This window comes from Buteo buteo, chromosome 17, assembly GCF_964188355.1.
Source record: "Buteo buteo chromosome 17, bButBut1.hap1.1, whole genome shotgun sequence".
Lineage (NCBI taxonomy): Eukaryota > Metazoa > Chordata > Aves > Accipitriformes > Accipitridae > Buteo > Buteo buteo.
In genome coordinates, this window is record NC_134187.1 from 22946472 (window position 1) to 23070630 (window position 124159).

Consider the following 124159-nt stretch of genomic DNA (forward strand, 5'->3'; position numbering starts at 1 on the left):
GGGCATACTTTTTTACTGGCTGAAGCATGCATGTACTTAAGTAGGCAAAGATCACTGCTGAGTGATGCATGGATCTTTGAACAGCATTTAGCTTCAAGTTTTCATGCTTAGAACTGGTCCAAAGACTTGAAAAAATACTTAGCAATATTAAATACTTGTAACTGATGTCAAGTACTTACAATGTATTTAAGGACTTATAATGCACTTCAGGGCATTTATTCTCATCGAAGTGGGACAGATGTGTACGTGGATGTATTGAAAAGTGCACGTTTTCAAAATAATTGCATCTTGTAAAGGTTTGGGGTTTTTTTTCCACTTTATGGAAGGGGCACGTTCAGTCCCAAATCGTATTCGTGTGCACGTACAGGTGGTTGGCTTCACCTGCAGGGTAAGCGTTACGTGCTGGCGTGACCCAGCCTTCGAGTGACGGTGGGCCCACCTGGTCGGTACCGGTCCGCAGCGATGCTGCCTGCGAGGAAAGCGCAGAGAGCTAAAGGTTAGGTACGAGGTGCCAGCACCTTTACAAAACCTCTAATTTTGAAAAGCGTTTAAGAGTTCCAAGCGAGAAACGGGATCCAATCCCAACACAGCTCCCGTGGCCTAGCGCGCACCCTCGCGTGCTGTTCCTGAGAACGGGGCCGAGGGGACAAAAAGTTCTTCACCCGTGTGCCGCGGTCCCGGTCCCGGCTGGCCTCCCGCTGGCCCGCAGCCGGCCAGCTCCGCTCCTCGCCCGTTACACCGGCGACCCCCCGCATTCCCGCCCTCCCCCTGAGGCGCCCCTGGGGCCGGGCTCCCGCCCCGGCGGCGTCACGTGCGGCGGCAGGAATGCGGCAGGGGTCTGGGGCGGGGGGCGAGGACGGCCGCCCGCCCCGCCCCGCCCCGCCCCGCCGCGACCGGCGGGCCGCTGAGCCAACCGGGAGGCGGCGGGGCTTCGCGCTGCGCCAATGGCGGCGGGCGCCGCCCGAAAGGCCCGGCCCCGGGCGGGGCGCGGCCGCCCCGAGGAGGCGGTGAGGGCGGCGGCGGTCGGAGCCAGGCGGCTCCTCGCCGGGACTCAGGAGCTCCGCTCGGCGGCGAGCGAGTGCGCGATCGGCGGCGGCAGCCCCCGGGACGAGGTGTGGGGGCGGGGTGAGTGACACGTCCGGGGAGCGGGGCAGCCGGCGGAGCCCCGGCGGAGCGGAGGCCTCGGAGCTGCGTGGCGGAGGAGGTGGGTGTTCCCTCCGCGGCTGGCGGGGCCGCGGGCGGCTGCGGCCGGCGGGGAGCGCCGGGGTCTCGCCGCCGTGTTAATCACGGAAAGTTCGTCCTTCGAGGCTGGGCTCGGGGTTCCGTGTGGAGACACCCCTCCTCCTCTTCTTCATCCCCCTCCTCCTCCGCCCGCCGTCCCGCCGCCGTCTCCGCGGCGCCTCGCTGGGGTGCGGGGAGCCCGCGGGTGGCAGCTGGGGAGTGAATCTCTGCCCGCCTCGGTGGAGGAGAGGAAAAACCCGATTTTTGCGTTTTCTGAAAGAGGTTTTGCCGGTGCAGCGCGGCTTGGCGAGTTACCGAAGCGGGGCTGCCGGGGATCGTTAATAAACGCATTCGCTCCTTTCCCAAACTTCTGGTCCTTGTTCCTTGGTGAAGTTTCTCCCCCAAGGCTTCCCCTGGGGTTTTTGCCCGCGTGTGCGCCTCTTGGCGTTCTTCGGCATCGGGGGCTGCCTGGCTCCAGCTCCCCTCGCCTCTTCATCAGGTGCGGACAAGGCACTTGAACGATCCGGGGTCCCGGGGGGACTTGAGTTTCTTTCCTTCCCCCTTCTTAAAAACTGCGTTCAGCACCAGCTTTGTAGTTGGCATCTGCAATTAAATTGGCTTTCGTGAAACAGGGGAAAAGTACTTCAGCACAGTAACAACTGTCCGGTTCTGTATTTATTTTTTTTTTCAGAGGGGGTTTTAAAATTGTCTTTGGTTTCTTTGTAATTAACACTTCAGCTATTGCCGGAGTTCGAGTTGCTCGTGGTGATCCCAGACCCTGTAGTGACTTTTGAAAGATGCCCTGTTCTTACAGGGTGAGGCAAGAACAGCTTTAAAAGATTGGCCAGTCATTCACATAGGCAAGTGAGCGAGCTTAGTCGGTAGGCAATACTAGGTGCTTGCAAAGACAGCTATTAGTAATTTGCCCATAGCAAAGGCTTATTTTAAAGGCCTTTAGGTGGTGCTTGTATTTTTGACCAAAAAGATTTTATCCATCTTAAATTTTGCCCTCTTTCAGTTAAGTATTTGTTCAATCCTTTTTTTCCCCAAAGCTACTAAGATCATGGCCTTTATCTTGTGCTAGCAGGTTTGAAGTCGTTTAGTTGCAATGTAAAAAATCTTTTTTTTTCAGTTGTGCAATTTAACTATTACCAGAAAAAGATATAGTTTGGGGTTTTTGGTTGGTTTTTTGGGTTTTGTTTCTTTTTCATGAGTCAGGAAATAAGAAAGATTGACTGTTTAGAGACTGCCTCGTACTAAATAAGTAGTGAGGATATACCACTGTATGTTAGTTTGCGACTGTTATTATTGTAAAGAAAATAAATGTTTTCCCAAAGCCTTTCCTCTGCTTAGTAAACCCCAGTGAGCAATCTATTCTGCAGTAGAAATGAAGTATTATGTTTTTATAAATTTTCTCTTGCCCCTCAGGAGACACAGATTTATTGCCTGAACATGGGACATGTTGGGCACCTACAACTGCAACCCCATTACTCAGGCAGGGGTTCTGGCTGTTCAACTGTTTTCTTCAATGGGCCCTTCATTCTTTTCACTTGGGTGATCTGTTTGATCTTGATAATCTTTCTGACTTGCTTTGTTTAATCCATCTTGTCTTTTTCTTTTTTTTTGTTCCACCCTCAGGCTTAGTAGCCCAGGAACTAGTTGCATGTGTTTATCTGGTTATGAACAGTAGTTCTTTAGACACTACCTTGAAATCTAATATTTTTGAAGGCTTTACAGTGAGATTTCCTGACTTCTATAATACAGTCTATGGATCTCTTAGCTTACCTGTGGCGTTGTACGTGAGACATGATGTACTATGTGAGGGATGATGGGTGTCCTGTGATGGGACAGGCACTGGGTGTCCAGTGCGTGGGGCTTTCGTGGCTGATACCTGCAGGTGGATGTGGTGGGAGAAAGGACCGTGGAAGCAGATAGATGCCTCGGGAACGTGCAGTCCGTCAGCTCCTGCTAAGTGCCAGGACCCGGCAGGATCCTATAGATTTGGGCTTCAGGAGTTCATACACCACAGGGTACGGAGAGGAGCCACAGTGCTGCGTGATGGGTGTGTGCCGGCTGGCATCGCAGCTCTGAGACTTTGAGACCAAATGTGCAAGTCTCGTGCTATTTGATTTGACAGGTCAGTGGTGAGCACACCAAAGTACCGAAGAGGCGGTTGCCACCATCTGTGCTCATGTGCAGGAGCCCTACCTCTGCCCAGGAGCTATGGTTGCTCTCAGATAGGATACGGTTTCGCTCATCAGTGGCGACAATCCTTTCCTGGAGTAGAATACTGTGAAACAAGCTTTAACATTTATTGAGATTAACTTTAAAAATCCACAGTGTTACTTAAGTAGTATTTAGAGTCTCATTTTTATTGTGATTGAAATCGAGGGTTTGGGTACCTCTGCATTTTTTTTTTTTTTTTTCCTCTAGCCCATTAACTTCAGTGGAAGCGTGCTGACTTACACCAGATTGAAATACTAAGTCTAAACACTTACTTTAGTTGTATGTCAAAAATAAAAGGTTCTGATTATCCTAAACCTGGTAGCTGTATAGCATGTCTTAAGTAAGGTACGGCCTTAGTTTTGAGTAGGCTGGGTTTTTAATGTTAGGCATCACAGCTTTTTTTAAATGCTCTTGGAGTTTTTTAGTGTCTTTCAGTCTATTTAAGTTACTGTCTTTAACAGAGCTTTTTCTTTGTTTGTCTGTTTGTTTTCTTTATATATACCATTTAGTATGTATAAAATCTTGTACTGATTTTTTTTTTTTTTTCTTTTTGCCAGGACACTGCTACTTACTGCTGGGGGGGAGAGGGGGCAGGATTATTGTTTGTTTTCCATTTCTTTTACAATTGAGGTTATTTAGTTTCAGCATTAATAAACTTGATAGGAAGAAATCTCAACACCAGAGGAGTTCTTCAGTTGATTCTGAGCTGTTTAGGAGTCCTTGCATAGTTTATAAACATTTGAAGGAAGACAACAAGCTTGTCTAAAACCTGAAGGGCTATTGTCAAACTTCATAATTGTTAACAGAATTTAATGCTACTGGGAATAGTGCATTACTCATTTGTAAAACAGGAAGTCTATTAACTGCTTCTATATAAAGTAGAAATTATTTTTAGAATCTGTTGTAGAAAATTTATAAACTTAAGTCTATTTCTGAAGAAACCAGGAAACACGTTCTGCAATCTAGGAGGAGGAGGAGTAGTTTTGATTCAGACTTTCAGATTAAAATTTATGTATTTTGCAGAGCTGAAGTGAATTTATTCATGCGTCTATAATACTATACTGCGCTCAGTTTTGTATGTGATGAAGAAATGATTAGTGTGTAGTACTTATTTTCTTAATATTTATATATGTGGGATAGTAATTTTCTTTCTGCTTCTGTACAGTGACTTCTGTTTCACTTTTTGCTTTTTCTTTAATTACGTCTTTCCATTTTACAGTTTTAGTTTAGAACTGTAGAAGGGAACTCGTGGAAAATTGTCTTATGGCCTCTAAATTTAAAGGTATTTTTGAAACTGTCTTTCCGTAAGTTCAGCTTCCTAATGGCTTTTTGAGCTGTAAGTGCATTTCCGTACCATCCTTGGATGCTTCTTGTGGAATATCTGTCGCAGCAGTTGTCCCATAGAGAAACTTCCTTTGGAGTTACAGCGTTAAGTTAAATGCTGTGAATGCAATTGTTGAGTGCATCTTAGTTTTTGAACATTTTGTATGTTATAATAGGGCAGTAAATGAGGCTTCATTGATAGTGATATGAATTAGTCTTTCATTTTGTATATATTCTACAATACGTGAAAGAGGCACTTTTTATATCCAAGACCTTCTTTTGTTAAAATTAGCATTCATTCAAGATATTTTTTTCCATTCCTGTTCCTATTCTTATGAATTCTTTCTTATTATTACATCTGTTAGTGGAAAATTAATATTTGTAAATCCTTTTCTGAATCTAGAAGTAGTTTAAAGAGTGGGAAAGCTGCAAGCCTGGATGCTTGGAAATTACCAGGGATTCATAAACTGAAGCCTGAGAATTACTGAGGGAGACTGCAGGAATGTTATGAGGGGGAGGTGCTCTTTATAATAAGGTGGGGAGGTACATGAGCGGGATAAACCAAAATTCTCATTATGGACCTATACAACTATGTCTTAGTACTCTCTCTGTTTTCATATCTTTCTCAGTGATGTCATTGTGTGCATGTGTGGTTTGTAGAGAGCAGAATCTCTGGATTCGAGGTCTGTCACATATCTGTGGAAGGAAACTGCTGCTTTATTAGCATATTTGATTTAAATCACTTGGACGTTTTCTTACACTAAAGAACCTGAATTTTACTCACACCAAAATACTTCAGATTATTTTGAAACCAGGGACATGTAAAAGTACAACTTGTTTTTAAGGGAGTGATGACAAAGTATTCCAACTTGCGTTTTTAGATCAAAAACTCGATTCATATTTTATTCTGAATTGCCTGAATCAGCAAGACTGTGGGAAGTGAGGCATAACTGCACAACATTGATTCATGTCCTACATGTTTGCTGCTCAGTCAGGAAGCCTGAAGCTTAATGTCAAATGCGTGGGTGAAGCAGTTAACCAGAGCAAAATAAATTGTTCTACTTACGCAGTGCTGAATAGGGGCATTATCTTGGGAAAATCTGTTTCAGTGACTTACTGTACTGTACAATACTTGTTACTTGGGACTGAACTATGAATACGAACTATTAGGATCCAGGCTCAAGGTCAAACATTCACTCTCATTTCTGTTCTGTAATCTGTATTCTTGAAATACTTTCAAAAAGATTGCAGAAATCATAGGAATATTTTTTTTTCCTTAGAGATACAGAATAAACATCTCAGAAATTTCAAGAAAGGGGATAAACTTTATGTCCTCATCTGTAAAATGGGTTTGTAAGTTACTAGGGAGTAGATGGCAATATTTAGATTTCCTGCTAGGACTGCACTGAGTCTTGAGCTTATGGCTCTTGACTTTATATTTTTCACCACTTTAAAGCATTCAGAGTCTCATCCTCAGTTTTCTTTTAGATTTTTGTACATAATATTTAATGTTGTTGCAAACCATGGACTGACTAATTCGAGTCTTAAAAACTTCACTTTCAAACTGTAGAAGGTGGAGAAGAAAGAGGTCTACTTGATCATTTCCAAATCAAGGAAAGAGCGAAGACTGCTGATGTTAGGACTAGATGCAGAACTTACACTTCCACGGAAAACTGCCTTCCATTATACATTTTTTTTAAGATGAGGGCTGTTTTATGCAGATGCTATTACTGTTCTTCTTTCTTACTTTAATTGATGATTTAATGGCTGCATTACCTGATTTCTGATTTATTTGAATACTATTTTGGTGTTAGAAAATCAATGAAAATTGTTATTTTTCTAGAGCATGAATTATGAGTCAAATCTGTGATTAGAAATGCATTTCCATATTTTACTCCAAATAGTTATTTTAAAAACACAGGTGTAAGAGTCTATATTTATATTCTTAATAACTTTATTCATCAGGTGAAATAAATTTGTTCAACTGGACACTTTTGTAATGATCAGATGGAATGGGTTGGTTTTGATGAGAAACAGTGTGGTTACTTTTGCAAGGACCGTAGTACCCAAAGAACTGAAAATGTTCAGGAAAAGTGCCTCTGTCAGGACTAGGTTTGCAGAAAGTGGTAGAAACTGAATCTTCAGTTCACTGTATCATTTCACCTGTATCATTGGAAAGAGCTTCTGATGGAAGGTTTCATCAGTTGTCATCAGTATCTTGAAAGACAACCTATGCCTTTTAAAACTAGGACTCATGGATTTAATGCAAGTTTGACCAGGACTTTCTGTTTTTGCGGTGGGTGTGCAGACGAAGTACAATTGAAGGGGGAAAAAACGCTTTATTGAGTGTATCCATAAAAAAACCATTCCTTGCCCTCACCTACTCTTTTTTTTTTTTTTTTTGGAAGCTAAGAACTTGGTTTGCTGGGGAATCAAAATAGGTTTCAGGAGGGGGCATTTTCCCAGTGACAAAAATACTGTATTTTACGTGCAAGGCTGATCAGAATTACTAGAGTAAATTACTATTTTGGTGCATTTTTTAATAAATTATAAAGTCTGTGCGTAATACTTCTAATTACATGTGTATTATAATAATATGTATGCAACTGAACCCTATGTAGGATTACATCACAATTGAAGTGTTGTGCAGCATGCAAGGATCTTCTCTGACTTGAAAATAGAAATCTTGCTGAGGGTGTTTCCGGTTAAGGTAATACTTAATCTCCAATATTGAGAGAGACTAATTTGGATTAAGTTTAAAAGAGGAAGTTTCAGAAATAAGATTACTTTTCCAGATGAAGTTACTTGATTGCAATCAACTTTAGAGCAAATTAAGAAAAATTAGTATTCACGTATTATTGTTTTGCTTGTGCATGCGACATGGAAGATCAAGGTCTTGAACCAGTGACACAGTCATCTAGTTTGTGTAGCACAGAACCAAAAAAAAAAAAAAATCGGTCCTCACTAAAATTATGCGATGCCAACATTCACTTTTAATTCTTTGGATGCTTGCGATTTGTTATGGTACACTCAACCTCCAGGATAGCCTCCAAAACCTGGGGTGATGCCCCTCTTCTTCCTTTGGGTATTCAAACAGTTGCCAGCACACAAGGCGGGAGCAAAGGCTTATTCAATAAAAGTCAGGTGCCCTATGTGCATGTTCAGGAACCTGTTCCCTTCCCTGGTTTCAGTGACTTTTTACCCATATTCCCTCTCATTCCTTAAGTATTTGTAGGTCTCATCTTTCCCATCTGTAAGCTAAGCATAGTGCTACAGAGCTAATGAAATCGTACATTCATGTTGGGTTCAGCAAGCTCTTTCGCAGAATGTCATTATGGTCTGGGTGGGTGTACTACTAGATAGGTGCAAGACTGGTGGTCTGGTTGGGTTTAGAGGTGGCCAGTTGGTTATAACCTACCTGGAGGCTGGTCACCAGTGGAGTGCCCTAGCTGTCTGTCATAGCATGTCTCCTGTTTCACGTTATGCATGACTTGGAAGTCAACCAGCCCTTGCTCCTGACGTTTGCAAGTGACACCAAACTGGGGGAAGGGGTGAGCAGTGGATGTGCTTGAGATCAGGGCTGTTATTTGGAAGGACATGGGCAGGCTGGAGGAGCTGGCTGGCAGGAACTTTGTGAAGTTCATCAACAACGAGTGCAAGGTTGCACATGTGGGAAGGAAGGGTTCCTCCAGGGAAGGGTTCCCCTTCACTCAGCCCTCGTCAGACCACACCAGGAGTATCGCATCCAGCTCTGCGTCCGCACCTCGCCCCGCCCCAGTATAAGAAAGGTGTGGATAAACTGGAGCGAGTTCAGCACAAGGCCAGCACGATGTCAGGGAGTGGTAGACCTGCCCTGGAGGAGAGGCTGAGGGACCTGGGCTTGTTCAGCCTGGAGAAGAGATGCTTCAAGGGCCCTAACGTCAGCCTGCCCCTGCCTGCCTGTCCTCTGGCAGGACAACAGGCAATGGTCATAAACTGAAGTAAGGGTGGTTCTAGCTACATATAAGGGCAATGTTTTTCTCTAGGAGGACAACCAAGCAGGAGAAGAGGTTGCCTGGCCAGGTTGTGCAGTCTCCGTCTTTGGAGATTTTCAGGATCTCAGTAGATAGAGCAGCCTGGTCTCACCTGATAGCTGACCTGGCTTTGAACAGCAGGTTGGACTACATGACCTTCTAAGGTACTGCCAACCGGAATGAGTCTGTGAGTCAGTGATTCTGTATTTTGCCTTGCGATAATAATCTGTGGAGGGGAAGAGCATAAATATTAAAAAAAATGCATAGTGCTTTCTGCTTGTGTTGTGGGTAAGGAGCCCTCAGACAAATCTGCAAATGCAGTCTTTGCTTTCTTCCTCTTTTCCCCTCCTTCGGATAATGTACTGGGCAGGAATCCGCTCTAGTTAAAGAAATGTTGTAAATAATATCCTTTAAAAAGAAGGATCAGAAAACCAATCCTCAGTCATGTTCTTGGGGTGTCCCTGTAGATTGCTTCTTGTTCAGGGCTTGCTGCTGTGTTATTCTCTAGCTTTGAGCAGGATGCTCTTTGGTATGAGAAAGGGAGGCAGAAAAAGAAGTGAAGTAGCTTTTGGGGAAGTGGATTCTGCATGCAGTCTGGAAAGTGTTCATCTCTGTAGATCTGACCTTATTTGTGTTGCAGCTGATAATAGAATTTCCCCTGTCTGTAACTGAGCAAGGAACTGGGCTTCATATTTATTTTCTACTTGAACCTATGCAGTTCCTTATTTTTCCATTGCTTATAAGTTAGGTAATTTTCTTTGATAAATTTAGGAATAAAATTGGTACAGTACAGGACTGTTAGCTATCAATAAAACTAGATATACGTTAAAAGAAATAATGATCTACTCTTGATACAGCCGCCTTCTATGCCTTACAGCATGTGATGGTAAGCTGTCATAATATAAATGCCTGCTTCATTCACACCCACTCTAGTGTAAAAACATCTCTTAAAAAAGAAAAAAATTCTACAGTCTGTGTTTCTTTGGAATAGTCTTGTGTGGAGAACAAATTGTGCTATCAATTTTTATTTTTTCTTTGTAACAGAGCCATCTTGAGGTATAGGGGAAAAAAAAAAAAGGAAATTAACCTACTTTCTTCTGTGTTCTTTTCTCTCCTTGCTTCTCTGCACCCCCAAAAGAGTCTATATATCAAATCTTACAAAGATTTACTTCCCAGCAGGAGTTCTGTGTTACAGGTGGAAGAAGACTGAATTGGGCATTACACAGCAGTAGCCAGTAAGTGACGTGGACCAAGAGGATTTTAGACTTCCATGGGCTTCACAGTTTTTTCTTACCTCTTTTTTTTTTTTTTTTAAATTTAATTTTTAGGCTTTCAGGCTTTCTCAGAGAAGTTACTTTGCAGCTTGCCTGCACTAAGCTTTCTCCATGAGTCACAGCTCCTTGGAAATCAGTCTCCTCGTTTCATCTTTTCTGTTTTCTATTAAAAAATGCTCACTGGCTTATTCTTTCTGCAGTGTTAAGAATGAAGAATCCTGATGTTGCTGCGGTTACAGTGCACACTCCTTAAAGAGAAGGTATGTCGCCTTTACAGTTCTTAAGGCGGTAGAACTGGAAAACTTGGCAGTGTGTGCCCCTTGGGAGCTGAGTGTGTAGGTACTGTGCCACCAGGTCTGAACGCTGCGCTGCCTCATAGTTTTGGTGGAGTTTGCATTGGTCCTGTTTCTGTTACCTACTGACTATTGTACAAGTAATGACTTTCGGAAAATAGTTTTGATGAAGTGGAAATGCAGATGTTGATCAGTATTTGTATTCCTGTGGCTGAGAACTGGTGATCTGTTGTTTGTCCCACAATTACAGGAAACTATCAAATGAAATGTGATGCGCAGCTGTAGCTGAAAAACCTAGTCCTGGAGGCAGAAGGAGTTACCAGAGGTAATGAGAGGGGAAACTGAGTCACAGAGAAGAACTTTGACTTTCTTCTGTAGTCTTTGGACAAGTATAAAGCAGCCTTTGCCGTGGAATCAGAATTTCAGTCTCACGGATGCCAGGTCACCAGCCTCTGTTATTCAGGTGTTAGCACTCTGAGATTGTAAGCTCTGCTGTGGAACTTTGCAGACTCCCATTTCCTTTCGTACCAGCTTTCATTCATGGTCAAAGGTGGGCGCTTTCAGTGGAAAATTTGAAATAAGAGTTGGGACCTGTCCTTGGGGATCATTTCATGCTCAGCAGATTCTGGTTTCTGGTGTGAGTGCCATTTAAGATCTGACTACTTCGACTGTGTGGGACTCCTCTGCATGAGAAACATTGCCCAGGAACATCAGATTTTAATGTGGTATTTTAATTCCTTTTCTTTTTTCTTAAAGACCAGTTTAAAATTTAGAAATCATTACAGACTTGGTGAGGACCTGAATGTATTGCAGTATTCAGAGATCTGACTTTTTTCTTTCAAAATGCATGCATTTAGCATGGTTATTGCTGATTTTTAAAGACAAACTTATGAAGTTACTAGCTAAACAGCTGGAATAAAAGCATGCTGCCCTCCTACAAATATTATTTTTTTTTTAACAGCAGTAGTCTCTTAGGATTGGAATATTTGGGTTTTGTTCAACTAGATCGGTTCAATGACTAACCTGTTATAAGTGGACAGTTAAACTGGGAACTTAGAAAGTTGGAAAGCTGCCTTTCCTCTTCCAGTCTGTAAATATGAGTAAGAGTTACCTGTTCCTTCTAACAGTTTGACAGGAAGGGACCGGGGGAAAACACCGGGAAGCAGATGGGGGAAGCGAGGGCCAGTCTTCTAGCCGGAGCGCGTCACCTGCCTTTCATAGAAGTTCCTGGGAGCTCCTTGGCCTCTCTCTCTGCATCTGCTGTACGTTGGGTACCCAGGGGAAATGTGAGGGAAGAGATGGAAAGGAGGCAATCTGTAGACCACCATTGTGGTCTACACCAGCCGTGGCTCCCTCTACCCGTGTCTGAAGCAAAGAAGGTGATGAGCACTGAGTTAGGTGAATTGGTGGGTCATCTGGAAGCCCATGGGAAATCTTAAACTTTGGGCTAGATAACTTGAAGAGCTTCTTTCTGTCCCTGTGTTTCTGTGATTGCTGTGGAGCCCAGAAGGGAGCAGTTTGAGTCATTAGATAGAGGTGATAGTATGTTTGAGAAATCGGTTTCATATGGGAAAAAAGCTCCGTATTTTTATAACCTGTGTGTCACGTCCAGTACGTCACGGCAGTTGTTCAGTTATTCAGAATCATAATTTTATAATGCAATACACATGAATAGCTCACGTGTTTAATGTTTAATAGTGGGGTTTTTTTGATTTGCAGTTTTTAAATACCTTTGGAACGAAATTTTAATATTTTGTGTCTTAAAAGCACATAGCTGTTCAATTTCTTACATAATTTTATGTTAAACTAGAGAACATCTACTCAGTGGTCGCGATGTTGCATCTGGAATTCAGTGTTCAATGTGGGGCCCCAGTACAAGTGAAGGACTGGCAGACTGGAGTGAGTCCAGCAAAGGTCACTGCCGTGGTTGGGGGTGGGAACAGGTTGGAAGAGGCTGAGGGAACTGGGTTTGTGTCGTTCTGAGGAGAAAGGACTGAGGGGGATTGAATTGCAGTCCTCTACTCCCTAAGGCGGGGTTGGAAAGAAGACGGAGCCAGGCTTTTTTCAGGGGTGCACAGCAGGAGAATGAGAGGCGACGGCCGCAAGCTGCTGCGAGGGTAATTCCAGCTGGGCATAAGGAAAAACTCTTCCTGGAGTGGCTGGTTAAGCACAGGATCAGGCTGCCCCAGGAGGTGGTGAAACCTCCACCTTTGGGGGGGTTCAGAACTTGGGTGGAAAAGGCCCTGAGCAACCTGACCTAACTGTGAAGGCACGTGTCCTGAGTGTATGAGGGAACATTCAGAGGTCCTTTTCAGCTTAATTCGAGCTGTCATTTCCACGATTAGTGTCTGAATGCACCTGTATAGCTGTGTGGTGTGTAACTGTTAGCAGCAGAATCAATGGGGAAACCACCTGAGCTACAAATGCAAACTATGCCATATGCTGCTAGTCGAATTAAATCATCTGGCTTAATCTTGATTTAAACACCTTCAACTTGAGTTAGTTCCCCTGCCTCTCAATAGAAGAGTGAAAAACTTCTCTTTGAAATATGGTGCTGTTAGAGATCGTTCATGAACATGCCGGCTGCTACATAAAATGGCAATTATTTTATTTTTATGGAGGGCATTACTGGAATGTACAATACACAAGCTCTCTTTGCTACTGCAATATTTTTCTCAGCATCTAAAAAGTAGAGAAAAATCTGTGGAACTTCAAGATGAATTAATGCAATGTATAAGTCAACCCCTAAGGCATTCTTAAGTGAGAAAGTGTATCTTTCTTCTTGTGAATAACTGCACTGTTCAGATGGGAGCAAGCAGGTCAGTGGCTAGGACTCTTAACACTGGGTCTGTGTCCTTCCTCAACACAATCCTTGTGTAATTCGAAGCAATGTCACTGTGAGCTAGATCAAAATGGAAAACAAGCTGAAAACTTCCATAGCTCAGCTCTGCGTGTTGTTAGTATTTGCTTGTGAGGAAGAAACTGTTTTTAAAAATCATTGTTGAAGTTAACTTCCATAGGTGTTTGAAAACTTGCATCATATGTTTAAATTAAAAAAAAAAATATTCTGAAGGCCTTTTAGCTACTCTGTTAAAGATGTATTTGGAAGAGGTGCCGAGACTAACTTTCAGAGGTTTGCCGGTTATTGCATGTTTCACACTTGAAAAAATCTATGTTCCAGTGATGGTTCAGCTTTAAAGGAATAAAGAAAAATAGCCTTTTCTTCAAACCATAATTTTCCCTCATTTTGGCTGACAATTTTGGTGTGGCAAGATGCATTCCAGACACTTGTAAGCAAGAACACGCCTTTGAGCTCTGCAGATATAAATTGTAGAGAGGCTTTAGAAGGGACAGTGTATAGTGAAAGCACATAATGGAATATTTTCTGTGTTATATATAGATGTTGTATACGTGGATGAATCCTTTCTGAGCCTTGGCTCTGAAACTACTTGGTTTTGCCTAGGACTTGCTTAAGACGATTTAAAAGGGAATTTTGTATGCTTAGAAAATGGAAGTTGTTATGAATTGTCTCATCATATGAGGATCTAGCGCTACCAGAGTTGTTATTTTTCCTGGCATATCTGTCGTGATGATTTGTCCTTGCATACCTGATGTCAGGGAGGCAACCTTCCTGGTTCCTCCTAAGGTTGGATCCTTTTTTGAGGCACTTCCTTCCATTCACTGCTACCTCTTCTGTAAGTGGCAATTGATTTGAGCTCTCTATCCCGATTCGCTTAGTTTATTATTTCTCCACTGTACCTTGATTTTCACTATCCCCTTCAACTTACGCTTTCCATATTTCGGCTGTGGAGACTTTCCAAGGGCTTGAGCTGTTTTGTGTGCTGTTGCCAGCAGAAGTGGTATCTTCTTGAGATTAACATCTATAGGCTACTCAAGAGTAGGACAGAAAATTCAGCATTGGCTCTTCTGCTGTCTTGTGTGGCTTTTGGAAACTTACTTTTCCTCCTCACCCTTGTTCTGAAATCTATCTTTTTGACATGCTGTCTCTTGAGTTAGAGTGAAAATGGGTTTGGGGCAGAAATGTCTGCATTGCTCAGCACAACAGATCCAGTTTTTCCTTCCAGGTGATACTGGAATATCACTATTAAGTACTGTTATGGGGAAGGAAGGAAAATTTCTCTCATGGGTTCTGGGCTTTTACTCTCTCTCAGCGTGTATTCAGGACCAAAGTAAGAGAATGCTCTGCAGGTTTATTCTTTCCCTTAAACCTTGAGATCGATGGCATTTGAGAAAAGAGGAGGAAAGAAAAGGTGCTCAGGAGACTGCTAGCTGGTACTTCACTCTCCTCCGGAGAGGTGGAAGTAAAGGAACTCAAGCGGAGTTTTCAAGATTGCCAAAAAAAAGAAAAGAAGAGAAGCAGCTGTGTATAAAATGTATAGTTAAAACTTGTGACTTCTGATTGCCAAAGAGAGAAAAGCATCTTCAAAACTGATGAGCTTCCTAGAATTTTTATCCCTCTCCCCTTCATGAAGACTTTGAAAGAGAATATATACTCCAAACAGGCATTGAAATAACATGTTTTAGTAATCTGCTTGTGATTGTCACAGTGGGAGCTGCAGAGTACCAAATAGTTTGAAAACTTCATCTTTCTTCAGCTGGCTTATTGAGATCATTAAAAGAATTGGCTCCAATACTGAGGGCTGTGTACATAAAAATTTGGACTACATGTGCCTGGCGTCTTGCTTCAGAATGCATTTCCTCTCTTCCATAATGGTATTAGCTAATAGGTATGAGCTTGGCCAAATTGAAAAGGAGTGTCTCAATATTTGGAAATTATGTTCATCTACAAAACATGTTCCCTTCGTTTTTGCAGGGTTTTTCAGTCTGCTAAAGACGGAGTGGATACACTAGGATGGACACAGAGGAATTCCCTCCCCCACCACCAGAAGGTAATTGAAATAGTTTGGGGTTTAAAGCCAATTTTGTTGTAACAATTTGATTATATTTCCAAAAGTGTTTTTACCTCCCCAACGCTCCTTTTCCCCGTATCACCTTAAGACTTGGTTCCAGTGGTATTTTGCTGAAACATGAGTTCCTGTCATCTACCCTGTCTTGTTCTTGGACCTTGCTTGCTGGTGTTGCAAGAACATGACAGGAAGAAACCTGGGGAGCGATGGTCCTTACAGTCCAAATCTGGAAATACATGTTTTCTAAGGCACCATGTGTGGACTGTATCATCACACCCTTCGTCGTGTGCTTTGGCAGCCTCAAGCATTCATGCACATGGTGGCCTGTAGAGAAAAAACAGCCAAAGCCTGTGGCATGAGCAGGATATTTGGACCAGTGTCTCAAACGCCTGGACAGATTTGGAGTCTGAATTGAGAGGACAGAGAGGGGTGAATTGTTTTCTGTTAGGGCATGTGCTGCTTCCACCAAGCATACTTAATCTGGGCAATGTCTGCTGAGGGCTATAGCTGAAGGACCTTCTTCTGGTGCTGCAGTTCTCTAGCCAGCATGCATTCCCATGGGAAGTGTGCACAGCTGAACCTCTCTGTGGTCAGAGCACAGGATTATGGAAGAGTATTATGTTTGCTGGACTATAGAGCTGGTTCTGTGAAGTTAGTGCTTGGTGGCCCTTGCCTGCTGTATGCTGGTAGCCACTGGTATAGCCCAGGTTTCAGAGGGCACAAAGGTAGGATCTACAAAGACACCGTGTCATTGCCTTCTGTGTTTATGCTCTCTCTAAAAGGATATTGTGTGTGGCTATTTTTTTTCCTGTTTGATTTCCTGTAAACACACCTTTGTGTAGTGCTTGTTATTATATACTTTAAGTCTTAAAAGGATTTGGCTTTTGGTAGTTGGATGCTGGGAGACGACTTAGGATAAGTATTGTATGCTTGTTCTGATCATCCCAAAGTACAAGTTTATGGAGACATGGGTTATGGAGACCTGTGGCTGAACCCAGCACAGCTGTTCTTACTAGCTGGTAAAGTTGCTAGTATAGTTTGTATAGGTAGTGACTTTCCCATAAATTTTTGATCTGTCCCTTATATAGGTCATTATTACTTATGGACTTGCACTCTATTACATTCATCGATATATGTATATATTTATATATATAAAAATAATTATTGCTTATAGGACATTTTACTTCCTGTTCACACAGAAATTATACCTATAGAAAGCCATTTAAGTATGAAAGAGGATTTATATTAGTTTTGTTCAGCCATAACTCTTTAGGAATTTGGGAATTGCCATCCTCGATCAAAACTGCTTTCTCTGTAGCTTAGACACTGCCACACATGGAGATCTGTTACTAGATACTACCTAGGAAATTTGGAATGTGAAAGAAGCAGAAAGTTGTGAAATCAGCTTTTAATGGGTTAGATTTCTGGCCAGCGTTATTGACAGTTTTATTTATGCTCCAAGATATCACTGAGGTTATTGCTGGCAAAAATGCTTCTCCTGTCCTTGGCCTAATCTGTGTGGTCAGGACCCTGAATTTAGCTCTGTTTTGTTTAGTGACAGTTACTGTGAAACTGTCTCTGTTGGATAATCCATCTCCAAAGAAATGTAGTGCTGTGGGGGAAGAGTCATCCCCAAGGAATCAATATTTCCACTTGAGCAGGGGCTGCTGTTTTTCAAAGACAGCTAATAATGGTCGCAACGGCTCCAACTTTGTGCAGTATGTCAGTGTGTGGGATACTATGACAAAAATTCAGGGTAATGTAGTTCAGTATGATTCTAGAATTTGTGTTCTTTCTCTGCAAAGCTCTTTGTGACATGTAGAACTATGTGTATCACATCCTTATTTTCAGACATGTCACTCCTTAATACACTGGGATTAGATTTATTTAACATAAATTGAGATTCCACTCTACCTGGTCTTGCGTCAGTGGATGCTTTCCCTGTCATCTCAAAAAGCGTTGTCTGAAACTATTGGAACTTGTATATTTTTTTTTTACCTTACCATTGCTAACTCTCTTTAAATAGCATATTAATAAAGGAAATATCAGTGAAGATAAACCTTAATAATTACACTAAAATACACTTTAGTTCACGTTCTAGATAATTCTGATGAGCCATTTAGCAGATGGAAAATAAGTTAGGATTTTAGGACCAAGTACAACTGCAAATACACATAACAATTAAAGGAAGGAAACATATGGGAATTTTTTGTAATGGCTGAATTTTTTTTTTGCATGCATATGCACTGGCCACCCATGGTGTCTGCTCAGAAGGGGTGAGCAGCACCTGCTAGTGCCTTCAGACAGTGGGTGCATGGGTGGGTTACTATGGCTCGTAATGAGGATTAGGCTCCCTCTGTGTGCTGGGTGCAGGACCCTTTGATACATCATAAAAAAGTACTTTCAGCTTTTGCGTACCTGAACTGGGGCCACAGATTAAATCACTTGCCTTTTTTTTTTTTTTTTTTTAAAAAAGTTCTTGTGACATCATGGGAATTTTTTCTTTTACCTATTTGTTGTCCTAACAAATGTAGTTGTAGTGTTGAAAGTCATGTGGGTTCCTTTCCATTTACAGGTGTATACCTTGCACTATAATCAATTTTATTCTTGTCAAGTAGGCTTTCCATGGTTTTAACAAGTAAATTCCACAAATTTATTTGTATCAATCCTAATGTATAAAAAGGGGAAAAATAATGGTAAACCTTCATCTTTGTCATGGTGATGCTGTGAGAATGTATATGAAAGCTATGCGATTAAATTCATGTTAAATAATGTCTTTTCATTAGCAATAACCGCCTGAATCTATACCTTGTTTAAGTTAAGGTACAGTTAAGGTCAATAGTAGAGCTGCTTCTGCCACTTATTGATAGGGAAAAACTACATGCGATAAAAGCATGGAAGATAACATATTTTACCTTTATTTAATTTATTATGCTTATGCAACGTATCTGCTTATAGCTATTTGGATATTCCATTCATGCATTGTTAATTAGGCAGTGGCAAGTCCGTGCTAGTTATTTCCCCTACCCCAGAGCAAATTCAAGTACTGAGTAACTTGAGAAAACTTAATGCCTGTCTGCTTCTTCCTCCAGACTGCTTTAAAAAGAGATTCTTCTAGCCATGGTTAAAAACTCCCTAGTATTTTTCTCTGTATATTTTGAATGAATGTATGTGTTAGCAACCAGGGGGCAGTTGGAGGGGGGTAGATGCAAAGGCTTCTTTGGCTAAGAGCATAACCCAAAAAACTGCTTCCAAAATTGACACTTGAGATGATAGTACTAGCTCGTGTTCCCTTCTTCAGTGTGTCTGTGCATATGAATTTATGCACAAAGTGCTGGTTTTTAAGATTCATACATAAAAAATTTCCATGGCTATTTTGTGAAATAAAATAGAGGATGATTCTTGTTCCCTCTGTCAACAACAAAATAACCCAACCCTTTTTAAAAGCTAAATGAAAATGGCAAATTTTATCATGGCTGTAAGTTATAATTATGTTTTTAATTGGTTGCTGTAATGGAATGTCCTTAACCAAACCTATTTAGACAAGAAAAGGATATGCTGTGGACTGCAGACTTTGTAGCGAGGAATTAAAAAGCTGGTAATTCTGAGGATCGGGAATCACATCCTGTTTCTGCTGTAGAGGAGTCGTCTTCATGCTGATGAGCTAGGACCAGAGGTTGGGTGTTTAATGTTAGGATGGTGTTTACGTGTGATGGCCCGTGCTTGTGCTATTACTACGTTATTAGGAGATGGGGTCTCTGGCTGTTTTTCAATTCTTTACTTGAAAAACATCTTATGATCCTGCAAAGTGGAAGAGCTTTTCTGTAAGTGAGGACTGAAGAGGTGTGTATCGGAGCCTGTTTCAAAAGGAAGACCAGCTTTGTTTGCTCAGCAGGATGGATACCTGACAAACAGCTTCTTACCCAAGGGAAGCTGCGGGTGGGAGCGTACTCTGTGTCAGATAGGCTTCTGGTTTTGCATTTTAATCTCTGAATACGTGTGTGTCTCTGTTTCTGGTACATGGCACTATACCTCATGATTTCTCTGTGAAAACTATTAGAAAACATTGGGTGTATTTCCTCATATTGAGTATACTTGCCAAGAACTCATCCCAGTTGTCCTACACCGAGTTGCCTTTTACAACAGTTGTAAGACCCGAAATAAGCTTTAAGCTCTGTTTTGTAATTAAGTGAGTCTATCAGAGTAGCTTAATATATAGTGATGAGATTTGGAGTATGGCTGCATCGCCATACAGTTCTTGAATTGTGAACAGATGGTATATTTTGTTTCCTATTTATAGGAAATCAACATATTATTTATATTAACATTTTAAAGTGAAATACTGACATTTCAGTGTTTGTACAAGGACATTGTGAGAATGAATTTGATAGCATAGTCTTTGTATTACTGCTAAATACTCTCTTTACCTGAGAGAGAATCACTTGTAACTCTTCATTTGGGAAGCGTGAGGTGCCCTTAAAGACCAGCTGTAGTGGAGAGCTGGATGTTCACTCACCTACACTACTGTCCCCAGTACTGTGGGTAAAGCTAGGTGAGAAACCTTGTTCTGCTGAAGTTTGGGATTTAAGATGTTTGTCAATTGAATGAAATTTGTTTTTTTTTTTTTAAACTGAAAACAGACTGGGGATATCTCCTAGACACCGATCATAAAAGCATTTTGTACACCTTTTTATACAAATGATCAGCTCTCTAGGACTGTGAGTGGGATATTTCTTTGTTCCTGATATGGAGGGACATAGAGCAAAGAGGCCAAGGACTTAAATCTGGATATCCTGTATGTGATCGAGTGCTGTGATTGTGTCTTTCCACAGTTATTTTTTGTTGTTTGCCTGCCAGCGCTGGAACACTAAAATAGTCATAGTTCCTCTGTCCCTGAGAAGGAAGTCTGGCTTGAGTCTGCGGGTAAGAGTGAAATAGGAACAACTGTACTCTCATAAAAGTTCCTATTGGGAAGACTTTACATATTCTAACAAAAAAAAAAACTTAGAAAAGTTTTCGATTAACCCTAATAGGGAGCTGCTGGACGGCTGCTGTGTTTTGCTGTGGAGACAACTGTATTTTTCTGCTAGGGGAACTGCTTTTTATTCTGTGTCCTATATAGACTTCTTTCTGATTATTTAGTTACCTTTTGTGCTGTTTAGTGAATGATTTCATAGTTTATTTAGGTTTTAACTGTTCTAAAAAGCTACTTCTGTGACTGAGACAAGAGGCAGTTAAATTGGGGCTTTTATAATATTGACAAGAAAAGCACTTGTGTGTTTTATGATTTAGTTTATGGAAGTGAAGAACACTGGGGGGACCTAAGCTTGTATTTTGGACTAAAGTAAAATAAAAAGATGTTACTTACTATGACTGGGGGATTGAAAGAAGAACACGGCTTAAATGAAACTGCAGCTATAAAGGGAGTTGGTCTTGCACTAAACGGCATTGTTTTTTAGATATCTATTTTCAGCATACAGACAGTTACAAATGATGGTAAAAGAGGAGCCAAGATTTCAGAAGAATGAGAACAGAATATGAATTGTAGTTATGAATGGTCCCTTGTTTTTGAAGCTGGCAGTAGCTTGCTGGTGTCTGACATCCCATCTGTAACAGAACAATTTATTTATTTCTAAAGATCACATTTCTCTCAGTAAATAAAGGAAAATGCATTGTTTAAGGTAAGGATCAATTATTTTGTGTGACAATTCAGACAAGCTGTGTAACAAAGAGTAACAACAAAATTCCCATTGCAAAAATGGAGCTATGGTGTCACATGTTACTCCTAATTATGTGTTTTTTCTTCTAGCCAAGTGTATTTGAGCATTGGGAAAACAAGAAAAAGAAAGAAAATAAATAGATTAATTAAAAACTTCTGGTTTTAGCATCTACAAAGAAAACACAGTTTACATAGATGTAATATCTTATTTTGGTTTGAAGTAATACAGTAAAATCTTTGCTAAATGTTTATACTGTGTTAAATGATCAGATGTGATTTACTGCCATAGATTTGAGAGGTTGACTTCATTCTTTTGATAGTATTTGGTGTTTTCTTTCTGAATAAGTTATAGTTGTTTATTCACTCAGCTGCTCTGTAAGGTGACTTTACTGTTGTACTTGCTAGCTGTGTGCAGGGCCAAGGCCCAGGCATGTTTGTTGAAAAGAGCAATTGATGATGAGATAAAGGGCTTCCAAGGGGCCGCAGCAAAACTTTATCTTTGGTCTGGGGTAACTAGTATTGTTTGCTTAAAAGACAAGCAAATTGTAAAGGAATTTGTACTGATTTTGGGGTGTTCTTTCAATGAAGAGTTGTGTAAGCTAAGTTCTGAAATTTTAATTTCAAACAGTGAGCTAACGTATAAGGAGAGATGTGAATTATTTTTTTTTCTTTGCTGCTTTTGCCTTTTTAGGACTTGTATCTAGCATTAACTGGCCAGGATAAATTGCTGCCAAATAACTGAGGGATTTTTGGGGGTTGGGTTTTTTTAATTCTATTTCAGTGATCCTGGTAAATATTCGCTAACCATGCCTAAAGCCTCTAATGATTCTACTCTGGAGTTTACAGAGAGATTAACTTTTTTTATACATTGTTATAATTCTTTTATCTTGTGCATGAGCACGGGTAAAAACTTGTTTGCATTATGATAAGTTAAATAAAGTGTCTGAATTATTGAATGAAACATTTATTAGGCACTGCATGCTTTTGCTGCAGAGAGGAACTGAAACTATGCCTAGCAATCTGAGGAAAACATATGTGATAAACCTTTTTTGGGGGGAAGAAGCCTCCAACCCTTTGTATATACTTTCTTTTTTCTTCCTCATTGAAATAATCTTTCCAGGAAATGCGACCTTGTCATAGTTCCATTAAAATGAATACAGAAGATGATTTAGTCTGCCAAAGTAGAGTTGTTGCAGGAATACATCTCATTGTTAAATAGTCTGTTGTTGAGCTCAATAACTTTGGTTAGGTGAAAGCATCATAGTTCCTGAAGAATCTTCTGTTATGCTGGTACAGGTTTCTCCAGGGGCTGGAAGAAGGACGTGTGTGCTCCTGTGCGATGGGGATGCCGCCACGGATGGGTGGCTTCCCAGTCTCTGTATTCCCAGTTGTGTATGTTACTGGGACAGACAAAGGGAAATCCAGGTGCTGGGAGCGGTGAAGTGGTTCAGTGTAACGTGTCCGGAGGATCTTAGCAGTGTTCTGTGTTGCAAAGGAAGGTGGAAGTAAAATTAACTTTGGCTGGGATTGCTCTTTCCTACTTGCGTATCTGTTGGTGACCCACTCATGTTTGCACATGAGGAACGCTTGCCAGCCAGATTCTTAAGATGACTCTTCGTGTTGGAAGAAATTCCTTCCTGACTTCCATGTGGACTGGCTGAAGCTCTGAATCATGAAGTTTGGTTATGGCAGTCATCTTCAGCCAATGTTGGGGCCAAGGCAGAGCTTCCTTTCCCTTCCATGGCTAATGAAAGGAGGCAATGAAAAGGACTCTGAGGCTGATGGACTGAAAGGTCCCAAGGAAACGCTATTGTTGCCCTGCCCAAGCCAGTGTCCACCAAGGCGATACAATTTCTGGTAGAAGCTGTGTTAAAAGGGTATTGTAAAACAGGATTTCGGAGAGTTCAGTTAGTGAGTCTTGATGTAAGAATTACTGTTTTCGTGAGTTTGCTTGAATTCCCCAGGTATACTTTTTTTGAGCTATAACAGGACCTTAGTATGTTAGGACAAAGAAGAGCAAGATGCATTAAAACAATAATTAAAAGAAATGCTAAGAAAGGCGATGCTATAAAACTCCCTCCCCATTAGTTGCTGGGATAATGGATTTGTCAAACTTTGCATATATTAAACTGTGTTTACAAATCAGTCTATCTGTATAGTGCTCTTTAGGCTGGGCAAAGGGGTAACAACAGAAATGAGTAGGTGAGGAGTCAGCTGAAATCCAAAATATTTCCAGTATTGTCCTGGATTTACAGGACATAACTGTTCTGTTCTAGTCTATAAATTTTTCTGTAGTAAAAGATGCTGTAAATTGCTGTAAAGGTTGATTTCTAGATTGTTTCCTTGTTCAGAATACATTGAGGAGAAAACACAAATAGTTAAATCTAAATTATTTTTAAGCGTGTGAACAGGTTGCGCACAGTGCTCTGGGAGTGTTAGACAGAGTTATTGTTGGGAAAAAGGAACCCGTGGCAGCATGTCCAAAAAGGCAAATCAATCCCCAAAGCCACGTGCATCTTCTGAGCCCGGCCTGGGCCGTTGCCGTGGAAGGAGGCTGAGTGTATGAACGCCTTCGATGCTGATAAGGAAGTTGGGTGCTTTTCAGTGTTCAAAGTGTTGCTTTTGGGGAGTGCCAGCAAGTCCTTCAGTTTTCACATTGCTAGATAAAGGGTTTTCAGCCTGGACCAATGACCCAGATTTTAGGCATCCCTTTGCCTAAGCCATCCGAAGGTTTGGTCTAGGAAGTATGTACGGTTGCTGGCAAGATAGAGAAAGAAACATGATCCAAAAATGAAGTCAAATCCCTTGCTACTTCATATGCAAAATATGTCAGCCTGGTAGAAGGACGTTGCTAGACATGATCCAAGGCCTAGGATACTTCAGCTTTTGCTCTGGGTGGGCTTCAGCTCTTTTTAGTATGATACACAGTTTATGGACCCGAACTGTATGTTTTCTTTCTGTAGAAGTGGTATCTCGTGCTCCCTGTTTTAGGCCTCCAGGGTCTCTTTTTGCCATTCTCTGCTTCATGGGACTCCCAATTACTCTTAAAGTCCTTTCAGTCCAAGGTATTATCAGCTGATTGCTAATTAGAATTAAATAGACTATATTAGAGAAATGCATATTCCTCAAACCATTAAACAGTAATTGCTTCAATGTAAAAAGTAATTATTTGGAAAACTAGATGTTAATAGAAGATACCTGCTAGGAAAAAAATGTGAAGAAATAAAGAACAAGCCAGACTGCTCTCACTGGTGGAAATTTCCTTAAAAATGGTTATTTTCTCACAAATATATCAACTATGTGGTAAAAGCTACATTTCCTAGAAAGTTTCCCTTAGTATCCTATGATTAGCCAACGTGCTCCATCCCTGCACTGCCAGAGCTGGATGCTTCATTTTCCCAATGACTTTGTAGCCCTTCTGCTGTTTGATTTCTGTTTTATTAAAGCTCTCTGGATTTCCCATTCCCTGTGTGGCTTGTCCATTTGGCAGCACGTTATAGGCGAGTTCAGCAGTTTGTATGCACGATAGCGGATGCTGAGCTCGGCTACGCAGCCACCATCAGCACCAATCTCTGCCAACAGACAGGTCAGACAACAAGGTAGCTTTTGTGTTTTGACTGCTATACCCCATGTTAGGTGCCTGGTGGCATTTATACTAATTCAGACTGGTAACCTTGGTACTATTAAGTGTATTAGTATTCCTCTAGTACTGATGGAAAGCTGATAGCCTTTAATATGGATAGGTGTTTTTTAGCATAGATAGTGATCTATCATATATAGATCTATAATGGCTGTACATACTTGCCATACAGCATCTTCTTTTAAGGACTTCACTTGCTGCACATCAGCAACGTTTCTTGGTGAAATTTTAGTGGCAGAATCTATGATTAAGGTGCTGAGGTGGAAAAGACCTGCTTGGGACCAGGCTTGGTCTATGTTTCTGGCCGTGGCAGGCAATACCAGTGTCACCAGTGTGCCGAACATAAAGGGAGTTGAAGTAAATGGTCACAAAATGCTGATTTTACATAACAGCTTTTCTGATTATAGCATAGCCGGTGCTGAAAAGCATCTTGTGGGGTTACAAAGGAGTCCAGGTCTGCTGGTGTTGCTGCCGCTACAGCCTAGTTAATGTCTAATGTTTTTATTTTATAGACTTTTGATTTTTTTGTAACAAGCTAACTTGAAGCCTAATTTTTAGCATTGTGAGTAGTTTGTAACGTTCAGCGTTTTTGGTATTTGTAAATCTTTCCTAACGTCCACAGATCTGGGCTTTATTTCAAGAAATTAAATTCTTTAGTATTAGGCATGCTGCTGTTAGCAGTCTCTCTCTGAAACTTGAGCAGCCAGATTCATCATTCTTTTGACTTCAATTTTGAGTTTGTTTTTTATCCAGAGTAATAATATCTGTAGTGCATGCTTGACAACATAATAAGTATGTAATGTGTGTATTTATGAAATACTAAAGAAGCATTTTTACTTATTTCTTTGTTGTTTATTTGCAGGGAGAGCCTGTTAATTCATGTGGTTTTTCTTTTGTTTCCATCACTGGAAACACTTTCTGCATGAATGTGTACTGTTTAATTTTGTTGGGGGTTTTTTTGTAACTGTTTTCCGCAGAGACTTGTAATGCAGACATTGTGGTCATGCTTTGGATGTGTGCACGAGCTGTGTATAATTAGCAGCGTGCCTGTACCGCAGGGACCTGGGTTTCCTGCAGCGCCAGCTTAGCACAACTGCAAGTGAAAGGGGCATGAAAGTCCTTGGCTCTGATCCGCTTCCCATGGGAAGGAGTGCTCACCCCTGTGTTTTTTGCATACACAGGTTTGCTTTAGACTTTTCTTTCCCCCAGCAGAATAGACGCTTTCCACCTGCGTGACCGTAGGAGGAGCTGATTTGCGGATGCCGGCGGTGTGCTGGCACATGTCACGCTGTGACTTGGAAGTGTCGGTGAAGGGCAGCGTTTGCAGGAGCACTTGCCCCTAAAAGCCAGCCTTCCTCTTGGGGGTCCCTCCTGCCCTGGCCAGCCACTCTGGACACCTCGCCCCTCTCCCCGCACAAGTGCCAGGAGAGGTGTCATTTGGGGAAGGGCAGGAGAGAGACGTGTGAGCCGGGTACCACCACGAAAGAAGGTTTAACTTTGATTTTTCTCTCCTGATACCGAAGAAGTAGTGGTCACGAGTGGGAGACGTGAGTGGGTAGAAAATACCATGTTGCTTTCTAGCTGTAGGAATGCAGTCTGAGTGCTAAAAAGCTGGGAGAAGCTAGAGGCTGTCCAGTGGTGACTGAGTCTCTTAAAACCTTTTTGCAAGTTCCTGCTGAATATGAATCAACTGTTATTTTCCAGAGGTTTACAAGTTGGCCAAATCGGGGAACTTTTGCAGGCATGAGTGTTTCCTAGCACAAGGTTCACTTTTCTGACAAACACCAAGCCTCTGCTACGAAATTTCACCTGAAATAAAAAGTGAACAGCTCGAGAGCTCGTTCATCGTGGAGCACAGTCAGCATGGTATGTTTGGGCACAAACGGTTAGTTTTACAAAAGTAATGATAACTTTAACATTCAGGTATTTCCTGGTATGTGCACACTTCCATTTCTTATTTCCATCTAGTGCCTTGTGCACTTACATAAGGAGCTGGGCAGATTTTAACCCTTTAGAAATAAGGGTTGGAAAAGGCAAGTGTATCTCGTCTGAGAAATCTCTGGAAAGTATCACAGTTAAGTAATAAGCACTCACATTGCTATACCTGGCCATTTGCTTTGATTTGTAACCTTTGTAAGTTACCAATTTTTAAAATACCTAAAAATACTCTAAGATAGGAAACTTTTTTTAGTATTTTTTACTGAAAAGTTTTGCTTATGTCAAGATACTCAAGACTTTGTAGGAAGTTGAAAAGTGGGGAATTCAGTTTGAAGGAAGGTGGGTCTATGCAGTCCCAAGTGTCTTGTTGCAATCCAAAATACGTGAGTAAAAAAGGTAGATGTTTTAAAACTGCACGTTAGAATAAGAACAAGCAGCTCCTGCCAGTCTGCTTTAGGTTCATTTATATTAATATTTTTTTCACTAAACAGGAATTAGATATTTTCCATCTGAAGCATTATACACTTATTTTCTTCATTGGTCAGTGTAAGGTGGTGATATGGTAAAAGTGACTAAAAATGTTTATCATTTAGAAAAAAAAGAAAATTTGGCATTCAGTGAATATACAAGAGAGATTACACTGTAGATCCTTCCCCGCCCCCCCCCCCCAAAAAAAAAAAAAAAGGCATTGGAAGAAAGGTGACTGTTAGAGGGAGAAAAAAAATTAGTTTTCCCTTCTAAGAACGTGCACATTTATAGTTTCCTTCAGTCTCTAGAAAATTCTTTGTCATAGATTCTTTCAAATATAATAGATGTATTTCTTCTTTTTGTTCCATAGTTCCCTGCTAACTTTAATTTAAAAAAAAAAAAAAATTAAGACTACAACTGATTGCAAGGGTGACATTCCTAATTATACAGAAGCCTTACTTTGATTTCTAAAGATATTTTTCAAACCTTAAAACATAACATAAAATATTCATATTTCTTGATGGCAGCATGCCTGTTTATGTCCAGGGCTTCCAGGTTTGTTGTTACCATGCTCCAGACTGCTGAACTGTTCCTGCTTGGGATTCTGTTTCTTTCTTCCTTATTCCATGGAAAACCATGTTAAAACTCAGTTGACTTCTTCAACATCATCTCTGATTTACACGATTGCAAGGGAGGACAGAGTTTTGGGGTGCCTTTTTTCCCCTGTGTGTTCGCACTGTGTTCAAAGTGCACTTGATAGTAAGTACAGAGCTATTTTGTCTTCTGTATCTCTAAAATAAACTGTTGAAGAAAACTTTTAATGAAGCTTCACAAGCTTAATCTCAGCTTTAAAATTAATGTCACTCTTTTAACTCTTTAGCTCTATTACAGTGAACTATAAATAAATTAAGGAAAATGAATGGGAAAGCAGCAGATAGTGCCAAGAATGCTTTGCAATTGGCAGTGCAACCAAAAATTGTTAAATTTACTTATGCCCCAGCAGGTCTCTGTAAACACAGCCTAAGTTAGCTTGTTTTTGAAGTCAGCTTAAGAAAAAGTCATTTCACTGAATAACATACCACAGAAAAAAGTCATAAATCCATGTGTTGTGCTAACAGTTATGAGAGTATATATTCCTTTTTCTAATCCTAAATTCGCACTTTCACACTTAATTTAACTTGAAGGCAATTTTTCCGTTATATCAGATTATTTTTTTCCATGCTTTAAAACTCCAAATAGAAATTTTTAGAAATGCAAGAATTTCCCTGAAGCATTTGCAAAGCAAATGCTGCAGAACAGTATTGGCATAAGATGAGAAAGTTTAATCAATTATTGTATTCTCATTGTTCTGGTTGGCATGCGTAAAGTTAAGGATGTGAGTAGTGGTGAAAGGGCAAATTGGTTTTTCAGTAACTAATTTAATTATTCGACGTAATTCCAGGCAGACTCTGTAATCCTAAGCAGTCTATGATTATTACTTTGGCAAAAAAAAAAAGGCATTTTAAAATTATGTAAAAAAAAAAAAAAAGTAGTTGTCCTCTATGTGATTGTTGGAGGTGGGGGGGGGTTGCCTTTGGAAATCCCCTCCTCAGCCCCACAGTTTTTTTTTCTGCAAGCACAGTTGCCTGGAAATGCATTTTTTGGTTTGATCTTTTTGATTTACAGTTAAAGGGTTGGAGGAACTGGGGCTTTCTTCATAAGCATGAAATTTTGCAAGATCTGGGGTGGGTTTTTGTAGCCAAATTCAGCCCAAGTGGAACTATGCTGTGTGTCTTCCTAACTCATTGTAGCACTTCACAAGTGCTTTTGTGTGTGTGTGTTGTTTTGACATAACACAGCTGTAGAAAAAGAACATATTTTCAAAACTGTAGTTATTCATGATGTCTTTTATTGTATGACATAATCTGTATGTATCTGCAGTGTTGAGCAGCTCTTCAGTTGAAGCAAAAAGCACCCCCCCCCTTATTTTTGTTATTAAAATACTTTTTCTGTCAAATGAAATAGTATGCCCTTGAGATTAAAAGCTTAAAGGAGAATATTTTTATTAAGTATGAGGCTGAAGGGATCAGTACATTTTAAGGGTTAAAGTTTATCTTTATACCTGCAGAATTAAGCAAATGCAGAAGTGATGCAAAGCTGAAATACAGTTTCAAGACTTGCTTTCTGAAGTGAGGGTATTTGTCTCCAGTCTGCCCTTTCTAAAGGACGTGTAATCTGAGAAAGGAATTTCTCTCTTTTTTTGTCTGTTTTGTAATCGTAACCCACTGTCCCATCAGTGACGTGATTTAGGGGATCTTTCCAGGCTGTAGTGCCCAATTACAGGGTTCTGTGCCTTCTTTATTTATGATGCAAAGTAAATGTTTCTGAATCAACGAAACAGGGCAGCCAGTAACAGCCATTACAGGAAAAAAATTAGGTGGCACCTTCAACTTTTTTTTTTTTACTGAAGTTGAGCAAGTCAATTCCTATGTTAAGATTTCTTCCCACAATCATAAAATATGAGTTGGTTGCTTTTTCAGGGGGAATGGGGAGGCATGTTGAAGGGGAAGAGTGCATCGGTTGACCAGGTTTTGCTCTTGGGTCCTGAGTCATTCCTTTTGCTTTTAGTGTCTCAAATTACCTTTTTTTGCCAGTGGCAGGTCTTGTCTGCCTCTGACAAATGGCACTGCGCCGGACCTGAGTCCCTGGGGAATTGCATCAGTGCAAAAGTGCTAGAGTAGGGAGTTATCAGGCATCTGATACCTAACTTACCTTTATACGCCCCAAGGAAGTATTTGGATCCAGAAGCTCCCTAATTTATCAGCCACAAAAACTCAGAGGAGCCTGCTGCTCCCGTGACGTTTCCCTGCGTGGCTCGAGCGTTTCATAAGCATACATGCTTTTTCTTTTGCCAATGCCTAGAATTCACTTCCAGTGAGCAGATGGGTTCATGGCTCTCAGCTGAGCCTTGCTCCAGCAGTGCCCCAGTCGCCCGAGTGGCCTAAACCTGCAGAAGGGATCAACTCATTCCAGTAACCTCATCTTCCCCCTCCTCCCACCATACCAAGTGCAGACAGAGCTAGTTTATGTATTTGAATGGTTGCTGCTGTGGTTTACTTCTATAGTACAGGGAGAGGAGTGGCAGGTAGCAGTGCGTGTCCGTGAGAAGTTGTGGGTATGTAGCTGTCACCCTGCTTGTGACTGCCGTCTCCTTATCAGCCTAGCCTGCGTGACTAACCAACGTTTCACACACTGGTAATCACAAAACCCACTCTACATAGTATTTCACAGGTTTGTGTTTTCCAAATTTGAAGTACGCAGACATGGTGAAACCATAAAGAAACCAAAAAAAACCAGAAATAAAACACACACCCCCCCCTTCTTCTTCTTTTCCCCATTACTGTTAAGCAGCAAGTAGTACAGCCTAGTCAGATGGATGCTGAATCGGGAAGAATGCTGTGATTGTCTTGAATCACTTGGAAGAGCTCTACAGGATTTTTTGTATCTTTCAGGGAAAAAAAAAAAATTAATATTGCTAATGGATAAAAGCCAAAATTAAAAGCCTTAGTCCAAAGGCTGACTTCATACAGAAGGCTTTTTAAAAAGCATCAAAATGAAATTAAATGTCCTGCTGCCTCAGCCATAAACCATGACAATAAATGCAGGATAACCCCTTTTTTGTTCCTTACTATTTTTGCAATTAGTTCACTTTTTTCTCCTGCAGAGAGGCTGCATGAAAGATCTTGTTATTTGTGGCTGTGATAAAATATGCTGGCTCAGCCTGCCTGAAGAAACAGAAGCCTTGGCAGGAATGCTGATTACTATGACAATCAAAGCGGTCTAGAGCTGTGGTTTGTGTGGGTTTTATCATAAACATACAAAACGCATCCTGGATGGTAGAAAAGCTGATAATATCATCATGACTCAGGAGATCCAATTGTCCTTGCAAGACTTTCTCATACTGTTACCTGAAGAGGGGACAGGAGAACCCTATCAACTTCACGTATTGTTTCATAACATATTGGTGTATTTACATATTTATCTATTTTAGTATATATTTTTATGCTATAGTTATGAGGGTTTTTTGTAACATTTAAAATACATTGCTGAACACCTGTGTAAAAGTTAGGTATCGGTCATGGGTTTGAGGAAGAGCTTGGGAGGAAGGTCAGCTGGACCAAAAAAATTTCTACAGATGACATTTCTGCCTCAAGGGGACCTCTGGTAAGAGTTTCTCCTCCAGAAGGTGGGAGAGCAGCTAAGGCAGGTCTAGGGAGAGAGGGACGAAGCCCTTTTCTTTGGGGGAGCTGCAGTGATGGCTTCTGGAAGGAGGGAGGAGGCTGGTGGGTTTGGGCATCCCCCCTTGCAGCTGCTCTGGCTATGGTTCCTCTGTGCAGCCTCTGACAGAAGCTTTGGCTGCTGTAGGCAGCTTCTTGTCATGTGAATGCATGGCAAAAACAGCGGTCGGTAAGGCAGTGAGGGGGTTTAAACCTTCGTGGGTTCTCCAGGCTCCTGTGGGTAAGAACAAAGTCCCTGTACAAATAAATCTGTGAATTTATCTTGTTTAAAGAATTGGCTACTTAAGTGTTTTCCTAAAAATATTTTGGTTTTGGTTCATTATGACAAAAGTGAGGGTGTTTGCATTATCACTTCTTAATTGCTTTCCAAGTAATTTCATTGTTTGCACTAAAGGATTTATTGAAAACCGCACGAGGTCATCAACATGTCAAGGAGCTTTTGTTCTATACCAGTAACCTAAAAATCTAAGGGTTCATTGTGTAAGCTTCATTCATAATGTGGAACACTTGCTGGTTCTGTGAAATTATTATTAAGAGCAAACAACCAAAAGCGTGTCTTTCTGCACAGTTTTAGAGCATGAACCAAAAGCCGCAGGTATGAACAATGAAGAGGAGGATGAGGGAGAACAGTTTGACTTTGACAGTGGAGATGAGATACCAGAAGCAGACAGGCAAGCCCTTCTCCCACCTCCTCCTGGTCCTGGAAATAACATAGAGCACCAAGAGGCTAATGCCACAGGTAAGTCAGCCTGTCGGGCTGTGCCTCCACTAGGCTAAATAGTCAAGACTGATTATAGGATCCCTTTTCTTGACAGTGCAGTAAAAATACTTGTAAAAAGAGGTTTCCATGGAGATACCATACAAGTGTTTTGAATATTCCTGCTAGTTACACTCCTGGTAGATTTGACAAGGCAAATGACCATCCCATGTAATTGCTGTGAGGTTTCCCATCCAAGTGTGACATCCAAACCAATGGATTGGTTTCAGTTACAGTGCCATGCTACAGGAAAATTTCATGCCCTTGCAGCTCTAATGGCAGGTGGATGACTTGAGATAAGCTGCTTTCACAGCTAAGCTTGCTGGTTGCTGATCTCAGGATGATGTGCATAAAAATAAATGGCATCTGAATGTATGCATTTTGTTAATAAACAGAAGTCTTATTTTATTAAACATTAAAACATTTGTTACAACACATGCAGATGTTCCCAGTGCTGAGGTGTAGTCTGGAAATAGCTGTATTCTGCTCAAATCGACAACAGCTGATTTTGCTGACTTTGAACCAATTTCCTTTTGTAAGCGGAGTCATTGTGCTCATGGCAATTAAAGATAGATAACTCTTCAAGTGATAATGCAGTTTGACAGCCTGGAACTTAAACACCATCTTTCTGTGAAAGTTTGTTCCTTGCTTACCCTTTTCTGAAGTTGTACTTGGAGCTCAAAAACTTGATTGTTTGGGATGCATTTCTGCAGCTCGCTTTGGAGGGGCCTTTGGTTCTGCTATACATCAGCTTGTCTCAAGAGATACTACAAGCTTTGTGTAACAGAATAATTTCTTTTCAAAGAGGAAAACTTGGAAAGTTTTCTTTCGCCTTTTCTTAACAGAGCATTTTCAGGACTGTTCTTTGAGGAGTGTCCCTCCAGTGAACTTTTTCTCTCCTCATGGCTATTCCTAAAATGTTTCTTGTATTTGTGTTTATAAGATCCAAATTAATCTAGAATCCAGATTTTAACCTTCAAGGTTTAGGCTGTTTTGAGCCATGTGCTTATGATAAGCAAAAGAGGACCCTGGCTACTTGTCAGAAATCCTCCTATTCAGGATTTAGAATCCAGTTATTGTTTTTTCCATAGGCATCCTTGTAACCAAGCTTGTTTTGCTGCTGTTGCATTCCTCATCTGTGAAATAGGGAGGATAGCACTACTGTGTGGGAATTTTATGAGTCATAGATTGTAAGCAACTTGTATAGTAAGGATCAGGTCAGTGTTTTGCATACAAGCAAAAAGCAGTATTAAGCAGCTTGAAGAAGTATGAAAAATAAAACTTTATTTTTTTTGTTTAATTTTTCAACTAAAGAGGCCAATAATTTAGAAAACAGTGAGAAGCTACAAACATCAGAACCTACTGCGGAAGGCACTCCAGCCAAAGTAAATCCCTACTCGGTCATAAATATTTCACCAATCCAAGACAAGGATCCATCCCCGTCACCAGAACCAAGTCCTCAAGACGAATGTCCAAGTCCAAACTTGTCCGGTGGATATTCTGTTCCTGTGCCCTGTGGCTATGCTGTGCCATCTAATTTACCTTTGATACTGCCAGCATACTCCAGTCCTGTCATAATACGCAGTGTTTCTGTAGATGAAGAAGGTACTGTATTTACGCACCTTACTTTATTTGAAGGGAAATCCTTGTTTAATTTCAGGTAGCTGTGCTGTTTTGTAAATGCTTGTGTAGCACTCAGCCTGGACATGTGTGGGAGATTTTGTGTCAAAATAGAAAAACAACTCTATCCTGCGGTATGAACTAAAATTTCTTGTCAATCTCGGAAGAAAAATGTCAGTTTATTTTTAAAAAAAAAAGTTCCTATCAGACTCTGTTTGCCATAGTAGGATTGCGATGCCTAAGTATCTCAAGTATGTACCCAAGTATCAAGTATGTACATATAGTACAAGGGAGGACTCCTGTCTTATCTTGCCATTAATAATGATTAATGCTAATTCCCTTTTAATGTCATGAAATAATTTCCAGAGCCATAGTTCAGTGCAAGCCAAATGGTTTCTTCTCATACCTTATCATGTTTTACCTAGGTCCTGGCAGAGTTCCTGTCCCTTTTACCTTTTCTATATGTACTTCTGTTTGTTTGTTTGTTTATTTCCCAATCCTTGTGGATTTAGAGTTGCCCTGGGATTTTTTTCCTTAAAGATTTGATGAATTCTGTTTGTCCTTTGATACAATTTTAAGACAGAAGAGGAAACTTGAAAGGGAAATAACTATGGATTATTACAGAAACAGGAACAGTCCCCCATTTTGTAACCAGAATTGGCAAAGCTGACAGCTTAATGTCAAGAGAGCAGGAGGAACAGAAAGCTCCGCATGTCCTGCCTTTTTTTTTCTTTCTTGTATTTTGCATATATTATTCTTTAGCTATACAGCAATTCTACTGTAATTCCATGTACTGTGATGCTTTTTTTTTTTTGCAGCCTTTGCTGTCTACCACCATTAGGAATATTGGCAAGTAAAGGCTAATGTTTGTGTGGTTGTTATTACCTGTAGAGGAATATGTGTTTGAGAGATTAGAATTAAATGCATCAGACATTGTAATTTCCTCTTAACAGCTCTTATACCAGATTGCTGTGTCTCTGAATTCTTTCATTTGCAAAAATGGATAGTGTGAAGAAACTACATTTTTTGGGACGTGTTTAAGAATAAAAATATTGTATAGAAGTAGATTATACATTAGCAATGAACTAGTAAAATCAGTTTCTTATGCTAAAATGTATCATTTGAATCATACTGACATTTTTTTCCAAGCATTTTGGTGATTTTTTTTTTTTCCCCCTCTAATTAGCAGGTACGCAGTCAGCAACTGAAGAATGTCATAATTCTGTAAACTCAGAGGAGCCTCAAAATAGGTGATTGTCAGTTTAGCATGTTTTAATGATCTGTAAAATCTTAATTCCTAAGAAATCTTACATTTGATAAATATTTTATTTTTCATGTGTGATGCTTCCATGTTTGTTTATTTTCATTTTCTTAACTCAGTAATTCTGGTTGTGTACCAAAATCAGCACTGGTTGAGGTCTTGTGTGTATAACCATGCATGACATTTTTGAAGGAACTAGGTTTAATTTTTATAGTCATAACAATGTCACCTGCAACAGGCTGCTGGCGATCATGTAGTCTAGCCTGCTGCTTTCAGCAGGACCACTGCCAACATGCCATTGGATCAGGCATGGCCTTGATGGTTGAACTTTGAAAACCTCCAGGGATGGAGATGCTGCAGCTTTCCTGAGCAGTCTTCCCTGCTGTACTACACTTTGAATTTTTTTTTCCCCCTGATGTCCAAACCAAATCTTCCAGTGTGCAGTTTTTTGACCATTCCCCCTTGTGTATCATCTGGCACTGAAAAAAACCAGCCCCCCAAACCCCAAAAGAAACCCAAACAAAAAAACCAAAACCAACTCCATCACCTCTGTATCTCTCTTCCAGATAGTTGTAGTTGCTGTTGGATCACCCCATAACATCCTTTTCACCAGACTAAATAAGCTCCATGTCTGCCACCTCTTTCCTTGTAGGCCATGTGCTTTAGTCTCCGACTTCAGTTTCTCCACATCTCTCTATAGGTAGCTTCAATTTCTCCACAACTCTGTAGAAAGGCAGTGCCAGGAAGCCAAAAGTGGATGTGCTGCTGCAGGTTCAGCCTCAGCAGTACCAACCAGAGGCGGATAACAGCCTTGTCAAGGCTGATGGCTCCTGATATAGCCCGGAACATCTTTAGTCTTATTTACAGTGAAAGAGCAGCTCTCACTTCACTGCTTTCTAAGAGAGAGTTTTCTGTGTTCTGGTATAAGAACTCAAAAGCAAAATATTTCTTGAGATTGGAAGGGAAATGTTTTCAATTTCTTGGCTAAAATTGTCACACTGTTAAATAGAATAGATTACTAATGTCCTAATTACATACTGAGGCAGCGTTTTTGACTAATCAGCAGCCTCGGAGTGGGAACTGGAAGGCAGCAAGTTGTTTATTGTCTTGTCTTCACAATTGTTTAAAAACATGTGGTGTAGCTTTTAATGCTTTTTTTTTGTGGCCTTTTTTTCAAGTGAAGATAACCAGGCCAAGAGAGAGGATGATGCTCTGGCCAAGTGGGTTGCAGATCCTGCAAATACAGCATGGATGGAAAGTAAGTATCAGTGAGCACTGAAGTACAACTATAGAAGGTCAGTTTTAAGTTGTGTTCAACAGTATGTGTGTATCTGTATGCACGTATGTATTTTACAGGAATGTCCATGTTCATTTTTATTGTATTTTTTTAGATATGTTCCAGAACCAAGTTATACCAGTTAAAACATTCAGCAGTGTAATAAAATTGCGTATTTTAGAATAAAGTTAACATTCACTTTTCTATGGAGTGCTTTTTGGAGCCTGTGGAATAATTTGTTAATGCCTTAAGGAAATAGTTTGGCTCCATCAGCATGTGTGCAGTGGAAATTTGCTCCAGTTCAGAGTCTGCTCTGTGGCTGTATACGAAATTGTTCTTCTCATGCAGTAATTGGCAAATAAGTTCTTGGAGAATTTGGAAGGGAAGGGATTACCACTTCTTGTTGGTGTGTGCCTTGGCTGGCAGCTGCATTTTAAACCAGAACAGACCATGTCGTTTGAGGACAGGTTATCCTGCCTGTTCTCAGGTGTTCCCACTGGGCTGGAGGTTCATCTTACATGTCACTTGGAGGGACTGAAGAATTTGCATCCTTGTTCTGCCTCTTAATGTACTACAATGATCATTACATTATTTAGTTTTCATTCTTTTTTTAAAATGTCTATTACAGCTGCTCTACAGCCATTTAATAAGGCAATGAGCAGTGCTTGACAAGCACAGAGCATACCCTAGTGCTGTAAAAAGGAGAGAGAAATGTTGGCTATTGAAGTGGATTTCTGTTTTCAGGCTACCAAAGGTCATCATAAACAATGCAGATAAAACTGTGGAATTTCACAAATACCTTATACTGGTTTTGTGCATTATTACATTATTTGAATGATGATTAGATGTACTAGCAAAATGCTAGTGGAGAATGAGTCATATCTCCATTGTATTTATATGTGCCAATATAACAAAAATTCTTTAGAATAGAATATTTCAGTTGCAAGGGACCTACAATGCTCATCTAGTCCAACTGCCTGACCACTTCAGGGCTGACCAAAAGCTAAACCATGCTAAGGGCGTTGTCCAAAAGTCTCTTAAACACTGTTTGTTGGTCCCATTCAAATATTAGAGGGTTCTCATTTTTTTTTTCTGTTTTGCTTTTAGACCCAGATGAAGTAATTTACGATGATGTTCCAAGAGAAAATTCAGACTCTGAACCAGGTTTGAGGTCTTTGTAATACAGCCCACATTGAAAGCAGTGTGATATAGAATTATGTGCATGTATAGTGAATAGATACATTCACTAAGTACCTAAAATATATGTAAATGGGATTAATACTGTGTCAATAACTGGTAGGTCTTACAAAGTTCAGAATTAAACTAACTTTTGAAAGACTTTATCTCAGCAGGTCTCCTGCACTGCTCTTCTCAAAAGCTGAATTCTGCTTTATTCTATAGAAACTGTCCCAAATGTCTGAATATTCTGTATATTAGAGATTTACAGTGTTGGGTATTGTAGCTATAGTGACCTAAACAAGGCAAGGTAGGTAGGAAAAGAGTGGTTTAAATAGTTAAATAATGTATGATAAATCTTCATTGTCGTGGTTATGCAGAGACTTGCTCTTTTCTTGAAAGTCCCCCTTCAACATAAAAATACTTGACAGATGGAATAGGAGATTCAGAGCAGCAGTTTACCATCCTGACTGTGACTCTACAGAAAAGTTTTATTTCAGCTTTGGAGTGGTCCAGCTCCTGATGGAAGGGGCAGAACGGATCTTAAAAGTAGTTGCTGGAGCCAAGATTTTACCTTTACTGGGAGTGGTGGAGCTAGGGCTCAAGAAGCTTATTTCAGTGAGTTCTCACTCAGATTTGTTTTGCAGTTTTTGGTTATAGTGAAGAATGTGCTTAAAGATTGGTTGCTACTAACGTGATTTTGTGTTTGAGAGGATCGGCTTATTAGGAACTCAGCATCTACTTGTCATGGCTCTCAGAGGGTTTAGGTGTTTGATACTGAAGCTGTTAATGATTCAAGAAAACACTTAAGCTTTCTTATGTGAATACCACATTTACCTTTAAAGCTGTAACGTTATCATTTCTTGTTGTTAGTAGTGTTCAGGCAAGGTGTTTCACAAATTATTACTGAAATGTGTTTCATTTATTATTTGAAAGTATTACGTTACATTCATGACTTGAATGCTTTTATTACTGGAAGGTCCCTCAGTGGACTGTGCTGCTCTGGGCAGGGACATCTTTGCGCTGTCACTGCTCAGTCAGGAAACACAAACACCAAGGCCAGGAGGCTGAGCTGGGGAGGGATATGGGATGCGGAGCAAACTCTGCTGAGCATCTTGGTCAGAATTTTCAGCTTAACCTAGGAGACATTAATTAAAAGTTTGGCTTTCTCTTTGTCCCCAAAGACATGGAAATATTCTGAGAAAATAGATAGTGAGGGAAATTTCATCTTTGTACTTTCACGATCTTAATGTTTATTATTTGTATATTTTGTCAGGGAGACACAACTATTCTAAAAAAGTGACAGTAAGAGCTCAGTCTACATTAGCAAGATATGTCCGCCAAATCACTGGGTAAATCCTGCCTTAATATTTGGCACTGCAAAAGTTTGACTTACATAAGTCTTGACTTATTTCGACTGACTATGATGATTCCCTTAAATTATTCATTGAGCTAGATTACCACTAAAATGTCGTCTTCAGTAAGTATATTTTAAGGACAGTCTTGATATGCATGGAGGTTTAAAAAAAAATTCTTAAAATTTGATTCTTCTAAATTAGAGGAGATTCCTCTGTGTTAATTGTAAAGAATTTAATTTTAATATTAAAATAGTATTATTGGTCAAAATGTAGTTTTTAAATTATGGAATCCAGGGCTTAAACCGATGTGTAAAATGTCAGCTTTTCTTTCGAGTACATATTTTTTCTTGATTTAAATAAAACTTCAATCTTAAAATGAAAGCGCAGCTTTTGTTTACTGAATTTAATATGAGACAGTTTTAAATGCTGCGTTATAACTTCTGACAATAGAGATCCTTGACCGAAGTGTCCACACTTCTCTACTTCTAATGACAAATGATGCTGCATGTAGAGTGCATGCCTATTTCCTGATAAGTAATCGGCACTAAACATTTTCCATTTTGTTTTAAGTCAGTTTGTCATACTTGACATTTGTGCCAATGAAAAGACCTGTGTCTTTAACAGGTGATACTTTGGTCAGCCTTTGCAATATAGCTTTCTGTATCTTGAAAAGGTTAATACTTCAAGCTCTTAGACTAGATTATGGGCAAGGTAACCTGCAGATATGGGAGACTCCTGGTGGAGTTGCAAGAATGACAAGTCATAAAATACCATAGTGTAATATGTTTATTGCTACTTTGGTCTGATCTGTTCTGCTTGAAGTAGTGACATTTTCACTTGATTCTTGCAATGTTTTAGCATTTGTCATTTGAGCTGATGATGAAAATGTTCCTAGCGCCAAATGGCAAGCTTGCAAATGGAAGCATGCTTCTTCTCAGTGCAGACGTGTGTTCATAGCTACAGTTTGAACTTCCTTTGAATTTCTTCTAAAACATCTTGTGGGATTTGGACGTAACCATGTAGTTTGAGTCGGGCATGTTGTTAAAAGGATCATGGTGGGTACCTGTAACACTGTTATCTTTTAGTACTCTGTTTCAACAAAGACAACCCACTTTGGCTGTTTGAATATTGGATTTAATTCACATTTTAAAATGTGCATACAAAAGTCTGTATAGTTCTTTATAGTACATCCTGAACAATTTTTTTTGTTGTTTAAACAAACAGAAATTTCAGTGTAGGTTTTTTTTATTTTGGTTTAATTCTTGCAGAGGAGATGATTTATGATGATGTTGAAAATGGTGATGATGGTGGAAACAGCTCGTTGGAATATGGGTGGAGTTCAAGTGAGTTTGAAAGCTATGAAGAACAGAGTGATTCTGAGTGTAAAAATGGAATTCCCAGCTCCTTTTTGCGAGGCAACCACAAGAGGCATGTATGTATCCTGCAGTGCTGCTCAGTTATTGAGGTTATCCTGATTTTTAACACTTGCCTTTATCACCTGTATTTCCCTTCTCCTCAATCCAGTTTCAAATGCCAACAGCATCTTTTTAAAGGAGACCTGAATCAGTGTGGGAGTGAGACAGTCGTCAACAAAATGTAACAGGGAAAAGAAAAGATGAAAATATTAAACAGAAGCTCCTTAAAAAAAGAAAAAACTCAAATTGGATAAAAGCAAAATTTAAAAAGATTATTTTTGCTTGTGGACAGTTCTTCACCTTTTCTTCTTTTGCAGCCGCCGGATTAGTGTAAGTGGTAAATGAGTGTGGAAAATAATGTGAAGAGCAAATGGGGGTAAGCCTGACAAGACTTGAAGTTTTGGGATCCTTCAGGTGCTCAAAAGGCACAAAACTGTTCACCAGTGTTCCCTGCCTTTCTGTCTTAGATCTGTACCACTTTGGTTGCTTGAAGGTGACTGAGCTTAAAAAAACCCCAAATAAGAGATTTTTGTCATCAAAGAGAAGTCTGTACCATTTATTAAGGAGAGACGAGAGGTGGGGTGATGAAAACGATCCAGCTGTGTCGCGTCTCTGGTCTAGCACCTTTGGCTGCATCCGTGCCGCGGGAGGCAGGAACACACCGACGGCGTGGGTGCCTGCCCTCGCTGCGTCTGTCTGCACGTCGGGAGGAGCCCTGGGCTCCCTCCCGTGCTCTCGCTGCTTCGGCTCCTCTCCTTCTGCCTCCTCTCCTTCTGCCCTTGTGCCCTGTCTGAGAGGGAAGGCTTGCCTGGGACGCAGGCAGCTTCCCGCTGCCGATTCCCTGCTCTGAGCGCTTGGAGGACGGGGATGCGGGGCACAGTGGGGACGGGCAGGGCTGGGTGCAGTGCCTGAAGTCACTGCAGAATCCTCAGGGCCCCCCAGTGTGTGCTGGCTAGGGATAGGCCCCCAAGAGCCACTTCACTACTGCGTGTACCCTTAGCTGCTCCAGCACCCCGCGGCTGGAGGATGTAGAGGTAGTAGCCAGGGTGTTCTTCCATGAGACCCTTATTTTCATTTTGCAAGTTTCTTATCTTGAGAATAAAAGCCTCACTGTCTGTGCTTTCTCCCAGAACACATTATCAGCTCTCCCCTCACCTCCATCCTTGCTGCCCATCCTTTGGAAATCAGGGAGTGAGCAATTAACTGCAAGACTTGAGCCCACCCAAATCGACACTTTGTAAGCTGAATGCTCATCCTCTGGTTTTGTTGTGGCTTTGTCCTGACTAGAACAAGTTTAAGCTATTGCAGCTGTTTCGTTCTGGAGAGTTTTTTAACTAGACTGAAGAAAATGGGGTTTGGTTTTGGGGTTTTTTGTTTGTTTCTTTTTTAAATACCTTTGGAAGAGACTAGGAGATGCCTTTGCATGTCAATGTGTAGATCTTAATATGGCTGCTGGTTTGTTCTTTTTTTTTTTTTTTTTTTTTAAGTCTTTTTTCTGTTGTCTGTTGTCAGCTTTGGCCATAGTCATAGGTGTCTATTTACACATGTGCACAAAGCAAGGTTTAAAAGCTGTTTTTTAAACACTTAACAGGCATACTTTGATCTGTCACAGGAAACTGTTGGCAGTGGGTTGAGAGTGATGGTGCCAGGATCAGGCACAGAGTGAGCAAGAGTGGTGGGAGGAGAAAGGCATGCTTGGGGCTACTGCCCTGCAGCTGGCTTTCCCAGGCCTGTGACGAAAGGTTTTGAGAATTGCTGTGTGAGGATGGGGATTAGGAGTCTAGGGACACATTAGCTGGTGGATGGAGAAGTCAGAGAGGCTGCTGTACCTGGATGGGTTACTGGGAGGTAGAGAAGTCAGGAAACTAGAGAAGGGGTTTGGCAGAGCATGAGGAAGGACAGAAATTTTAGGATTCCTGAAATTAAAACAAACAAACAAAAAACCCCAAAACCCCAACCGACCAACCAAAACAAAAAAACCCCAACCCTCCCTGCACCAGCACTTCAACACAGGCAGAAATCACTCCAATTTATACCTTTTTTTCTGTGTCCATTCCTTACACTAACTCTTACTTCTCCTCAGGTCTTGTGATGGATGTAACAGTATTTTCCCAGCACATCTCCTTCTGTAGCCTTTCAGAGCCTGTGAGGGACTTGCCTTGCTTATTATCTTTAGTGTCCATTGCAAAGTATGGGAAGGTTGGAGGTGGGATTTTTAATTTTAAATGCTAGTATGACTTCCCCCAAAGTCACGTTTTCATTATGACTCTTGATTATTATTTTATTTATTTATTTAAGACGGGAAGGTTTTTGTGCTATTAGATATTCCTAGTCTGTGAACCAGATGCTGTTCTTAATTATACTGCTGTAATGCCAGAATCATCATGCTGGAGGTAATCGCATCCTGACCCAGCCTCGTGGAGCTAAATGCTAGACCTGTCCCTTTGTTTTCAACTCAGTAGGCCTTCTCTTTCCTGATGCTTTCATCTCCTGCTGAATAACTGTGTTGACATCAAGCTGAGGGTTTTTCCATTGGATTTCTATTATAGGGTGCATCAAATATTTTCTTTTTTTTTTCTGGTTACATTTTAACCTCTTTTATCTGGCATTCTCAAAATGTTTCACAAATGTTAATTAGTATTGCAGAGCATTTGTCTGCAATCTTCTCCTTACCTTGGAAATGGATAAATTCATGTACGAGATGGTTATACCCATGGTCATATGATGAGGCTGATAGATGCATGTGGAAATTACAAGACTGTGTGCATCCTCCCCTGTTAGTGTCTCCTTACCTGACTCATTGGCACTGTCGATCTCCATCTTCTCAGGTGCCAGCAGCCTCCGCAGGTTCTTCAGCCTTTGAGAATTGTTCTGATTCACTGTATTGAAGGATAGTCAGAAATATACTCGCTAGGATTTGTGCTCCAACGAATGATGCTGGTGGTTAAAGCTGATGCGTTGTTTCCATACGGTTTATAAGAGATGTGCACAATATAGTTAATACACAGTTAGCTTAGCCTAAGTGACTTTGCCCCTCTCTTTACACAGTTGCCAGCGTAGCAGAAAGGTGCCTGGCTGAGTTTCAGAAAGTTCAGCGATGCACAGGAGTGATGGGCCATTCGTCAGGTTGGAGCTTCCCTAAATGATAATTTTCCCTCAGTTGTCTGTGTATTGGTAGGCAGACGGGGCAACATGCATGATATACGCAAGTACTTTAGCATGAAGTTTGCACTACAGGCTTTTTGAAAAGATTGTGTCTTTTTATACACTGTAGCTTTCTCATGACCTAACGCGTTTAAAGGAGCATTATGAAAAAAAGATGAAAGATTTGATGGCAAACACTGTGGGAGCGGTAGAGATTCAGCAACTAAAGCAAAAACATGAGCTGAAGGTAGTGTAGTTGATTTTTGTAACTAGCTATGTTTAAATTATTGCTTTTCCAACCCAGACAATGTTGTCTTTTTCTTTCAATAATTACTTGAAAAAGCGGACAATAATTTGTACGAAATGAATTCTAAATGTGCTGGATTGTTACTATGCAGTTTGTCTTAAAAGTACTTTGTCGAGGACCTTTTCTCATGCTTATTTTTAATGGTAACAGTTTCAGAAGGTGAGATAGGGCATTGTCCTTCCCTGCTGACTGGTGCCCTTATCCCAGCGTGCGAGCCAGGCGTGCAGCCCCGGCGCCTCTCTGAGACCCGGGTGAGCTCCACAGGGCTGGCCTGGCCCTGGCGCTCCAGCAACGCAGGATCAAATTGCGGGAGTCAGAATCTCCCTGCTCTCCATTCTGAATGGAGCCAGTATGAAAAGGCTGGGGTTTTGCTAAAAGCTTCGTCTCAAACCAAGAAATTGCCTGATTACAGCAAGACAGCTTTGTTTGTGTTCTGGTGTCGCCAATGATGTCAGCACAGCTCTGACAGTAGTAGGGATTTTTTTTGCCGTGGTGGCATTTTGGGAAAGCAAAAGTACAAAGTGGTTTTTTAAATAAGCATTTCCTAGCAAAACAACACTCCATTTTTACTTTTTTTTAATGAAATTTCTTTTTGCCGTAGTATGTGTACTATAAAATTATGAGATTCTTAATTAAATCAACTTATTTCTTCAATTAATGAAATTATTAGTTGTAACATATTCTGCAAAACAGTTTATTTAAGAATATAGTTAATACGGAATTGAGTCTAGGGGATTATCTTTAGGTCAAAAATACTTTGGCAGAGCTAGTGGGACATTGGAAGGTGGACAAGAACCCTGGCCGTTAATGACCTCTTCATAGTGTTTATTATATTATGTGAAAAGCATTTGAGACTATTTTGAGTTCAGACGTTTGATGCAGAAGGGTTCTTAAGCATTTCTGCTATTTTAGGCTTGCATACAATATTGCCATGAAGCAAGTCCCTTTCTCAGGGTTTGATTTTTTTTTTTTTTTTTTTTTTTTAAGAAAAAGTACAGGTGCTCAGATCTGAGCTTTGATGGATCTGTGTACTTACTATATATTCCTTTGACTTTGGGCTATATTTATAGCCTAGACTACTTGACAGTGTTCTTTTTAAAGATATTTTCATCAAAAGTGTTCTGCATGGTATGCTCAAACATGTTCCTGTTACTCACTGAACACGCAGACTGTGTTTTTTTTATCTTACAGATGCAAAAGCTTATGAGAGCTGCTAGAGAAGGTACCAAAGATGGGCTTGAAAAGACAAAAGCAGCTGTGAAAAAGGGTCGTTCTTTCATTAGAACAAAATCTTTTATTTCTCAAGGTATGTGCCAATTATACTGTGTTTGTAACTCTCTCTAGTAATTTCTGAGAAAGGAAGTGAATGGCCTAGCAGGTTTTTGTACTGGGAGCTGAGTACTGGATGCATGAAATCAGCTTTATATCAATAAATTATGGTATAATATACAGTTCAGATGACAGTATGGTCAATGCATCTTGGGTAGTTTTAGGGTTGGGCCAAGAACCTGAGTGACCTGAGGACCACAGAGAAGGGTCCACTTAAAAGCTACAACAACAAAAAATCCCACCAAACAGTGTCATAGATGCTATCCAGGTGCTGGTATGTGGGAGTATGGAAATTACATTGAGGCACTAAGTTTGTCCAGTTCCCTCCATCGAGTAATTCCTGCATGTCAGGAAAGTCTGCTGTTAGGACATGGTTTTCAGTGGAGTGATAGTTGACTATTTAAAACGTTTGTCATGGCCAAGGGGTAACAAACACTTTCCATGCTTAAGAGTAGAAGCAAGGGAAGAGATTGTTCTGCTTTATCACAGTTCGGTGATTTTTGATGAAAGCTAAGTTTGGATTGGGAAAACAGAAAGTGGTCTAAAATCAAAGAGCTATAAGTATTTGTGTTCTTTCTCTAGTTAAGAGCAAATGTCAGCCCTCTGTCATGAGCCCCAGCAGCAGCAGTCCACAGTTAATTTTTGCGAGAGGTAGGGGGTAGTAACCGAATACAAACTCATTTCTTCTTCAGGATAAGTCTGAGAGGTAGTATGTCTTTCTGTTCAAGTTTCTGCCCAACTAATTGAATGGTTATTACTTCAGAGCTTATAAAACTACGGTTTTAGGAAGCTAAAACCACAAGACTGAACAAGACATTTTTAGTGAGGAAGCTAACATAAAGCTGCATCCTTATCTGTAAGGACCAGGACACATCTTATATCCCTGTCACAGCCTCTTAACTGCTTCTGAGCTTACCTAATTCACAGAGAGAAAATAGACAGTTATTTGCACACACTTTAGTGATCAAAAATGTATCCTCAACTTCCTGCTGTTTCACAGGAGAAAGGTGATCTGCTTCAGCAGGGCAGTGTTATAGTGGACCTGGCATTCATCCTTGCGTTTCTAGAGGTTAGGTAGCAGACACAGGATATCTGTGGACAGTTTAATGCCTTAGCCACTTACCAAATCAGGGAGCTAGTGACAAATTTGTCAGATAAACTCATGAATTCCTCCCAGCCCACAGATCTGCTTCCCTTCCCTTTTTATTCTAAGACACAGTTTCTCATAATGTTCTTTCTTTCTCTCCTTTGCTCGTGTCTGCTTGTTTGGCTGGCTTTGTACTGCCACCTATCACTGCACTTTGGTGGTGCTTTTTGCATAAAATTGGTATGTAGGGAGCAATGCAGAATCCCTTGCACTCATTTCTGATGAAAGCCAACATCTTGGTACATTTGGCTGATTATTTTAGTTCAGTTATGGAAGGGTGTATGGGATTTTTTTAAGCTGAATCATATTACGGGTGTGTTTAATTTCTTCCCAGAGGTCTTTTATTTCAAACTGCTGGCCCTGAAGCTGCAGTGTTTTAACCCTAGTTGTCATGTCCTGCACTCCAGACAGCCCTGTTCTTCTGGCTGTGAAGAGGGAGTAGAGGTCAAGCAAAAAATGCATAGGCTGTCTCCTGGTGTGTGGATTTTAGGATTTTGAGGTACCTTTGAAAGATGTTCTGTAATAGAGTGCCTGTTGGTGGTGGTATTTGTGTGATTTCACAGGTGTACATAAGTGCTGGGAAATTTCTTTTGTTTGGTAAGTGAAAATAAGACTGCTGTGTATTTACTGTGCTTGGATGATAGTATCTTTTGCTTTTTTTTTTTTTTTTCTTTCAATCTACATGTTGTAAAAGTTGACGTTTTGGTTATTCAATTATCTGTAGATCATAGATCATCATGTCTGGAAGAAGAAGAGCTAAATTTATTTATTGATGTGGACTGTATGCATACAGAAGCAATTATGACTCCCATGCCTGAAGGATTATCACAGCAGCAGGTAGTAGGCTTTTGGAAATAAGATCTGCCTCTTTTTCCTCCCCTTTTGCTGTACATCAATGCCTCCCAGGTGCCTTGCTCTTCAAATATCTCAGTGTTTAATATAAATTAAGTGGACATAAAATTGAGAACTTATTTAATAGTTTTCTGAAAATTGGTATGTGTGCATATAGTTGCATGAGTCCTGAATTCAGCCAGAGATACAAAATGCTGTTTTGCATTATAAAATTATCTATAATAATTATATGGTTTCACTACCTGAACACTTAAACTAAATGTGGTGGTTTTGAGTGGAACAGAAAAGAGTTTAAACATTTTTACTGAGTCAGAAGACATTGCTCCAGGATTTCTATTTTAAATGTAGAGAATATCCTGTATGCTATCTGAATCTTAAGGTTCCTCCTGATAAAAAAAAGCCTTGTCCCCAGTAAAGTCAAGTCTACAGAAGAGTATATTTTGCTGTTCTCCACCTCAAACTCTATAGTCACTGTGGAAACCACTTCAAAAAACACTGAATTCGGCATCAGTTAGACATTTTGGCTGAAAATAAATCCTGTGGGTTCATGTTGCTGTATTGTTATGATGAATAATCACTATATGAGAGTTTTTAGCTTCTTGTGGTGTCAAGTCAGGAGTTGGTCAGTACCTTCAGAAAATGAGGAAAAAAACAAATTAAGGGGCAGTTGAGGAGAGTGGTATAAGTTGTTGTTTTGGGTTTTTTTTGTTTGCTTGGTGAGGTTTATTTTTCTAAAGCATTTAGCACAGTGAAGCGCTAATCTTGTAACAGTGCAGCTACCGAACTGTGGTACGTTACTGTAAGGTTTCATTATAATGTAAGATCTCAGCATCAGTCTGAATGCTGTCTTTTCCTTCTTTCCAAATAGGGGTTTGAGAGTTTCACTGGGTTTTATTGTAGGTAATTAAAAATAAATGTACCCTGTTTTGGAAAAATAGAGTGCTCTTAGTTTGGAGCTAACTAGAAATTGTTGTGTAGGTCATGATGTATGTTGCTTATCCACCCAGGAGGAACTGCCCAAGTGGGCAGGAGCGGAGTCAGGAAAGCCAAAGCTCAACTGGAGCTAGTGAGGTGTGAAGGGCAACAATGGAAGGTTTCTGGTATGTACATCGGCAGCAAAAGGAAGGCTAAGAAAAATAAGGGTCTGCTGCTTGATGGGGCAGGGACCCAGGGACAAAGGGCCCTGAAAAGATGGAGGTACGCAGTGCCACCTTTCCCTCAGCTTTTACTGGTGAGGTTTGTCCTCAGGCCGCCGAAGCCCCTGAGCCCAGCGGCAGGTCCTGCTGGGGTGAAGCATTACCTGCAGTTTGGGGTACCGAGGCCAGCTGGACATACGGGTGTCTGTGGGACCAGGTGGGGTGGATTTGAGGGTGCTGACGGTAAGGCCTTTCTCTGTCGTCTGAGATCACAGTGATCGTGATCAGAAGACTGGAAGAAGGTAAATGTCACACCCTCATCCTCAAGAAGAGCAAGGAGGAGGATCCAGGCTGGCCTCGCCTCAGTCCCTGCGAAGGTGATGGAGCAAATGCCCCTGGGAGCTGCTTCTGGGTTCGGAAGGACAGGAGGGTGGTGGGGAACAGTCGGCATAGATGGACCAGCATCCATTTGTGTCTGACCAGCTTAAGTCCCTTTGAGATGTCTGGCTTGCGGACAGAGGAGAGCAGAGGCTGTCATCTACCTGTGCTTTAGCAAGGCTTTCGGCAGTCTGCCGAAGGACCCGTGTGGCCGTACAGGTGAGATATAGTTTGTATGGGTGGGCTAGAAGGTGGGTGGAAAACAGGCGAGGAGGACACGGTGCTCAGAAGAAGGTTGTAGCGTGCGGCGCGGTGTCGGGTGGGCGGCCAGCGTTAGCGGTGTCCCCCGGGAGCGGTGCGGGGCCGCGGTGTGTAATGTCTTTATTTACGGTCCGGACACCGGCTGCAGCCCACGGTCGGAGGCGTTGCCAAAATTGGGGGGGTGCAGCAGGCCGTGCCAACTTTGTGGATGTGCTTGTTTTAAACAGCAGGTGGCACGATAGCTTTTGTTTAAAACCTGGTGCCTGTGTAAGTCCTATGTCCTGGGTTGGGTCTCAGTCCTGACAGCTTTTGCTTCGTTTTGATACTGGCACCTGAATTCTTAAGAGAAGTTGTTTGCATGCAACTGTTACCAGCAAAAATGTGAATTTAATTGAATTTAACTTGCATGCAGGCTTCTTGTGAGTTGTGTGTATCTATTGCAGTAACCTGTAGGCACTACTAAGTATCTATTTTGTGTATAATAGAGCCTGAAAATAACATTTTCTACAGATGTTTATTCTTTTCAGGAGAATGAACTGTGACTAAAGGTAGAGTTAGTATCCTTTACCAGAGCAGCTGATGCATACCAAATAAGACACTGCTAAATCCATTCTAAACAAAAATTAGACACAACTAATTTTACCACATGTATCTTTAGGCAAGGCCTCAAATAATTTTGAAGTCTTCCTTTGAAAAGCCAGTCCATGAAAGAAAATCCTTGCATAACCTGCATTTAACTTAATAATGCAAAATACAAGTGTGGAGAATTAAAGGCAGCCATGGCAGAGGAGGCAGGAGGCTGTGGGGATCAGGAGCGGAGAGAAGCAACTCTGAGATGTGAGGCTCATGGTCATTTAGGCTAGCTTAAAATAGCAAAAGAAGCAGTTTTGCCTTCCCCTGTAGTTGTGGGAAGTAGTTTGATCCTGCCTGTGTGCTGTCTTCTCCCTGAGAGTGAGAGTCCCGCTTTTGAAAGCCCTGTGATGAGCTAGATTAGGAAATGGATTTGGGTGAAAACAAGTGCTTAAAACCCACAAGAAATCTAATCCATAACAGTAAGAAGTTTTAACTTTAAACCAGATCGGTTCCCCAGTCCTTCCTGTCATGTCAGCTGCACATGCATACAAAGTGCGTTTTGGCTGAATTACAGAAGCAGGAGGTGGAGAAGGAGGTGTGATAAATAGCCTGTAGTTTGTAAACATGAAATATGGTAGCATTTCCTGAAGCTCTTACAACTCTGTCAGTGTGTATGAATATAGATCAGATGGGTTTTCACTTATGCATGGTAATGCCCAAAAAAGGATGCTGACTTACTTAGATACTTTCTCAGTGTTACAGTTTATATGGCCTTACCTTAAAAAGGCAATTAATGTTTGCTTGTTTGTTCTTCAGGTTACTCCTAATAAATTTATAAAACATATAAAAAAAGAAAATTAGTCTTGAAGACTGATTTTTGAAAACTGGTTGCCTATTTTGTTGCAGCAATTCACCAAAGTAGCCAACATCATCTTATACCTGTTATTATTTATATTAATGCTTAAATTTATACATCTAAAATTAAAAGACAAATTTCAAAAGTAACGCTTGGAATTGCAACAGTCAGCAAAGATTACAGGTATAGATACTGTAACTGTTGTATTCTTTAAAATAAATAAATAATTCCAGAGTAATAGTAAATTTAATTACTTTTGAAAAGGTACAGTATTATTTTATTGCAGTTCCAATATTGAAATTTCTTTGTGTTTCTCGTGTTTTGTTAATGTGAGAATTCTATCATCAGCATTCCCAACTATGATGAATGTTACCTGATTAGAGCTTCAGACAAAACTTTGTTTCTTCAACAGGTTGTGAGAAGGTATATTTTGGGCTCTGTAGTTGACAGTGAGAAGAATTACGTGGATGCTCTCAAAAGAATACTGGAGGTACCTTAATCTAACCTAATTTCTTTTGCATTTTATAATTTGTAAATTTGAAAAATAATCAAATCTTTAAACAATCTGTAGTATGGCTCACATAGATTTTGCTACAGATGCTTCTTGCCAAATATATAGAGAGTTTGTGTGTGTATACTGTTACATAAGTTGGTTTTTTCTGCTTGTAGAAGACTTTTTTTGGTTTGTTTGTTTAAATCTATTTATGTATTTTTTTTTTCCCCCACAGCAATATGAGAAGCCCCTTTCAGATATGGAACCAAAATTGCTGAGTGAAAGAAAACTCAAAATGGTCTTTTATCGAATTAAGGAAATTCTTCAGTGCCATTCAATGTTTCAGATTGCGCTGGCGAGTCGTGTATCTGAGTGGGACTCTGTTGAAATGATTGGTGATGTCTTTGTTGCTTCAGTAAGCAAATGCATCTGAACAGATAATCTGTTTCTATTTTAGCCTTGTTATTTCGTCTCCGTATCTTTCTGTCTAACTTGGCCACTTTATTCCCATATTCTCCAATGCCTGTGGCAACTGTCAGAGTATGTATGTACCATCCTGGTAAGAAAACTGACACCAACACATGTCTTTGGCTTGGTTGGCAAATGTGAAAAGATCGTGGACAAAATTTTCAGGCTTTGATCAAGCTTTCAGACATTTAAATAAACAGTTTCTTTTTCTGAGAATATAGAGATTCACAAACCCACCTAGATTAAGGTGAGATTGAGGCTCAGCATCTCTTAAAAAGTAGGTAGTCATGCATAGTATGTTTGTTGGGGGTAGAAAAAAACCACAGTAGGTGTTGGCCTGAATTCCTGGGTTTTAACTGAGCCTGGGGTACAGGTAAAGATTCTTTGTAAAACGCTATCCCACCCTTAATAGAAGTCCATCCAGTAAAGGACTGTTAAATTAGAGAAAGTAAGTGGCCTTGGTTGATAGAAAGACATTGCTACCACTGCAAGTGTGTGGACAGAAAAGGCTGCCTACCTGCTGGTTTGAGGGCTTTGTTTTGTTGGCACCCAGCTGCTGGAAATTACCACCTTTTCCTGCCTGCTGTATGAGAGCTGGGATCTGTGTCTCCGAGTGTTTTGACCCCATTTCAGTCAAAATGAAATGGTTACTAAAGATTTGCTGTTTAAAACAAACCTGTCTTGTTTTGACTGAAGCAAGTTAGGCGGTGTTAATGAGACCAGCTCTGCAGAAGAGAGGAATAAAGTTACTAAGAAGGAAATGGGCAGGAATCTTACCTTTCACATGGCTGTTTGCAGACCACACAATCTGTCTGCTTTCTTGGTAAACACTTACCAGCTGAAGGTGGGGCACGAAGGCCTTGGCACTTCACTGGTTCACCAGATCTCGAAGATAGGCAGCAGTGAGATGATCAGGGGATTCCAGCAGCTGCTTTGAATCTCAGTGGATGCCCTTTGATTGCCCATAGTCCTCAGACTCTGCCCTAGTATCATGGCCAAGGTGAAGCTATTTCTGTAAATTTACATTTTGTAATTCACAGCTGTTACATCTTCAGGTTTCCAACCTGTCTCCTACAGAAAGATTATTTTGGGCATCACCAGTATTTCTGTAGATCCAGCACTAGGCCAGGCAAAGCCCTTAGCTCTGAGCAAGGCGAGTCCTTAATGGTCAGAGGTCTAGTTATGCTTTCAGGGATCTTTTGTATTTATAGTTCAGGTTTCCCCTTTTATCTTTTCAGTTTTCTAAATCTATGGTATTGGATGCATACAGCGAATATGTAAACAACTTCAGTACAGCAGTAGGGATTCTCAAGAAAACATGTGCCACAAAACCTGCCTTTTTAGACTTCTTAAAGGTGAGTTTGTTCAATCTTAAAACAGCTGGGCATATGATATAAATAAGACAGTATAAACTATAAGTTAAGAGGAAATTTGACTGTTGATACTGTATATTGTGTGACTTTTTATGGACTTTGGTTTTATGGGTTTGGCACAAAAAATCCCCAGACAATTCACTTCTGCTGTATTTTTGGATTTCAGATTAACATGATGTTAGATCTAGGATGTATTTTGAACTGCAGAGTAGTTTTGTTGTTGTTCAGATCAGTTTATTGGTGTTTGCATGACTGTACTTGGCAAAACATTGGGATTCTTTCATATCAGGTGAGCTTCGAGTAATAGTTCACCATCTGAGGCCTCTTCTTATTTGGAATTTATTTTACTTCTAAATTCTTTATTGTATTGTGCAGAGTAGTGTAACTAGGTTTCTATTCCACAACAATTTGCTAGTATTTTGAAAATCATGTTTCCAGTTTGGGGTTGAAATTGAAAGTTTTTGTGCAGAATGCATGCTACCCTGATGAATATCATGCTTCTGATGATGTGCGTGGAGAGCCTGGTACATGCAGTAGAAGTGCTGTGAATCCTTAGGGATGATACCTTACAGAGGGTGCACAAAATCTGTTGCAAGGCTTTTAGGCTGTCTGTGACACTGCTGAGAGCCTGGAAGCTCTGCTTGTCCCGTTCCCTGAGAGTCCTGGATTGAGTTGTGCCTCTGAGCTGTCACCCTGTCAGATCTGTTGCAGAGGTCCACCAAACACTGAAATTGGGTGCCCTAGGCAAACTAGTGAAGCTCTTAGCTTGCCTAGAGGGGCGTGGCAGGGGGGCTGATTCCTAATTTGTCTTCAGATCTTAAAATTAACTAACAACTGTTTGGAGATTGGCCAGCACTACACAGGATTATACTGTGGAAGCCTTAGGCAGCATGAAGATCAGACTCTTTAGTGAGCGTATAGTCACTTCATACCTTTCACGCTGTTAAAAGCCTGTTGATCCAATAGAGGTATAACTTACACCTCTCATCACTGCTTGTCAGTGCCGGCACGGGTGCTGCTCATTGCTGGGGACTCACAGCTGAGCTCTGTGGACAGAAGACATTGATGTACCTTCCTTTTTTTGTTTGCCCACCAGCAGCGAAGACCAGAATCTTCACTACTGCTATTTGGGCAAAAAAAAAAAGTGTTTGTGGAGATAAGTATGAAACAAATTGTTGTGAAGCTGATAATTGTAGCAATAAATAACAATTTAAACACAACACCAGTTTAATGTTGTTTGGGTTTGCCTTGTTTTTAATGTTGAGTATTTCCTCTACTCTCCTTATTTTGGGTCAGCTGTGATTTTGGCCAAAATATTTCCAAATATTGAAATGTCTTATACAAACAGGGCTTTTCTGCACATGCAGATGAAATTTGTCTGGCTTTATCTGCCAATCCCGATAACCAAAATAATGGTTTCTTATGTTGGTTTTTTTTTTAAACATAAATCAATGTTCTTTTCCTCAGTTTCTTTTAAAAAAGAAAATGAAAATCTCTTTTTATTTGCATAGCGCTGAGATTATGATGTTTTCCTTAGATTTCCTCTTAAAAACATGTAGGTAGAGATTTATAGTCTCTTAGCCCCAAGAAACAGAGCAGCAATAGTAAATTACAGACTATAAATCAAGAGATCACTTACATTTTTCAAATTTAAGACCTCGAACAAGTACATTCCCTTTGTTGTGCTTGAAGTTGAGCAGACGTTTCAGTGCACTGCTTATGTAAAAAGCATGAATGTGTTGTATCAATATATACATCAGTGCTGCATTGCTGGTGCAGCTTTATCCCAGCTGTATGTATTTGAGGAGATTTCAGTTCAGTGACATGCCAGTGATTTTTTTAATAAAGATTTAATATTTTAAAATGAAATCTTTATAGTAAATGGAATCTTTACAGTACCACTGTTATAATTAATGTAAATGATGTAGAAGAATTTTCTTCTGTAACTTTCATTCTGTTACTGATGGAAATGTGCTCACAGTAGTAAACTGTGGCTTTCTTGCATTGCAGCAGTGCCAGGAGTCAAGCCCTGATCGAATTACACTGTATGGTTTAATGATGAAACCTATCCAGCGCTTTCCACAGTTCATTCTACTATTGCAGGTAAATAGTCTTTACCAAAGGGATGCTCTCATTGCATTCTTATGTGGTTTGCTTGTGGGATTGTGTGGTAGCTGTCTTCTGCTGGGGGAGCTTGCTGTAGTGGAAATGACCGCTGCATCATGGGGAAATAACAAAGAATGAACTCCAGTGCATTAGAAGGTGTTGATCTCATAGTCTGATCACAGGGACAGGCATTAAATACACTGCAGGAAAATCTTAGTAAACTAGATTTACTCTAGATTACTTGCTAGGTTAGATTTAGCTTGTAAGTCACTTTGCAGTAAAGCTGTAGTTCAAATGTGCTGCTTGTCCATATCAGTTTGTTAGCTAATAACACTTCAAAACACCACTAGGAACTTTGTGGCATTGCTTTCCGTTTAAGAAAAATACAAGAGGATATAATTTATGCCTTGGATTGTTCAGAATATATGTGGGATGTAAAACACAAGCACACTCTCTCCCTGACTATGTGGCTCACGGACCTGCTGGAGTGTGTTGCAGCTTCCTTCAGACCTGCAGCACCTTGTTTTCCTTCCCATGGAAACAGGGGATTTGTTATGGAGTCCTCGGGTCTCATCTGAACAGGCAGTGGAGCTGCAGGAAGAGCACAGTTCCACAGTGTGGACCTGCTCCAGACCAACTTTTGTGTTGTTTGTAACTCCTTCCAGACCGTGGCAGATCTATCCCAGTGAGTGCTATGAGTTAGTGTTTTGCAGGTGCCACAGAGGAGGACAGGCTTTAGGATAGAGGTCCAGGAATTGCTGTGGGAGAAGGAGCAGAGGTACTTGTGGTGGGAGCGTGGGGGTAGGAAGCCATGGCGAGAGTTTTTGAGGTAGCAGAAGAGATGGAGTTTATTGTGGCAGGAAGCTGTAGTGAATATGTAGGGATTTTTTAAGTACTGTGGGAAAGGAGAAAAAATTCAAATTGTTCCTACTATATGCCTACAAAAGGGAAAGCCTTTGAGAAGCTGTCATGACCTCCATGAAGTAAGTGATGTCTCCTACTTTGGGATGAGCATGCTGTCAGTATTTTAGTGAGGAATAATAATAGTAATAAAGATAATACAGAATTATGACAGTAAATATCAGAAAATTTTATTTTTAAATCATTGTTTATGGACACCTACACATTATGCTGTAATATTGATTTTCAAATTGCATTTAATATTATGTGCACCTTTTTTAATTTATATTTACATTTGCAGTTTTTAGATTTATTTTCAAGTTCCTTCTCTGTACTTTCATCCTGTAAATAAGCTGTTGTGACCCCATTCAGTATCTTTTTTAAGAACCATTAAGATATTCAGGAAAGTAAGCAATGTGCTGTCTGAATATTCATTAGGTGTTCATTGGTCTTATTCTTTAGTAGTACTCAGGTAAAGTATGTAGTGGTAAATTTACATCCTGTAATCTTTTTGAACTTGATTTTGAAATTAAATCTGATTTTTGTTTTGTTTTATCATTTCTCCTCAGGATATGTTGAAGAACACTAATAAAGGACATCCTGACAGATTACCTCTACAGATGGCTCTTACAGAGCTTGAAACGCTGGCAGAGAAGTTAAACGAGAGGAAAAGGGATGCAGATCAGCGCTGTGAAATAAAACAGATAGCAAAAGCAATGAATGAACGTTATCTGAACAAGGTTAGGAAAGTAAGAATGTATGATGGAAGAGTTAGCTTCTGGGCCTTGAGCAGTCTCTAAAACAGACACTAAAGAGTCACCGATGTTTTTTTCTGTAGAGCTCAACAACATGGGGTCATTCTCGTGGTAGGTGTGAGATGTGACCTACCTCCCTTAATGAACAGGCTCACTGGTTAAAGCACTGTGTGCTGGAGCAGGCAACATGCTTAAATAGCAGCAGCAGCATTGGTGTTCTGTGGCAGTGTAGGAAATAATGCTGTATAGTAAAGTCTCATGCACATCTTCTGCATGGGAAAATTCAACTTTTAATTTATCCTAGAACTGAGGAATTACTCCTGTATAAAGGAAGGAACCAGTTCCTTATGTTGCAGTGCTTCCAACTGTGGAGCAGTTCAAGATGCGCTATTCAATGTGTCCAACATCTTCCTTGTTTTAAGGAACATCCCAGTCTATTTCATTAATGCGTTTGGATCATACAGTAGAAATGTCTTTAAAGAACTGTAGAATACATTCAGTAGGAATGAAGGAATACTCTTCTTAATTTGAGTTTGTTAGTTGCTGTATGTACTGTGGATATATGTATGCTTGTCTTATTTGCATCGTAAGTGGTTCCTCCTTTCCCGTAAGATGGGGCATAAATACTTCAGTTATTGCTTTTGTGAAGTTACAGATGATTATACTTTGGACTCATTCTGGGATGGAGTGATGGGGACATGCTGAAGGAGTGCAAGGAGTGGGGTTTTTTTGTGATGCATAAAAGCATAGTTTTTAGGGAAATAGTAGTCAACCACAACATACTTGTTTTAAACTATTTATCAGAAATGGGATACTGAATTTATTGTCATACTGGAACAATATTTCCATTCTAAGTGCATTAGAAGATGGATTCAGGCATTTTACTTTCTTTTCTAGTTCTCATACTCCTGCTATTGAAGCAGCTACCAATCATCTACAAATAGCTGAAGGAGTTTCAGACACAGAACATGCTTTTTAAGAGCTGGTCCAGGTTTCCTTTTGTCAGTTGACATCAACTGTAAAATCTTGTATGTTATGCACCGGCAGGATGAATTGATATATATGTGGTTAGTCACTCCAAATCACATAGGGCCCTGCGTGCCTTGTGGGTTAATATTTGCACATACAGTTTTGGGGCAATGCCAGGCAGGGTGAAACAGGCGGCGGAGGTGGGTGGATAGGAAAGGAGTGCGTTACGGACCATTTTGTTCTCTTGGCCACTGCGGAGGTGGGTTTGACCTGTGAGGGGTTGATGCTTGCTTGCACAACAGTGCTGATCCTCGGCCCTTGAAGGCAAACGGCAGGAGCAACTTACACACCATGAATCTCTTGCACGTATTACCATCTTCTCCGCAGTCTGTGGCAACCTACTGGGCACACTCCTCAGCTAGCAGTGTGAGCCCAGGTGGACAGAGCAGGCGGGAGCACTCCTCCTCCTCCCACCCCAATCTCCCCGTGGGACAGCTGGAACCATGCGTGGCGCTTAAGTGGGCTGCGAAAGAAGGGATGAGGGAAGGAAACCTCAGAAATTGCGGAAGCTATCAGGTTTTTTTGCTAGGGGACCTTTATCAGTGTGGAAGACTTTCCGAGCAATTACATTCCATATTTAAGACCAAAAACCCCTGCAGGCCATAATGGTAGCAGAAGAAGTTACTGTTTCTCTAAATGAAAAGCAAATTAGTAAAGAGGCTTCATTCACTTGGCAAATCCAGCTGCAAACACTTGTACTAGGATGGCAAGTGATAACCTGTTGTATTTTCTTTCATTTTTTGCACCGGATGTTAGATGTACCATGTATAATACACAATGTTGATTGTTTTTAAAATCTAGCTACTCAGCAATGGAAACAGATACCTCATACGGACTGATGATATGGTTGAGACGGTTTACAATGACAAAGGAGAAATTATCAAAACCAAAGAACGACGACTTTTCATGTTAAATGATGTGCTGATGTGTGCAACAGTAAATATTCGGTAAGACTTGCTTCATATTTTTTAAATGATCATTCAAGCTCCAGCTGGAAAAAATGACACTGAAACTTTTTTTAATTGTTTTTACTATGGCTTACAATTTCTAGTAGTCGTAATAAATGGATAATTACCTTTGTTACAGTCCTCTAAATTGCCTGCTCATGTTTGGAAGGTCTAGAGTAAATCTGTAAGAAAATTCTATCAGTTGGAGATTACAGATAGAAATGCTCTGTGGTGTCTAGTTATTGCTGTGTATTAGTGTTTAGCGGAGCACAGGCATGCCAAGGTAGGATTTTTTTCTCTCCCTTAAATTCATACTGTCACACGCACAAAAATCTGTAACTTGACACAATTTGCAAATTGTAAAAAAAACCACAAAACACAAAGCTAATTCATGTAGCCTCAACAAACCTGGAACTCACTAACAAAGTTCCAGTTGGGGAAGGGTTTTTATCTCTGAGACCAAACACTGAAGTATTAACGCTGAGATGCTTTGAAGAAAGCATTTTTTCATAGTGCCTTCTATGTTTTATTTGGCTGTAATTATTACTGTTACTATACCTCTGTATATGCCAAGGTCACACTCACATTCAAATGTTGCTTGTGTCATAAATTGCTTTATGCGATGGTACATTCTGACAGAGAAAATGTGGACCATTAAAATCTTCCAAGAACAGCTTTTCTTAAGCATAATATGAGTTGATATCTTAGTTTATTACTAAAGTGTGAATACAGTACATATTTTTGTAATCATGTGAATGCTTGCTCTTATGTTAGTGAGTGAGAAGTGCCATGTAATAACTGCACTTCAGAAAATTAATAAGCTGATGTCAATTATCCTGTGATTCTTTTCCTTTACAAATTCTTCGGTTCTTATTAACACTTGGATACTTTCTCATGGTTGTTTGCAAGAAAATTGCTTTTGACCATTCATACTTTATCTTCTTCTATACCATCATTGTCTTGGATTTTCTGTAGTTGTCCCTGAAATGGCAATGTGCAGTCTGTTTTCGTTTTCCATGTGAAAAGTTCATGATTATGCCAAGTCTCTGGGTTCATTATTTTGTCAACAGTTCTGGTTATCACAGCACTGTTGTTCCCGTGGGCATTAACTGGTTCTGAGCAACCTTCTCTGAGATGGTAGTTGGGCATACATGTGTCCTGGGGGTTTGCTAACTCTGAAAAAGTTTAATTGCGGTTTTCTCTAGCAGTTAAGGTTTACTTTTCAACCGGCTTATTTGTATAAGAGTGGGGTTTTTAGAATAGTTGACTGCACTTTTAGCTTTATTCACTAGCAAAAAAAAGGTTTGTGACTTTTTGGGGTGTGTTCAGTGGTGCGTGCGTCCACCTGCAAGCTCTGTGTGTGTATTTGGGATTCCTCCATGATTTCATGGACCTCTCTTAGATTTTTACTGCAGAAGGAACTACCTTTGTCATGAAAAATATAGTTAGGGACTAAAGGAAATTATCTGCCAGATTTTACATGACACCTGTATCCAGTCCAGAAGTTTTTGTTCAAAATAAGTGTCCTGGTTTCAGCTGGAATAAAGTTAATTTTCTTCCTAGTAGCTGGTATGGTGCTGTGTTTTGGATTTAGGATGAGAATAACGATAACACACTGATGTTTTAGTTGTTGCTAAGCAGAGTTTATACTAAGTCAAGGACTTTTCAGCTTCTCATACTGCCCTACTGGCGGAGGCTGAAGGGACACAAGAAGTTGGGAGGGGACACAGCCAGGAGAGCTGACCCCAACTGGCCAAAGGGATATTCCATACCATCTGACATCACGTCCAGTATATAAACGGGGGTAGTTGGCAGGGGGACACCATGGCTTGAAGAATGGCTGGGCATTAGTCAGCAGGTGGTGAGCAATTGTATTGTGCATCGCTTGTTTTGTATATTCTATTATTGTTACTACTACTATTATTATTTTCCTTTCTTTTTCTGTCCTATTAAACTGTCTTTATCTCAAACCACAAGTTTTCCATTTTATTTTTTGGGGGGTTTTTTTGGCTTTGGTTGTTTTTTGTTTTTTTTTTTATTATTATTCTCTGCCCCATCCCAGTGGGGTGTGGGGGGCAGTAAGCGAGTGGCTGCGTGGTGCTTAGTGGCCGGCTGGGGTTAAACCGTGACAATAAGAGTATGCTATAGAAAGTACCACTTGCTTGTTTGGCTCACACAGGATGAGCTTTATTTCTCTTCATTTTAGCTGTAGAGAAGTGAGGCATTTTACCTAAGCTAGGCTTCTGTTACAGCAGTGGTTTTCAAGATGCACACCTGCAGATTTACCCTGGAGCTGTAGACTTCTTCAGAAGCTTTACAAGTACATATAGCTGCGCGATATGGTTTCTTAACCACCTTTTGTCCAACCTTTACAGAAACAGATGTCCCAGGAGCCTGGGGACCATTGGTTCCAGACCAATTTTCTATAACTGGCAAAAGGCATGTATTTGTACAGAGTACATGACCCTCAGAAGGTCTTTTTTTCACATGTCGTCTAGATGACCGGCTCGAACCAGAGACCTAACTTTTAAGCAGCAGGTGGACAGGGTGAATACTATCCCTAGCGACTAAACAGCTGTGTCCTGCCTAGTGTTGTTTTCTTTCTTCTGAACTAGATCAAGAGTTGATAAATATTTACTTAAGCTGTGGCACTTGTGGGTTTTGTTCATACTTGCCTCTTCATTGAAACAAAAACATGGCTGTGTTGTGAATAGGTAGCTGACTAGCTAACATCAGCCTTCAGATACTGTTCGCAGTAAATGCATTTTGCTGTTTTCTCCCAAGCATTTAACTCCTGATTTCAGTCATGTTTTCTGTGAAATAAACCTTTTTTGTTCACTTTAACATATCTTTTGTCCTTTTTAATAAATGTTTATTATATATGCTTGAATGTGAATAAGGGAATGGAGGAAACAAAGGGAAAGGAGTATTAATGCCATTTCTATTCCAGGTGAGCTTCCTCAGCGTGCTCTTTCCTCTGAAATGCCTGTTGTGATACACACTTCCTTTAGCAGCAGCTCGCGGGAGCGTTCTCAGAAGCCACAGCAGTTGCCAAGGTCTGCTGTAAAGAACGTCCTGGGCTGTGGGGCTCAGCAGAAATGTTAGCTTGTCAGCCCTTGGGAGGTTACGTTGCCCTTCCTGCTGCTGGTAGTCTTTCAAAGGTCCCATCATCCATACTTCCCTAAATGTAGCAGTTACTTCTTTTGAGCACTGTTTTGAAAGAATTAGGAAAACATGGAGCCAAAGTATCATCCTAAGCACATGTATTAGGATGTCAAAATGCACATTGATCTTAAAAGATGGTCATTTATGTTTCGTTATAGAAATGTAGGGACTGTTGTTGGCAGTCCTGTGCTGTTTGTAAACAAGATTATCTGCACCTGCATAGCTGCTCTTTTCACTCCGGGAAAGGTCAGTCACAAAAGTCAGCCTGATGCATGTATTTGTTTCAAGTTGTGCACAGTACTGAGACTGATAAACAGCAGATTTCAGAAGCTAAAATAATAAATACAATGCCTTGAAACATAGTTGCTTGTCACAGCAATAATTTGTGCATCTTCCAGCTCTTCCTATGAAAGCAGTGGCACCATGACAACTGGCCAGAGGTATTTATTGAAGTGGAGCGTACCGCTGGGACAAGTGGAAGTCATAGAGTATGGCAGCAGTGAGGGCCAAGGAGAGAACTGCAGGTTTCCACCCCAGCACTCTGCTGAAAATGTCGTCATTAACTCTAAGCCAAGTAAGTGATGGGAGTTACTGACTTTTACAAACTTTTTTGTTAAAACCCATATTTGATTTCAGTGGGCTTCTGAGAACAAAGGATAGCATTTTGTGCATGAAGACTTCTGTAACATGAACAGTAATACAACATCTTTCTTTGGAAACTGAGAATCCATAAAGTGATAGCCAGTCTCCTGCCTTGCAACATGAATTGCTTCTGTTTGTCCTAATTTAGAGTTTTACGCATGAAGGCATAAAGAGTTTTAAAGCATGAATGTGTGTGGGCATGCAAAAAGGTTGTTTTGGTGTGGTGTGCCATCTGTCCCATGGTAGCTGTTAGTGCATATGTTCTTTATCCCATAGTTAAAGCAAGGAATTTTCTCTCAATAAAAATGACCAGCCACCCTGTTGCTGTGGAGTAAGAGTCTGGACACAAGTGGTTACTGCAGGGTAGAAATTACTTCTCTCCAGTCCGTAGTATCCTACCCTTCAAACATAGTAACAAGTGCTTCAGAAACAAACTTCAATTTTAATTTTAATGAATGTTTTTGAAACAATATGCCAATAGGTAATTTCCTCCTAGCCTGTCTCCAAAAATGACCTCAAGCTCTGAAGCTTGCAAGTTCTTTCTCTGCTTGTTAATCCCTCCTGCAAGCCTGCCAACTACCCTCAAGAGATGTATGAATTTCAAGAGTTTACTCAGTAGCAAGCCTTTCATATACATTGAGTTATTTTTATATTCTATATTTTACCTAAACACTGTATTTTTAAGTGCGTTTAATATGTCTAGATTGTGATCCCTATTAATGGACTATAATTTACACAAATTTCAGTGCTAGCTCCTAGGCATTATTTCATGCTACACTTATTTAATATTGCACCCTTGGCCTCTTGAATTTTCCCACAGTTGTGCTGTAAGGAGGCATAAATGTTACACTTCAGAATGATCTGAGGTACAGCTACAGCATTTAATACCCCCCATATTCTCCAGCATGGTTATTGTCAGGTCTTCTTGCTCCTCTCTTTGTACATAGCCACAGAAAATTTTTATAGGTACTTACATCTCAATTTCAAGGATGACTTCAAACTCCTTTTAAGCATTAATGGGCTACTTAGACAATGAGATTAAAGCTCTTATATTATCATTTACCAGCTGCTGTATGCATGACCCTGAGGGGAGTGTATATAAGGGAGTGTATTACTTAGAACTGGGAGTCCCTCTCGTAGGTTAGTATGGGAGGAACAGCTTGTTGAATATTCCTACTGCGACTTTGTGCAGCAGCTTTACAGCCGATCAGATCAAATCCTAGCCTTGTCAGCAAGATCAGATGGGGAAGTGGAGCATGAGGGGAGAAAGAAAAACTCTCACCCAAACAGTCCTGTAGAACCTACTTGAACCTCTTGGCTTTGAGGTTTCTCAGCTTTGTGATGTTTGGTGACAATATCACAAAAAAATGAAATTACTTTGTACATCATTTGTAGTCTCAACCTTCAGGTTAAGTGGTACTCAATAGGTAAAAGATGAGCTGAACTAATTGTTCTCTTAGTAAGCTCTGATCGTTGTATTAATTCAGTCTTCTCCTAATAAAAGGGATCAAAAGATAAGAATTAAAAAGGATATGAAGGATACTGGTTATACAAATGAATAAATCTTCCCTCAGCTTTAATCAAACATTTCTGCCAAATGATCCAACTAAGTTGAATATAACCAATTATGAAAGAGGAAGAGCGTAGCCTTACTGTTTGCATATACTGCTATGTCTGTGCTAGCTGTTACTCTGAATGCAGACTTGTCCATATTGGCCTGTATAGACAAGTTTGAATACACACTTGTGTTAGTTATTCTGTAGAGTTGCCCCTTAGTTCCAGTTGTCTTGGCTGCTGAAGATTACAGCAGCTTAGAAAGTACGGCCTGCTTGCAGAGGGAAAGGACTTGTAAGGCTTTATGTAATGGTTCGCTGTTGCTTGTTTATTTGCACCTACCAAGATGCTGCACTTTATAGTTGATGATGACCCAATCTTTACCATGGTAGTATCGCATTGTTGGTGAGACCGTTGGGTATTTACCACAAATTGCAGAGCACTACCAGCAAAATGCTGTCGTTCTCTGCCTGAAACTGCATTACTTCACAGTCATCGTAACATAACTTTATGTTTCCCTCTGTTTTCAAAGTATACCAGGGAAGTGCTGTGGTGAAATCCCAGTGCCTTCATAGTATGTGGTTTTAATAACATCTAATGATCAACAATTTGGGATGGTGCAGGCAAAATCCTGCTTCCATGACATAGAACCATGTCTCAGACCTCATTTGCAGCTCTCATTTCCAGTTGGTGGGAACTAGAGAGAGAAAGAATAATGATGATTCTGTGTAAAAGCATTAACTAGTAGGGGGGTCACCTCTTCCATTTCTGGAGGACTAAGAAAAGTTGGTTTGTATCTGTAGCACACCAGGTTAAAGTACTTGACCTCTGTAAGGTTGGTATTTTCACTTTACTGCTGTGACTAGCAAGGTTTCTTGATGGATTCTGGCTGTGTCTTTGTGAGGATTACTGGTTATTAGTTACATTTCTTTTATGATGGCACTTTTTACTCCACCGAAATCCTTTTTATGAGGAGGCAACTCACTATTTATTATTGGCTAAATGCAATTGGTGCTTTCAGCTGCAAGAAAAGATAGCATAGTTTAAAGATGCAAACTTTACTTTGGGTGCTACAGAGAAGTTAATAGCTGAGTTTGAATTCTTCTCGTACAGGCTGTAATATACAACTGCTGAAAGGTTGAAAGGTTTTATGAGTGTGTATAAATCAAGGGCATGCTTTAGTACTGTTCTAAGGTGGAAAGTAAGGGCTGCATGAACTTGGTTTTCACTTGGCAAAATCATCAGTTTGCAGTCTTCTACCCAGTTCTGCTTTGCATACCAGTCTTTTGTCTCTGAATTCCAGAGGAGAACATATTTAGCGGTTGTTAGGTTCATATCTTTTTTTTTTTAAGCCCTTTGGCTTTTGGCAGTGGAAACTGTATTGCCTGAGGGTGTTGGGGGGAAAGCAGGAAAATTTTCCTGCAGTGTATTCTGCTACGCTGCTTCTGTCCTTGATGTGCTTTTGCCTTATTCCTGTTGTTCTCCCCTAGTACCAAAAGTAGACGATGAGTTTTTAGTTACGAATATGGAGAAGGCGGAGTCCTTTATTTGTATGGTTCTAATATTGTTTCCTAGTGGAGTGCAATTATAACTTGTGTTTGCTTCCTGTAATGATATTTAAAGCAGAAAACATTTCACATTCTCAGTCTTCAGGAAAAAATAGCATGTTTATCAGATTGCATTTCTCTCAGCAAATCAGGTGAAGTTCTGTTTCATGTATTAGAGTTAGTCTTTCTTCAAGGTCTGTGAGTATGAATCTCTGGCATCCCAACTGGATGATTCCTGTGGAAGTAGTTATCTTAACCCTGTGTTCCCAAGATGCCTGATGTGTTCATTTTCTTTTGGAGAACCATTTGCAGAAAGATGCAAGATAAAGTTTTTCTGTAGTAAATCCACATACTGTTTCTGGTAGGCTATTGCTGCTGTTCTCTCTTTCCCAACTGATCCATGTGCAGAAGCACACACACATTCATAATACTAAAAAGTTGAATTTAATATAGGAAAAGAGGAATATTTTCAGCATGAACAGGAAGTTGTATATTCTTGGTTTTGATTTACTTGTGCTGGAAGAATTGTGTGATGGAGTTCAGCAAGAAGTGTTTGAAGCATGTTTTAGGTGGTTATGGGGGCATTTGACTTGATTCTATGGCAAGATATAAAAACTACTATAATGGTAGGTGAGGTTGAGAAGTAGAAAGTCTTTTAGTAGGGCCTGTAGCAATAGGACAAGGGGTAATGGTTTTAAACTAAAAGAGGGTAGATTCAGACTAGATATAAGGAAGAAGTTTTTTACAGTGAGGGTGGTGAAACCCTGGCACAGGTTGCCCAGAGAGGTGATAGATGCCCCATCCCTGGACACATTTAAGGTCAGGTTGGACGGGGCTCTGAGCAGCCTGATCAAGTTGAAGATGTCCCTGCTCATTGCAGGGGGGGTTGGACTAGATGACCTTTAGAGGACCCTTCCAACCTAAACCACTCTGTGATTCTATGAAACAGGAACTGTGATTCAAGACCGAAAAAGAACTTAGCAAAAGTATTATGTAATATGGGGGAATGAACCTGGGTTATAAATGGTTGAAAAGCTCAAAAGGAGACACTGTCCTTAATTATATGTCTTCTAGTAAATTCTCTTCTTCCACACAGTTGTGTTGATACATGCATTGATTTCACCTCCTCTGTCTGTCTGTGAACTACTGAAAGTAATGGATTCAGCGTTCACATCTGGGATATTGGTTTGGTTTTGTTTTCCTTTCTTTTTCTCTTTTGTTTTTTTTCCAAGATACCTATAGGTAACCTGTTTGTTATAGACCCAGGGAAATTAACATCAAGCTTAAGGTCTCCTAAATTTTAGTGTTTGCTCTGTTGTGGGCTTGCTTTTAAGTTTGTGGGTGTCTTGCTACTTCTGTACCTCACTTTCCTCACCTAGAAAATATGCTGTGGTCTGGGTAGGAGCCCTAGGCACTCAGACGACCTCAGACATCTAATGTGTCCAGAGGGGGTCTAATGGGGGCCACAGATCACTTCAAACATGCCCACAGGTAAATTGGTATCTTTGATAATCATGTTATCTCACAGAGGAATTGAGAGAGTAATCACTGACTATTCAAGTACTACATTATTGCTAACTTTTTTTTTGGTGACTTTTCTGTCTTTACTTGTTATTTTAGATGCTGTAAGCATCTAACGTAATTAACACATTTGTTCTGATGTTATCTTTTTAGCTAATATATGCTACTTTATCCTGAATTATCTTTTAGTAGTTGAAAGGATTTATCTGCTGGCTATTTCCTTGTTTTTTGGTCTATTAGAGATTATTTTTTTCGTTTCCTTTTGAGGAAGTTTACTGCATAGCTATATACAAGTGAATTATTTAGTCAAAATGGGTAAGAAGTTGGACTGAATTCATGGAAAGAGGACACCAAGAAAGTTAAAATGCTGCCTGTACTCTTCTGATAAAAAAGAGGATGGGTGAAAGAGCAATGAATACAACTTGGGTTTTAATATGTCATATATAAAATACAAAAAGTATAGTTAAAGCCAAATCTGTGACTTACCAAAATGTACTTAGATTCCCCTCTAGAAGAATCAGAAGTCAACCTTCACTTGCAAGTCATCCATCTATACATAAAATCACTGAAAATACAGGTATTTCACTGCTTTTTAAATGGGAATATAGGAGCAAAGGTCAAATATACTGGCCAGAGTTTCAGTTTCTCAGACTCCTGACACTTGTTATTACAAGTTTGCAGCACTTTAGGCGAACTGTTGATGGGTCATGAAGTGTGGTTTCTGTGCCAAGACAAAATGTGTTTGGTGCTGCTGCGACAGCCACTACCCCGAGTTGTCTGTTCTCTGATTCCCAAGAACGAAAAGGGTGAGCTGTAAAAGTTTTTCACAGCAATTTTATTCAAGAAGACCAGACTACAGAGACTCTGTAGAAGCAAAGGGAGAGGGCTAAGCATCCTGCCGTTCCTGGGTGGGAAACCGGTGCCTGTCAGCAGTGTTCTGCTGATCATGTTGATTAGGAGCCATACACAACATAGCCTATTACTTAAGTAAAGAACCATTTAATTTGAGCCATATGGCTAAAGGCTGAACGAGAAAATGAGCAAGACTCATCTGTACTATATATCAGGCAGTGATGAGCGTAGGAGATAACAGTAAAATGAAAAAAACAAGTTACCACTTTTACGTCTATGGCTGTATTTTTGTGTTATTTTTTTGTTTCACAGGTTTACAGTTGGTAACTGAGATCAAACCTCAGCACTGCTAAACCATGGCTTATCTCATTTCCTGGTCATACTTCCAGGGATACTTTGTACTCTGTTTCTGCTCGCCTGTGGTTTTGATCTCTGTGGGTTTTGTTAATTGTCAAATGTAGTAGTGACACAACACTGAAGTGCAAGCATGATTCCTCTCTTCTGAGTTTTCTTCTGCTTGATGCAGTCACTTCATGTAGGTCTCTGAGTGTTGCCAGGGAAACAGGTAGGGATGTTGAATGGGCTACAGTTTGCACTTGTGTTTCTGTCGATGTCTTGCTCAGTGGAAGGACAGCTTTTCCCAAAACCAGAAATGGTGCTGCTGTGATAGCTATTGCCATTAAAGCTGCTTTTTGCTGGTTTGTCTAATAGAAATATAGAATTGGGGAAGGAGAAAAAAAGTCACCTTTATCATCACTTTAAGGCTGGACAGTTATCATACAATGTCCACAGTAAGCAACACTAAATATTAAGTGGCATATCAACTCTAGCATTTGGTGATAAGGTTTTAAAAAGGATGACGTGGCATGAATTGCTAGTTGAACTAACTTTCATCTCTGTGAAATTTCTATAGAGTAATAATGTAAATCTGTATTTTAAAACTATTGAAAATAATATTCTACACTAAGGGAGATGTAATAAGCTCATAAATGTAAACTATCATTGATACATGCTGTGGTGGGTTGACCCTGGCTGGATGCCAGGTGTCCACCAAAGCCGTTCTATCACTCCCCTCCTCAGCTGGACAGGGGAGAGAAAATATAACAAAGGGCTTGTGGGTCGAGATGAGGACAGGAGAGATCACTCACCAATTACCATCATGGGCAAAACAGACTTGACTTGAGGAAAATTAATTTAATTTATTACAAATCAACCAGAGTAGGGTAATGAGAAATAAAACCAAATCTCAGAACACCTTCCCTCCACCCCTCCCTTCTTCCTGGGCACAGCTTCACTCCTGGATTCTCTACCAACCCCCCCCCCCCCAGCGGCACAGGGGGACGGGGATGGGGTTTACGGTCAGTTCATCACACGTTATTTTCTGCCGCTTCATCCTCCTCAGGGGCAGGACTCATCACACTCTTCCCCTGCTCCAGCGTGGGGTCCCACCCACGGGAGACAGTCCTCCACGAACTTCTCCAACATGGGTCCCTTCCCTGGGCTGCAGTCCTTCAGGCACAGCCTGCTCCAGCATGGGTCCCCCGCAGGGTCACAAGTCCTGCCAGAAAACCTGCTCCAGCGTGGGCTCCTCTCTCCACAGGGCCACAGGTCCTGCCAGGAGCCTGCTCCAGCCCGGGCTTCCCACGGGGTCACAGCCTCCTTCGGGAACCCACCTGCTCTGGCGTGGGGTCCTCCCCGGGCTGCAGGTGGAGATCTGCTCCACCGTGGACCTCCCTGGGCTGCAGGGGGACAGCCTGCCTCACCAGGGTCTTCATCACCACGGGCTGCAGGGGAATCTCTGCTACGGTGCCTGGAACATCTCCTCCTCCTCCTTCACTGACCTGGGGGTCTGTGGGGTTGTTTCTCTTACATGTTCTCACTTCTCTCTCTGGCTGCAATTGCAGTTGTACAAGGGGGTTTTTTTTCCCCTTCTTAACTCTGTTCTCCCAGAGGCGCTGCCACCGTTGCTGATGGGCTCAGCCTTGGCCAGCGGCCGGTCCATCTTAGAGCCAGCTGGCATTGACTCTGTCGGACACAGGGGAAGCTTCCAGCAGCTTCTCACAGAAGCCACCCCTGTAACCCCCCCCCCGCTACCAAAACCTTGCTGCACAAAGCCAATACATACGCAAACAAAAGACCAGAGTTTTTAAATAAATCGAACTCCAAACAGTCTGTTAAGCTGAGCAAACAGAGTGACATTAAATAGTTCACTTGTTAAGCAGATACATGTTTCTATCTGGTGGATTAGGTGTAGAATAAATTAGGTGTTATATATTTGTCTCACCCACTTAGGATGAGATTCTTCTCTTTGCCTTTTGTATTCATTATAGTGGTTATAGAGCTTGATGTTCACCTCCTATAAACCTTTTTCACTGTTGCCAGGGGTCTCATCTGCGTCTTGACACAGAGTAATAAAATGATGAGTAAAATAATGTTATAGGTAGTCTGGTGGGAACTCCAGCGTAAACCTGGCAGCTTGGCCAGTTTACAATCACCTGCAGACCTGTCTTGAGATCCCTGCAGTACTCTAATCATTTGAACGCCTTCACATGTGTACTTTCACTGCCTGTTTATGTCGGTGTTTACCTTCTCACATCCAGTTCCTCTCTCACCCTTCGTGCCCATGCAGGCACAGCCCAGAGGTCCTCTGTGGCCCGTCTCCCTCCTTAGGAGGGCAGGGGCTTCCAGGTCCATGCTCCCCTCAGCCTTCTGCTTCAGGACCTGTGAGAGGAAAGGGCCATGGCAGCTCTTTTCTTTCACTCTAAAGTCTCTTTGCTTCCAGGGTTTTCCTTCCTTGTGGGAGCAGAGCCAGAAACGGGAGTTCCTCTGGTCCGTACCTGTGGTCAGGACGCAGCCCAGGAAGACACCGGACTGTTTTCCCGGCTAGTGTGATGTTGAGGAGCTGGGCTGTGGGGTCCACACTTGTCAGAGTATTGGGGCTCTGGTGTTTCTCCTTGTTTCCCACTGCTTTTGCTTCCTCCTTCTTCTCTGGCACAGCACAGCTGCTTCTGTCAGCAGGAAGAATATTTATGGCATTTTATCTCTGAAATGCCCTGTGCGGTCAGGATTAGCTGGAGTTTAATATAATCCTGAAGCCATGCTCTCAGTGTACGAGCTACTTCTCACCATCTCAAGAGGCTTTGCGTTTCCTTGGTGTTCTTGCATAATTTTACTCATAAATTGTATAGCATTATGGATTTAATACCTTACTCAGTATTTGCTGTTGCAAGCTGTTGATTTTATCTTCGCATTGCTCAAGCTGTGTGAATAAGCAGTTTTGTGGTTGGACTATAGTTTTTGTGCAACCTGTTTCTTTGGTGTTCAGATCTGATACAATGAGCATATAGCAAGCCAGGTCTCAGCATTCATGTAATTAGCAGTTGAGAGCAAGGTATTAACATCTGACAGGGAGGTGAAGCATGTTAAAAGTACTTTGTCAGAGTTGAGACATGGGAGCTCTGTTTCCCAGCTCTGCTCTATGTGTACTGGGTGGCATATGGTATTTGGTTCTTTGTGATTAGGACTTGAAGATCTCCCCTGTCTTGCATGGCAGTGAGAATAAATACATTAAATAGTTTCAGAGGCTCAGGTTATCAGATTCAATAATTAAGCTCGTAAAGATTACCTTTAGGTGCTTACATGATTAAAGTATCATTAGACTGAATAATGATAATGCTCTTCATGTTGGTTGATGATGTTGATGGGTCCTGACTGTATTGGTAATTAGGCTTGCTTACCTCATGCCCGAATTTAATAGTTTGTGTTCTAGTAATCTCAGGGGGTTATCGCTTATCACTGAATACTATGTATGAGTTTGTGCTGCTTCTTTCTGCACTAGGTTACTAAACCTAATATAGGATTATGCTGTAAAGCTACATGAGAGTAGCTGCTCAGCTTTTCATTGATGGCTGCCAACTAAGCTCTTGTTTTCCAAGATCATTCCTGATTTCCCATTTGCTTCAATTTCCAAACCTGGAGACTGATACCACTCTCTAAATATTTGTGTAGTTTGGACCTGAGAGTATAATGAGCTCAGGTGAGCTACAGTTAAGCTACGGTGGCTGAGAGTTTTCAGGAGCATGCAGCTATGGAGATCATGAGTTGGATTTGTCATGAAAGAGCAAACAGGGGTAAGGCAGAAAGCCTGCTTTTCTCTTATGAACTTTAAATTGACCTGTGGGCTTGTTTAGGTCTTAAACCAGGATTTTGGATTCAGAAGACTACTTTTTTATTATTTTAGTGACATTCCAATTGGCTGTTAAAGTGCTCTCATAAAGGAGAAATGAGAAAACATAACCCACCCACATACTTCTGTGGGGTGTCTATGGAAACAGGAGCAGCATGAGTGAGCAAGTGGAAAGACACAAATAGGAGGAGGGTGGCGCTGGGGGAGCTGTCAAGGGCTTTGCTTACATAACATAACCTGCAGGAAGCTTGAAGTTCAGCATCTAAAAATAAAATCTCATTTGCTTTGTCACCAGCTTTAACGCTCATACAGAATTTCTAGGCAGAAGGGATCAGAGGTACGGAGGTGCCTTCCTTGTGTATAGCTGGAGCTTGGATTTGTCAAGTTCTGTGCAAGAGAAGGTTTCAGTGCAGCAAGGCATCCTCCTCGCTGGCCTTCCAGCAAAAGCTAGGTGTTCTGGTGCAAAGGGTTTTGTAAAGGGAAAGAGAACAATACTTAACAATGGGCATCAGTATCAACTGCTAAATGAATGACAATGTTCTTGGTATTCCCAAAATTCATAATCTTTTTGCCAGCTCTGTTTATCCATTGCTGAAATACATCACTTGTATATGAAAATGCCACATAAAGGTCTCCTTTTCTACTTGCATTGAGAAAATTGGTTCCACTAGACGTCCTCAGGGAGAATGTTTTTCCTCTATTTGACAAGTTCTCTTCCCCAGAGCAACTGTAAAGTGTTTGTCACCTGTGTTTTGCGCACCAGTGGATCTGTAGGAGCAGGATCCAGTACCAAGTATAGGGGAAGAATTCCTCAACTGCAGTAATTGAATCTTGGGCCTTATTAATGGTTTCTGCTTTTCCTTCTTTAAATTAATTATCAAGATCTTCAGAGAACAGGGAAGTATTTTACTTCAGGTATAATGTTGTCTCTCAAACAGTTTCTGTTCTTGTCCTTCCTAAAGGTGGACATCTTAAACTGAGCAGTGGGATGATGTCTGCCTATTATTACTTGATGAAAAAATCAGTGAAACATTTCCAGGACAGTCAAAGTCACATTTAAAACAAAACAATTGAACAGTTCTGACTTCATTTAAGTGGTTTTAAATATATTACTGCTACGTCATCATAGTGTAACCTAAACATGTTAACAATCTCATGAAATCTGTCCAGTTTATTATGAACTGATAAAGAATTCATCTGGTATCATGATGCTTTGCTTTCCAGAACACTGTACAAGCTTCTCAGGTTTAAATGTGTAGACTTAAGTGTTGCAGAAGAGGCCTATTTTTTATTATTTGTTCTGAGTGCGTAATTCTATACAACTACTAGTTTGTTATACCTTCCTCAGACACAGCAACTTTTAAAGTTACCTGCCACATATATAACTTCTCCCCCTCATCCCAGGTGATTCTTATGCTCAAGGTGAGGATTGAATCTTTTCTGAATCTTTTGCCTTCATAACACTTGACGTTTCAGTATGCTGCCTGGATGCACACAGATGGCTCAGTGGGAGGAAACAATACAAATGCGCTCAGCCTCGAAGACCAGATTGCAAATGGCAAGTCAAATTTGGGATCTACCAGCCTTTCAGAGTAGTCTGCAAATCTGGCATGTTCTTCAAGCGTAACATTAATTTCGTGTTAGCCCTCAATAATGCTGGAGCTATAGTCAGGAACATAGCTTTTCTCAGTTTTGGTTGTGGTTTTCACATGTGAGCATTCCTGAGCTTCTATTTTGCGTAGCGCATAGTCTGACTTCAGGGCCCTGCATCTCTCAGAAGCAAAGTAATCTTTCTAAGGACCCTGAATTTCCATGACGGATCGGTTCTCACTTCATCAATATGGCTTTTTCTAAAGCAATTTATATTGATGTATTGTGGGTTTGAACCATGTGGGGAGAAGGTCATTACTGTAGTCATACTCAAGGTAGATCTTGTCAAGATTAGTTACTTTGCAGTAAAAGAGATACCCAGGAGTGTATCTATTAACAGTCTTTGGCTTTAACATGATATACAATACATAAATGTTTGCAAAAATAGTTGCAATATTGAGAGTATGCTGAATGAGGCTTTTATTTTATTTGCACGCCATTTGGATTTATGTAATAATATTACTTGAAAAAAATCTTCCTAGGTGGGAATAAACAGGAGTTTAGTATGGGAAGGGACCGCCTAAGCCATTATGTTTGCTTACCCTGGAATAGATGTTTAAGTTACGGGTGACTGCATCTACTCTAGGCATTGTAACACTTTATTTTTCCCCTTTAGCAGCATAAATCTGTGATAAATTAGTAATTCACAAGTGAGAATCAGAGCACACAGCAAAAGCTACTGGAAAAACGTGTACAAGTAACAACTCACCACAGTAAATAAATGTGTCCCTTAGTAATTGTTTGAGAGGAAGAATAGGGCGTGATTAGTTCAGGATTACAATATCCAATATGCTTGTGGTGCCCATGAGAATTGAAAATTAGAGGAACTGGATAGACGGCTATCCCAAGTGAGCGGCTGCTCTGCCAGCTCCCATTAAAGCAGCTGCTGCTGTGCTGGCTGTGCAGGGAAAGAGCTGCAGCAACCTGCTGCCAGTGGTGGGAATTCTCCCCCTCTGCCCACACCCCAGCACTAGCACACAGACACTTCTTTTGCATGTGTATATTTATGCATGACCTTCCAAATGATAATTTTGCCTGAGCCAAGTTAAACTGACTTTAACCACACCCAGGGAGTTTCCTGCAGGCTTTGAAAATGGCTAGATGTAAATGGGCCAAAATTGCTTCTGTTTCAATTATAAGAATTACTTCAAACCAGGCAAAACTGCTGAATTTAAAGCTGTAGTGCTGAGAGTAACACTGGGAAATGAGCAGGTAAAAGAAGCATTTAGCGTTATACTCAAAAGTATCTCCGCTAAGGAACAATTGTTACAAAAAGCAGACTCTTCCCACCCTAATTTTACATAGCAGCAAAAATAAATTTAAACTTTAACCTCCTTTCCTCCCTCTAAAGCAAGTGGCAGTTTTGTTTTCTTTTTTAACCTTGAATATATTTCATAATTATGCTGAGCAAGGAATTAGGTATTTTGCATGAATTACTGGTTGTTGGCAGTAAACCTGCCTGTTGCAGGGAGGCGTGAATTCTCTGGTAAAATCTTAGCAACAAAGGAGTTGATGAAAAGAATTCCTGCTAACTTACATGTGGCCAAGATTTCACCCTTGATCTGTAGATGGAATGCAAAAAACATTGCCTCCGAAGCCACATATGTGGTTATTGGTTACAGCATGCTGCCTTCTCTCCTGCCTGGGCACACCATCCTCTGTAACACGTAGGATGTGTAGAGCTGGGGAGAACCTTCTCTAAACTCATGGAGGGTTTTTTTCACATTGGAAAAATAAGTTGTTTTGGAGCTTGATAATTAGCAAGAATGGCTTAGAAATGGGAAGGAAATGGCTTTATCATTTGTGAAACATTTCAAAGTACAAGAAAAAAACAGCCATGTATCTGCTTTGGAGTGAAGCCAAGAGTTTTTCAGTGCTTTCTATGGAAAAAAGAAAGACTGAACACCCACCCCAAAATAGCTGGCAATTGAATGGTCAGGGAACATGCGTGGGCTGAAGCAGCCAGTCCTTGGCTGTGAACTGAGAGAGGCATCTGATGAACAAAGTAGTGTACCCCCCACCTCCTTCACCCTGGAAAAACCCTCTGTCAGACAATTCTCAGCCAGATCAACTGGTAGTCAACATTTTGTTAACCACCGAGAAGCTAATCCTGTTTTAAAAGACATAGTGGCTAACCCTTACAGGACCCAGTTCAGAGATGAAGTTGCTATAACTTGTAACTCATTATCCAGATGCAAACCAAGTGGTCAGTTCTCAGAGAACTCTATTCTGATGAGTCCATCATTGCTGATCTCTGAAGCCCAGTTATTTTTCTGTGTTCCAGTTTGTGCCCACAAAGGACGTCCATGAAAGAATGTTATTAGCCGTGGCTATTGATCTAGCCCTTGACCAACTATTAAAATTTCTTCTTAATTTGGCTGTTTGTCTTTCCTAGAACATCAGAGGATGGAAGCGGGTTCTCTTTAATTATTTATCAATTTGCTTTTTGGCTTCCTTTCCTGTGCTAAGAACGTGGTCTTTAACGAATGAGCCTAAAATGACTTCTGTTTGGTTGTTCTGTGTGACAGAATTTCAGATGCCATGTTAGTTTGTTTGCTTAGACACTTATTGCATCCTTTGTATCTTGACTTATTAAAAGCTTTATAAAATATGCATGGTGCAGACAAAATAGACTCAGGTGACACTTACTGAATGAAATTCAAGATTTATGCCTTATTCCCAAGAATGGAACAAGGATATTTCTAAATATTCGAAGCTCCAGGAAGAGGTTTGTAGAGGACAGCTCTATTCAGGCAGGGTGGATGTATATACTGCACAGGGCAAGTCCATCTGTATAAGTAGTTAAAGCTTTCTTTATGGCCTCAGTTGAAGACTGTGGCATAAAGTCCTGCAGCATCTAAGAGTGGCCTGAATGCTTGCTGCTATGTGTTGCAGGTTAGTGTCCATTCTCTGACCTGCTTTCAATAATAAAATGAAATATCTTATAACTGTCTTTATGAAGCTGCAAAGAGTGATCCTGGCTTTTAAAACTTAAAAACAATGTAATTCACTTGAGTGAAAATATCCATCTTATACAAGGGAGTCCTTGCAAACTTTCAGCTTTTCACAGCCTAGTAATTGTAAATTTTCTCTTGGTTCGAACCCACAAGGATAAAATTCAGCAATATTTGTACTATGTTTTTCAGTGCAGTAGTTTGGTTTGTTTAGTAGTAGAGTTTATAAATGACAGGTAAGTGAATGGACTTCTGCCAAAAACTCAACTTAACTGCCCTTTACTTCTAATCAGTCTAAATTTTGCAGAAGTTGTCTTTTTGTTACATAAAGTTGGGACAAGAATGATTTCATTTGTTCTTTACAATGTCAAACACATTATCATGGCTTTTGCCTAGATTTCACCAGACTTCCGTTAACACTGACCCACCCCTTTCTTTGCAAGTAGCCCTATCGAAATCAACAATTTGATGTGTCTAGCAACCAGCTATTCTGATGCTTAACAAATTACAATTGTTGTCGACCGTAGTAAGAAAAAAGGTGTAAGCTAGCAGAAGAGGGATACAAGAAGAGAAGTGTTTACAACTTTCAGGTGTTGATTTTTTCAAGTATTTGGATTGAAGAAAGTGGAAATGCAGCTTAATGAAAGTCTGTAGTCTGCAGTTCCAGAAAAGTGTTTCATTTTTTTAAAACAAACCTGCAAACATACTCTACTGAGCATAATCTCAAAACTCTTCCTCTTAGGTCTACTTTGCAGTTATTTCTTTTCATTGTGTATGATAAATGTAATGATCTGTTCTTATGGACTGATTTGTTTTTAAGGGTAAGAAAGGCTAGATTGTTTTTTTTAATTAACATTCAGAACAGGCAAAGAAGGGTGGATGAAAGTTGTATCTCTTCTCTGGCTGGGTAAATAGTAGTAAGTGCAGTCATTCCCCTGTTTAGTGCTCAAGGGCAGTACACAGAAATCCTTTCATTTATTCAATTTACCAGAAGATTTAAAGGCAAGAGAGTAATTTGAAATTTGATGGGAATGTGTAATATCGCAGGTTTATGTTGCATTTTCCTGCAGTGAAGTGGAGAATTCAGAGATAAAGTAACCCTTAACATTTTCCTTGACCCTTGAAATTTTATACTCTTAAAGGTTTAAGGCAGACTCCTAGCTTAGTACAGTGAATTGCATTAAAGAAAACATCCAGTGGTGGCCTCGATCTGTATGATGCCTCCAAATAGGAAAATATCTTCAGAAAACACAGTTATTTTGATACATAACTCAGAATATACTAATGTTTTAAGAAGAATTCTCTCATGTGTGTTTATTTTTCATGTTTATTCTGGTTGATGCCATTTTGATAGCTTTGTGTTTGGTTTGTTGCATTTTGGTTCATACGCTGGTCGCTATAGCAGACGCAGGGGATGGAGGTGCCAGCGGTGTCTCAGCTGGCAGCTGCCCTGTGTCCAGCACCAGTCTGCCCTGGCAGCCAGAGCAGGTGGCATGGCTCGTGTCCCTGCTCCTGATCTGTCTCCAGAGCGGGTAGCCAGCATTATATTTAGATGGTGTTCTTGCCAACACAGGGTTGAAATCCTTCTGCTCCAGGGGAGTTTGCTGCCTGCAGACTAGCTTCCAAAGTTGTACTGAGGGTGAAGGTTCTGTAGTTTGGATGCTACACTGCGTGAGCTAAATAATCTGCAGGGGTTTTCTGGAAGGATAATCCAGCCCGGTTCCTCTCATTCAGCCAAAGGGAAACATGCTGACTCTGTATGAGTTGGGGTGGGATTTTTTAGGGGAGTGGGAGAGTGTTGCTTCTGCAAAAATTACATAGCCATCCCACTCCTAACATTATGTCTGGGAGTCAGAGTGTATCAGCAGGGTTCTGCAAGCTTTGTGCATTTAAGTAGTCAGTTTATCCTACTAATCGGAGCATTTTTCTGAGTTAGTGTTATCTTGTAAACATATGTGCTTATTGATGGTTAGGACAAAATATTTCTGCTGCTGTTAAGATTTGTTGCTGACCTCAGTGCAGATCATTTTTTCACTTAACCATAATTACAATAAAATTTAAAGTGGTTCAGTGAAATTGCAGGCTTGTGTTAGAGTTGGGATGTGGATGTATGATCCAGAACTATCTTGCGATCGATGAAAAAAATTTTGAGTTTTGAACTACCATAGTGAAAGCTATAAATAAATTTTTTGGCTTCGTCACATGACCAAAAGCAACCTTCAAGAAGGATGTTCAAACTAAGGTGTAACAGCAAGTCTGCTGCTTGGTGCTAAGCAAAACTTCCATGTCAGCAAGAGATTTGAGGGCCAGTGAAGCATCAATATTTGTCATAGTTCTAGTGCGTGCTTATTAAAACTACACATAATGCTGTCCGTCATGCTAGATGAACAAACTTGAATCTTAATTGTAACCATAAAAGGCAATGATAAGGTGAGCTAAAAGGATATGCCTATGGTAATGCCCGTACACGCAAAGCTAATATGTATTAACATACTACTACCTATAATTTCCCAGGATGCATTTCACAATAATCTGTCTGCAGGGACATTAAAAGCACCTGGAGCAGCAAAGTGAAATATCGATGGTATATGTATAAATAAACCACTCTGATTTTCAGACGTAATGAAGACTCTAGCTGCACATGGGTGCGTTAGTTGTTTTTACAGTCTAGAGAAAGTGTCAACAATTTGATCAGCTTAATTTTCATAGTGTTAAGAAATAGCGATGTGTGTTAATATTATTATCTTTGTCATGCTTTCCTCCTCCAACTGAGAATTACATCTTTTTATTATATATAACCTTATGTTTTTATTCATTTTAGACAAGCTCTATATGGGACCAGGGCAACTGTACCATGATCTGCAGAACCTTTTACATGACTTGAATGTAGTTGGTCAAATTAGTCAATTAATAGGCAGCCTTAAAGGAAACTATCAGGTAATAAAAAAAGCTGGATTTATTTTTCAAATATGTTCCTGTTGTAAAGTAGCATGTCTCTCCCTAGGATCTGTGCAAGACATTCTTTAGTTCTCTCTGTAAAGAGTGTAATAATTTTTACCTCTAGTAATTCATTTACTGTTAACTGTTTAGCATTATAAGTAGATTACAGCTGTTTTTCTAATCTTGTTTTTTGTTTTTAAGCGTAGGTGGTTACTACAAGTGTTTGCATTTGTTCAGTAGCTGATAAGCTTATATGGAAACAATTACATTTTGATCTTAAGAAATTGGATTCTTGCAGTTAGACAAGGTAGTAAGAGGATGGTTGTTTGGAGGAAGCTCTTGATGCCCATCCAAGCTCATAATCCTGGCTTTCAGGCAGAGCTGTACTTAAAACTGAGTGCAGATCACAAAAATATAAAAGGATTTTCGGAGGAATCTTGAAAGTAATTTGCTTTGGCTTTGTTCACATCCCTTTTATTTAGCTTATATTCTGGCAAACAGATACAGTACTTTAACACTGGATTTCAGAATGAGTTCTCCACAGTCTTAAGACTTCAAAAGGTTGCCTTTTTGACTTTTATTTTATATGCTTTATATATGCTTAGGCACAATTTTTAACTCCTACGTGCCACCATAGACTGTAAATATATATGTGCGTGTGAATATGTGTATGAAAGCTGAGTTTCTCTTGGGATATCTTGCCTTCATTCAAGGGCATTAAGCCACAACGTTTTGTGAAAATATGTACTGTTAAGGAAGTTTATGGAAACAGTACTTTTGGACAAAATTTCACAAGTATTTGAAGGTGAATTTCAGCTGCATTATTGGGAATATGTATAGCACAGATACCATAAGATATTCACCCATTGACATATACAAAACCTTTCTGCCTGTACTGCCAGGCAGAGCCAACTACGTTTTGAAAACTTAAAATTCAGTCAATGTTTCCAGGTAGAGATGTGTAAGATAACTAGAACAGCTTAGCTGAGGAATGAGTTCAGCTTCTCTATTTTTGAAAAAGACTTCCATTTTCATAAAATTCTGACTGTGGAAAATTAGCGTACTTTTGTGTATGAATACTTGTCACTATTGATGCTTTAAGTGTCACTCAGGTGTGCTTTTACCCTCTGTGACCAAACACTCAGTTTGCAGAGGGTCATTGTTTCAGCATCCTACTTAAACAGATTCCAACCACACAGACAGCTTTCATGATGGCTCTGTAAACATTATGGCTCAAAGATTTGAACAAAAACGTATTGGCAGTTTTATTTGTAGACGTTTTCATTAGATTTTCTTTAGAAACAGAATTTGTGGGTTCTGTATAACTACTCATTGAAATGAAGTAAAAGGGTTGTGTGTACACCTGATGCAAATTTACATTTTTTAATCTGACAGATGATTGGGAATGTCATTTGTGTATCATCAAACTCTGAGCAATGTGAGATTAAATCATCAGACAAAATATGTAAAATATGTTAGCAGATTTTTTACAGGTATTTTTGAAATGTGTTTACAAATACAGCTAAATTATCCATGATTAAAATGTGGACTTAGTGAGGCCCAGGTGCCAGGAATTGTTTGTTATATGCAGAGATCACCTTAGTTAGCCTGTTGGAAATAGGCCAGTAGGCTGGCGTTGAATCTTAGCTTTTTTAATTTTTCAGAACTTAAACCAATCTGTAGCCCATGACTGGACCTCAGGTTTACAAAAACTGATTTTGAAAAAAGAAGATGAAATCAGAGCGGCAGATCGCTGTAGAATTCAGCTGCAACTCCCAGGAAAACAGGACAAGTCAGTAGTAATCTTGATTACAAAACTTTCTAAATGGGCTTATGTATTAGGCATAGATGTACCAGGGAGGATTTGGGAATCTGTAGCTCTCCCCCCTCTTCTGTCTCCACAGTTAGCCTCTGACTTCTGCTCTCATGCCACAATGCTGGGAACTTGAGGGTTCCAGGGCAGCGTTGTTGTTTTTCTCCTGTTCTTCAACCCTGCGTTCCAGATGCAAGAAGCAAGAGAGGAACTGTGGCAGTGACGGCTAATAGGGAACAGCCACTGTTATGTTCCTTCACCAAGGAGGGTGTTCTTCTCATACCATTTCGTGTAAAGTGTAGGAAGCTGGGCGTACAGCATATTATAGCCTGCATGCTTGTATCGGAGCTGTGTCTTTGTCTAAGTATTAGAAAATGATGACATTTCATCTTGCTCAACATTTTTAGCCTTGACTGTATCTCGTACTCAATGCATCTAGAGTGGCTTTTTTTTTTTTGTCTTGCAGGTCTGGGCGGCCCACTTTTTTTACAGCTGTGTTCAATACATTTACCCCTGCCATCAAACAGTCTTGGATCAACAATTTACAAATGGCTAAACTGGCCCTTGGTAATTCCTAGTTACTTAAATTTCCTGTCAAGATAGATCTCAATGTACAGTGTAATTTTTTTATTTTTTTTTAGAAAATTATTTTTTTGTGAAAATCTATCTGCAGATGTTAAAATTGCAATACAGTAAATAGTAGTGATTGTGTATCACTACAATGTAACGATGTTATAGATAGAATGGGCGTTTCATTATGAAGGAATATAACTCCTACAGTATTTTAATGAAGTCTGTGGTAATCACTACTAATTGTTATACCCAAATCACCAAAAATGAGATATGCTACAGAACAGACAAGTGAGGAAGTTATTTCATTATAAATTTATTTCTTCAGATCTTAAGAACTTTTTTTAAACTTTGAACTTCAGGTTCAAATTTCTCAGTGTTAGCACAGAATGCGTTTAGCTAGGAAATATCAGCAAAGCTGTTCGGTTCATTTGTTCAGCTTTCTGAGCATGAAATAAACTTATGGGTGTAGTTTTAATATAATGCAATATTTCTATAGTTGGATACATAAAAATCAAGGGGTTTGGAGAGAGTTGGTTTTTTGATTTTTTTTTTAAAACATAAATCTGTAGTCTTCACTGGAGGGATTATCACAAACAAACCTGATCTAAGTGGGAGCAGTCAAGAATGTGCTGTCCTGTGATGTTATTGGTCTCCTGTGTTTGCACAGAGGGTATAGGTTTCCAAAGATACCTGGGATTTTGAATGCCTACGTTGAGAAACATTGAAGATAGGCACTTGCTAGAAAGCACACTTCACCAGCACATCCTTAAAATACAGTGCTTTTATGGTATCTGACTGAAGGCAGGCAAAATAACAAAAACAAAAAGAAGAGAGAATGGATGTCTCCATCATTCCAGGAGGAGGATCCTTATGATTATGATAAGTAGTAGTTGGTAGTGATGTCACTTATACAGGCAGAGAAATGCTATTTGCAAAACAGATTTCCTAGAATCTGAGGAGAGGTTTGATGTGCCTTTTCCTCTTTTAATAACCTACTGACAAAATCATTAAAAGAACGCCCTTAATGTTTTGCTAGTGCAAGGTGGTGGTTTTTTGCATTATCAGTATGTATTTAATCTACTATATTGAATTTTTGCTCATAGTTTGACATTGTCATTTATGCATATATGGCATAAGAACAGCCTGATCAGTATTAACCAATCCTAACAGAATTTTATATTCCTGTAGAGAGGTATAAGTGATTATTCAGTGAAAGTATTGTGGGATGTTTGTTGTTTTGTTCTTTCCATTACAGCGGAGGATAACCTGTTAGGTTGGTTCTGTGTAGAAGATGATGGGAATCAAATCAAAAAGGAGAAACATCCTCTCCTTGTTAGACACATGCCAGTGATGATGGCCAAGCAACAGGAGTTTAAGGTGAACAGAATTTTTATATGAAATTACAGTTGCTTTTGTTGTGTGATATAACTGCTAAAGAATACCATATTGTAAATACATCTATTAGTTCATCTCTACTACTTCTTTTGAGTTTACTACCTTGGTGTAAGACCAGTAGCAATGGAAGGTCCAAGAGGGTCACAGGAATGCAAAATACTGCAATCTTTGAGGCACTATGGAACATAGTGTTTACTTATATATAGCATGACATTCACTTTCAGATGTAAGCTCATCACTTAATGAAAACAGAACTGCTGGGAATTTTGCATTGGTCTTGAGGTTTCCAAGTAATTGTTTGAGGCTCCAAAGTAACCTGCAGCTTACAAAATGCAGGAATCTGATCTCCGTGAGAGCTGTCCTGTACCTGTGTAACTATGTGGAATCCTCCTCAAATTTCTGGTTTTCATTAGTGCACAGAGAGCAAGAGTTTGAAAATAGTTTTAAAATTTCAGTTTTATGGGGTCTTATATAAGGTGTAGTTCTGTTCTGAACAATGATACAGAAATCATTTAATGGTTCATTTCCTAAAGTAATGTATCAGTTTGAACTCAAATTGACCACTAGCTTTAATGATGAAAATTAGTACAGCATGTCCAGACCAACAGATTGAAGGGAAGGGTGCTGGGTGCTGGTTTTTCCTGTGCATCAACAGGATTTCTTATTGACCGTCAGTCAGGCTTGTGCAAAAACAGTAATGGAAATAAAATTGTATATGTATGGCCAGAATCTCAGTGTTAAATTAACATCATCACGTGGGTACTGCTTAAAGCAGTAAGTCTGCATAGCCTCATTGCTAGGACAACCTACACAGGAGGGAAGTTCCGCTGACAGCTTCATTTCAAGTGTAAGTATGCAGTCCTGGATGCTGAGGAAGAGTAATTGCTAGCTGGAAATGCATTTGAAATGTGTAACGGTGTTAAATGAACCCATTCCTCTGATACTGGTTTTCAGAGCAGAGCTGCGGTTTACAGCAGCCAAAGTCTACTGAAAGTCTCCGGTCTCCCATACAACCATAATAATTCTTGTCTTATTAAACAGTCAGCTTTTTCTGTATTTATGGTGGGTTGACCCTGGCTGGATACCAGGTGCCCACCAAAGCCGTTCTGTCACTCCCCTTCTCAGCTGGACAGCGGAGAGAAAATATAACAAAGGGCTCGTGGGTTGAGACAAGGACAGGAGGGATCACTCACTCACATCATGGGCAAAACAGCCTTGACTTCGGGAAAATTAATTTAATTTATTACCAAACAAATCAGAATAGGGTAATGAGAAATAAAACCAAATCTTAAAACCCCTTCCCCCCACCCCTCCCTCCTTCCCAGCTCACCCCCACTCCCGGTTTTCTCTCCCTCCTCCCCCCGTGGCACAGGGGGACGGGGAATGGGGGTTGGGGTCAGTTCCTCACACCTTGTCTCTGCCGCTCCTTCCTCCTCAGGGGGAGGAGGACTCCTCACTCGGCCCCTGCTCCACCAGGGGGTCCCTCCCACAGCAGACAGTCCTTCACGAGCTTCTCCAACGTGGGTCCTTCCCACGGGCTGCAGTTCTTCACAGACTGCTCCAGCGTGGGTCCTTTCCACAGAGTGCAGTCCTTCAGGCACAGCCTGCTCCAGCGTGGGTCCCCCGCGGGGTCACAAGTCCTGCCAGAAAACCTGCTCCAGCGTGGGCTCCTCTCTCCACGGGGCCACAGGTCCTGCCAGGAGCCTGCTCCAGCACGGGCTTCCCGCGGGGTCACAGCCTCCTTCGGGAACCCACCTGCTCTGGCGTGGGGTCCTCCCCGGGCTGCAGGTGGAGATCTGCTCCCCCATGGACCTCCCTGGGCTGCAGGGGGACAGCCTGCCTCACCATGGTCTTCCCCACGGGCTGCAGGGGAATCTCTGCTCCAGCGCCTGGAGCACGTCCTGCCCTCCTTCTGCACTGACCTGGGGGTCTGCAGGGCTGTTCCTCTCGCATGTTGTCACTCCTCTCTCCGACTGCCATTTCTCTCTGTCCCTCAACTTTTTTTCTTTCTTAAAAATGTTCTCCCAGAGGCACTACCACCATCGCTGTCAGGCTCGGCCTGGGCCAGCAGCAGGCCCATCTCAGAGCGAGCTGGCATTGGCTCTGTCAGACATGGGGGAAACTTCCAGCAGCTTCTCACTGAAGCCACCCCTGTAACCCACCCCCCGCTATCAAAACCTTGCCACACAAAGCCAATACAGTACTGAATACTTTCTAAAATCACCGCTGATGAAATAACCAAGCTAATTTAATTTTTTTTCAGAAACTTAAAATATTTATGTTTCCTTAGAGCCTACATATTTGTAAGTCCTGTAGGTCCATGCCAGGAGCCTTGAAGGCCCAGGCTCAACTCCTGTAATCAAGTTACGACAGGATCTGCTTGTTTTGAAAGGAAAGTCTATTGCCCATAGGTGATGGTCTTTGCATTGGTCACCTCAGCGGAATACAGTGTGAAAATATTTGCCTGAGTTCTGGGACAACTTTGCCAGTTTTGCAACTCCTGGAGAGAATGTGGGTGTGAGCCCAACGGTCATGCCTGGTGCTCCCAAGTCCTTGATATTGCTGGAAAAGATGATCTAAGTATTATTGGTGGTTTTCTGCAGTCTCAGCTGCAGTTTGGGTGTCAGGCCACAGCTTGGGGTGGGAAGAGACCCTTTGCTTGGCTGATCCTGCTTGTTATTATCTGTGCTCAGGCTGCCCAGTGGTGTAGGGAGCCTGTAAAAACTTCTTCCATCAGAGCAAGTTTACACCCCAGGCAAAGGGCTTCTGTCAAGATTGAGAGCTAAACTACCAGGGTTTAACTACGGAAAAACTTCATCGGTTTTGACTAAGGTGCAAAGTAACACAGAGATGTAACAAGCAGCCCAAGAAATATCCAGCATGCAGGCTGTCTTTTCTTTCACTAGTGATGTATGTAGCTGTCACAGCTACTGTAAATCACCGCTACGAGTAGATACCCTCAGCATGTGTTAAATGAGACATGCTAAGCCTGGCATGGATAGCTCTTTTTTTTTTTTCTTTCTCCTCTATGAGTTTCCATCTTTTATCCTTACAGTGAATTGCTTTGGTGAATACATGACATTATTTTTACTACTGCTGATCACTTGGTGATGCCTGCTGACTTCAGGGAGATAGGGAGATTTGTGAAATTTTTTGCACTTCTGAAAATTAAGTAAAATCGGAGTTTAGAACTCTTAACTTACACCTGCTTGTTTCTTTTTTTTTTCTTTTTTTCTTTTTTTTTAAATTATTCACTGTTGGAAGGTGATGTTGCCAGGTTATGGTGAAGTTATCGAAGTTAATACTAACCAAATTGTCTCTAGTCCTGCAATACAATTGCAATGACGTTGTCTGAGGTGAGAACTTCACTGTGAATTATGGAGAATCTTATCTAAAAATGTAGTATCACACCTCATCAGAAACCTTTTTATTCTCTACATGTTTATGAATTGCTTTATACATTTTAAAGTGTTTATATAAGCTTTAGGGAGCTCTGTCATGGATATTAGGAAAATTAGGGAAAATAGAAATCCATGACTGCTCATAAAAATGCCTGTTTTCAGAGCCTTGGTGCTTGAATGATTTTCAGAATTGGGATGGACTTAAATATAGGTCTCTAGTGTGTTGTAGCTTTCAGGTTTTTCGTAAATGGCCTGCATAATAATCTCATGAGTATGGTTATTAATTTGCTGACAATAACATGATTACATGAAGTTGGGAGGGAGTAGGAGTATTATGGATGATAGTATCAGCATTCAGAATTAGTAAAGCACCTGGAGAAATAATTTGAGGGGGAAAAAGGGAAAAAAAAAAAAAGGGGATGACAGTCCGTAGGACAGACACATGGTATTCTCAGGCAGAAATAAAGAGCTTCACAAGTACAGACCAGGGAGGTGGTTGAGTAGAAGGTCTGTAAAAGTAACTTTTAATAGACTGGCAAGCTAAGGATTATTTAAGAATGTAATGTTGTTATAAAGAGCAAATAACCAATGGGATGTGTACAAACAGGCTTCAGAAGAGGTAATCATGACGTAATGCTGCTAACAGCCTTGCTGGGATAGCATGTTCAGGTGAGAAAGTTCTGCATTCTCAAATATATGAAGCTGATATATCTGCTGGAGAGATGCCAGTTGGAAAAGTGATAGTAATCCAGAATTTTAAGAACAAGAATTAAAAAAATAAACTATTTTAAAAATTTTTAAATGTAATTTATTAAGTGACAATGTTAGTTTAGCCTAATGAAGAGGAGACTCAGGCAGGATCAAGACATATATCAGCCTTATGTAAAAGGACGCTGCAGAAAGGAAGTACATGGTGACTGAGATGAGAAGTAACAGACTAACAGTTACAGCAAGGATGATGTTAGATTGGGTATTTGGAAAAACTTAATAAAAGTCATGAAGCATTTGAGCAGATCAGCTACAGAATTTGTAGTCTTTGGCTTTTAATGTCTATAAGAGTAGATAAGGAATGTGTTAGAAACAACACACGTGTAGCTGACCCTGCCCACAGGAAGCTGGAGGGACTAAACTTCTTGCCTTCTGTGATTCTTTGATATCCTTAAATACTTCAGTTATTTACGGACTAAATTAAACAGAAACAGGCATATCTTTTTAATGTGGTAACCGCTCTCTTTTCCTTTGCTTGAAGATTGAATGTGCTGCTTATAATCCTGAACCATACCTCTCTGGCGAAACAGAGTCAGATTCCTGTGCCATGGAACATGGTTTTCTTTGGGTAAGCATAATCTTTAAAAGCTAAAAAGGGAGTTGTCTCCTGTTTCTCTGCATTGTTTTTTGTGACTCTCAGCAATATATGGATCTGAAATAAATTTTGGGGTTTCTTTCTCTTTTTTTGTTTGTTTATTTGAAGATGGACTTCTATAAAGGATAGCTAGTAATTTTGTCCACGTGATCTCACTGTTCTCTGTAGGGTGTCACTTTATGTGTGTGTGATTTGTTAGTGCGGCACAGAACAAATTCCACAGTGCTGAGCACATTCAGAAGTGAGTTCTGTGCTAATTTATAATGAGGGCTGCTAAAACCCATATGAGCTCATACTGTCCTATTGTCCGTTTCCATATTTTAAAAATGTTTTAGCCATAAATCATCTGTTTAAGTCTGTACATAGGAAAAAACCATTCTGGCATATTGTTATGACCCCAAATATGCAGATATTCCAGCAGACAAAGTGAAATAGCCAATACTTTTTTTTTTAAAAAAAAAGCTAATGATTTCAGTAGCTTTTACTGTTACTATAATACTGAAATTTTAAGGGAACACTTGTGGATTAGAAGTAGAAGTTAGAAATAACGTTTGTCAGTGGTCTTTTTCAAGGTGACCCATGTAATTTCTTTTTGTCTTCGCTGTTTGCAAACAGTCATCACAAACATATGCCAATAAAATCTTTCTACTGCCACAAAATGTTCTTTCTTTCTCATGGCTATGTTTTTTCATTTCATATAAACATAAAGAGTTACTATATAAAAACACTGCTGCTTGGGCAGACTTTTTTTTTTTTGCACTCTTCCCAGATTCCTAAAATGTACAGATTTGTGGACATATTGATGATACTTAGTTCTGGATCAAGGAGAAGTTTAGGATCCTGTATCAGCAAGTTTACAAAAGGGATTGTATTAATAATCCCTCTTTCTGTTGGGACAAAGCATTTATTTGTAGGCCTGTTACTGTGCAAAGGACAGGCCTCAGCTATATTATCTGTTTTTAAGAGAATCTGGTTATTAAAATAATATTACACATGTACTTATTGTAATTGCATTACATTATGTATATAGATATGAGGCAGACATCAGAATAGGCCATAATATTCCTCCTTTCAAAAAAGAAAGAACTGTTTTTGTGCGTATACAAGGGAATTTTGTGTATATAATCTTTTGAAATCTCTTGTATTTGTGTTGAATTATTTTCTTGTTTATGTCTTAATGCATGAAAACTCATATTCACTCATATAACTTGAGATGCACTCTTCAGTTAATATTCCAGTCACTCCTTCTTGTTAATGCTGATCTTCTTGGAGACAGATATCAGTCTTGGTCTTTTTTTTTTTCTTTCCTCTTTCCAATTCAGATTGGCAGTTGCACTAATCAGATGGGCCAGATTGCAATAGTCTCATTTCAAAGCTCTAGCCCCAAGGTTATTGAGTGCTTCAATGTGGAATCACGGATTCTCTGCATGGTCTACATACCAGAGGAGGAGAAACTGAAAGAGCAAAATAAGGCTCTTGACTCTGAAAACGTTCTTGCAAAAGCCTCTAATGTGCCTACTATTTGCCTTGGCATGGAAGAAGGAAGGTGATTCTCATTTTTAGTGTACTGTGTATGATTTTTACTATTTTATAGCAAAACTGTGTGAGATACTTCCAAGAAAATGTTTTCTTTTTAAAAAAGTATCCATGTGATATCCCAGTGACCTCAACTTCTCCTTTCCACCTAAATCAAGGAAAAAATATGCTCTACATGATTTAAAAATACACTATGTAATATTTGAAATTAAAATACTGTGTATCTTTGATGAAAGAGGATTAATTCATCGTACATCATGTCTGAAAAAATATAAATATTACTTTTGTAATGTTACAACATAATCTTTAGGTATTGGAAAATTTTCAGAATGACAAAGAATGACAAATGAAAAAAATTTTCAGAATGACGTTCCTGGAACCCATTAACCTACACTGTGCTATTGTGCAGGATTTGTCATGTGAATAAATAATATTGCTGTTTACTATTGACATGAATTATTTTGCTGTGTTTGAAGTGATGACCTTACTGAGTCAAAACAAAGCTACATTTTCTCAACTTACAGGTCAGTAAGCAAACAGATCTTGTTGTAGCTAGTGAGGGCATAAGTATGTAACTACATGTGGTTTTTGAAGGTGTTTCTAACCAGTATAAATGAAGGAGAACAGAATTCTCCAGGGAAAATGCTAAGTTTCCAGAAATTCCAACAGATAATTGTACTGATTATCTTTGCTTGTGAAGTGCAATTAATTCCAGATTAAACTATTCAATATCCCTAACATATCCATGGTAATAATTTGTAGGAATGGTGGGAATTTTAAGTGTGATTGATGTCTGGTAGTGTAGTGAGGTTTCTTCTATTTTCCTAGTTCTTCAGGTAATACTTAATCCTTTTTTTTTTTTTTTTTTTTTTTAAACTAATAGAAAGTTTTGGATAGACTCATAATAAGGACTTTGAGCAGAATTTTCATTATGTCTCTTTGTTGAATAAATGTTTCTCCAAACAAGATCATATGACAAGTGTTGTCATATGTCAATGTTAAGTAATTAGAAATTGTCTACATAGACATTTTGGAGGGTCGAGATACTACTTTCCATACTAATCTTCGTATGAATGGAAGAAGAAAACCTTTTTTCTTCCCAATATTTTATTCTAAAGCTCTTTTGTGCATATTCTGATAAGAACTAAATAAAACGTAATTTCACAGATTTTTTTTTTTGCTTGCTTCTTTTTATAGCATTTCTATTTACAAAAGTTGCCAAGGCTCAAAGAAAATTCGACTTCAACACTTCTTCGCTCCTGAAAAATCCACTGTTATGAGTTTAACATATATGTCTCAATACTTGTTTGCTGGCTTGGTAAATGGAAACATCTCAATCTACACAAAAGCAGAAGGTAATGTAGTGATATGATTTGATAACATCCTGAGGAACTCACATGCCAGTGTGTTTTGGCAGAAGTCATTTTCCACTATTATATTTTCTGAAAATTCTCTGTAAAACTGCTGAACTAAGCTTACTACACTTTTCAGTACTTCTGAAAAGACTTGCTTTCTCTCTTTGAAGGACAGTAGAAACTTTGATACTGTTCCCACTTTTACCATATGATATATATGAAAACTGATTTGTGCCCCTTGGCTTAAACCCTAAGGTCTTCAATGTTACAAGAGCCCAGAAAGTTATGTGATAACAGGCAGTATACTGTATTTTACACAGCACAATGCTAATTCCACTCAACTACCCAGTATTGGTGTTTATGAAAGACAAAAATTCCTTATTGGTAGAGATTCCTGTATATCTCATTTGAAATGACAACTCCATTTTTACTGTACACATAGGAGAAATCTTTCCTATGTGTGCGACTCGTGTATTTCACAGTAGGACTCCTTTTTCCATTTGCATCACAGTTGGTTGTTTCGTATCTAGCTAAGTAATTGGCTAAAATAATTTGAGTAAAGGAGAATCCCACGTAATAGTTCTGAATCAGAACTGTCTTCTCCAGAGCTGGTTCAGGTGCTTGTCTGTGTACTTCCAGTATATCTCACTAACTTCCCAGCAGTACTGCATACGTATATAGTTAATTCAGTTCAAAACCAGCGGGGCTTTACTCAAAGTTTGAAACCTGAGTTTTTAAGTGAGATGTTAGCATACTGACACCTGACCTTGCAAAGTGCAGAGCCAGCAGAGATTGGATGTACCTTATTAGTGTGAGCTGCATAACGATGGTTGTCATACTTGTCTAATGAGGTGGGCCCTGTAAACAGTGTAGTTGTGTTTGTGTGGCACTATACCTCGGCTACTAAATCCTGCCAGTCTCTAACTGAGGAGCCAAGCTCAGTGTCTTGAATCTTGGAACAAATCATATGTCCAGGGTTAGATCATATAAAGATGTGGTTTGGGAAAGGCACAGGATGCATTTTTTTATTTTTTTTTCCAAGCAACAAAGAATCTGAAAAAAGTGTTGGGAAAGAGATTTCCTTTCACCAGTTGTCATCTTCAACCCAGTGGGTTTCCTGTTGAGCTGTTGTCTCTGATCTGAAGCCAGACATTAGATTACAGTTCCCTTTAAAAAAATTTTTTTTAATCGCTGAGTAGCAAATTTTTCTTTGTTTTGGAGGCACAGGAGTGAGGCCTTGATCCTAGTCTCATAACATCATTCTTGATGTTTCAGTTTCTCTATGTACCTGGGTGGGGTAGTAAAGTGATCTGTCATCTTCTCTGAAAGGGATTGGTGTATTTAAGCTGTTTTAAGATTGCAGTTGCTGTCACTCAACTTCTTCCAGAAAAGACTACTTCAAAAAGATGGCTGGCATCCTTGGCAGTATAGGTAAGAAAGGATGCATGGGTTGCATATCTACAGAGGATGTTAAGGACAGGGTAGAGCTGTTAACCAGACTGGATTACGTTATGAGCTGGAGGTTATGTTGTATTGACCAGGATCGTAGTGTCCCTGTTTATCTTCGTCTGAAGACACCAGTTTTGCACAGCTAGATATTCATAGAGCCTTTCACAGTCTATTTCAGGATTGCTGAAGCTCTGAGATGGGAAATACGCATTCATGTTTTTCTGACTCATCTTGTAATCGCTTTCCTTACAGTTTGGTCTGTGTGTGTTATTTCAGTTCTCCATACCTTACGAAAGTTGTGCAAATCAGCTGCTCCCATGTTAGCATTCATAGTCCTTATAGTTCGCTGCTGTGGTCATGTGAGCAGTCAGCCCTGGAGGGGTGTTTTTATGAGCGTTGACCTATTTTACCAAACAAAGGAATCCAAGCGGTGAAATGGGAGGGCGGGGAAATGCAGCCTCTGAAGAGCTTTGTGCAATTCATCAGGGTTGCCTTCAGTTCTACAGAGGGGGTTTACTTTCCAGCCATGCACTTCAACATGGGTTTTGGTCTATCAGCATAAAGGAAATTAAGGAAAGATTTAAAAGTGAACGTGAAAATGTTCACAGCATTACAAGGCATCTTGTTTTGAAGCCTGAGAAGGACAAATGCTATGGGATGCAAAGGTTAAATGGTTGTGCAGCCTGTTGTGGGACTCCATGAATGAAAAGGGGTAGTCTTTCTTGAGGATGGAAATCCATCTCGCAGTCTCTATTAGAGTTGTGATCCTTGTGTCTTCCTCTCTGGGCAGAATGTGTAGTGGATCAGTTCAGTCACTGGAGCTTGATGCCTTTATGTATGTAGTCAAAGACCCAGGATTTCTGTCGTTTGGTTTTCAGTACCCAAATAGCTCTAATTTTTCCTGTTGTTTTCAGATGGCTCAATGCATGTAAATATCCAGCTTGTTCACAAACAGCAAGTGCTCTCTCCTGACTTTCTTCACAAGAGAACTTTGTCAGATCGGCAGCAACAAGAATGTTCTCTGGCTGCAGAAAGTCTTGTCTTGAAGTAACTTAGAATGGAAACTAAGAAGTATGTATAGTAAACTGAGGAACACAAGCCATGTTAGTGGAAGAGTTGAAGATACACAGTGAGATTTCTTCCTTTATGGGGGGTAGTCATGTTTTACTGAGACACCTCTGTATCAGTGTATTTTCACTTAAGAGTTAAAAAGTATTTAAGCCTGAATGTATTTGAACATAATTTAAAAGCAAAGTCAATGAGATGCTGATACCATAAAATCTACTCAGTTCTTAAATGTGAGCTAACATAGTGATATGTGAAAATGTCACAGAAAGACTAGGATGTAGGTCAGCTAATATGTTAATCCTAAAAATAGGAGCCCTGATAATTATCCTCAATAATCCTTAATTTTATGTGGGTGAGAAGACTCGTTTGGGGAACCGTGAAACAGCTAATGCATTAAATGTTGTTATATATAGGAATGGAAGTGATGCACATGGTAATGTTTCTGACACCTTGTGTGTTGGGAACTTGTTTACAGTGCTATTAACTTTTGCAGTGATCAGTCTGCAATATTTTGTATTTAGTGTTTGCCTCAGGCTGAATTATTAGGAATATTTCCAGGCAAAACACTTCCGGATGAGGTTAAGGAAAAAGTACATTGTATTGTCTTTGTTTAAAAAACATAACAAAACCCCTTTGTGATGATTGCAGACGGCCCAGCAGATGTGTTTTCTGAGTGATGTAATAGCAAAAAAGGTCAGCGCGTGTTTGACTTCCATTCACAAAAGTATCTTAGGAAAGGGAAATCACAATCTTTATTTAATACAGGTGTATTGTTCCTGATACACTGTAGTCAGTTCCAGCTACTTCCTTTCTTCTAGACATTGATACACATTTCCTTTCCATAAAGTTGTGTAGAGAGTATGGAGAGAAACAGGAAAAAGAAAATAAAAACTCAGAATGGTTGTGGCAAAGAGTAGAAGAATTAATATATTAGTTTCAGAAAGAGTTTGGTTAAGATGAGAGAACAGATGCACAAAGAAGACGTGCTGCTTTGATTGCAACGGCTGTCCTTTCCGCCCGTGATTGGTATGTTTAGCCTCTCACTCGTGTACAGCACCCACAGTAAGCCCTTGCATGCTCACCCCTAGAATTAAATTCACAGCGCTTGGCATGCTCGGTGGTCCTTCCCCTCTGTTCAGCACTGGTGAGGCCACACTTGGAATGTTGGTCCAGTTTTGGGCTCCTCAGTATGAGACACACATGAACATGCTGGAGAGAGTCCAGCACAGGGCCATTCAGATGATGAAGGGACAGGAGCGTCTCTCCTGTGAGGAGAGGCTGAGAGAGTTGGGACTGCTCAGCCTGGAGAAGAGAAGGCTCAGGGGGATCTCATCAATGTCTACAAATACCTGAAGGGAGGGTGGAAAGAGGATGGAGCCAGGCTTTTGTCACTGGGCACCGCTGAATGGACCAGAGGCAGTGGGCATAAGCTGAAACACAGGAGGTGCCGTCTGAACATCAGGAAACACTTTTTGTTACTGTGAGCGTGACTGGACACCGGCACAGGTTGCCCAGAGAGGTGGTGGAGCTCCATCCTTGGAGATACTCAGAAGCCGTCTGGACACAGTCCTGGGCAGCCAGCACTAGGTGACTGCTTGAGCAGGGGGGTTGGACCAGATGACCTCCAGAGCTGCCTTCCAACTCAACCAGTCTGTGACTCTCTGAGTAGAGAAATTGTCCAAACAAACCAGTAAGAAATTGAAACAAAGCATTTCTTAATGTCATCATACTTCCAGGTGCCACTGAGCTAGAGAAGTGCCACTTGTGATTCACAATGCAGAGCTTGCACCTGTGATTAGTTTCTTAAGCTGAGGATGAATTGTGCCTCTTTTTTTTTTTTTTTTTTTTTTTTTTTAAACAGGATAGGAGAAATAAGACATGTAATTTCTCATATAGTATCCTAATGGCTAAGGCACTAGGCTCTAGGCTGAAGAGATCTCTGCTTTATCAAGTGATTATTTAATAAATAAACTTTTACTCTGTTGCCTTTCACCCAGTCTTTAACCCTTTTTTTCAAGAGTTTTTAACAAGAAGAAGGGACCGGGAATGCTGCTGTTGCTGCTGCGAGTGGCCCTCACTTGTGTGGCTAGAGGTCTCTTCTGGAAGCCCAAAGATACTGGTGTGAATCTTCTTTTGCCCTAGAGAGAATTAAGCTCTCAGACCCATAAGAGGAAGCCTCTCACGTGTTTTAATGAAACCTGTATTTTCTAGTAGGTTTTTGCAGAGCCTGTTTCCGTATGTGTATGCTGCTAGGTTCTGGCCCTGCGGTTTACAAAAGGAAGAAAAGCTCAACTTTGAGGATTGCAATTGAATGTGAAACAAGAACACTTGAGGCAATTCTGGCCATGCACAGAAGTTTACATTCTTCAGAGAAACTTCTCTGGTAAAAACTCAGGCAGCTCTGAAGTTGGTCAAGAGTTTTGATGACATACCTGTCCAAAGAGGCCTCATGACACTAACCAGTGATCATTTCCAAAGGATTGGTATCAAAGAAAAGGACCAAAACTGAAAGGAAATACAGGAGTGAGGGGAAACAGTTACAACAGTGAAGAGATAGCAGATCAGTTCATTAGCAAGATACCTTGATCAATTTGGCAAGACAATTGTGTACTTTCACAAATGCAGGAAAGGAGGTATATGTGGAATGTAAGGCACTGATCTCAAACTTCAGAGCTTGGGTGGATCCACACACTGCTCCAGCATGTCTGAAGAGTGTGGTTCTGGCATGTGTTCACCACTTAAAGCAGACATGGTGAGAGGTATTGCTATGAAAAGTAAGGAATGGTATTAAGCTGTTAGGGAGGGCCCTAGAGCAGTGATATGGAAAAAGAAATGAATACTATTGTCTTGACTGTGTTATCACTTTTAGCAGTATCACCTAATACTTGTTACCAGAAATATGTTGATATTGCTATCAGTCTTATTTGCATATCTCATGCTGGGACTTCCAGCACCACCCCTCTCTAGAATTTTAGGTAGAGCTCTGTCAGCTATTTAGCATGAAGAATTTGTTGCATATGTAGGAAAAAATTACTGTATGCATGTGTAGCACAGGATGTTCCTAGTTACACCTTGTTTAGAAGAGCGGACCTGAGTCTCTCAGCTTATTTCCAAGTGATGAGAAATGTGCTAAACTTTATACTTCTGTAGCTACCATCTTAACTCCTCAACAGTACTGGTTTATGTACCATGTGATGGAAAAAATGTTTGTGCTCCACTGCACAAATTAACCAACAACTGCTGTTCCCAGGGCTGTGTTGGCAGCTCTGTTGAAATCATCAATAGTGCTGCTAAGCAAGAGAGGAAGCTACCAACAAAAAAACCATGTTCAGTTCAGCTCGACTGAAAGTGTAAAGGAAGGGAAAACTACTACAAACTTGAAAAAGACTTTCTGAGGAGAAAAACTGTATTTTATTAAGTTATCTCCTATGAAGACTTGAAAGCACCAACAAATTATAATTAGTAGAGATACTAAATATTGATAAATTATTTATAAACTAAATAGTAAGAAGAAACTTATTTTTATAAGTTATTGTAAAATAATATTACTTTCCTTCACTGGGTTTTACGGAGACAAACCACAGGGCAGAATGTTGGCTATTTTATCTTTCTATAAAATGAACATTGTTTTAAAACTTTTCCTATCTGATTAAATTCGAATGAATAGAAGGATAACTGATTTTCTAAAATTCATAAAAGTTACAAGACTAATAACAAAATGCACTAATGGAAATAATGTCCTTATACATTAAAGTCTTAGAAATATTTTATGAGCATAAGATACCTTACTTTTGATGCAGCTAAACAGCCTGATACAAGCATTGCAAGATACTGTTCAGCTTTGGGTTATAAACTGTGGCACATAACTATTGGAGAAATATAACTTACAGAGGGTATTACAAGTTGTGGCATAACACAGATCTATTAGTGCATAGACACGATAGTGCTTAAAAACTGTGTTCTCATGTTTTAAATATTCATCTAATATGTAAATATCAGAAGTTATGACGTCTTATTTCTAGAAGCCCCTAGATTTGTTTTAATATTTGACCCTGTTCTCAGATTTTGTGGATGCATCTCATTCCTGCAAATAGCTGTACCTGCAATTCATATAGATGCCTATATTCTATTACAGTAATGTTATAGAGACTGCCAGAGACTGTCATGTCTTGTGTTCTAGGCATTTGGTGTATCTATAGCAAGAGTCTATACCTGCTTTAATGTGGTCAGTTTAAGATCTGAGTCAACTAAAACTTACAAATACAGTAGCCTGTATGTGTAGTTAATACTCATATGGACTTTTTCTCACAAAGCGAAAGGAAAACCCCTATCTCTTCTCCTATTGTTTCCTTCCTCTTTCCACAGGTGTCAGGCTTTGATCTTGTATTTGCTTGGGGTGCAGATAACTGATTTTTCCACATACAGACTAGCCTCTGGTTATAGGATGTATGCACTGCATATTGCATCTTATTTGGTATCGATACGCTTACCTCATAGGTAGAAGACGACTTCATTGTCTGTGGCTTTTCAGCATTCTAGAGACAACAATGGCCATAAAATCTTCCTAAAACTAAAACAATGCTTATTTAGAGAACAGGAACAAGGCATCAATTGAACAGAATTTTAAGATAAGTCACACTTCTGTGGGCACTCCTGTAGGTATTCTCCAGCCAGGTCTCTGGGAGCCACACTATATACATCTCCATTGCTTATTTTTCTTTTGCTCAATTCCTGCTTTTCAGGAAACAGTTTGCTGGGCTCCTTGCACTGGCTTTGTCCTATTGTATGCCTTGAGATTTTGTTGGCAAAAGTTTTATCTCAGCTGCTATTTCTTGCTGCTTCTCTTTTGTCTTAGGAAAAAATCAGTTTATTAAATCAGTAACTAACTAAGGAGTTATAACATCAAATGAAGCCATTCCATATATTTTGGAAGTGCTGCACCTAATTTTAAATACATGGATAGTGCCAGTTGTTGGACCTGCTTACATAAGTATGTCTTGAATCTGCAGGTGTTTACACAAGTAGAATAGAGATAATACTTCTTTTCACCTAGATTTTAGAAGCAGTGAACTTTGTATCAGATGGGTAACATGGAATAGCCAGCATCAAACATGAAGTCTGCAGGCAGGTATTGAATAGGGTCTGCTGAGATCTGGAGAGAGAGACAGTGTATTATATTGTCTTAAAAGTGTGATTTTTATAGTCTTGAAACAACTTGTGAACTAGACACAGACTTGCCAAGTAATTTTGACAATGGGCAATAAAATTCTTGGTCAGCAAAATGAAGTTGTGATTTTGCTTTTAGCCAGCAGCCTGTGGTTAAAGCATTCACAGAAGTATGTTGGATTACCAGGCTTAATCCCTTGCCTTGCTTGAGAGGATTTGTACCCGTGCTTCCAACCCTCAAGAGATTTCTCTGGCTGCCACAAAATAAGAAGAGAGAGATGCAGTGCTTAATTTCTCCTCCTGGTGCCATTCCACTTTGTATAATTAATTAAGCATTCACTGAGGCAGGGACCAGAACACAGCTGACCCATCATTTAAATACTGCCCTAATTATCTGACTAGAGAGTCTCCCCCTGCCCTTTTTTTCCCCTCATCTGTCTCATGCTGTCTGATCTGGAAGACAGCAATGTTTGCAGCAAGAAATAAAAAAGTGCTACAGAATAGCCTTATCACATGGCTAGGGGGTATCTGGGTAGAGTGATAGCTTTGGTTTTTTTCCTGGGCCTATATATCAAGTGGCATTGCAGTTTCTTTGCATGAAGTCATGGTAACATGAAAGACATCATGTCTCTCTCTCACCTTTTTCACATGTCCAATCCCACTGAACTCTTAAAGCCAACTGGGTTGTTAAGTGCTGTGCTAACAGCACCAACAGAAAATGGTTTTGTGAGAACTGTTTTGATATGCGTATTTGTTGACTCAAATATTCATAACACTGGTAGTATTCATAACATTGATAATACCGAACTCACCTTCTTACCTTGCAGTAAGTTGTTTTAGAATTTTTATTTTGCAATTAACATCCACCTGACACCAGTACTAATTTTCCGTCTCACAACTATTACAAATGCTAGATAATAATTCTAAATAAGACTTGATCAAAATTAATAACACGACTTAATGCTTAGCCACCTGAGGAGTTGCATGGAAGTTGAGACATAAAGATCCAGATTAAAAAAAACAAACCTTAGATGCCTGAAATGAAATTTAAGCAAAATTTAAATCCCAGTCTGCAGTTGAGATCCTGAAAATACCTATTAACCTATCACTTCAGTATCAGCTATGCTTTATATATAGTTTGATGTATAGCTTGACTGTATTTGAGAGAAAGAGCTGTTGAGTTCAGTGAATGGTTTTGTATGTACATTGTGGTGTTCAGTGTGAAAATATAACTGCAGAAGAAAAGATAGCTTCTTGCTCAGCATATCTGCTCTTGCCCAAATTCAGTCTTTATCCTTCAGAAGAGACAGTAAGAATATACTAGAATTATGCTGGTTTTATCCCTAAAAAGGAAACACGAAGGTGCTGCATATTGGATGCTGTTACAACTTCTGCAGTCAGCATAAGCTATGCAACAAAAGTCAGGATATGTACACGTGTGCAGCTCTGCTCTCTGAAGTCTTTGCACTGAACTGCCTACAGTGGTTAAAGCATTCATAGGGTATGGGCAGGCTCCACTTAAGAATTTAATTTGAGGATAACATGGTTGCTAGCAAATGAAAACTTTTCCAGGAGTTTCTGTATTAGTAATGGTACATATGAGTCATGAAGATCACGGAGTGACTTTGACATCACTGGGAGAGTTTGCAGGCTAGTAACTGGGAACGCTTTTCTCACTTGCAAACTAAAATCATTTTCATGATTTTGACGGCCTGGAACTAAATGTCATTTTCACAAAGATGCTTTCAGAAGAGAGCCACATCCTGAAAATGACTCAGCGAAGGTTGTATCATGCAGATGGCAGAAGCAATGACAAGTACTCTGGAACTGAGGCTTCTCATTATTGTTGTTGCTGCTGTTATTGTGAAGCAGGAAATTTCGTACTCCTTTACCTAAGCAGATAATAAAGATGCACTTGTTATTGCGGGAAAAAGAAAAAAAAAGCTGTACTTAAGTGCTTGCCTAAAGATGTGTTTACCTTGGTCTCACCAATCAATATTATTGTTTGAGTTGAACACTGAGTTGAAACTGGTGTCAGTAAAGTAGACAACTTTTCTGAAGCTTATGCAGAAAGAAGGCTTTAAAGTGAGGAAATGGGGCCTTTTTGACATATTTTATCTCAATATAAAACCAGAAACTTTAACAGATTTTGATATTATTGCTAAAGCATAATGGATAGAAATGTGGTCTTCGAGACTTCATGTTCAATGCATGCTTACAATAGAAATAAACTAATATAAAAGTATCAATTATTATTGACATATTTAGTATGTCAGATTGTATGTATAAAAGACATAGCTACTATTTGAAAAAGCCCATGTTGCTAGCTTTTAAGTTTGGAGAGAAATAATGTGCTAATCCTTGTTTCAAAGAGATGGCAAGTGAGAGTGACCAGAGCGGTAAGTGGCAGCATGCAGTTTTTATCAGGAGGTCTCTGAATAATTGATTGTGCCGCATACACATGCATAATGTAATTTGGATCTACTAAATGCAGTCCATAGAAAACCCTGTGGATTATAGTTGGGGGGAAAATAGGAAAAGTGAAGATATGGCACAATACTGAGTTTTAATTTCTTCTTAAAGAAAATTTCCATCTTAGAGTGAAGCATCCAGTAGCAGGAAGTCCATTCCATCAGTGTGCTGTTGGAGAGACATCTGAGCTCATTACAACTTAGAGTAAAAATCTTGCCGACTACTTTTCACATGGAAGATGATTCTGTCCTAGTTGGAAGTTGATTCATCTTGAAATAGGTCGGTTGTGAGCTCCGTCTGAGTTGGAGAAAATTATATCAGCCATGGTTTTCTGACTGTATTTCCTCTGGAAAGGAAAGCAGTTGTATCAGAACAGCAACGTGGGGTTCCTTGTTTATCAATTAATCCAGATAAAATTTGTTCAGTTAACAAACATACGAGTGTTTGGTTTTGTTTTTTCCCCTTAATGTTGTATTACCCTTACAAACTTACCCTGGAAGCTAAAATTAAACATACGTAAATCACAGTGTAGCTTGAAGTGGCAACTGGCAGAGATTCGAGCAGCAGGCTTGATAGAGTGTTTTCAAAACTGTTTTAAAACAGATTACCATTTTGTTGTGTATAACCTTTCTTCTTTTTTATTGAAGATGGCTCGTGGAACACAGAACCTCAGAAGATAGTTAAACTGGGGGTTCTGCCTGTTAGAAGCCTGCTTGTGATGGAGGAGACCATTTGGGCTGCATGTGGTGGACAAATTTTTATAATCAGCACTGTGACACATTCCATAGAGGTAAACGCTTTTAAAAGCATTGCTCACATACTATGCTACAGCGTATAAGTGGTGAAATTTTAAACATTAAAATCTGTTTAATAAGCTTCATGATTCAGGAAGCTTTTAATGAAATATGGTTTCAGTTCTGTTAAATCCCACTCCCCGCAGTTTGAAATTCTGCCATGATGTTCTCTGCTGTTGCTGATGTCTCATTAGACCTAGGTTTGTTTCCACGTTCCCCCAGCTTTCCATAAGGTGCTTGGAACTTGTAGAGTATTTGAGGCAAGAGGTTTGCTTAAAAATGAGATCTGAGGAAGGGCAGCAAAGTGGGTTCCTATAGGAATTGCCTGTTAATTCCAGAAGAAGGTTTAATTAAGAGACTGCCTCTACATAGTTAGATGTTACTTGTACTTTGCAATGATTTCATAATGTATTTCTTCAGAGTTTTGCTTCTCAGTGGCCTACAGAAAATTCCTTTGCGTAAGGACATTTTCCAATGAGTAATCATACAAAAGTCAGCTTTTCTGGAAGGAGAGAAGAGTGTTAAGGATTCAAGCTCATATTTGTGACCACATTTTCCAGAAAGCATTAAGCCCTCATTTCTGTCACAATTGCAGTCTCCACCAAAAGAATGTCTTAGTGGTCTAAAGTTTAGAGTTGATGAGACGTTAGGAATTAAGCCTCTCCTTCGACCTACAGTACAGTTACACTGAGTTGCATGATGTTTACAGCCATGAAGTTCTTTCAGACAGGAGTCGTGATGAGCTCACAGCCGCCTCCTTTGTGTGCTTTGTTGCTGCTTTTTTGTTTCATTGATGATCGTGTTTTCTCCCAACAATCGTCTATTTGGTACAATTGATTCTGTGAGTCATTGTCATGGGTTTGCAGGGAAATAGCTAACATCCTAATTTTTTTTTGTCTTTATCTGTGCTTTCTGGATGATTTGTTTCATCCAAGTAGATGCTCAGATCATATATTTTCCTACTTTATTTTTCTTGTAGGCTTGTTTTGTTGATAGTTTGAATGGTATGATGAGGGAAAGATTTTGAAGAGTGATTTGGATAGGTGCTTGAAATGGACCTTTATTAACTTCACTGGGGGGGCAGGGTGGCCTCTGGGACACCTGGTTACTGTCCTACAGACTTCAATGATGAATCTCGCTGATTCTCACCAAGAAATACATAGCAATGGTAAGAGATCACAGCCAGATTGTTCCTGAGTGAGGTTGGTTATATACAGCCAGATCTCTAAATAGTTTTGGCAATTCTGGCTTAATTCTATCACAAACCTCTTGCTAGATCAGGTGGCATGGCTGCAGTTTGGGCTATGCTGTGCTGTTTTGGCACAGGAGAACAAAACCAGAGTTAGATGGGCTTTGAGGATTAAAGAATGTATAAAGCTTACTCTATCAAAATACAGTATAGCATAACGGATTGCAGTATTGAAAACAGAAGTTCAGAGATATAAAATAACAAATATTCTATCAATATCTGTCAGACATGGTAGTTTCATTTTTCAGCTGTTACTGCAAGTTTTCCTGTAAAAGCATCACAGGAGGGTTTTTTTTCATTTCCAGAGTGCTTCATAAACCAACCTATCCATTGTATTCAGAGCTCAGATTATTATAGATCCACTGACTTTTATAGCTATAATTAATATACAGGCAATGAATGCTGTAGCAAACAACATATAAGAAATTATGCAACTAGAAATGGTGAGTATGGGTTGAATAATGTTTTCTTGACACAGATCATTTTATTCAACAACATGATGATTTTTTGTACGACTGGCTGAGGGTCATCTTTTTTATTCCACACAAATTTCCATACCATAGCATGTCATCTTCCTCATAGAACTGTGAACAAATGATGATTTTCTGTTGCCTCTTTACTGGTCCTAAGACATACACAAGTACTGATCTTGTTTTCGTCATCTCACCAGAATAAACAGCTCACTAATGTTTCCGCTATTGCTACCTGCTCAGTTACCTGACTTGTTTTGATAACTTCCTGGGTTTATATTTCCAGAATTGATCTGCTATGAAGTGCATACCATGTTCATTGGCAGTACCGTTTCAATATTATGTTATACATGAGGCAATTTAGACTCTGTCTACTGGCAATATTTTAACAACATCAGCACCTGAATACATCTGAGGTACCTCTTTCTTACTGTGCAGAGCAGAAGCTTTGCTGTATGAAGGGAAACAGCAGCAAGCAAATGTTTGTTCTTCCTCTGTGCCCTCTCTTGTTGAGAGTTAGTAGTAATGATTTGACTCAAGATTTTTTGCATAATATCCATCTTTGCTCTATCAACAGGAATCCAGGTGTTGCACAGGGCTCAACTGTTATTCTTCCCTCTTTGCTGAACTCCTTTATAGTGCCGTATAGTTCAAATTACAGCTGCTTGTTTGTTCATTGCCTTCTACTACCATGCATACATATTATATGCTCTGTGTCATATACGTTATCTATAAAGGCACCTGACTAGTTTTTAAGGCCATATTTGTGCAAGCCCATGAGCACATTCAAGACCATTTTGTAAACTTCGTCCTTGTGAGGCGCTCCCTGCTTCATAGGTATCTCATATTTAACTGTCTGTGCGTTTGCTAAGTGCAGAGTACATTATCCTTGAAAACAATCTTACTCCATGCCTCCTTGCTTTTCTAAGATTCTTATTTAAGCTTTTTTTTTTTTAATAACTATTAGTAAATGAGCAGGTTTGGCATCCTATGTATTGGGTTTGGATGTTATTCACTTTTCCTGCTTTTTTTCCCCTCTGATATGGATAAGGCTCTCAATTCACTTGTTTTAATGATATGTTACTGTAATAGAAAGTTTTAGGAAATGTCTTTTATTGGCACAGTGCCCCAAACTGGCACAATGCCTCAAGCTGCTTGGCAAGGGACGTGTGAGAAATGCATTGCTGTTATGTATTAATTACATATTCTAATACTCTTTTCTGTGAGGAAGAAATTTGTCTTTAGTCTTGACCCTAGATCTGACAGTTGTATTACTGTTGGGTATAGACCTTGATCCCATAGTGGTCTCTGTGCCTGTAGACCCTTACGCTCTGCAAAGGCAGTATGTGTTTTTTTAAAACCAACAAAAAATGCCAGAGTATTTAATGGTATAAAGTCACCAATTGAATGACAATCCATCCTGGTTTGTTTTGTCTTGTTTTTAAAACTTGGCTAACTATACAGGAGTTACTGTGACGTGCTCAGCTGAATAAACAAAACAAATGAAAATCCCTATACATGAGTGTATGTTGTCTGAGTACTGTAACTTCTTTAACGTAGTAGAAGTCATTTGTTCTACCTTGTGGACAATGATACCCATTATGCATCTCTCATGAAGCTTGAGAAATCGTGGTTCAGTTCTTGGTGCAGCTGTTTGGTGCAAGCGGGCACCCCCGCGAAAGAAAGACTCCAGCTATGCCCCGCGCTGCTGAAACAATAGTGAGTTATGTTGGGCTGTGCCGCTGGGCAGGCGGGCTGCAGCATCCAGAATCTCTTCTGCAGCTCTTGTGTTGCTGTAGAGCTTGAACGAGAGAGCCTGAGGGGAAAAAAGCTGGGCTCTGAATGGAGAGGAATGTAGGTATGAAAAATAAAAGAGGAAAGTAAAATGCAGTTCAATTTTTTTTTTTTAATAACAAAGGGAATAAGATATTTTGGTCCCTTTGTATCTGTATTTCTTGTTATGAGAAGAAAAAAATAATTGAAGAAAAAGACCAGCTATTGGGTTTCAGATAGACATGTAATGGAAACAGATGTCAAATCTATCCTCTATACAAAAATTTATGCATTTGTAAAAGAACATACAGGTTTGGGCTATGTTCCTGCTCTGTGTTAGAAGACCCTTTGAATGAGAAGAATAGTTCTTTTTACGTGCTTCTTGTGGCGTTGACGGTGTTACAGTTTTATTTTAAATGTCTACGTGTTTCAGCAGACAGCTGTACGAATAGCAGCAGGACAGACTAAGTGGGAGTATACTGAGTTGGCTGGTAAAAATGAAATGTGACAAAAATGCATGCGCAAGTTGTTTACACTGGCACCAACAGAATTGTCAGCTGTGCTTAGACCGCTCCAGAGAAAATTCATTTCTTAACAATCTGCTTCATTTTTTTTCTAATTTCAAACAGTGCAAGTTGCTGGTCAGGTTCTCTTCAGCCGCCTTGGATCTAATTTTCAAAAGTCAGTTGGTCATCAGTGTAGGGGTGCATGAGTCTGTAAACAGGAGTTACTATTTGAAAATCCTTTTTGCAATGAAACATGCATGATGAGAATATCGGGAAATTTAGTCATAAGAGCTGTTTCAGGCTTTGAAAGATGTTGTTCATGGATGAATTCTTCTATTGAATAAATTGTATGATTTTTCAAATTGTGTATATAATTTCGTAAAGAATGAATGGAGGTTACTTGAGGAAAACGGTGAATATAAATGTGCCTACCAGAGGTGCTTACCTTGCATTCTGCAGTGGTGTTATTTGAAGAGTCAAAAGGTAATACAGTAACGCTCAAAAACTGAACCACTGCCTAATAGCTGAAGAGAAACTTCTGTTCATTTACTAAAAACTGAACATTTGAAAAATAGTGTTAACAAATGAAAAGAAAAAAAAAATCATTCTCCTTATTTTTAAACAGCAGGTTTCTCAGTGGAAAGTAGTAATTTATGCAGTAATAACGTACAAAAAGAAAATTAAATGCCTACTAAGTACAATATCAAAACTTACACTTTGTGAAAGCTTGAACTTTCATTTTTCATCTCTGATCTTAGCCTGTTTGTTGAATTTAGATGGAGAATTTGAACAATATATCTATAACCCTAATATGTTCAAAACATAACTGTCTTAGGCTAAGAGCTTATCTTGAGAAACATGTAATTTAGATTTTGATGCAAAATGACCAAAATGTAACTCTTAATTGTAATGCATGGAAAATTTAACTGTACTTTTACAAGGAGGAAGGGGGTACTTCCGCATTTTGTCTGCAAATATAATTAAGAGTATATAATATGTAGTGTGAATATTAGAGCAGATATTTACTTCCATATTTCTCAGAGACCTTTGTATCCAAGGGACAGTTTGTCATTTATTTAGCTGAGGAAGTTTTATGTTTATCAGAATAGCTCTCTGTATTTGATAATAGTTGGCATAACATTAAAAGGCTGTGTTTAACTTCAGAGACAGTTTACTTACAATACAAAACTGGAAAAAAAAACCCAACCCTACTTCTTGTTAATGATTAAAGAACTTTACTACAGCTTTATCTTGCACGTTAACCGGGGCATGTAGAGAGGTTTCAGCCTTTCTGGAGCCATGCAGAAGTTGTAACTGTGGAGGCACTAGATCAAGGAAAAAGGTCTGCTGTCAAAGTCTTGTATTACTCATCTTCAGAAGGAGGATTTTGGCCTTTCTAATGAGAAGCATCAATATTTTGAAGGACAGGAAAGCAAAATAGCTAATACTTTTGAAATTCAAAAGTGTCTAAGAGTTGAAAAGCAAGCGACTGTATTAAGACTCACATTGTTATGTACATGGTTGAGCAAATAATTTATATTCATAAACACTCTACTTTCTAAAGATGACTTTTTCCTTGATTCTATTATCCGTGTTCTCAAAAGACCCCCTAACAGAACAGAAGAAAAGTATTTTTTATTGTTTAAAGAAAAGTCCTGCTGTAGATAAAAGTAACTGTTCTGGTTTCAGCTGGGATAGAGTTAATTTATTCTAGTAGCTGGTAGAGTGTGTTTTGGATTTAGTGTGAGAATAAAATTGATAACGCACTGATGTTTTACTTGTTGCTAAGTAGCGCTTATCCTAAGTCAAGGATTTTTCAGTTTCCCATTCTCTGCCAGCGAGGAGGGGCACAAGAAGCTGGGAGGGAGCATGGCCAGGACAGCTGACCCGAACTAGCCAAAGGGATATTCCGTACCATAGGACGTCATGTGCAGTATATGAACTGGGGGGAGTTGGCCAGGAGGGGTGGATCGCTGCTTGGGCATCGGTCAGCGGGTGGTGAGCAGTTGCACTGTGCATCACTTGGCTTTTTTTCTTGGGTTTTATTTCTCTCTTTTTGTTATATTCCTTTTTGTTACAGTTGTTGTTATTATTGATTATTATTATTTATTATTATAATTATTATCATTATTATTATTTTAGTTATTAAACTGTTCTTACCTCATCCCTCGAGTTTTACTTTTTTTTCCAATTCTCCCCGTCCTACTGGGAGCAAGGAGGAGTGAGCGAGCGGCTGCATCGTAATTAGTTGCTGGCTGGGGTTTAAACCATGACAGTAGCATATTAGGAAAAAAATCTGCCCATTCCCAAGAATCTCATCTGTGGTAGTTTTCCCAAAGGAGTATCAATAAAGAAATACAAAATCCTTTTAAGTCTGAGCTGTTACAGACTTGCCAGCCCTACCATGTGATATTTTCAATAAATACAGTATCTAAGTTACTGTGAAGTTACTCGGTCATTAGGTAGAACTTTGGCTCAAGAGCTGAGAATCCTTCCATACTAAAGATGATGTATTTTCAAAAAAAAGTAACAGGAAAATTAATACATCATATGCAGCAGTCAGAACATGTCCTGAGCAAAGCAGAGGAAGCTAGCTTTGTCCTTGACGCAGAGGACAAAGATACAGTGCCTACACTGAAGAGCTGGTAACGAAGGTTGAATGATTTTCAGTTGCATCTCCCCACATAGTCCTTGTTTTTCTTACAGAGCCATTTTGAAGCCCATCAAGAGGAAGGGATGGTAATCTCTCACATGGCTGTTGCTGGAGTGGGAATCTGGATTGCCTTCACATCTGGATCTACACTTCGCCTCTTCCACACTGAGACACTGAAACACCTCCAGGATATTAACATTGCCACACCTGTTCACAATATGCTGCCAGGTAGCTGAATCACATCATATGATAACATTTTTGTTTTGGCTTTATCACCATCGTTCTCCAGAGTGTCGTAGATTAGGCCAGAATCAGAAAATCCATCTCGGACTTTGAGTCTGGTAACTGTCTCATGTCTATTTGCTTTAGTAAATCACAGTCTGTCGCCTACACAGAAGAATGTGTGCGGTGAGCTGGTTGAGTAACAGCTCTCCTCCTTGGAGGTTATGAAGGTTATTATATAGATAAGCAGGTGAATTCTTCTGTTTAGTCTTTTTTTGTGTGTGTGTGTGGCTGTGAAGCAGTAGGGCAATGCAGTCTGACATGAAAACATGTTTGCTTTGCAGAGCATTTCTTCTGGAACTTAGTATCAAAGTACATGATGGAGTCAATTTGCCTAGGATCTGGACCAGAAAGCCATGTGCTTAATTTTAGTTACATCAGTAGTCCCAGTGCACTCAGCTTAACCACTCACTGCCATTTTGGAGTGTGTTCAGTGTTTTGCTAATTGAGCTTTAATTTGTTGAATTAAAAGGTTAATCTTACAAGTAAAGATAGAACCTGTGGTTGTTAGGATAAAGTTTAACAGATCTTTAAGTGCCTTAAGGCACAAGGTGTTCAATCACCCCCAAATCATCAGTGTCACAGACAGTTGCACTGGCCTGTATCGGTTTTGCAAGTGAGCGGCTGGGACCTCAGCATCAGCCAGCACATCGGGTGGGAGCTGTGGCAGTGCCGGGAGATGAGACAGACAGACAGAAAGGCAAGACTGGCATGGCTGAGCATGAGGTGTCCGTGAGGGGACAACCGTTCTTCTTGTCTCTTCTTGTTTATGGACTGCAATAGACCAAGCTTCTGCAGTTTTTGTGGGCAATGTGTGCACCAGCTTTGTTGCTTTGTTTCTAGCAGAAGCCAGTTCTTCCCGCACTGAGATTATATTTATATTCTTAAAAGAGTTTGGTATAAATCTTGCATGAAAAATGTTTCTCTTCTTCAGTCTCTGTCTTCTTACCACTTTTTCTTTCAGATGACGTTAGCTTTGCAATAAAGCTCTATTTTAAATTGTGTCCATTTATATCATGTTCTAGGCAGGGTGGTTTTTTACATGTGGTGTTGACTGTAGCACCAACACTGAACAGCAGCAAATAGCCTGCCTTTAAATAGGTCATTTGATTGAATTCATCACAGTTATGCAAAGAAATCAAGATCAGTTGTAAAAAGAAGATTAACTTTTCATATGTTCTGCTGTTTATAGCGGGGAGGGAAAGGGAAGTAGGGCCTCCCTTATACATGTTTTCTGCATATAAACATCTTAAAAAATTTGGCTTTAGTGTTCATTGCCATGGTAATAAAACTACTGATGTAACATACTGATTTTTTTAAAAAATATTTGTAGCTAATTCTATCTCCCTGGTGTCATTCTTACCCATTTTAGTTCCTTTTTTTTTTTTTCCCCTCGGTGTCTTCACAGAAAGTATGCCAATGAATGGAAATGGAAATTTATTTCAGGAGTAGAACATTATTACAGCAAATGCTCCAAGGGAGAATCCATTCTAAAAATGAAATGAATTTCAGTTATTTAGCAGCAGCTCTTGGGCCTGTTTATATGATCCCAATAATGCTGCAACAACAAAGGCAAAAAGACAGAGGAGTAGGAGGTTTACATAATAAAGCAGCAGTAAGGACTTTTTGGAACTAAAAGCAGCCAAAGAATAAGTCAAGCTCTGTGTAGTATATACTGAGACTAAAAAAAGAAAAAAAACCAACAAAGTGAAACAGAAAAGGAGTGAAATAGCTGCGTATTTACAAAATATGTATTTGCCTTTACTGTGACTTTTTAGGACTTTTAAAGGAAACAGCTCTGTTAGTTTTCTGAAATCCAGCAGGAGTTTCTTAATATGCAAAAATAACAGGAAAGTAAAAACTCAACTGGTATTGAAATGAGAGAGAAGAAATTGGTGTAAAAATATTGCTGAGTCTTAAGAAGAGAGATTAAAAAGGCAAGGTCTTGATATAACTTCGAAGAAGCTGGACTTCTTTTGCTAAGATTTTAGTAGGAACAACAATATGTAATATTGACCTGATGGGCTACCTAGAGTTGTCATCTGTGTCTTCATTAGAGCAATGTAAACGAGAGGAATGTCGCTCCATGAAGTTAATGGAATTACTTTGTTGTTATACAGTAGAAGTAAAAGCAAAATTTACTGTCGCTGTCAGGAATGGTTACCGTAAGTTACAGTGCTGTATTTAAAGGACAGCTGTAGTAACTAGTTAAAATAGAGGAGTAGGAGGTTCTCATAACCTTAGTAACCAGTTCTCATAGCATTAGATTTTCCCAGTTTTGCTCTTAGGAGAAGACGAGCTTAAATATCACTGCCTGCTCCCCTTGTTGTAAAGGGTGTGCCTCCTTTGCTTTGAGGAAGACAACCCTGCAGCACAGTGGGCAGGATAGAATCACAGAGGAATGAAGTGTAAGGCAAATGGCACAGGAGGTGATTGTCCTTACGATTTGGTGAAGTTCAGTAGTGTAAACAAGCAGACTATGTCTGGCAGAATCTTTTATCTGCTGGATGTAACTTTTTTAATCTGTAGCAGTCTACTTGTGGAGAATGCAGCTGGGAGGGCTCTTGCTTTCTGGAGTTACAGGAGGTTTGTCTGTAGGAATGCAGGACTGGAAATGAAACCAGGGTCACGGAGACAACGGTGGGGGTAGACTTTTAGTCCAGAGTGGTCCGTGGTACCTTAACTTCATATATCATCAGAAATAATTCCTAATAATGTGTAACAAGCTTGTGTTCTACAACAAAACACCAAAAAAGCACAAATGCCATATGAGAAAAGAAGAGAGTGGTTGAGAGGAAGAGCATCATCATTGTTACAGGTCCAGGTAACCATTTATTTCACTATTTGGTAAACCACAGTAAGCTGGATTGCTTTTAAGTGGCCCAAGCACAGCTCTGTGAGCTGAACAGAGGGCATACTGAGTAGCAGGGAAAAAAAAAAAATCTATTAACATTTGAAGACAAATAGACACACTTCACTAATGCAATGTACTTCATTTGTGGAGCAAGTTTATGCTTAGCATTTGTGAATTTGTGATCTGTAGTTGAAATCTCAACAAAGGCAGCTTTTCACCAGCCTTTATCATAGCTTGCACAAAAAAAAAAAAAAAAAAAAAAAAAAATCATATTGTACATGAATAGACAGTCCACTTGTTTTTTCGTCGTCACATTCAATATTTCATTATTCAAGAACATCCTTAAACATTTTTTTCCTTTCAGCTCTAAAAGAGTTTGTCCTTTTAAATAGATTACTGTGACCTTGATACATGCAATTTCATTGCTCATATGGAGGGTGACAGGTTACCTGTTTAACAAAGAGGTGATTTCTGCATAACTTGCTGTATTCTGTTTAAATCCATATATCCTCTAATGACATGTGTGTTTCCTGGAAACAGATCAGAAAAGCAAAGGGAAGAAAAAAAAAGTATCATTTCCTCTCTGCAGAAAACAAACTATACTTTGAGGCTTACAGCTTTCTTTTGTCCCCACCCCACCAGGTGCCAGACCATAAAATGATTTTACTGCTGGGAAACGATAAAAAGATTGGGAAAAACTGTAGGTCAGCCCAATAGATCTGTACAGTGGGCTTGGGTTTTTTTTCATATAGTAAGAGCAGCGTGGTCATGTAAGAGGATATGCACCAGTATGCCCTTGCATTTACCTAGGGTTGACTTTGGAAGATCTGTGTGGGACCACATGAGGGTTTACCTGGGTCTGGTGGTTGTTGTAGTTGAGACCTGAAAAAAGGTGAACATAGAGCAGAACATAGGCAATAAAACCATCTGTCCATGTATAAGCTTAATTGTTGGCTTCGGTTCTTCATAAAGTCAAGATCTTGGTCAGATTATTTTACAGGTTTTAACAGTTCTGTCTGCATTGGGACAGTGTGATCTAAAAGTTGTCACTTAAAGATAAAAGTATTTGATTGGGTTTGGCATTTATGTTTATCATTTTCCCTTCTTAACTTGATAATTTCTGTGCTTACTGCGTAACGCATTCTGGAGAATTGCTTTTACATTTTTTTTTCTCTGAATTTGAAATATATCAAAATAAAAAGTCACAAAATAACAAAGAAAAGTATGATTTCAAACCTTGGCTAGCAGATAACAAATTAATATTTTAAATTATTATGTTAATAGGGTTTTTTAATCTATATATAATTTTTTTAGTTGTTATTTAGTTATGCTATTTCAAGGTATATTTTCAGATGCAGATGTTTCCTGCTTTTCCAAGTTTCAAAGCAAGTGGTTTTCCTTTTGACCTCACTATAGATGGTTCATGCTTAAGGTAGTGCTTGGTGTTTAAGATTCTAAGCTGCTGGCTGATAATTTGCTTTTTTCACCTATGGAAACAGTAATGCATGGTACCAGTTCTCCCTGATAAAAATTACTGGTTAGAAGTTGCTTCAGGGTTGGAGTACAAAATCATTATTTTACGTTTTAAAAGTTTAAAAAAGTGTTAAACATCTATTGTTTAAAAATGTGAGCATCCTGCTTCTGCAAGGGGTTTGAGAGGCAAAAGTACAATTGGAGTTTTTGATAATTTTAAAAGTTTAAAAATTGTACTTAAGGATTTCTGTGTGTAGTTTGTAAAACAAGCTTTAAGTGAAATGGAGTGAGGTTAAGCTCACCTGCAGTTACCTTGCCCTTGCTGTGGCACTGGTTGTGGGAGAGGACTCACGTCATACATAACTTGAGCGAGCCTGAGCAATAAATCACAGAATTCAAATACTGATTTTTGAAAACTCCAATACACAGAGGTGTTTGGGCATCAGTGTTTGAACTTCTTTTGTGCTGAAGAAGTGCCTTTGTGTGCTTTGTTTTGGAAACTAAATTAATCCAATTAATATATCAAAAAACCCTAAAAAACCAAACTAAAACAAAAAACCCCTACACCAAAAAACCCCACCAAAACAAAACCAACCACAGAAAAAGAAACATCAAAAAAGCAAACTCCAAGCTTCAAAAGGCTTGCAATTTATCTATAGGCATAGACTGTCTGTGCTTATCTAGCTGACGAGGGCTGATGCAGTCCTACCAGCTTAAACAACTGCAGTTTATGGAAAACAACATAGGTGTCTCTGAAGGTCTGCGTGAGTAGATGGAGCCTCTTCAACTTACTTGAGCTTGTTACACCTGCCGAGGGCGACCTAATCATCGTGCCTTTGGGGTATTTTAGAATGTGGGTTTGGGTAGGCAGAGCTGGGATTTCAGATACGTGTGCCTTTTACAACACACCATCACTGAGTTTATACTCTGTTTTTGTAAAGTTCTGTGGGGAAAGACTTGAATTGTGGTCTGCCTCCTGCCTTCCAGTTGAGTGTTTTGGGCTACAGTCAAGCTGCTCCTTCCCTGCTTTCCTGCTGGGTCTGTGATTCATGTATTCTTGGATGTAAATTGGCTCAGCTTCAAGGGACGAGATGGAAAATGCATTCATTTGTGATACACCATAATTAAGGTCCTTTTCCAAAGTGTGAACATGCGGGTTCATCCAAGTTATATCAGATGTGGAATCCAAACTCCCTACTTAGTGATGAAGTGAGAGCTATGATGATGGGAATGACTGCTCTCCTGCATGTGAAGTTAGTCATAACTCCAAGAACATGTAGGTTTTGAACCTGGAGAATTCCAGCAGAGTTTAAATGCTTCTCCACATAAACTTGGGCCGTGGCGAAAGGTTGGGCAGGCTGTGGTTTCCATTTCTGAAACTTTTGAAGGCCATTTTCAAAATCCATCTAAACTAAATCAAACGTATTTAGTAAGCGTTGCGAGCAAAAATTACTTCGTTTTCATTAGAAAAATATCAATCCCATAAATAATAAGTTGCAGAAAAACATAGAATCATAGAATAATTTTGATTGGAAATTAGTCTAGAGGTCATCTTGTCCATCCTTCTTGAAGCAAGCCTGATTAGGTGTGGTTGTTCAAGGACTTGTCCAGCCAAAGTTTTCATATCTTTGGATAGGATGGAGATTCCACAACCTGTCTGAGCAACCCGTTTTACAGTGTTTGACCACCCTTCTGATGAAGAAGCTTTTCCCTACTTAAAATCCAAATTTCCCACGTTCCAAATTTGATCCGTTGCGTCTTACCCTACCAGCGTGCACATCTGAACAGAGTCTGACTCTGTCTTCTGTGCACTCTCCTGTCAGAGAGGTGCAAACAGCACTTCTTTAACCTCTCTTTGTACACTGTGTGCTCCAGTCTCCTGGTCATCTTGGTCGCCTTCCATTGGACTTGTTCCAATCTGCCAATGCCGTTTTTGTACGGGGGGCACCCAAGTTCAAACAGGGGGACACAGCACTTCTGATGCAGTTTCACAGAGTAAAAACTAGGAGTAAAAAGTAATCGTGAACAGGTTTGAGTCTCGAGTATAGCATGTTATGGCAATATATTATTGAGTATTGTGAAGCAAAATGCCTTTCAGTTTTATTATTGAGAATATACAAACATAGTCTATTTGTAAAGAAAATCTATGTCTGTTTTTAGATACTGTGGTTTAGAGATGTAGGACAGAATATTGCAGAAGTCTGATAGTATTTAAACTGTCACATATGTAAAGTTTAATACCACAATCCAGCAAAATACTGCGATGAGTGCTTTGCTGAATGAGATGGTACCGCTGATTGTGTTTGCCTGAAGTTACCTTGATCTAGGCAAAGATCCTCACTCTTAAGTAACGGAGCACTTCCTAAACTTCGCAGGGCAGCAGCGTGTTTCTGTGACCAGCCTCCTGGTGTGCCACGGTTTATTACTGGTTGGAACAAACCTGGGTATAATAGTAGCATTACCGGTGCCACGCTTGCAGGGGATTCCCAAAGTAACTGGTGAGTGAAATTTCTCAAATGGATCAAGTACAATGGTTTTATACTGAAGATTTCATTTCTCTTCTGTCGGTAGCTTAAGTGAACCTGCTAAATTATATGTATTGTTTAGATATACGTCAGAGCTCTGTGATGAAATTATATTTGTTGTTCTTCTTGAGCTTTACAGTATATCCAGATACTTGTCTAGTTTTGTCTCGGTTGTTCGAGCCGGGACAACTTTTTTTCTTTAGGGCATAAGAATAGGATAGGCATTAATCCTGTCAGAGTACAGTCAAATATATGGGGATGAGAAGAGAATGCAAGCAATCTTTCTTCCAGATTTGGGGAAAATAGAAGCATTAGGTGTGGAGACATAGATACTAAAAGTTTAGTATGTTGTCTGACTGGTTATTCAGTAAATTGGTTTTGTGCCCTTTCTCCCCAAAACTTCGAATATATGAGAGTATATATTTCATTTTTTTGACAATGATCAGATTTTTGCATTTTGGAGAGATGCATTTATTGAGTTACTTCATATTACCCCATTTGAAATACAAATGCATGAATGCTGCTGTATCACTTTCCAAATGTTTAAGCAACTAGCAGAAGCAAGATTTTTAAAGTGTGTTTAATAGGGGCTTTGCCATGCTGCGTTTTGGGTTCAGAATTCTGCTCGAGCTTCTGCGCTGTGGAGGGAAGCTGGCAGATTTTAGGAGGCAAGCTGTTTGCAGCTTCCTTCAGGGGGAAAAAAAAGCTTATGTAACTTTGCAAAACGAAAACAAAACCCTCTGTGTTCAGCAAAATACGCAGCAATAATTCAGTATGACACAGGATGAATGCTTCTTAAAAATATGGCACCTATGTTAGGTGAAAATAAATGCAGTGCAAGAAAATGTACAGTTGCAGAATCAAAAAATCTCTCATTTTATTCTTCCATTTTCTGTTTTGATCATTGTGGTTTATGTCATTTGTATTTTCCTGCATTTATTTTGGGTCAAGATTTGTCAGATTTCACAAATCTAGCAACATTACGTTTAGAAATCTATTTTTATAGTCTTCAATACCATATTTGGAATTTGAACTGAAAAAATTGCGACTTTTTCCAGTTGTGCTTCCAATAGTGATAATTCATCTTTATATCATTGCACTTTCTATAAAAACAGGATAGGTTTTATTATAACCTGGAATGCATTAGGGAGTTAGGGATGGATTTGTAGGGTTGTGGGTTTTTCCCCTTGATAGCCTAGCTCTTTTCCATATTGTAGCTGATTTTGTAAAATTTCCATTTGTAGCTGATTTTTTTCCTTCTTTTTTGGCTGTAAAAGCCACATTTACTGATATTGTTACAGCTTCTGAATTTGGCCATATGCAGTTTGGTTTTCATACATTCTAATGATTTGCACGGTGTAAATCTTCCTTGTACTACCACCATCCCACTGTTTAAATATGTTTTAAAAAATTAATATTTTTTCAGTCATTTCCTTATAAATCTGCCACAGTAACTAGAAAGCCATTCAGAAGAATGAGTTTTAGTTCCTGCTGTATAGCGTGGAGGGGTCTGTTACAACGAAACAGATGTTCACGCTATTCTGGAGAGGTACAGAGGTACAATAGGATTAATTGAAAACCACGTATTTTGTTTGTGGATTACTGGAGAAAACTCAGTGTTACATTTGTGTCGATGCCAACAAAAAGAAGTTAGCTGCATTTCTGTACTCATGCTGTTGTGAGAACAGAGCACAAAAGTAAGTCAACTAAAATTCATAATGCCATGTGTCAGTGGACATATTAGTACAGTCCTAAAACACTTGTGGTACGACAGATTATTTTTTTGTACATTTTTTCTGTAAATTGTGTACACACGAGGCGAAAGACAGACTGGATGCATATAATAGGGTTTTAAGAGTTAGGCTTTTCTGAGCAAACTTCATGAACTAATTATGGTAGAACACTGTGGTAAAATACTGTTCTTTAATTGTCTTTTTCTTTTGGCTCCAGGAAGAGGAATGGTGTCATATCATGCACACAATGGCCCGGTCAAGTTTCTTGTCACGGCTGCATCTATAAACAAGAAGAACCGAAACAAACAGAGGAACAGCCTGCCTCCTAGCTCAGAACCTAAAGACGACGACCAAAAGAACATTCTGCACAATGAAAGACCAAACTCTTGCCTTAGTAACACCCATGACACTGCAATTTGGCTGGGGGGTTCGGTAGGATCCATTGCACAAAAAAGTGACTTGTCATCATCTTCTGGATCCCTTACTTTGTCTCAAGGATCAAGTTCCCTAGAACACAGGCCAGAGGACAGTAACATTTATGAGCTTTTGAATGATCAAAATATCTCATTTAAAAGTAAAAGACAGAGATCCAAGAAAATGAAAGCAAGTTCAGTATTAGTCATTTCTGGTGGCCAAGGACACAGAAGAGTGAACAAGAAGACCAAGCAGCAGCGACCAGATGAACTAGTGTCTTCAGTGATGGTCTGGCAAATCCCACTATTAAATATCTAACTGGACTAAATCCAAGATACTTTCTGCTATTAAAAAAAGTCTGATATCCTTGTACAGAAATGGCAGCTTAGGACCCAAACAGATAGTCTATATACACCTGGGAACAATTTCAGTAGGCTTTGATCACAGGATTAAGGGTTGCAAGACAGTCCTCGCATACTTAGAACATTCTGCAGTGTGAGGGTATTGGAAAACATTTAGCTGTTGATGCTATCCTTGATACTTAGAACAAAAAGGATCTGTTAGACACTTTTAAATGGTTTTAGAATCTCTGCCTTATTTATATTTACATTTATAAATATCATAATTATATTCTGTAGCACTTAGGGAAGGCAAAGAACACATGCCATGTCTCATGCTGGTTTTTGCTTATGTAAATCAGCTGTTGTTTCTTTTTCCAAAGTGACATATTGCATGGACTGTAGATTTTAACAAATTAGCAAATATTTTTAAACAATAAATAGTCTAATGCAAGCTAATACTAATTTGGTAATTACTATAATAGTTTGTAACATCATTCCACAAGCCAGAGTTGGGTCTGGACAAAAGCAGTTATATTAATTGATTGGTATTTGTTTATTTCAACATAGAAAATAGATTTTTTATTAGTATTATTTCTAATGCTCAGTATTATTAAAAACGTTGCAGTACAAAAAGCACATTAATTTTCTTGCTAGGTGCAATGTGTCTGTGACTGGCCTTTGTTGTACAGAGAAAGTTCTAAGGGTGCTATGGCTTAGGGCAAATAGAAAATACAGATACAGGACAGCTGTGCACTGGAGTGCTGCTAATGCATTCTCCCCAGCAACTTGGTTATCAAAGCTAGACATGCACTATGCTGTTTTTAAGGAGGCATGCACATCCAGGAACTTAATAATGAAATTATTAATTAAATCATTAATTGGGGAGAAATACACTAATATTGGAATATCTATAGGAAGTGCGGGTAATCACTGTGGGTGTAGGTCCTACACCAGTTGATTTGTGCTGTGGCCTCAGGCAAACACCTATCAAATAATGTCACAGCACAACAGCAGAGATATGGTCATATCGGAGTGGTAGTCACCTCTTTTCACGCAGAGTTTCAGGAAAGCATGGTCATGTAAATGGATATTGTGAAAATAGTGTGCATGGCTTCATTCACTCAGGTAAGCAGTTGCTTTGGTGGTGTTAGAGGGCTGAATTCTAAATAGAGACCTAATCATCGTTTCTTAATGAATCGATGTATTTCCAAAGGAAACTTTGAATTTGGGATTCCTACTGAAATTGCTTTATGTGCTAGTCTCTGCATGTGTAATATAAGACCAGAGCCTTCAGCTCAGAAGGATATTGCCAAAAATGGTGATGAGACACATCCTTCAGTCAAAATATGTTTAATACAGATAACATGTTGAATGGAGTCACTGGGAACATCCTTTTCCCTTGTCAATAGACTGAAAGATACAGAGAAATTAGGGTGATTAAGTTTCAGTTGAATATGTTAAGAACTCTAATACTGTCCATCAGTTCAGTAAAATGCAAATTAAATATATCTGAAGCAGGAGGTTTGTCAGATGTATGCATTGACTAGAATCAAGTAAAACTTCTGGCTACTTTGGTGCTATTATTACCATCCCAGTAAGGGGGTGGTTTGCCCTGAAATTATTTCTGCTACTTCTAATGCAAACTCCTTGATTCCACCATGGTTTGTTTCAATCTGCCTAGTTTAAATCGACATCAACCATAATTACAGTGTTTCCCAGCACTTGGCATTTCAAGGTAAACTGTACTAGGGACTGAATTACTTTGTTCGATATAAGATAATGGGTTTTTTTTCAAAATAGTGGTAGGTTGGTGGAGTTTTTTTAATGTTGCTGAAATTTATTGTCTTTATTTTGCAGCAGATTTATGTATCTCTTAAATTTTCAGTCTGTCTGCTCTAAAAAGCAAACCTCTATCAAGGTGACCCCAAAATCGGTGGGTGGGCTGACTTACCAAGTTTGACAGAGCACTGGAGTAACGTCAGGTCTTCCCTGCCACCAAGTACATGGGACAGAGGGAATGCCAGTGCGGTCAGTCTTTGCCTGTGAGGCAGCACCAAAATAGACATTTCAAAAATCAGATACGCACCCCAATTTCTTTTCAGAGGTTTTGCCTGCATCCTGATCAGAACGGGATTCTTGAGCCAGAATAGCACGGACTTCAATGAGTCACGAAGGACACTTGTTACAGATGGGATTGTAGGTTTAGGGTCTTCATTACCATTTTGTGCTTTTATTCTGTGTCTTCCGCTGTGTATCTTGCAACTTCAGTTGGGTGCTGTCAGCATCGGCATGGGCTTAAGTGTTGGCATCAGTCCTGGTGGGGAAAAAAAAAAAAAAAAAAAGGCAGAGTGCCTCTAAGCCAGGCAGCTGGCAGCATTTTCCCAAACTTTCCTCTTCTCCCTGGCCTACTGCCTGGGCTTGCTTGGCTTGAGGGATGAAGGCCAGTTGCATTTTCTACACTCTTCCATAGCTGTGGCCCTGGGAGCTGCTGTTTGCCCACTGTGTGGAAGTACTACATTGTACAGTTTAATGTATGTATATTGAAAAACAAGTTAAAAGATTCTTCTGTGTATAAAGCATATATAATCTAGTATCCCTTTGCTACACTGCAGTAAAAAGACCACAGGTTTTATTCTGCATGCTCCTTCGGTGTGGGATTCCACATCTGTGCCTTTGGGACTGGAGGATCATCTCCACTCTCGTGGATCTTTATCAGTAGGAGCAGTAAGCAGAGTCCACCACACATTCAGCTGGAAATCCATGCATGGCCTTATTACAGGATCTGCTAGCAGTAATGCATGAGACTTTTAAAGTGAAATTCATCCTATCTTCCAGCTGAAATGTAACATCCTTCAGTTTTAGCAATAAAACAGTAGAAACAAAGTACAAACCTGCTCTTCTGAAAGTACATCAGACTCTCGCCAGTGACTTCAGTAAGAACAGAACTGGGTCCCTCATTTACATTACACTATTTTGAAAATACATATCTATTTATCTTACTAAGCTGTAAAGCAAAAAAGAAGCTGTATGTCTGTCTGCAAAAGTACACATTGTCATGAACTACATTTTTAGTAACTAACTGAGCACAAGGTGCGATGTTTGTTTTCTGATATGCAGCTAACTGGTATTACCTTACTATGAAAATGGGCAGGAACCAAAGTTTCTCTTAGAGCTGGCAAATAGTCTCTACAGCTGTTGTAGACTATGCTGATAGGTAGGCTGGATTTTGCTTTCTGATACTGCTTTTCTAGATTAATAGAAGTTATGGAAAATATTAGGAAAAGAGGGGAGCAAGTGTAACCACTACGATATATTCTATATATGTTTTCTAACACATAGTAGTGTCTTTTATAACATGAGCCATAAAACTTGTGTATTTATGTTCAAAGTATAAACTGAGAAAAATGTTTAATAAAAAATGTGATAAAATTAACTTCAGAAGTACATTTCTTGGGTCGTCATTCTAACTAGAAGGCTGGAATTTGTGGCATGCATTAATAATATATGTATTAATGGACTCATGAAAGGGAGAATAGCATATGTGATTAGGACAGCAAAGATATATATTTTTTTTTAATTTATTTCTATAGTTTCTACAATTTAACACCAGCAAATGCAATTTCTGAAAGTGATGCAGTCTCTTACAATGAGTTTGACCCCTGTATCAATGGACCCAGTGTCTAAGCAGTAGAATTTCTACTATGCTGTCTACATGGAGTATGCATCAGCACTGGGGCAGCATGCATGATGCATAAAAATGAGAGGCATTAATATTCAAAATGAGTATTGCAGAGCAAAAGCATTAACAGATGAAATTAATTTTCAGTTGCTAACTGGCGATTCATTCTAATTAATCTGCCCTAAAGGATATATACCGAATCCCATGATTGTGTTTAAATACTGAGACTTGTATTCATCAGACTTGGCAATAGCCTTTTTGTGCGTACCTGCACTATTATAAATAAACAATAAGAGTTATTGAGAGCTGCTTGGTTGCTCGTAAAGCCTGCCTTTTTGCTCCTGTTTTTATACCATACCTCTTTTATATATATATTTATACCACACCTCTGAAAAACATCAAATTGCATGAGAGCAGGATACTGTACATTCGCACACCTGAAAACAGGTTCTGTCCCAATGGGAATTTACAACTTGTTATTTATGGGTGGGAGGCTGAGGGCTAAAATTTGCTTACTGTCCCTTTGAGAGAGGACTGAATATTGGGAAGGGTTTCCTGAACTGTGGTTAGGTGCTTAAACTTCACTGTTTCTCTCTTTTCTGTCCTATTTAATTTTCTGACCGTGTGAAGATGAATTAGTTTTTGTAAAATACATTTGTGGGTGAGAAAAAATCTGTGGTTTGAAAGGTGCGACTATAATGGAGGGTTCTATAAGAGTTAATCTATTGCAATGAGTGATACCATGGAGTTGATACAGGATTTTTAGATAGCTTTATGTATCTTCACAGTAATAATACTTCACATAGTAATAGTCCTGTTAAGAAGGCAGATTAGTATCATCCGTAGCTAGGAAGAAGTGGAGCTGAAAAGCATTTGCCTGACTTGAAGCTGCATGTGATGAGTCTGTGCAAGCACACAGATTAAAGCCATTGCTGCTTTCTAAGCCCACGATCAGCCCTTCGAACTGCCGCCTCCTTGCAGGCGTTCTGTACGTGCGGTTGCTGAAACTGCCTGTGCTAGTAAACCGGCCAGGGCTGGGGCAGCAACTCGAGCACTGACCCGTGGTCACAGTTAGTAGCTGGCTCTCTGGGAGTGAGCCTGGCCTGGGCTGCTCCCGTCAGACAGCATTGACAAGGCCACTTATCTGGGATATTTTGGGGACGGATTAACTCCGAGGATGTAAATGGTGTGGTGCTACTTGCAGAAGAGTCTCTCTGCCTCTGGTTTCTTGATACAGGTGTAGCCTAACGTGTCCATACAACCTACTTCATGTGGGATGGTAGCCTAGCAGTCTAGAACTTGAGACTAGTGTCCTACAGTCAGGAGACAGAAATATGTACTAGCGGAGACTTGACCCCTGCCATACAGCTACCAGGGGTCGGTATGAGGAGTCTCATTGTTAGTCTGATGGTTCAACAGCTGCTTGCACTACGCCACAGCTCAAAATTCTGGTTTATTTCCTTCACCTTTCCAATTTCGGGGTTTTGTAGCTGTGTGTAGAATCTACATCCCATCTCCTTACAAATGCAGCATGCACGCTGCTAGATCTATCTGCTCTTTGATTTGAGAAATCTAGCTCAAGATTTTTCAGAATTAGTTGATTTGCTGCTGCCTCATACTTGCGCTTACTTGATCATAGCACTATCCTTAAAGGCATGCCCAGCTACCAAACTGCCAGTAACACTCTTCGCCTCCTAAAACAAAGAATCCAAATAGCAACACTGAAACAGCTTCAGATGAAAGGATCTGAAAATTTCCTAGGCAAATGAAGATTTACTGTGTTACTCCATTTGAAATGCAACAATGTCAAGGTATGACCAAAAGCACTTCAAGTGCTTTGGCCAAGCTCCATAAACCACACTATGAAGGCAGTTAGTCTTTCACAGCATGACCTTCAAAGGTGTTCAAAGGGAATTTTTTTTTTTTTCCTCCAGCAGAACAGGCCTTGACAGCAGAACTGCAAGTTCTCCTGTTGTGCATGTTGTTATACTCCGGGGATAATCACAGTTACCATTAATGTGTGTCCCAACCTGGAAGATGAGCCAGAACACCTAGGATTAAAATGACACACCTCAGGGGAGATGAAATCATTGTAAGAATTCACTGGAAGTCTGATTTAAGGAGTTATTGTGACATCAAAAGATTCAGGTGAGTGAGCCTCCAGCAGAATTTTCTCAAGCACCAAAGTACTTAATTTCCACTGAAATCTGTATATTTACATGCCCAAATGCAGATAACAAGAAAGGTTTTAAAGAAACCAGATACCACTTTAGCTACAGAGTTACAGAATTTTTATTTTTGCTTTCTATTATTCCACACTGGAGAGAAATTCTGTGGGTTTCACCTTGAGCACCAGGGTCACCTTGAATATTGGCACAAAAACCACATTAACTCACGCCTTCCAAAGCAAATTGTAAAAGTTGTTTCCTGTGGGCCTTTGTGGTTGGTTCTTTCTGTGTGCATTTCAAGTTGCAGAACATGCCTGTCAGACTACACATGTTCCCTTTCTAAAGAGATCTAACATGTCTTAATGTTGCCTTTCTAAAGAGATTTTTTTTTCTGGAGGGTTGGGTA

At 39.8% G+C, this 124159-nt stretch overlaps 1 protein-coding gene across 5 annotated transcripts; it reads left to right on the plus strand.

Annotated features, from left to right (window-relative positions):
- The first annotated feature begins 1001 nt into the window (after window positions 1-1001).
- On the plus strand, window positions 1002-118395 carry ARHGEF10 (Rho guanine nucleotide exchange factor 10). Of its 5 annotated transcripts, none has more exons than XM_075049252.1 (29): window positions 1002-1125; window positions 15185-15260; window positions 31889-32059; window positions 33392-33682; window positions 34884-34947; window positions 36137-36216; window positions 37342-37398; window positions 40037-40200; window positions 43458-43574; window positions 44826-44940; window positions 46835-46947; window positions 50579-50656; window positions 50895-51074; window positions 52366-52482; window positions 54511-54603; window positions 56076-56246; window positions 58092-58237; window positions 61801-61976; window positions 79130-79245; window positions 80913-81040; window positions 81528-81628; window positions 82890-83011; window positions 87680-87766; window positions 89116-89339; window positions 90527-90684; window positions 101487-101629; window positions 108338-108512; window positions 115269-115391; window positions 117369-118395. In XM_075049252.1, exons 2-29 carry the CDS (start codon window positions 15224-15226, stop codon window positions 117881-117883), a joined length of 4062 nt encoding a protein of 1353 aa, XP_074905353.1. In that variant the 5' UTR covers window positions 1002-1125; window positions 15185-15223; the 3' UTR covers window positions 117884-118395. The 5 variants fall into 5 exon arrangements, with proteins under 5 accessions (XP_074905353.1, XP_074905351.1, XP_074905354.1 ...); XM_075049250.1 differs by having other exon boundaries at window positions 1039-1204; XM_075049251.1 differs by lacking the exon at window positions 1002-1125 and adding an exon at window positions 9873-10317.
- The last annotated feature ends 5764 nt before the right edge of the window (window positions 118396-124159 follow it).

Excerpts from the sequence above, each read along its gene's own strand:
- ARHGEF10 (XM_075049252.1), top strand. The coding sequence starts at position 15,224 with ATGGACACAGAGGAATTCCCTCCCCCACCACCAGAAG. Across the intron at positions 54,604-56,075 it reads AGTTCATTCTACTATTGCAG|GATATGTTGAAGAACACTAA; the intron begins GTAAATAGTCTT and ends ATTTCTCCTCAG. Across the intron at positions 89,340-90,526 it reads CTTGGCATGGAAGAAGGAAG|CATTTCTATTTACAAAAGTT; the intron begins GTGATTCTCATT and ends TTCTTTTTATAG.